The 144,179-nt window shown below is 39.3% G+C and overlaps 1 protein-coding gene across 1 annotated transcript; it reads left to right on the forward strand.

Annotated features, from left to right (window-relative positions):
* The first annotated feature begins 4,846 nt into the window (after window positions 1-4,846).
* On the forward strand, window positions 4,847-110,206 carry LOC149221188 (Glutaredoxin family protein). The gene is made up of 4 exons (XM_089385023.1): window positions 4,847-5,095; window positions 52,976-53,049; window positions 109,479-109,577; window positions 109,768-110,206. The coding sequence occupies exons 1-4, from the start codon at window positions 4,950-4,952 to the stop codon at window positions 109,839-109,841; spliced, it is 393 nt and encodes a 130-aa protein (XP_089241149.1). The 5' UTR covers window positions 4,847-4,949; the 3' UTR covers window positions 109,842-110,206.
* The last annotated feature ends 33,973 nt before the right edge of the window (window positions 110,207-144,179 follow it).

Below are 144,179 nucleotides of genomic sequence, written 5' to 3' on the forward strand. Positions count from 1 at the left end.
GTGGAGACTTAGTCACCCCTTACTCAAAAGATTTGTTAAAATATGCAATATGCGAGTATCCCAGGACTATGGTTGGCCACGAGACCATATTCCACTAGACAATTTGTTAAACACTTTGCACACAATCTCTATGCCTCCTTTCATGTTGCAACAATTGTATTCCAAGAGAGTACATTTTGTTCAAGCATTGTGTCAACTAGTTGGTGCACATCATCGATTTCCCAATTTGTATATATTCCACTACTACTACATTCTAAGAATTTATATCCCATTCAGGCATTTTATTAAACACTTTTGGAGGTTGACACAATGTATCCAAATTTGATATAGATGTCCATAAGAGCGTTATCCACAATAACATATGAGAAATCCCAATTTTTACAATAATTCCTGAATTTGTAAGCCAAGTCGAATAACCCCTTGGTTGCTACATGCCATTAGAAAAGTTAATGAACTATGCGCAATACCCAACTCAAAAATTATCAGGCTACCCATTTTGAATATACACTGCAACAACTATGGTCCAATTGACCACATTCCTTTTACACATTTTGTTAAGCAGTTTGCGAGCTTACTTAAAATTTTGACTCTATGCTTTATCTTTGGCTTATGTAGGTATAACTTTTGAATCTAAGTTTTGATACCACTTTGTAACACTCCTAAGTTACTTAATTGAGGGACATTAACACCAAATTTTGCTTGAGATGCCATAACTTTAACATTTTGTTAACTTGGTAAACTAAAAAACTCTTTGACACCATATGCAAATTTCATACCTAGAATCCAAACCACATTGTCTATAAAACATATGTAATTCATAACAAAAACATGTATAAATATAATTAACACAACAAAAGAATATAAGACACAAATTAGAACACTTATCTTTACTGAAATCACCTTATGGCTGCATACCTCAAAATGTTCCTCCTAACCCTAGAATCCACTACTCCAACTCTCTTAGCAGTGGGTCACCCTTGAGCTAGGGCTATGAATTTACTAGGGTAGTTCGCCTAAAGTTGATTATGGCCCATAGTCAATACCAAACATGATCAAGGCCAAGGTACCAAATCCCAACAACGCTTCAACTTACAGTCCTTCCTCCCCCATTAGCCTGCACAACCCAACGCAATACAACTTGTCCTTTGCCTCTACAATCCCTCACATTGTGTCACTACTCTTTAAGGACTCCAACAAAAGTTGCCCAATAAGTCTTAGTGCCTTGTGGCTCTATGAACTCTAGCTACCCCCAGGGATCTCCAAGTACCATCCAGGCCCCATATAAGGACACCTATCCTTACACTTCTCTCTCTAGGACTCTAACCTTCCCCAAGGCAACCCAAGGAGAAGTTAATTCATACCTAGACCCACCTAAGACCCTTAGGGTGGCATAACAAGGTTGTTATTTTATTCTCCCCAGGGAAAGCATTATAGTCACACTAGTATAATAACGATACATTGATTGGTAGAATGGTGGCTTTATATGCATGATGCCATTTGATACGTGACACCCATGCAACCCCACTTTCCCCTTATTTAAACTTAGATAAAACATCCATGTGTTTTAGTAGAATATATTATAATTTATTTTAATGTTACCCCCTTTACCTTTTTGGGCTCACAATATATATTTTCCATCAAAAATGTATTCTTAGGTTTATAACTCACGCTAAGAATAAAATAATATTTTTTGGCTCAGTCCCCTTGCTAAGCTCTCTAGCCCCCTCACATTTCCCTCTCATGGAGACTTAGTCCCTCCTTACTCTTTTCATCCCCTGGTTTGCAATGGTGGCGTTATTTTTATTAATATGAGTGATTACACATTACGTCTTTTAGGGTCACTAGCCTTTTAGCACATAGGCTCTTCGACCTAAAACCACACAAGCACTCTAGTCTTGAAACATATTTACACATAAGCATGCAAGGCATGACACAACCAACTCACCAACCTAATTGTGTATGCATATACAATTTAGGGATCAAGTCGAGGGTATTATAGCTTATCATTGTAATAACTAATCTTATAGCTTATCATTGTAATAACTAATCTTATAGGAAATATATGTTTTTTTTAACGACAAATTTGATAACAATTTGAAAGAAATTTTAAGCATGAGTGTAATTCTACCATGATCCAAGTCTTGCATGGCGGAACAATGCCCTTCAGGGATTTGCTTAGCTTTGAATCAACCTATTAAAAGTTTGATTAAAGTTCTAGATATATGAGAGCTCTAACTTTCTATATTTTTAGATTCCAACAATTATAGGGAAGTTTGCTACAAGATTAGACAACTTTATTACTCACTATTTATTCTCTCTCTCTCACACCCATAAAACATGTCCCACAGAGAAGGTGGGGGAGGTCAAGCAAGCATGCATATTCACTTCACATACTAGTGCGATATTCTTTTCCTTAGAAATAAATCTATAGGAACTCATACTTATCCCGTGTCCATGATGGTATCCAATATAAAGCAGGTGTCATATACTTAGTGCACCTAACCATGTGAATCAAACTAGGGCTCTACATAGTGCGTTGGATTATTGACAATGTCTTAACAATAATAACACCAATTGACTAAGCGAACCCTTGAGGCTAAACCAATCCATTACTACATTAAGAAAAGGATCACATCTCCATGAAAACCTCACTAAAATAAAGATCATGGTATTGTAAAACTTGTATGCCCTCCAATAGTCATTGAAATGGTTTATCACCTCGGAGGAATAATGGACACAACTTTCTCTTGGAGACTTGGACACACTTCCAACAACCAAGCAAAGGCCTATGCCTTGCTCCAAGGAATCTCTATAGTAGTTGTGCTTCATATGGACAGTATAATTATAAGAAGGTGCTCAAAAAATGCCATAAGGCACCTGCATTATGGCACTTCCCCCCTTGAACCTCAATTCTAGTCAATATTCTGGTGCATACAATTAGGATTGGAATCCCTCCTATATGTAAGTTATTTTCATGTTCTCCACTCCAACAAATCTATAACAAATGAGTTAACTCCCAAGAAGTGGGGCACCCCACCCAAACCTTGCGAATCAACTTGAGTGCCATTTTGGCTGGTTCCTTGATGACCAATTGGCTTTTTAGTTAGCATCCACATTGGAAATTATGATTGATTACATACTTCAACAGCAACACATTCAGGATGAATTGAGTTTCTTTTGTTTAGTTAAATCTACAAGCAGGTCAAATTATGTTTCATTTTATGGCTCTTTTTAACGATAACTGATGAATCGGTAACTTTGGAGGACTATTCTAGGCAAGACCCATAATTGAACCCCAATGACTGCCACTATTCACCTCAATTCAACATATTCAATTTTTTCTACCTCTTCGACCTCATAGGAATTACTCGTCATGATTTTCAACATGTTCAAAATTTTGTCACACAAACTAACATGTCTCTGAAGAATAGAACTCGGCTGGAGGGGGTTGACTATTTTAAGGGTGCTTTACAAAGTATATATACTATTATTTCATTGGTATGATATAGTTAAGTATATATATAGAACTTATGGTCTTGATCATGACTAAAGTGATGTTTTGGCTAAATTTGTTTTAACAATACTAAGTTGATCTCTATTTAACTTTGTCGTGCCTCTATGCACACATTTTGCTTAATGTAATTTCTTAGTTACTGTTAAAAAAAATATTCACTAAAGTGGTTATTTAAGAACTTCATGTTTCTTATGCTTATATGCATGTAAAATAACTAAACACTTTTTTGTTTTATAAACAAAAGTTATATGCATGTAAAATAACTAAACACTTTTTTGACAAAAATTTAATTGCACTCATGGTAGCATTTGGTTTTATGTAATGGACCAAGGTTAATAATACGTGAAAACACATGACTCTTTTTTTATATATAAGAAATAAAATAAATCCATGTTATAATTTTGGAGTATGATTTTAAATTACTTTTGGCTTTCTCAAAACTCATCTTCCTCAAACATAACATAAGTTAAGTATGGGGGATTTACGCAGTGCATTATATATCATTTTTTTTGGGATTCAACTGCGTTAAGTAAGTCATTCAAACGTATGACCATTTCCATGAGAGGTAGTCGTAACTAACTAATTTTGCATGATTTTTGAATAGTTCACTTAGCACTCATTGCATCGGGTGATGCTCACAGGGGTGAAGAAGTGGGATTGAAACTAGTGAAATGTGGAGAACGAATCACATAGCATCAATCATCACTTCCGGGGCTTGCACCCGGTAACCAGGACTTCCCAGGAGGTCACCCATCCCAGAACTCAAAAACCCAAAAAACATTTGAAAAGAGAAGTCTACCACAACTACATGTGGGGTTTTAGTATTTTTGAAAGTTTATATTTTTGAAATTTTATAAAAATAAAAACAAAAATAAATATAAAATTAAATTAAAATGAATTTTCCTATTGTATTTTTAACCTATGTTTTTTTTTTTGATATTCTTTTCTATTGTAGTATAATTTCTCATGATATTCTTAAACTATAATTTTTTCCCATGATATTATGATAATGTAGCCTATTTAAAAGTTAATAATAAATTTAAGTTAAATCCATCTTAACTCTATATCTACTCTTGTAATCAAATCTCTTTCCAATTTACATCTCACAAAATTTCATCACTTTTCACACTTAATAGAATTAAATTCACTCTAAAAAATTAAATAAATGAGTATAGTAAATCAAGAATTAAAGTCCGACAAATAACTTTGAAATGATATTTTAACGTACACCAATTAAAAATAGTCTTCCCTGCTTTTGGCGTTTTGCAATATTTAAAAATAAAATAACCGCAGTGATTTTAATGCATTAAAAATGAAAAAAAAAAACCTTTAAAAGAGCAGTGCATTCTTCCGAGGTTTACTGTTAAGATCGTTCGGTGATATTCTGTTGCTGCCGGGATTGCATTCTTTCACCGTTTCCCCATTAGAGATAGCAATGGCGAAGATAACTCGTTTAAGCGTGTTGTTTGTGGTGATGTCTGCACTGTACATGAGCACCTCCTCAGCAACAAGGCATGAAAAATTCGTGAAGACCACCATCTCCAACAACAGGATCACTGTTTTCTCCAAATCATATTGTCCGTAAGTTTCTTGACTCTTTAAAGCAAGCGTGCCTGCTATCATCTACCAGAATTTTAACTAAACCACCCATACTGTTTTTAATTAAATTTGAAGGTCCTTGTAGCAGTTAGTCATAGTTATTAAAAAATCAGTGTCTCTGAAAACATTTCGGGGTTTCATGGTATACATTTGATAAGAGATACGACCGATCTAGAAGAGAAGCTACTCAACGAAGTGCCTTTTTGAGGGTTAAGATTGATAGTGAAATGAGTTCTCACTGTTGTAGTCATTTGCTGTTATGAACCATCAATGCTTACCCTGTGGTTTGTTGATTCCTGTTGGAGGGTTTCTCTAGCTGTGCTGCAAGAATGGGTTTTCTCTTGTGGAGGGTTTGTGAGAGATTATCTCTGGTGGGTCACGAGTAATTATTGATTGAATTGGGCTATCTCATTGTTAGAATTAATGAAGTAGGTACTTTATTAATGGCATTCATTGGTGAAATTGAAATTCTGTTGTTAGGATAAAAAGTTTTAACATTCGGGCTTTGGGATCTTTACCAATGTAACTCAGAAACTCCAAGTTGGTTTTCATTTGATGAAATATTCTGAATGAAAGTGCCACATCTTGAATATCTATTAAAAAATGAGTAGGGCTGTATACCCGTGCCTTTTCGGTGAAGGCGTACAAATTGCTGCAGCCAATGCTGCTTACCGTGTTTGACAGCTGTCCATGTTGAGACAATCAATTTTCTGTAGTTCTTGTATGTGTCGTGCTATCACTCGAAATTGCCCTTTGAAAAATCAGTTTCAAGTGGTTCAGAATGGACAATTTATCAACACTGCTCCTGTAATCAACAATGCACCTCTCAACAGTGCTTGCTGATTCTATGGGGTAATCCTTATCAGATCTGCCTCAGATTGTCAAGATTCATAAGAATAAGACCACATATTTGCATAGCTTGCTGATCTGGAATGAATACTTCTAAATCTTTGTGTACTTCAAATCATCAAGAAAGAAATTCAGATCTAAAATTAAGATTTGCGGTTCTGAAATCATATCTTAAAATCTGTGAATAAATTGTTTGAAATAAGCTCCAAAATTAAAAATTCAACGATGATTCAGTTTGATATTTCAAGTGACAGGTGCCTTTAGTCTGCTGGGCATGAAGAAGAAGAAAGAAAGAAATAGAAATACCGCTTCTTGATGATACAAGACTCTCAAATCTAAATCTATAAACACATGAGAGTGATCAAACGAAAGAACTCTCGGATAATCAAGTATTCATCATCGACCAAGGACTTATTTTCTCTGTTAATCAGAGATGTATTTTCTTGGAAATAAATCCCCGGGAACCTTCTGGGCACTTTACCCCAATCTGAGGGTGGTACGCAGTATAAAATGGTGGTGTAGACTTAGTGTGCCCAACGCTGTGGGAATTAAATTCAGGACCTGCACCATACACTGGATTGGGTAACATCCTGGCAAAAGTGGCACTAATCGATTGAGCTAACCTTTGTGGCTATTAATTAAAGTTGTTAAATACAGGGTCTAACTAATTTCAGATCACAATCATGCCTAGCCAAACCTAAGGGTATTCAATCATGACTTGAGTCTTTATATATAGAGTTCATGGAGATGCAATCTACATAAGAATTATGCGAGAGATTTGATCTATGAAAACACTTGAATGCTACCTAGGACTTCAAACACAAAAGGAGGAAGAGAAGAGTGAATGGCAGAAAGAAGTACCGATGGATTAAACTGCATGCCTTTTCCTCTTGTTATAGTTGAAGGATGTTTCTCTATCTGAAGTCATGATCTCAATTTGGTGTGCTTTTCCCAAGAAAAGAAAAAGCTCTAAATCAACATATTTTCGTAGGATAGAATCAGTGCGGATTTTGGCACACCCTCCAAGAGAAGATCACTTCCATAGGCTGTGCCTCCTTTAGTACCCCACTCCCAAGAATAGGACAAGCTCTTCCTCCTTAAGAATAACACTCATGTGCAAAAGTAACACAAACTAAGTAAAAAGTTAAAACCAATGCCTTCATGCATGCACACTCTCCAAGATGAGAACAGTGCTTTCTCTTCCATAAATAACAGATTCATGCGGGGGGTTAGCATTTTCCAAAAATATCAACATTGACAAGCACATGCTTTCCCAAGATTAGCCACCTCCATAATTAGTAACCTGTCTTTTTAAAATAGTTGTCTGCATGAGTCACCTTGTTTTAAACTTCTATCAAAAATAGGAATATCCTAGATGAAGGATAGCAATGTACACATCTAAAATAGGCATGTTAAAAATTATAAATTGTCCTTCAAAAATCCACTCTTGTTCCATACTTATAACGGTCTTTAGTTTTTTTAACTCCTAATTCATGATCTCAATTTGGTGTGCTTTTCCCAAGAAAAGAAAAAGCTCTAAATCAGCATCTTTTCCTAGGATAGAGTGAGTGCTGATTTTGGCACACTCTCCAAGAGAAGATCACTTCCATAGGCTGTGCCTCCTTCATTACCCCACTCCCAAGAATAGGACAAGCTCTTCCTCCTTAAGAATAATACTCATGTGCAAAAGTAACACAAACTAAGTAAAAAGTTAAAACCAATGCCTTCATGCATGCACACTCTCCAAGATGAGAACACTGCTTTCTCTTCCATAAATAACACATTCATGCTGGGGGTTAGCATTTTCCAAAAATATCAACATTGACAAGCACATGCTTTCCCAAGATTAGCCATCTCCATAATTGGTAACCTGTCTTTTTAAAAATAGTTGTCTGCATGAGTCACCTTTTTTTAATAAAAAATAGGAATATCCTAGATGAAGGATAGCAATGTACACATCTAAAATAGGCATGTTAAAAATTATAAATTGTGCTTCAAAAATCCACTCTTTTTCCATACTTAGAACAGTCTCTAGTTTTTTTAACTCCCAAGTCTTATGTTCATGCAATCGAACTGTAAGACTGCGGTTTGTTTGAAGTGCCAATCTTCCTCTTCATGCAAGTGCAACAATAAGGACCAAATTTAGGATAATGATATGTCGAGTCTGCACACACTGGCCTAGTCTTCCTCATGAAATAACTGATTCTGATCTCCATGTATGTGCTGATCTCTTCATTCACTGGAAAGGCTGTTCCCATTGCTGCAATCTTCATCTTTTCTGAGTGCTAGCTGATACACTGCACTGCTAAGCCGTTTTGAGCGTTAACATGCCTAAGTTGGTTATTCCACTTAAAGCATGCACATAGTGCTGTACATTGATGAAATAATGTATCATGTATGCAAAGTAATCATATTCGACAAAAATGGATGTATGTGTACACCGAATACTTGGCACGATTCAATAAGATATAGTTTTGAATCACCGTAAGATTTGGCCCTATTCTCAAAGCACACTTATATAAAAGACATCTTTTTCCAATCCACTGACAGTCAAACATGCTTGTGTACGCCTCTCTCTATGGGCTATCTTATCTAGTTTTTCTACAATCAGGATTTCGTGGAACACTTATAACAGATAATTTGACTTCCCCAAAGAAGTAATTAAGATGTCTTTTTCATATACACATTGAGTTATGTTGACAGGGTAAGTTTTGAATGTTTATTGAATACATCCTAAATAATAAAATGCTTGTTTTAAAAAGATTTCATTAAAGTGAATATTAAAAAAGCATCCAACAGGAAAATGTTCTTTTTTCAACTATAACTTTGTTCTGATGAGGGTAATCTGTTTCTTCAAGAATTGCTTGAATATATCATATTAATTTAAATGTAGAAAAACCGAGAAACAATTTAAAGAGCTTGAAATGAACCAAATGCTGGTTTTTAATAGCTATCATATACATCTAATTGGATCATTTCCCCGAATTGTCTCTGTATTCTACTATACTATATGGGTGAATGTATAGATCCTCTCTTTGTAGCACTTTATTCAGGAGGCATTTTAACCTAGTACTTTTATAGTCAGGGATGCTTGCCTAATATTTGAAACATGGGCTTTTAAGTTAGGTGTACAACCAATCTGTATGAAGATGTTGTGTCAAAAGGCCTGAGCTATATGTTTCTGTATTAATTGAAGCTCAGAAAGAACACTCATTATCTTTTTTCCATGTTGCCATGCTCTCACTGTCCAGCCCGTAGGTGAGAAAGAGAGTGTTGATACCTTGCCAGCCCCAATCAACAATAAACGCACGAAGAGCCCCAATCAACAATTGGCTCATGAATAATGAACATGTCAGAAATGGGATTTGAACCCAGGTGGGGAGGATAACAACTTCTCCTCACTACCACTTGAGTTAGAACCAATTGACAAAAGATTCCTTCCTATATTAGGTAGGTCAGTCTATAAGTAAATTTATAGAGTATATTAGATTAGATCTTTTTTAAGTTGTAAAAGTTCTCAAATATCATTCAGATATCAAAATAAGGTAGTATAGACTCTAGAGCTAAGTTGGTGTAAAAGATGTATCAATCCTCCCAACTAGGCTCTAGTTGGTCCTAGTTATAGAGCTCTTCACTAGATAAGGCTTACTCACACTTAATAAACCTTCAAACAACTTTATTTAAATTATACCTAACCAGTAAGCAGGCAATGCACATGATTAATGGCAAGTTAAGTCCTAGGATTAATGGCAACTTAACATAGGAAATTTGTGTCTTTACCATGTATCATGATTGTGGAACTTGGGCTGCCTTTTTTTAGTATGTAAATAGCCTCTTTTTTTCATTTCCAAGGTGCCTTTCTTGTGTTTTTTCCTCAATATTTTACTCTTGGAGAGTTCTCTCTCCTCTTTGGTTGCAAGGGGTGCCCAAATTCTTCCAGGGTGTGTAGTGTGCCTCAAGATCACAGTTCAATCTAATAACTGCCCAAACTGTAGCTTGGAAGGTGATTCTGCATTGGTCAAGTGCTATGACATGCAGTAAATCACCAAAAGGTTCTCTGACTGAAATTATTTAATTATTTCCTAAGTCTGGATCTTAGGCATAAAGGCATTAATTTAATTTTTTGACCTTATTGGTCAATTTTTTTTATAAAGTAAAAAATGTCAAGGGAAGACTATATTGTGACTGTAGATCTCAAGTATGGAGATGCAATCTCAACCATCCATCACTTTGGAGATTAGGTCAAAAAATTGTAAGGAGGGAAATAGGCCATTGGAGAGAAAGATCAATTGACACATGTGATTGGGCATTCAGCTGAAGTACGAGATCAAACTGACAGCAAGAGAGGGCAGCAAATAGGTCAAGTCTTAGGGGGCAGCGAGTAAGCAAGCAAGGGGGGTGAATTTACTTGATCGTACAGGTTGAAATTCCCCAGAGCCGTACAAGCCAAATTTGCCATGCTGAACATTGTGAATTAGCAGAGTTGAACTGGGCGGATTTGACAGGGCATAACTGGGCTGAATCGACAGGGCTGCTCAAATTGATTTTGGTTGGCTCATATAGGTCGATTCTGGGACTGTACATGCTGAAAATCATCTGGCCATACAAGCTAAATTTCTCTACGGCTGTACAATGATTTAGCTGGATCAAACAGGTTACGCAGGGCTAATTGCTGCTGAAGTTTTTTGAAGTGTACTTTTGCTGTAGTCAAATTTTTTTAGCTGTATAAGAAGTCCAAAATTTGCTAGTTTCCCCCCCATTGGGGTTTCTTGGGTAAAAATGTGTCGAATAATTTTATGTGCTTGGTTTTGTGATTATTTTATTCCTACTGTGCATTCTAATTTAGGAACCGAATGCATTTCATGTCATAAATTTCAGATTTGAAGGAATTATTTATTTCTGTTCTGGGTATATTTTATTGGACATTAAAATCTGACCTAGGTTCAAAGGAAAACTAACATTGTACCAGAGCAATAGTTTCTGAGTACAAAACCAAGGGCGTTTGACACAGGTACCAGCTCAAAGGAATTCAAGCCTTAAAGGAAAACAAATGATTCTAGGGTTTAATCTACCATGGCTACTAGTGCTCGATATGAAGACAGACAGGAAGGGTCCTCAGACTATCTTTAGTGGAGGGTTTGAATTACAACCGTTCTCAAGGAAAATAAACTGTAGAGCTTTGTCAACACCATAGTTGTTCCACTAGTTTCAGACCCAATTACCCTAGACCTGCATGAGCCATGAGGTGAAAGAAGCGAGGGCGGAGAGGATTATTCTAGACAGGGTTAAAGATCACTTGATTCCACCACATCTGTCCGAGGAGAGGACATCTAAAGAAATGTAGGATGCACTGACCAAGTTGTACTGGAGCGATTACCAAAGTTGAAAAATGGTAGCATAAGAATGTCCAAGGGTGAGGTCGTAGCTTCCTACTTCACTTGGATCACTCCACTACGGGATGAGATGGTGGTTGTAGGGGAGATAATCCCTGAACCAGAATTGGTGCGTATAGCCTTGAATGGCTTTACAAAACAATGGGATGTGTTTGTGAAATGCATTGTGGGTCAAGAGCACCTTCCCACCTGGGAAAAAAAGTGGGAAGATTTCATACAAAAAGAGATTAGAGAAGGAAATCAACTTGGTGACTAGAAGTAGTAGTTTGAGGAGGAAGAAAATCTTGCTTTAGCTGGTAAGGGCAAACTTAGGCCAAAGAAGGGGCTAAGAGATGGGTTGACTTCTAAAGGAGAAAATAAGAAAGACCCTGACAAAATAAATTGTTTTGCTTGTCATCAATTGTGACACTTTACTAGCCAATGGCCTAACAAGAAAAGGGGTAAACAGAAGAAAAAGGTTGCTGCTACAGCTAAAGTGGATGAATTTGCGGCCATATTTGAAAATAAGTTTTCAATCATTGCATGTCTCTTGAGTTTAGTAACCACCAGCGTGTGATGCATTGATATTGGGGCTTCTTGCCTCATGATGGGAGTGAAGGAGTATTTCACTAGCTAAAAGGAGAAATAAATGGACTTCTACGTAGAACTCAAGGACAATGCCAAGTGCAAGGCAGTTGGAATTGGCATTGTCAAGTTTTAGAGGGAGTCTGGTAAACTCTTGCTAGTAGAAGATGTGTTGTATGTAGCGGGTATGTAGCGAGAATGGCCAAAAATCTAATTTCTGTTGCAACCTTGGAAGAGAAGGGTTACATTGTGATCTTTGAGGATGGAAAAGTGTGCATTTGCCTAAAGATTCTAGGACAACCAAGATGATAGGGTTCAAAAAGTGTAATTTATTCGGACTTCAGTTTGAGTCAACGTAGGCACTAGTGAGTTGTAGCTGAGAGTTGGGGGAGTTATAACATAGGAGGATGACACCATGGAGCACTTAATGTGCTTAAGGAGATTGTGATAGGACTGCCAGAGTTCAGGGTCGAGCAACATGACGTGTGCAAGGGTTGCGCAGTGCGCAAGTATGTCAAGATCACCTTTCCAAGCGACAATACTAGGGCCAAGGGAATTTGGGACCTAATTCATTCAAATGTGTGTGGGCCCATGTCAATAATGTCCTTAAGTGGATACCATTATTATGTGACCTTCATAGATGACTTTCCTAGGAAGACTTGGATATACTTCTTGAAGAATTAGGACTAGTTTTCTATCAGTTTAAGGAGTTCAAAGCCCTCGTAAAAAACTAGATTGGGAGAAAGATCAAGAGACTCAGGGCTAACAATGGAGGCAAGTACACCTCAAATGCCTTAAAGGACTTTTGTGCAAGTGAGGGTATCAGAAAAGAGTTGATAGTTCCTTATAACTCTTAATAAAATGCGGTTGCAGAATGAAAGAACAAGGCCATTATTCAAGTGCCAAGGCTATGTTGCACGACTAGGAGTTGCTTATGTTTTTTACGGGCAAAGGCTTGTAAAACTGTTGTTTATTTACAAAATAGAAGTCACACAAGGTGTTGGGCAAATTAACACTTGAGGAAGCTTTCAAGGGAACCAGATTTGGCACACATCCTCATCTTTGGTTGTTTGGTATACTACCATGTACCATTAGAAGAGAAGACGAAGCTAGAACCTACTACAGATAAGGGGATTCTTATGGGGTACAGTGAAATCTCAAAAGCCTACAAGATTTACATTCTGACACTCAAGAAAACAACGCAAGGATGTGAGGTTTGAGGAGCAAAGGGCTCTCAGGAGGTCTTATAGCACAAATCCCTCTATAGTGGAGGTTAAAGAGCAAGAAACACCAGAGATAGAAGTAGTGTAGACACCTCAAGATACTATGACACAGAGTGGTAAGCAGAATGAGTAAGCCAAGCAAGAGGAATAGGACGAGGGGTAGAGGCCTCTTCTCACTCAGGCTTAGACTCCTAGCACAAGTAGGAAGAGGGCCAAGCGGGCAGAGCAGACACTGATAGATGCCTAGGAGTATGTGGGTACTCCCAGATATTCAATTAGACAGAGCAGGGCACCATATCGATATTCTGGTTATATGGCATTAATGAGTGAGTTGATTGAGATTGAGCCTTCCAACTTTCACAAAGCATTTGTGCATCAGGTGTGGATAGATGCTATGGTAAAAGAGTATCCTTCCATCATGAAGAACGATGTTTAGGGGGTTGTATCACGACCAAAGGACAAATCTGTGGTTGGCTCTAGAGGGGTTTACAAGATTAAGCACATTGATGATGGTAGTGTGGATACGTTCAAAGCCCAAGTTGTGGCTAATGGGTTTTCTTAGAAGGAGGGGATTGACTATAATGAGACCTTTGCCCCAGTAGGCAAATACTCATCCATTAGGGCAATGATTTCTATTGCAATGCAGATGGGTTGGAGGATTCACTAGATGGGTGTGAAGACAACCTTCCTCAACGGTGCGGTTGAGGAAGAGATTTACATTGAGCAACAAGAGGGATTTGAGTTGCATGGAAGGGATTCCCATATGTATAGATTGAAGAGAGTGTTGTATGGACCCAAACAGGCTCCTAGGGTGTGGTATGCCAAGATTGATAGTTAATTGTAGGGCATGGGCTTCACCAAGAGTGAAGCAGACCCAAACCTGTACTACATTTGGGTCAGGGGAGAGCCTCTCATTTTGGTACTTTATGTGGATGATTTGTTTCTCACAGGTTGTGACAAGCTCATAGCAGAGTGCAAGAGGGACCTAGCAGTAGAGTTCGAGATGAAAGATTTGGGGTTAACACACTATTTTATGGGTTTGAACTTTGGAGGTGTGGTAGAGAGATGGGGAGATCTTCTTAGGACAGGGGAAGTACATAGTTGAGATCATGAAGCGATTTAGGATGCAAGACTGCAGACCCATGTCTACACCACTAGTGACCAACTAGAAGAAGATTGATGCTTCCAAATCAGTAGTAGACCCTACATTATATAGACAACTGATTAGCTCTCTCATGTATTCAATCAACAGAATACCAGATATTTTCTTTGTAGTTAATACACTCAGTCAATTTGTGGTAGAGCCAAAGTGAGTTCATTGAGTGGCTACAAGCATGTACTGAGATACCTTCAAGGAATAGTTGAGTATGGGTTGAGATATACTCAGATGAATGGAGTGAAGTTGGAGGGGTACACTATGCTGATTGGGCAGGCAGTACAACTGACAGAAAAACACGTACAAGTGTTGTTTCAGCTTGGGATTAGGAGCAGTTTCTTGGTTCAATAGGAAGTAGAAGTTAGTTGCTCTGAGTTCTTTTGAGACTAAGTACATGGTTGCTGGCTTGGCAACTTGTGAGGCACTTTGGCCTTGGAAGCTTCTTGTGGGATTATTTGATCAGGAGATGGAGTCAACTTTGATTCACTGTGACAATTAGAGTTGTATCAAGCTCTAAGAGAATCCAGTGTTTCATGATAACTCGAAGCACATTCAGATCATATACCATTTCATTCGAGATTATGTGCAAAAAGGGACAATAAAGCCATAACATGTATCTATGGATGAGCAGGTAGCAGACATCTTGACCAAGGCTTTGATGAAGGGCACGTTTGTATTCTTCAGAGACAAGATGGGGTTGGTGTAGAACACCTTCCTCGCTAAGGGGGAGTGTTGAAATTGTAGCTTGGAAGGTGTTTTTGCAGTGTTCAAGTGCCATGACATGCAGTAAATCACCAAGGGTTCTCAGACATAAATTATTTAATTATTTCCTAAATTTGGACCTTAGCCTTAAAGTCATTAATTTAAGTTTTTGACTTTATTGGGCAGTTTTTTATATAGTTAAAAGGGTTAACGTAAGATTATCTTGTGACTGTAAATCTAAAGTTTTGAGATGCAATCTTAGTCGTCCATCACTTTGGAGATTAGGTCAGAAAATTATAAAGAGGGAAATAAGTTGTTGGAGAGAAAGATCAATTGGCACAAGTGGTTGGGCATTTAGTTGAAGCAGGAGACCAAACCGCAGCAAGAGAGGCCATAGAGCAGGTCAAGTCTCAGGAGCAGCGAGTAAGCAAGCAAGGAGGCTGACTTTACCTGAGCGTATAGGTCATAATTTCTCAGTGTCGTATAGGCCAAATTTGCTAGGTTGAATAGTGTGAATTAGCAGGGTTGAACTAGGCCAATTTGACAGGCCTGCACAGGCCAAATTTGGTTTGGTTGTACAGGCCGAAAAACATTTGGCTGTATAGGTCAAATTTCTCTATGTCAGTACAACAATTTAGCTAGATCAAACAGGCTGCTCAGGGATAAGTTGTTGTTGAAATTTTCTGAAGTGCACTCTTGCTGTAGGCAATTTTTTTGAGTTGAATAAGAACCCCAAATTTGTTGGTTTTCCCCACATTGGGGTTTCCAAGGTAAAACCGTGTAATATAATTTTATGTGCTTGGTTTGGTGATTGTTTTATTTCTGCTGTGGATACTAAGTTAGGAGCCCAATGTATTTTGTGTCATAAATAAAATTCAATCTGAAGGAATTATTTGTTTCTGTTTTGTGTATATTTTATTGGACATTAAAATCTAACTTGGGTTCAAAGAAAAACTAACAATAACATCATTACACTATTAATTAAAGTCATTTGGATATTTCAATTTTGGGCACATCAAGTGGTATTAGAGTTGCTCCAACCTAGGACTAGACAAGGGATGATGGCTAGTGGGACTCAATTGTTGATTTTTGTGTAGCATTGGTAGCTATTCCTGCGTGACTAAAGGGTCTTCAAGTCATCCGTAGATGCATTATGTAACTTTTTATAATACTAAGACAAGTTGGCTCGTGAAAAAGTCAAGTCGACCAGCTAGTGAAGGGATGTGTCCCTTGGGTTGTCACACCCCTTTGACATGTATAAATAACAAGTCGTGACATCTCATTTGGAGACCAACGAAAAGAAAGTCTGAGCAAGGAGAAATGTCTATCTTTTCTCTCATCTTCATCATTAGACAACTGCACATGAGAGAAAGAAGGATGAGTTGACCAAGTCACATTGACTTACATTGACTGAGCTTTGACTAGATTTGTTTGATTGAGCTTTTGGAGGCCGCATGTGCAGGTTTGAGCGTAGGCTGATTGTAGGTTGCACTTGCAGATTTAATTGCAGACAACAGGGTGTGATCGTAGTTAATCGCAGGGCCCAAGTTTGATCAGGTCAAGTTGACCAACATTGACTTTTGATTTTTTCCGATTGGTTTGACTAGTGTTGACGTGTTGTTGTTTGACCAGGTTTGATTGGTATTTGACTTGGATTATTGGCACAGGTTTCTAAACAAATTGTTGATTTGTAAACCTTGCTGAAGAATAATTTCTCCTAAGAAAAGTTATTGGGTTTTCTCCCAGGGTTGGGCTTCCTAGGGTAAAATTATTGTCTCTATTGTGCATGGCTCTCTTTTTATGATCTTTACTATTTCCGCTACATTTATTGTTGATATTTTCTGAGTATAATTATATTCAATGATAGCAGTGGCAAAAATACTGTTTGAAAATCATTAGGAAGTAATTATCTGGCAAAAAATTGTCTTCTATTGCACTTGTTATAGAATTTCAACATGGTATTAGAGCTTTGTTGAAAGATCATACACTGAAGTCAGCTTAAGAGACAATATTCAATGACTTGAATGGATTTTTGATCTCTTGCCAAAATGGTGTCAAGTGTCAGAGTAGAAGACAGGTTGGATGGTGCCACCAATTTCAAATCTTGGAAGACTAGGATACTCCTTGTCTTGGAAGAAACTGATCTTCAAGATCATGTGAATGAAGTCATTCAAGAGCTAGAGGGAGCCGAGGAGAAAGCCAAGTATAAGAAGAATGAAGGCAAGGCTAGGAGAATCTTCATAGATTCTATAAAGGACCACTCAATTTCACATGTTGTTGAGTTGAAGACTGCCAAAGAAGTATATGATGCTTTGGTGGGATTATACGAGAGTAGCAATACTAGCAGGAAATTAACCTTGAGGCATCAACTCCATAGTGTCATGATGACTAGATCAGATTCTGTTGTCTCTTATCTTATGAGAGTCTCTCAGTTGAGAGATGAACTTAGAGCCATTGGAGATACCATTGATGATGCAAATCTTGTTATAGTGACTCTCAATGGATTTCCTTCCTCATGGGATCCATTTGTTCAGGAAATTTGTGCACAAGATAAGCTACCCAAGTTGGATAAGCTATGGATTGATTGTGTCAAAGAGGAGGCCAACTTGTTGTCCAAGAACAACTTGTAGAGACCTCAAGATGAAGATTTTCAAGCACTTGCAGCTCATGCAAAGAATGGAAAAAGAAGAAGAAATTTTGGAAAGTTTGATAAGAAGAATACAGGTAGAAGACTAGCTCCAGTTCTAGATAAGAAGAAGAAGGATATGTCAAAGATCAAGTACTTCAATTGTCATGATTTTGGTCACTATGCCTCCCAGTGTCGTCCGAAGAAAAGGAAGGGAAAGCAATGTGCATTTGCAGCCGATGTTGATGACGGAAGAAGTCAAAGAAATATTTCTTTGTCTCTGCTCTTACAGGCACTATTACAGATGGCAATGATGTTTGGTTGGTGGACAATGGTGCTTCTAGGCAAATGACATGTTTTTGAGATTCTCTCACTGATTTGATAGAGAGGGATTCACCTTTGCAGGTGGAACTTGGAAATAATGCCACGTATGCAGTGAAAGGAGTTGGGACAATATCGTTTCAACTAGAGTATGAAGATTCTCTTCACATGAGAGATGTTTTGTTTGTACCCATATTAAAGAACTTGCTCTCTATCTCAACGTTGGAGGATAAAGGTTACAAATTTGCATTTGTTAATGGTCAGGTTCTTGTATTGTCTAAGGGCTCGAGCATAGACTCAACACGAGTGATTGGTCTTTGAGAGAAAGGATTGTACAGATTGTTAGGACGTCCAACCCATGCATTGATACATAACAACATCAAAGTAGAACCAACAGAGCCAGTGGACCCACCCAGAGATGTTGCAATGACCAGGAAGAGGTCGGCATGGCTTCATGACGCGTTGTAGGATGTAAAAGGGCATGCAATTCCCTGTGGTACTTTTACGTAGAGCAGACGACCACAAAGGTACTCGAGTTATATGGCATTGATGAGCCACGTCATTGATTCTGAGCCTTCCAGTTATGAGGAGGCAATATGCCAACAGGTTTGGAAGGATGCCATGATGGAGTAGTATTAATCCATTGTGAAGAATGATGTGTGGGAGATAGTGCCAAGACCTGAGGGGAAGTCAGTAGAGACTTCCAAGTGGATCTATAAGATCAAGCATGCCGCAGACGATGACATCGAAAAGTACAAAGCGAGGTTCGTGGTGAGAGGGTTCTCCCAGAGAGAGGGAGTGGACTATGAGGACACATTTGCTCCAGTCGCCAGGTACACTTCTATTAGGACTATTGCTTCTATTGCCTCAGTTATGGGTTGGAAGATACATCAGATGGATGCAAAGACTGCATTTCTCAACGATGTGATTGAGGAGGAAGTATACATAGAGCAACCTCAGGGCTTTGAGGTACATGGGAAGGAGTCCCATGTCTCCAGATTGAAGAAGGATTTATATGGACTCAAGTAGGCACCAAAGACATGGTATTCCAGGATTAATAAATACTTGATGAGTTTGGGCTTCACCAAGAGTGATGCAGATCCTAACCTTTACTACATGGTTGTTAATGGCGATCCTTTGATTTTGGTGCTATATGTTGATGATTTGTTCCTTATTGGGGCAGAGAGGCTCATCGTCGGGTGCAAGAGAGAGTTGGCCTTGGAGTTCGAGATGAAGGATCCTGGCTTGATGCATTATTTCTTGGGATTGGACGTGTGGCAATCTTCTTTGGACAGGGAAAGTACACTGTTCAGATTTTGCGGAGATTCGGCATGATGGAGATTTGGTGGATCCCACAATGTACAGGCAGTTGATTGGATCCTTGATGTACCTGGTTAACACCAGGTCAGAAATTTGCTTTGTAGTGAATACCCTAAGCCAGTATATGGTTAAGCTGAGGCAAGTACATTGGGTGGTAGCGAAGCATGTGTTGAGGTACCTATGTGGTACAATTGGATATGGTTTGAGATATGTCCCAAGTAGTGAAGTGAAGCTGCAGGGATACACTCATTCAGGTTGGGTCGAGAGTGCAGAGGACAGAAAGAGCACCTCGGGGTGTTTCTTTGCCTTGGGATCAACTATGATATCTTGGTTTAGTAGGAAGCAAATTTATGTCACACTCAGTACAATAGAGACAGAGTATATCGTAGCCAATGCCGAAGTTAGGAAGCAATGTGGCTTTGGAAGCTACTTGCAGGGCTTTTTGATCAGGAGCTTGAGATGACCTTGCTACATTGTGATAATCAAAGCTTTTATATAATCCAATGTTTCATGACATGTTGAAGCACATTGAGATCAAATATCACTTCATTCGAGACATGGTGCAGAAGGGAGTAGTGAAGCTTCAATACATATCCACAAACAAGTAGATTGCAGACATTCTCACCAAGATTCTATCTAGAGTGAAGTTTGTATACTTTAGAGAGAAGCTTGGCATGATGCAGAATGTCTCCCTCGTTGAGAGGGGGTGTTGATGTTTTTGCAGGATTGGGAAGACATTCACCCATGGGGTCTTGCTGATTTGACTAGTGGGGGAATGATGCATTCACCAATGGAACCATGCTGATATGGCTAGGGTAGATATTCTTGCATTGGAGCCATGCTGATTTCACATCCATAAAGTCATGCTAATTTGACTAGGGAAGAGTGATACGTTCACCCAAAGAAACCATGCTGATTTGGCCAGGGGTGAGTGGCTTAGGGGCAAACATCTCCTATGGGGTCACGCTCATTTGATTAGGGGAGATTGATATATTTACCCATGGGGCCATGTTGATTTGGCTAGGGGTAAATGGTCCAGGATACTTACATTGCCTGCTCCGGGATTGAGTGATTTATAGACGTACATGTGAGGAGACACTACATCAACATATCAAGCTCATGAACTTTGCTAGTGGAGGAGAAATTTCAGCTAAGGAGAAATATGTTTTCTACTAAGGAGAATACCTCCCTTGCTAAGAGGGAGTGTTGATTTTTGTGTAGCATCTGGAGGTATTCTTGCATGACTAAAGGGTCTTCAAGTCAGCCCTAGATGCACTATATAAATTTTTATTTTATCGAGACAAGTCAACCTAGGAAAAAGGCAAGTCGACCAGCTAGTGAAGGGACATGTCCCTTAGGTTTTCACACCCCTTTGACATGTAAAAATAAGATGTTGTGATGTCTAATTTGGATACCAAAGAAGAGAAAGTCTGAGCAAGGAGAAATTTGATTTTTTGAGGCCTATCTTTTCTCTCATCTTCATCATTGGACAATTGCACATGTGAGAAAAAAGGATGAGTTGACCAAGCCACATAGGTTGACATTGATTGAGCTTTGACCAATGTTGATTAGATTTGCTTGACAACTATTTGATTGAGTGTTTAGAGGCTGCATGTGTGGGTTTCACTGTAGGTTGCATGTGTGGATTTGACCACAGACCACAATTGAATGTAGTTTGATGGTAGGGTTGAAGTTTGACCACAATCTAGTTTGACCAGGTTGAGTTGACCAATATTGACTTTTGATTTTTCTGATTGACTTGACTAGCATTGACTTGTAATTGTTTGACTAGGTTTGATTGGTATTTGACTTGGATTTTGGCACATATTTCTAGACAAATTGCTAATTTGTAAACCTTGTTGAAGAATAATTTCTCATTAGAAAAGTTGTTGGGTTTTCTACCAAGGTTGGGTTTCCCAATGTAAAATTATTGTCTCTATTGTGCAAGGCAATCTTTATATGATATTCACTGTTTCTGTTGCGTTTACTGTTGATATTTTTTTAGTATAATTATTCAATGATAGCAGTGACATAAAATACTATTTGAAAATCATTAGGAAGTAATTATCTGGTAGAAAATTGTATTCTATTGCACTTGTTATAGAATTTAAACACCAATTCCATAAAGTTATACGTGACAAAGGTGCCAAGTGTTAAGTGTTACACAACAACTTGCACTAGGAATTGTATGTTGAAAATGATGGCATCAAATATCACATGGGCACAATAAAACAAGGAAAATGGATATTGAATCAACAAATTGCTAGACAATGTGAAAATGATGCTTGCTTGTCTTTTATTTTTACAAAAGCCAAAAGCAAATAAAATTGAAAATTAAGAGGATTAATGCCTCAACTCTCACAAAAAGGAAGGACCACCCAACACTAACAATGGAAGGAAGGTATTTCACAATTTACAAGTCATGATTTTGTGGGGAATAGAGATTTGCTGCATTTTCAATTATCATCTCTATTTGATTAGGGACTTTTGACTTGGATTCTTTGTCGTAGAGGTTTTTGGTTCAACATTTATTTAGTTTTGCATATTTGCGTTGATTAGATAGAGGGCTTTCAATTCTATGATTTGGACTAGAGGTTTTCTCCATGTTGGTTTTTTAGATTTTTGCTTAGCATTTTAACATTTCATTACATTTTCTCTGGCCGAATTTTGTTAAATCTCTAAGGCCAAATCAGATTTATTTATACCTCAACACTTATTTTATACCTATAAATTATTTACTCGATTCAATTTAAAAAGTATTGGAAAATAAATTCACTGGTGTTTTAACTTCCATAAATTAATTTTGTAGTAGGATAAATGGGGAAAATCAGTAATGCTACAACAAAAAATGCTGCCCAAAACAATCTTCCTTAACTCTATATTACTAAGGAAAGTTAAGGCACAGACCCACAAAATACACAGAAAAATTACAATTGCTGGAACTTGGAAATCGACCCCTATGGAAAATTAGCCCTAGGGAATTCGACCCTCTTTGAACTCGTCCCTCCTGAAGATTTTGAACTTGGAAAATCTGTCTTCTTTGCCAGCTAACTTGACCCCTCTTCTCCCTTTGTACAACCTTTACGCACTAGAGAAAAACGAGCCCTTGGATATTTCAACCTCCCTCCAAAACTCAACCTTCCTCTTTAGTAATTTGACCTCTCTCTCCTAGACTTGGCCTCCTTGAAATTTGCTCCCGAAATTCCATTGCTGCAATCCCTTTTCTTTCTCTGTAGTCTCGAAGCTTCTCACTCCTTGAGAAAATCGCTCTCTCAACAATAACATGTTAATTTTCCCTTAGGGCTATAGTGTTCTTTGCTTTGATAATTGCATTATATCATTTACACATAGAATTCACCCCACAACATTATAGCATTATTATTTCATATGCTATTATGTAGAAAGAACAATATCAACAACAATGCAATGAAAATAAAAGAACATAAGAAGAAAAACATTCACACATAGAGACACGAGGATTGGTTAGATTCCAGGGCAAAACCCCACAAGGGGGAAAACCCATAATTCAATTCTTCTTCTTCTATTAGATTTCATCAATTGTTCAACTGAGATACAAACTACATTTATGGACAAACACATCTTTACAACAAGCCACCTAGGGCTTATTCAGGTCATTTAACAACTTTGTTTGTGAACTGACATTTGATAAACCAAGAACGCTGCAATCATAGAGGCACTGTCATCACATCAGGGCAGTACTATTATCACAAACATAGAAACACTTTCATCATGGAGATAGGTTAAGATTACTGTCAAGTTATATTGTCATTAGGGTTTCATTTGAGGTTTCTACATGTATCGCAGAAACACTGTAGGACTACAATGTATACATGATGTCATGCGATGCCATAATACAACTTTGCAAGCATATGCAACACCCTGGCAATACTATAATGCAATACATATACCACGCCATACTAATATATACAATACCATTTCAATATAACTGACTACATAGATGAATGATGCTATGCCAATATCATGCTGCCATATCAATCTACCAACCTGTGTAAATACAAAACATACTGTGCAAATAAATGATACCTATCATACATATTGTTCATTGAGGTCTTATTGGAACATATCAGAGTGGTGCCATATGTGAAACTGTGGTAGCTATCATATATATATAAATATCTGAGATAACACAGAGGAATAGAAACGGTGCATATACCACGATACACTAGTGCCTGGATCAATACATATAATGGCACTAAGGGTTAACTATACAATTGTGTTGAGATTCATTGAAACAATGCCGATACATTATAGCAACCATAGAGTCTAGACTCATCTTTAACTATGCGGAGACTCTTTATTGTAACAGTGCTGAGGCTAATCATCGTAACAGTGACAGAGCTGAGACTCATTTTCATGACAACGACGTGAATATCTATTGACATGAGAACATATACGTGAGACCAGTTAGAGTAAAATAGTTGTAGCGAGAGTGAGTCGAGTGTAAGTCTTGAGGCCATATGCCAAGAGCAAAGATCCTTGTAAGAGGAGATGCCATACTGTAGCCATGCAAGAGGAGTCCTATAGGTGTGGGAGGAGATCTGGACCATAATGTATGTAGTCATTCGAAAACTTAGCTCCATATGAAGTGACAGAACTTACGTGCCATCCAAAAGCATTTCAAGATATGTCTGGGCATTTGAAGGTGACAGAACTAATGTGTCATTCGAGGTCCAAACTATGCCATCCGAGGGGGACAAACCTTATATCTCATGTGAGAACTTTAGAACAAAGAACCATCCGAAATGCAAAAGTATAAGAGCCATGCAAAACCTTGGATCATATGAGCTAATGTGAAGCCTTTATAGAATCATGATTGTAGAAGAGATCAACTCAATGGTTTATATAGAAATGTGTTGGGATTTGTAGCTTGGGAGGTACTCCAAACCCAAGCTTGGGGTTTCAATGACTAGTGGATTCAGCTTGATATTTTTCTGGGTTTTATGAGGAGTCCATGGTCAAAATTTTATATTTTTCTAGGTGATATTTGCGCCTAAAATCCTCATTCTTATAGCAGGGTGAATTGTTGGTTTAACTAGGATTTTCGCACTATTTTGGGCATTCTGGGTCAACTGGAATTAGCTCAAAAGTATTTCTGGGTTTTATTGGTTGAGGTGTGAGGAGTCTCTCTAATTTTTTAGAAACTTTAGAGCAGTTTTCAGGGTTCATTTCATAGTTTTCCTCCAATAACAGCAACAACATCGATTTCTAGGCAGTGCGTTTGGATAGATTGAGCCATTTCAGTTGGAGATTTCACTTAGTTTCTCACCTGGGTATTGCATGCTTGCAGTAGCAAGCCTAGGTTCTATCTATTCACTCCATTGTATTCAATTCCAACTTTAAAATCAATAAAATGGCTTAGTTTTATGGTTGTCTGACCTATTTCTATTTGTGTAAATTTGTGCCTACATGTGTGAAAATTCTTGGCTGCAATTTAGTGCATGTTTTGATATTCATTGTATTTTCTAGTTTGGAACATTACAGTGGTATCATAGCATGTTCTTGGACATCTGTTGGGTTTGAAGGACAAATTATAACAAGGGAAAAATGCTTCCAAATCAAGAAAAACTCCTTGCCCAAAAATTTGAAAATTATGGCAAAACGTTTGCAAAGATGATAGAGCACATGGAAGCATGGGTGTCATCAATGGCAACAAATAAAAAAATGAATAGCAGATCCAAAGATGAAAAGGTAGCTAAGGACCAAACCTTCCAAGATGAATTGGAAAAAGTCACACCCTTTGAAAATGAAGCTATCATAGACTCACCTCAACAGGTTGGAACAAGAGTTTGGAATGAAGGAGAGTCAGAAATTGCTACAGAATGCTTGTCATCATTTGGTGAGATTGTTGAGTTAGATGACGAGTACAAAGAAAATCATGAGGCCATGATAGTGTTGAGAAATCAATGCTAGTAGAGTTAGGGTTAGATTTCTCTTTCTTGATAATTACTTGTGAATTAAGTTGGCTTCTTTTACTTCTTTGTTATATTATCTTTCATCAAGCAACTACTAAATTATGTGTGTATGAAGATCACAAACACACGAGACACAAGATGTAGGCACTCTGCTAGGGAAAAACCCCTATCTAGGGAAAAACCCAGTCAAAATCTCTTCCTTCAATAGTTTTCTTGAGATAATCCAAGACTCTTCAACCTAGACACATACCTTCTCCATCCACCAAGTCAACATCTCCTTCCAGCGACTTCGACCTTGCAACAACAATACTTTGACCCAGCGAATCCAAAATTTTGACCTTCCAGTAGTAGAATCTTTGATCCAACACTATCAGAATTTCGACTCTTCCAGCCATAAAACTTTGATCCAACAATTGGCCCAGTAACTTCACATAAGAGAGAGAAAGAGATAGCCCAAAACCTTCGACCTTGATCCTTCCAACACTTCTTCTTCTCTTCTTGGAATTTCACACTTTTTCTGCCTCCTTCACTTGGATATCGAACTTGTGAGAGAGATGCCTCCAAATGAATTTGAACTGCTTGTATATATAGGCTTTAGGTGAGGTCGAATTGCCCAGTTTGAGGCCGACTTGATCTCTTTGAGACTGACTTGGTGTGGAGGTGTCAAATACCTTATTTGACTCAATAATAAACCTTTTTACATGATTCAAAAGCCCAAGAAGGGTCTCATAAAATGTACAATGACTCTAATGACTCAATATAAATCCTAGGAGTCCACAATGGGGACTTTGACTAATAAAATATGACCCAAGCATGAAACCCATGCTTTAATAAGTCATTGTAGCAATAATAAAAATTTTCTTTTTTCATTCTTTTGATAAGTACATTACATAATGACTCAAATACATTTATGAAGACTGAACCTAGTTACATTCTTCAACACTCCCTCTTAACTAGGGAGGTATTCATAATAACATATACAAGTACAAGGAAGATCTCAAAACATATGAACTATGAAGAGTTTAGGCACCACAATGCCATGGACTAGATTCCTGACCAGGGCAATCTATCCAGGTGGGACTAAGATGGACTAAAGCTTTCAGCCTCTCTAGGTACCATCAGGCTTACTTGCTAACCATCAACCTAGGGATCCAGGTGCGTATCTGAGGTCAGAGCTCTATGACCAACGCCACCCTCCCTACTTCGGGATCTAGACATCAACACATAGTGTCGCCCTGATGTCTTCCCAGGCAATGTGTGTCATACACAAAGCCTCAACAAATCTCTTCGAAACTTTTATCATCATTAACAAGATCAACAATATCTTCTAAACCAAGCATGTTTATAAGATATTTAAATTTCTTATTAGGAAGAGACTTTGTTGCTATATTAGCTACCTGATCGTCGGTCGAGACATACTGTAGCTTCATGATCCCATCGCGCACCAAGTTCCTAATGTAGTGGAACTTATTGTTGATATGCTTTGTTCTAGCATGAAACACGAGATCTTCAGACATCTGGATGAAGGTTTGATTATCACAGTTTATCACAGTAGGACCTAGAGGCTTCTTGAACAAATCTGTCAGAAGCTTCCTCAACCATACAGCCTCCTTTCCTACTTCACATGCAACCACATACTCTGCTTCAGCACTACTCAAAGCAACAAGATCTTGCTTTCTACTAATCCATGAGATCATGGCAGATCCCAAACTAAAGCATCCACCTGTAGTGCTTCTTCCATCGGTCTCACTGCCACCCCAATCAGAATCTGTGAAGCCAATCAACTTGACTTCCTTGCTATCGTACTTTAGGCAGTGATGTATAGTGCCACGAAGATATCTCAATATATGCTTGGCAACTATCCAGTGATCATGACAAGGCTCCAACTGAAACTGACTAAGAATGTTCACAACAAAACATATATCTGGCCTAGTATTTACCAGATACATCAGAGAACCCACCAACTTACGATAGGAGGTAGGATCTACGAGACTTGAGTCAGAGCTCCTCAACTTCTTGAGATTGGTGATCATAGGAGTAGTCATGGGCTTGGAATCCATCATTCCAAATTTCTGCAACAACTTGATGATATACTTTCCTTGCCCCAGATATATCTCCCCAGGCTTCTACCATACTTCCAGACCTAGGTAATAGTGCATCAGTCCCAGATCCTTCATCTCAAATTCGGTTGCTAGCATCTTCTTGCATTCTTGTATCCTTCGCTCCACACCTGTAATGAATAGATCATCCACATATAGTAGAATAATGACTGGCTCATTATCCACAACCTTGATGTAGAGATTTGGATCAACAATACTTTTCATGAACCCAATTCTTAGAAGGTATGCATCCATTCTTGCATACCATGCCCTAGGAGCTTGCTTCAAACCATATAGGGCCTTCTTGAGTCTACAAACATGAGTGTCTTTGCTATTTACTTCAAAGCCTTCAGGTTGTTCAATGTATACTTCCTCATCGATGGTCCCATTCATAAATGTTGTCTTCACATCCATTTGATGGATATTCCATCCCATTGTAGCAACTAATGAAACCAAAGATTTAATGGCAGTATACTTGGCGGTGGGTGCAAAGGTTTCTTCATAATCTATGCCTTCCTTTTAAGAGAAACCCCTTGCAACAAATCTAGTTTTGTATTTGTCTATACTTCCATCAACAACATGCTTGATCTTGTAGATCCATTTGGAAGTGACAACCGATTTGTCACTAGGTCTAGGAACGATTTTCCAAACCCCATTCTTCATGATGGATTGATATTCTTCCTGCATTTCCTTATTCCATACTTCTTGATGAGCAACTTCTTGAAATGTAGATGGTTAAGCTTCAATCAGTTTTGTCATATATGCAACATATCCAGAATATCATTTCAGCCTTTTGCTTTCTCTAAAGGTTCCTTTTGCAGCTCCATGTCCTTCAGCATCTTCAAGAGTAGCTTTTAACCAATTTGGCCTCTTCCTAGTGTTCGGTATGATCATAGGTTGAATAGGCTCACTTGGTCCTTCTTCTTCTTGAATTGTAGAGGGATTGTCGTGGTGTACTTCTTCTTCTTCGAATATTGGTATATCTTCTTCATCAAAATCAATATGGATATCTTTGGATCTTTTGTAGGCATGATTTTCATCAAATATAACGTCCCTGCTTACTTCAATATGTCTTCCTTCCTTGATGTAGATTCTATATGCTTTTGAGGAGAGACTATAGCCAATGAAGATCCCTTTGATGCTTGTAGAATCTAACTTCTTTTGTTTGTCCTTTGGAACGTGGATATAGGTAGGACTCCCAAAGATTTGGAGATGGTCCACACTTGGCTTCTTCCCTGTGAATGCTTCCTCAGGTGTCATATTCTTAAGAATTCTATGAGGACTTCTATTTTGAATATATATTGTTGTCATTGTTGCTTCTTCCCATAGAAATTTTGGTAAGTCTTGATCAAGGAGCATTGTTTGTATACCTTCTTCAATTGTCCTATTCTTTCTTTCGGCCACTCCATTTTGTTCAGGATAGTAGGGAACAATGAGCTCCCTCTTAATTCTTGCTTCTTTACAATATGCAATCAATTCTTTAGAAGTGTATTCCCCACCATTGTCGGATCTCAAAGTCTTTATTTTTCTTTCGGTTAGGGTTTCCACTTTAGATCTAAACTCCTTGAATTTCTCAAATACTTCATCCTTTTTCTTGAGAAGGTAGAGCCATGTCTTTCTAGAGTGATCATCAATGAATGTTACATAGTAAAGATGACCTCCAAGTGATTTGTCAGACATAGGCCCACACACATCAGAATGAATGAGGTCTAATATTTCTTTAGACCTTGTTTCACTATTTGTAAATGGTTTTCTTGTATGTTTACCCAAAGAACATCCCTTGCAAACTCCTTCACAATCTTCTTTGATATTGGGGATGCCATGAACCAGTTGATTAAGAGTGGGAATGACCTTGTAGTGTAGATGACCATATCTTCTATGCCATAGCTCAATGTGATTGATTTCCATATGAACTAGAGCTTGAGGAGATGGTGTTATGACTCTATATAAGCTTCCTTCACGAACTCCAATAACCCTAGCTTTATCAATACTTGAATCTTTTCCCCAAACCAAAACCTTTCCATCAACAAAATAAACTCTATCCCCTTTATCTTCTAAGCAAGAAATTGAAAGCAAATTCTTTTTTAAACCTGGAACATAAAGTATATTGTTGAGATGTAGCTTAGCTCCATTCTCTAGCTTCAAAGATGTTGATCCTAGGCCTCTAATAGCATAGCTTTTGTTGTCTCCCAATTCCACTGCATGAGAAGATGGTTCTTTTGATAGAGTGTGAAGTTGTTTACTCTCCCCTGTCATATGCCTTGATGTTCCATTGTCAATAATCCATGCATTATCATCATTAAGTGAATCTGTAAGTGCAGCTAAGCACCCTTGACTTTTGACCTTGTTGAATAAATAGTAGAAGTTCTTCTTGATCCAACTTCCTGCAGTATTGAATCCCATTCTTATATAACTTATCATAGAGGGAGTAACCATTTCCGTCGAGCCAACAGAGTGATCTTCAATCTTGCTTGACCTTAGCTCTGATACCATGTTGAAAAATCAATGCTAGTAGAGTTAGGGTTAGATTTCTCTTTCTTGATAATTACTTGTGAATTAAGTTGGCTTCTTTTCCTTCTTTGTTATATTATATTTCATCAAGCAATTACCAAATTAAGTGTGTATGAAGATAAAAAAAACATAAGACACAAGATGTAGGCACCCTGCTAGGGCAAAACCCCTATCTAGGGGAAAATCCAATCAAAATCTCTTCCTTCAATAATTTTCATGAGATAATCCAAGACTCTTCAACCTAGACACAAACCTCCTCCAACCACCAAATCAACCTTTCCTTCCAGCAACTTTGATCTAGATCTTTGACCTTGTAGCGACAACACTTTGACTAAACAAATCTAGAATTTTGACCTTCTAGTAGAAGAATATTTGACCCAACACTTTCAAAATTTTGACCATTCAAACATTAAAACTTCAATCCAGAGTTGGCCCAGTAACTTAGCATAAGAGAGAGAAAGAGATAGCCCAAAACCGTCGACCTTGATCCTTCTAACACTTCTTCTTCTCTTCTTCGAATTTCACAATTTTTCTGCCGCCTTCACTTAGATGTCGAACTTGTTAGAGAGATACCTTCAAATGAATTTGGACAACTTGTATATATAGGCTTTAGGTGAGGTCGAATTGCCCAGTTTGAGGCCGACTTGATCTTTTAGAGGTCGACTTGGTGTGGAGGTGTCAAATTGTTACTAAACCAGCTCACAAAAAGATAGAAAAGATAGATCAATGCCTTAGAATTCAGCGTCTTCGAGGGGGCAACCTCGTTTACATTACACAAATGAATGATTCTTTGATGATTGAAATGACAAAACCTCCTTTCTATATATAGGAGTCTAAGGAGTCACAATATAACCCAACCGACCTAACAATAATAATATAAAGGCACAAAAATAACAATAGAGGGATTCTATGGGGCACAGTAATAACAATATGGGGACAATAGGGGCACAACAATATTAATAAGGGATACAACTACAATAGTAATGGGGTAATCACTAGTATTGTAGGGACCTAACATGCCCCTCTCCTTCAAAAAAGTGTTGTCCTCAACGCTTGAGTAGTTCTGGATGCTTATGTATAAAATTCTCATCCTCCCATGTGGAATCTTCAGCGGATAAGTTCTTCCACTTGATGAGATACTCCGAAATTGATCGATTTCGTAGCTGTCGAGTTCTTGTTTCTGTGATTGCTTCCGGTTCCAATATAATTTTTCCTTCCTCGTCAAGTTCTGGAAATATTGTTTGAACTGGGAGCTTGTTGCCATAACCTTCTTTAAACATGAAACATGGAAAACTGGGTGTACTCGAGAAGCTGCAGGAAGCTCCAATTTGTATGCCATAGTACCAATCTTTTGCAACACCTTGTACGGACCATAATACTTTGGTGATAATTTATTATCCTTCTTAGCTTGCTTGAGGGACATTTGTTTATATGGTTGTAGCCGGAGGAATACCCAATCACCTATATCAAAACTTCTTTCGCTGCGATGTTGATCTGCCTGTTGTTTCATTCTATTCTGCGCCAACACGAGGTTATCCTTTAAGAGTTGGAGGACTTGTTGTTGATGCTCGATGTGATGTTCCACTGCTTGAACCTTAGAATTTTCTCTTAAATATGATGTGATGGATGGTGGCTGATATTCATAAAGGGCCATAAATGGGGTCATTTTTGTTGTTGTATGGAAGGAAGTGTTATACCACCATTCAGCCAGAGGCAACCATTTGACCCATTGTGTCTATTTATCAGATACAAAGCAACGAAGATATCCTTCCAAACATTTGTTTACTATCTCAGTTTGCCCATCAGATTGAGGATGATAAGATGAGCTATGAGCTAACTGTGTACCAAGACAAGAAAATAATTCTGTCCAAAAATTTCCAGTGAAAATGGGATCTTTGTCACTTACAATAATCTTTGGGTTTCCGTGTAGCTTTTGAATTGTTTCCATAAATGCAGTAGAAACTGTACTGGCTTTAAATGGATGTAATAATGCACAAAAGTGTGCATACTTGGTAAGTCTGTCAACTACCACCATGATGACACTCTTTCCCTCAGACTTGGGTAAACCTGTGATAAAATCCATTGAAACCTCCTCCCAACGTTGGCTTGGAATGGATAAAGGTTGTAATAGACCTGGGGTCTTAATTGTTTCAACTTTATTTTGTTGGCAAACCAAACATTCCGCCACAAAATTTTGAATATCCGATCTAAGGCCATCCCAAAAAATTCCTTCTTAACCCTGTGGTAAGTTTTTAAAAATCCCGAGTGCCCTCCTAAGGGAGAAGTGTGCAATTCCATAAGAATATTTTGCTTGAGTTGGGAATTCTTATAGAAGTATAAGCGATCTTTGTACCATAACGAATAATTTTGCCAGCTAAATGTATTAGATGTATTGGAATCTTGTTGTAACTTTCGAATAAGTGCCCACACTTCTTCATCATTCTTCCATTCCTCCTTTGCTTCGTTTATCCAATCTGGTTGGATAATAGAAATGGCACACAACAATGCCTCCACATCCTCATTCTTTCTTGAGAGTGCATCAGCCACCACATTTTGCTTCCCTTTTTTGTAGATGATTTCAAAGTCATAACCCAACATCTTTGTGACCCACTTTTGTTGCTCTTCAGAGGATAATCTTTGTTCTAAAAAGTATTTAAGGCTTTCATGATCCGTTTTTACCTTGAAGTGTCTTCCCATTAGGTAGGGCCGCCATTTCTTAAGTGCATTTAGTATTGCCAACACTTCCTTATCTTAAATAGCTTTGTGTAAAAACTTTCCCTTGATTGGACGACTTTCAAAAGCAACAGGTCTTTCATCTTGCATTAAAACAACACCAATTCCATTTCCTGAAGCATCACATTTCACAATAAAGGTTTTTGTGAAGTCCGGTGTAGCTAAGATCGGTGCTTGGCACATTGTCTCTTTAAGATGTTCGAAGGCCTTTGTCGCTTCTGGAGTCCATGAAAATGCATCTTTCTTCAATAACGTTGTTAGAGGTGCTGCTATTCTCTCATAATTCTTAACAAACTTGCGATAATACCCTGTCAACCCGAGAAATCCTCGCAGATGCTTTATGGATGTGGGGCTTTTCCATTCCTTAATGGCTTTAATTTTGCTAGGGTCTACCTTAACTCCATGAGATACAATATGACCCAGATATTCCACCTCTTGTATTCCAAAGAAACATTTGGATGTTTTTACATATAATTGTTTCTCATCCTATAGTTGTAGCACCCTGTCAACATGTTCAACATGATCCTTCCAAGACTTGCTGTAGATTAATATATCATCAAAAAATACTAACACAAATTCTCTAAGTAAGGGGTTGAAAATGGAATTCATCAAACCTTGAAATGTAGAAGGTGCATTGGTAAGGCCAAAAGGCATGACCAAAAATTCATAATGACCCTTATGAGTTCTAAATGCTGTTTTTGAAATGTCTTCAGTCTTCATTCTGATTTGATGATATCCTAAACGAAGATCCAACTTGGTGAAGTAAATTGATCCATGCAATTCATCCAATAATTCATTAATGATAGGAATGGGAAACTTATCTTTAATAGTGAACTTGTTGAGCTCCCTATAATCCGGACACATGCGCCATGATCCATCCTTCTTGTACACCAATACTACTGGAGCAGCGAAAAAACTTTGACTAGGTTGAATTATACCAGCCTCTAGCATTTCTGCAACCATACGTTCAATTTCACTCTTTTGGGCATAGGGATATCTGTACGGCTTGATGTTTGGAGGAACACTTCCTGGAATTAGATGAATAGCATGTTCATAATCACGAATAGGTGGGAGACCTTTGGGAGTCTCAAATACCTTGGAATGATTGTCTAAGACTTTTTGGAGATCTGGAGAAATAGATGATTTCGATGTGGAAACATCTAGCGAACATAATTGTTCAATTACACCTCTTTGTTCCTTTTTTAGAAGCTTGGTCATACCGTTAGAGTTGATTATCTTTCCCGGTTTCCCTGCAATACCCCTTAATTCAACTTCCTTTCCTTCCGCAGAAAATTTCATGAAAAGTTCTTGAAAATTAAAAGCTATTGTACCAAAGGGTTGTAGCCATTGGACTCCTAGTGCAACATCAGCACCTCCCATTGGAATGGAAAGCATTGGGCTAGTCAATACATATTCTCCCATGGATAGTTTGATATTATGGAACTTTCCAGAGCAATTTATTGTTCCTCCATTTGCAACCATCACTTGACACTTTGGTGCTAGATATAGGAAGCAATTCAATTGTTTTGCTACCTTACAATGAATAAAATTGTGGGTACTTCCTGAATCAATCAACACTATTACCTTTTTCTTCTTGATTTGTCCTTCTATCTTGATGGTTTGAGGAGTGGTAATTCCAGCCAATGCATTACAAGATATGGTCGGATTCATTTCTTCTTTATCTAGGCTTTGTACCTGGAGTATATCCTCTTCTTTTGACCTTTCTTGCTCCTTTTCTTCTTCTTCTTCACAATCTATGTAGAATAATTTCTTCTCAGCACACTTATGACCTTTAGTGTATTTGCTATCACAATTGTAACAAAGCTCTTTTGCTCTTTTTTCTTCCAATTGTTGTGGTGTCAACCTTATAAGTTGTGGAAGATTAGGGGCAACAACACTTCCATCTTTATAGTTGTGAGTGGTATGCTTCCTGGTTGCCATAATTTTGCTTTCCATTTTTCTTGCTAACCTGAATGCCTTCTTTAATGAATCAGGTTCGCAAAGGAGAACATCATGTTGGATATTATCCTTTAAAGTCCCTATGAGCACATCAATCCTATGCTCCTCTGGAATATTTTTTACCCTTATGTTCAGTTTTTGGAACTCCTCAATGTGCTCCATTATTGAACCCTTTTGTTTGAAACTTATCAATTGGCTAAAAAAAGTGTTGCTTTTTGTATCCTCATAATATGCTGTCAATTCTTCCGTAAAAATTGCCCAAGTGATAATTTGTTTACGAGAGCAAAGCCATTGTTACCATACAAACTGATTTGGTTCCAAATATAAAGTTGCAATACGTATCTTTTGTGTGTTTTGCACATTATTGAGATCGAAAAATTGCCCCATCTGTAATATCCATGTTGCGGGATCCTTGCCATCAAACTTCCTCCTATCGATTTTTGGAATATGGTGGGTTTTCAATCCAACATTAGAGTCTATGAAATCATGATTAACATTTCTTTTGTTCGCATCATGAGTTTCTTTTACTACCCTTTCACCATTAGCAAATATTATTTGTAGAAAATTTGTCAAATCTGTCTTTAAATCTGCCATGCCTATCTTCAAATTTGTGTTCAAATCTATCTTCAAATTGTCCATCTTAGCTTCCATGCCATTCATCTTAGCTTCCACACCATTTATCTTAGCTTCTGTTAGCTTTTGTGAGAGTGACATTTGTTGCACTTGGTTTTGTAATTTTGATATATCGTGTAGCATTTCTTCCTCTTCTTCATGAGTCATGCTAGAGCTTTCAGGTTGTTTACTAGGTGTTTGCATTTTCTTTCCTCGGGGCATCAGTTACCGATAATAATGCTCTACTATGCCCTTTGAATTCCTTCAAAATAATTTTTCAAACCAAGCTTAAGCAAAAATTACAAAAAACCTTCACACTTTTTTCACTTTGTAGGAGCTCGATATTGCCTCTGATGTATCTTTGTAATTTCGGATCATCCAATTCTGAAATTGCGACTTGCAGTAGCCCTTTGTGTCCTCTTTCCAACGCCGCCAGTCTGATCCAAATTGGATTCTCTAAGGAAGAGTTATGCCAAATCTCCCACAGTGACCTGATTATAGACTAGTTCAGTAGCGCGAACTTGTACGACGTGCCACGTGTCCCTATTTCGACTTTTGGCTCTGAAAAATATATACATTTCTGTACCTTCTTACGAAATTTCAATCTGATGCTCAGAGAGAGTTATGACGATTTTCCCCAGGTCACCTGTTTGGAATGTAATTCAGGAGTCTGCAAAAAGACCAACTTCTTCAGATCATATCTCCGCAAATATAGCGCGAAAAGCTCTGAAATTCGGACCTGAGGTTTAGTGCGATTTCATCTCAAAGGGGTTTTTTTTTCGCTTCTGAAACGTCACAAAAAAGAAGTTATAGCGAAAATGCCACGATGACCTATTTGGAGCAGCGAAACCCTAGAATCCAAAAGCTCTGATACCAAATGTTATGAAACCAACTCACAAAAAGATAGAAAAGATAGATCAACGCCTTAAAATTCAGCCTCTTCGAGGGGGCAACCTCCTTTACATTACACAAATGAATGATTCTTTGATGATTCAAATAACAAAACTTCCTTTCTATATATAGGAGTCTAAGGAGTCACAATATAATCCAACTGACCTAACAATAATAACATAAAGGCACAAAAATAACAATAGAGGGATTCTATGGGCACAATGATAACAATATGGGGACAATAGGGGCACAACAATATTAATAAGGGATACAACTACAATAGTAATGGGGTAATCACTAGTATTATTGTGCCCTAACACAAATACCTTATTTGACTCAATAATAAACCTTTTTACATGATTCAAAAGCCCAAGAAGGGTCTCATAAAATGCACAATGACTCTAATGACTCAATATAAATCCTAGGAGTCCACAATGGGGACTTTGACTAATAAAGGATGACCCAAGCATGAAACCCATGCTCTAATAAGTCATTGTAGCAATAATAAAAAATTTCTTTTTCATTCTTTTGATATGTACATTACATAATGACTCAAATACATTTATGAAGACCGAACCTAGTTACATTCTTCAACAGATAGTTGATGATGATTCCCAAGATGTGTGCAAATATGATAACACATAGGTAGTCAACGGTGCAAACTCAGTCCCATCAGTTGATGAGGTAAATGTTGCTCACAAACCTACTCATGCCTATAACTTGGAAGACCAATTGAAGATGAACATAGACAAGATTAAGGCAACCACAAGGCATTATGATGATACACTAGTATTGGTGAAATATTATTGTTGGAGAAGTGTAGTGGCACATGATAGTCTAGGAGGAGAGCCTTCACTTGCAGATTTTCTGACCCTTAGAAAGGCATTGGTAGAGATGAAATCTAACTATCTACACCTCCTTTCAGACAGAGATCACCTACTCATGCTTGTTGAGATATATCATGATGCGCTAGTAGGGAAAGAGAAGGAAGTTGACAAGCTTACTTATGAGCTTGAGATTTCCCAGGAGTCCTTGAAGAGCACTCAGATGGCCCTTCAAGAATCAGAGTTGTGGGTCGAACAACTTTGTATGGAGTTGAATTGTGTACATTCTTCTATGGCAACCATCACACAAGAGGATGTTAGGGACACTCATGATTTGATAGAGGAGCCTCCTATGATAGTGGAGCACGAGGAGCACCTAGATGAACTAGCACTTGTAGAGAGGTATGTTTTAGAGGTTTCTGATTATACACCCACGAGATGTGGATACAAATATATTTCAGATGAGGATACGTCCATCTAGGATCTAGGTTTGGTTGACACGAGTGGAGTGGATATTGGAGACCTTGGTTGGCATTAGGATCCAGGTGGGGTTTTCAATTAGTTACCAAGTGTGAAGGATGACTATGGCGTTGACAAGGTGATTGACCCAGTGACCAAGCACTCACGTTCCTTCACACTTCCATCGGAGTTCTGATCAGCGCTAGTGGCGATTTGGTTTGATGGAGGAATATGTAGACTTCGAGAGATGTCTTGGCACATCGTTCATGCATGGGGTTGCAGGGTCGCCAACATGCACCGACAGGGGTTTTTAAGATGGGATGGCATTTGTATGCCACTAGACAAGGCAGTATATGGGGATGATGTTCTTTCACTGATGTATTGGACGTAGTGTTATCGAAATCGAACCGGTTCTGACAAAACTGGTCGGTCCGACCGGTTTGGAGGCAAACCAGTCCGAACCGGAAATGACCGATTCGGTACGGAACTGGCTAGTTTGGTACTGAACCAGTTGTTTCAGGACCGATTTTGTGCAAAAAAAATTGCCTTTTATCTTTTTATTTTTTAGTTAGTTGGCATACTTCTTACTCTCCCCTAGGCTAGCCTAATATTCAAGCCTATGGTCCTCAGCGTAATAATCAAGGCTATGGCTCTAGTATTGCTATGCAATTCATGGTAATGTTAATTTCTTAAAGTAAAAGTGACATTTTCCTTAAATTTTCATTTTCATCCTTTTACTTCAATTTTTAACATTACCATGAAATAACTCAAGATGTTTGAGAGTGGTTCCAACCTCATTGGATTTCATATGGAGAAACTAGAATTTTAGATTTTTACTCAAAATCCAGTAGACTTAACAGTTTTCAAGATCTTAGGATTGGGGGGATTGCAACGTTTCCATTGGATTTTGTCATGTTCGAGGTATGGAGCTAGTATTTAATAAAGAGCACCAAGCCCTCTATGTACTTTGATGATAGTGGCATTGGTTGTCAAACTCCTCTACCATGACTCTACTAAAAATGTACCCATTACTCTAACAAAATGTTGACATGACATGCTACGTTTTTTCTATCTTATTTTAATGCCTAAATGGTTATATTGATGGCGAAGACCTTAATATAGGCAATGATTTTGATGATATGTAGGCATTTGTTGTAGCACGATTTTTTTGGATGCTAGAGGCCATCTAGAGCCTATTTGTTGATGTATTTTCAGTTCAGAGATGGATTGCACTCGATGCTATTTTGGTTAAGTGCACCCTTACATGTTATGTAAATGAAAATTTTGCATATTTGTATATAAATGGTTTGGATTCATATGGATGCACATGAATATATATGTTTTTCTTTAAAATATGAATATTTTATGTGTTTTTGGTAAATGCTTTTTTCCTTGGTTTTTTACAAGTTCCGGTTCGGTTTCAACCAGTTCCCGGTCCACAAGGTTTTTCGGTTCGATCACCGGTTCGGTTCTGATAACATTGATTGGACGTAGAGGTACTGAGGCTATTCACAGTGGTGTCATTCGCGTTAGAATGTGAGAGGCTAGGTCACTCAGGTCTATTAGGTTAGAGGAGGAGGTGTAACCCACATCATGGTGGATTCTCTAGCAGAGTAGTCGATGCATTGATGCATGTGGGATGGTCGATGATGCAGGGTGGTGCGACAGTTGGCGTAGGTGTTTGGGCGTGCACTAAGTCGGGCCACAAAGTTCAGTGTTCTACAGAGGAGCACAAAGGTGTATGGAGGAGTGTCGTGTTGTGTGGGGTTGCACTGTGGAGTAGGAGGAGCGATTCACACCACCTTGAGGTTTCACATGGAGTGACAACTACTTCGTCACAAGAGGGATACTGGCTGATTCAAGATGATATGGCAGTTGGTAGTGGTGTCAAGCAGTGCACAAAGGTGTGCAACTGGGTGTAGTTGTGTGCCAAGGGGTGCAAAGGTGCATGTTTGTATGCAGAGGAGTGCAAGGATACTTGGGCTTATGTACTATGTAGTGGTGTGTGATGCTAGCTCGTGGGATTTTGGAGTGTTACCTTTAGGGAGATTGCCTAATAGGGACAACAGGCATACCCTTGGGTGTAGCTCACTTAGGATCGATGGGGACATTGATGAGCATCATTGGATGATATCCAAGGGGACTTGCGTGCCTGTCTCACTGCCACATTGTTTGCAGGTGCAACGAAGTTGGGTGTTGTCCCTCGATGCCTTCATCGCGAGCAGCAGGACACGAGAGGTTCACTTGAGATAGTTAGTTGGGACACAAAGTATCCAGAGAGAGACTTTTCAACGGTGGCATTTGATCATGGCATGAGCTAACAAGTACAGGCTTGGGGAGTATATGGTTTGCTACAGAGGTAGCGTGTGCTCCACCCCTGAGTTCACACTTAGGGAGGTGACCGTGAGTGAGCTGTAGGGTGCACTTTTGGCAGGAAAACCCGAGGTGTTATGTGAGCATGAGGTACAGGGGATGATAGTCCTCATTAGCAGGAGGATGCTTAGGCTCCAGGCAGTATCCAGGTACATCATCAGGAGTTGGGATAACAAATTTCGTTGTGTGGTCTGGTAGGAGTAGAGCAGGGTGTCATATGTGGGACAAATTCGCATTGGATACATACAGGGGTCAGAGACAAGGCACAAAGGGGTCCCAACAGCTAGCAACATGTCACAACAATAGGTAGTGAGGATTGGGAGTTGTGGACTTCCAGTATGGTTATGGGATCCAGGGATCCAGTTGATTGGTGGGACACTCCATTACTTAGTGAGTATAGTCAGGATAGCAGGTGATCCGGTTCATTATCAGGTTGACACATGGGGGATCACCGAGGTCTTCATCATATGGCGAGGCAGGTGGTTGTTTAGGATTGGGGCCAACCATGGAGTGATAGGTGGCGTTGCTGAGTCACCTTGGCAGGTTGAGCTTAGCCTCAATCATCACATATATTATGGCCGAGAGTTACAAGAGAAGAGGTTTTGGTATAAGCGTAGTAGGAATTTAGTCATAACTAGAGTGTTGCAGGGTTAGCAAGACAATTTCTTTCTGCGATGGGCATGGGACCCTGGCATCATAATACTTGACAACTCAACGACCTTTAGGGATGAGCTGGCTACTATAGGGGGAGACCACTCAGATCTTCCCTGGGCCTTTTGTGACTTGCTGATAGCATCAGAGACTTCCTTAGCATGGTAGGTTGGTCAACAGGAGGATACTAGGGGAAGTTCATGCAGGAGAGACTTCATCCCCACAGGGATTGTGTTGTGTCTTCAGGAGTTTACTCTTGGAGTGCATGAGGTGGACTACTCGGTAGGGCAACTTCATGGGGAGTTGGACAGAGTCCTACATTATCATGATGCTCTACTTATTGATAGTATGCAGAAGGCTTCTAGTACTTGTATTTGGTTAGACAACGAATGGAGTAAGGTGTGCTTCACAGTGCTAAGATCGGGGATGACTCAGTGGGACCCTGCCATTATTCCTGGTTACAATGGTGATCATTAGTCAAAGAGGGCACTTGTTAAGGCATTTCTTGAGGACAAACAATTTTTGGCAAGGAGGACTGTCATGTCCCCAATTAATAATTTTGTTAAGGGAAATTTTCAATTTTGCAATTTTGGTGAATAATAAATATTTTTAGCAAATAAACTTATGAAAATGGGTTATGAGGGCTCAATGTAATTTCTGGAGAGAAAAGAAGACCAAACTTAGGAGAAAAGAAAAAATTAAAGTGAAGTTTACAAAGTGGAATCAAACCATGGGAAGATTCGAACCATGGTATCAAAGCATAGTGTGAGAGAAATCGACCCATGGTATGAGGAAGGGAAAGCAACAATAAAAGGAAGGCTAGAGCCTCATTTTGATTATTCTATTTGGCATTTCATTTCAAAATTGGAGAGTTTGCTTGAGCTGCTTAGCCAAGTCAACCAATGTTGTTTAGCACAAGGAATTTCCAAGCAGAAATTCCACCCTCATTTCGAAGAACTTCGAGTGTCTCCCTAGTGAGGTAATTTGGGGAGTCCAATTCAGGATTTCCACAGAGCTTTATTGCAGGTATTCACTCAGTTTGCCACTCCTTGGGCGCAGAGGCAGTTTGAGTTGCTCATTAGGGAATCAACTATTGTGGGTTGGAGTTCCGACTATTTTGCAGGTGATTTTCCCTATTGATGCTGGTGATTTTGTAGAGGATTTGCAAGGCAGAGATCAACATTATTTGTGGGCTGTAATTTCTCTTTTTGGAGTTGCGCTAGGGTTTACTGGTTATTCTCTGTACAGGGGTTGAGCAATAGTGTTTTGCCGGGTATTGGAGCTGATTTTGGCTGGTAGTTTGAGGAAGGAATTTTGCTGGGATTTGGAGGAGTTTCCCTTTGGGGAAATTGTGCATTCTTGCAGCAGTTCAATTTCTGTAGCTCACTAGCAGATTGTGAAGGGCCACATGTTGATTTTGGGGTTTCAGTGACTGGTGGATTCAGCTTGAGATTTTTCTGGGCTTTATGAGAGGAGTCCGTGGTTAAAATTTCAGAATTATCTGGGGGATATTCGGGCCTGAAATCGTCATTCTTATAGTAGGGTGAATTGTTGGTTTAGCTGGGATTTTCACACTATTTTGGGCATTTTGGGTCAGTTGGAATTAGCTCAAAATATTTCTAGGTTTATTGGTTGAGGTGTGAGGAGTCTCTCTCTAATTTTTTAGAAACTTTAAAGCAGTTTTGAGGGTTCATTTCACATTTTTCCTCCTCCAACAACAACAACAACACCAATTTTTGGACAGTGCGTTTGGATAGATTGAGGCATTTTAGTTGGAGATTTTACTTAGTTTCTCACCTGGGTATTGCATTCTTGCAATAGTAAGCCCAGGTTCTATCTATTCACTCCATTGTATTCAATTCCAGCTTTAAAATCAATAAAATGTTTCAGTTTTATGGCTGCTATTCTATGGCTCTTTGATCTATTTCTATTTGTGTAAATTTTTGCCTACATGTGTGAAAATTCTTCACTGCAATTTAGTGCATGTTTTGATATTCATTGTATTTTCTAGTTTGGAACATTATAGTGTGATAGTGCCCAAGTTGGAGCCCAGTGTGCACCATCTTCATGGACTTAGGTGGTTGCTAGAGTGGCAGAAGAAGAGCTCAAAGGTATGATTAGCTCGGAGCAGTTTGAGTAGCCTTAGACTTGCTGTGTGGAGAAGGACATCTACAATAGAAGATGGGCAGACATCCTAGCCCTTGTTCATTGTGAGAGATGGGCATCTTACAATGATAGGTGGAAACCCTTTGTGCCCTATGTTTGTCTTCATTGGAGCAACGTAGGAAGGCTATAGTGGGCTAAAGTCCCTAAGTAGTTGAGGAGCAGCAGTGGGTAGATGAGAGTTGTTCACAAATGGAGTTGTGAACAACTCGATAGGAGTCTCGATGTGTTGTGGCCTTGATGGACTAAGGCACAACTAGTGAGAAGATTGGATGGTTGAGGTTCAGTGGCCAGATGGACTTGGAATAGAGGCAGTGCTGCAAATCGGGAATCGAAGGATCAGGCAGATGTGTTCAGGGTATGACTGAGAGGAGTTGAGAGAATACGCTACAGCGAGATTATCAGAATACCTTTTTCAGTGTAGATTGGTTGTTGATGGACTGACACCAAGCCCTAGTTATTGTATCTTGTACTGGTGGATGTATGAGGGCCAATATCCCTGGTATGAGAGCCCTAGACTGTTGTATTATTCAGTTTGATTAATATAATGAAATTGGGTTGAAAATTGTAAAAAGTTGTCAATATTTTGTGCACTAGTAGATTTACTTTTGTTTATATTCCGCTGTGCAACATAGCTTCATTATGATTCTTGGTTTGGTAGCATTAGCGATTTAAGATTCTTTCCTAGACAACAGAATCATGGAAAAACAACAGGGTATCATAGCATGTTTGAGCTACTTTGAGGGACAATGAATCATAGTGTGCACAATGAAGCAACCCAGAGGGAGTTGTGCGTGTCTAGAATATGGAGCAGAGGGTTTGGCTAAAGACATGGAGATGTGGTCTTGACTGGCTTGGTAGTGAGATTGACTGGGAGTTCTGGTGGATTGGTGGAGAGCTTGGTGAACAACGGTTTGTTGTAGTACAGTTTGTTGATCGTGGACTTCCTATGACTTGTCATGGATGGTTGGGACATCTCAATAATTGCTTTATCATGGTTGATATTAGGATGATCGAGATTGCTTCATGTGATGGACTGTAGATTGGTAGGCTAGAGCCTTCATCAAATCGTGGTGTTGCATATCAAAGATTGGAGGGATTTGCACGAGTTATATTTGATCCAGGAGGATGAGTGCTTGCAGGATTGAGCCAATGGAGATCGTGTAGGCTCAGAGGGATTCTAACTTTAGAGGGAGCAACCCTATGGAGGATTGGGATCTTTAGGTTAAGATGGATGAGGTAGAGGTACTACCTAGATTGCAGGGTTTATTCTATAGAGTATGTTGTGGTGATGGACTCCAGATGGGCTAGTGTTGCTAGTGATGATGATGATGGAGACTTCCTAGTGTTGGAAGTACCTCTCTAAGAAGGAGTGTTGAGATTTGTAGCTTTGGAGGTACTCCAAACCCTAGGCTTGAGGGTTGTGGAGGAGTTGGCACACAAAAGTCTTTTGTGGGCTTGAAACCCAAGCTTGGGGTTTTGTACCCATCGATGTTGGGGCCAAAACCATGGAGAGAATTGGACATGTGATGGATGGAGATGATAGAGGATGTTGAGACGAATCCAACGCAACGAAAATCATCGAATTTCGAGTTGTCCTTGTGGATATATTAATTTTTGAAGTTGAGTGTGGGTGAAGAGGGCTATTAGGTCAAGTCGACCAACATGTTAAGGTGCCCTTTAGGGTTGTTCGTTGATGCCCACATGGAGGCTATAAACAGAGGTCGAGTGGGAAGCTATTGCACACATCCTAAGAGCATTCACATCATGGAATAACTCTGCAATTTAGAGTGCGGATCTAAGGCAGCGGATTTCTGACAAGTCAATGAGAGTAGCACGAGTTTGAAGGTTTGTTTTGGGTGTGGATTTCAGAGAAGAAGAGCTGCAACTCTCAGCCACATTGCAGGAGGCAAGAAGGATGGTTTAGGGCAGATTTGAAGTGCGAATTTACTTGAAGGTCCAACTACAGATAAATGTTAAGTTTGAAGGGTTTTCTGTGCTTGTTTAAGTGTGTTTGTATCTTTGTTTGGGGCCGTAGGGCTTGCTATAGCTACAACAAGTGTGGAAGGACTATGTGAGAGGGTTGAGAGGGCTAGGAAGGCTCCTCAAGCCTAGCCGCAGTCACTCCAAGGGCAGTGTAGATGTAACAAGGGGTATCTCCATATTTGTGGGCAACGTTGTTATTGCTGGTTGGTACAAGAATGCTGTAGGGTAAGTTGAGGAGAAACCTCATACCCTAGAGCAGGGCTTGATGCCTTATTGGACAACAAAAAGGGGTAGCCTTTGGGAGAAGATCACACAGTGTTGGAGTAGCGAGTTAGGACTAGTGGTGTGCCTTAACTATTCTTCTAGAAGCACAAAAATCAAGGCAAGAGGGTAGCAACAGTATGCCTGCAGAAGGTCTCTTGATGATGAGTGGATGCTAGTGGATGGTGTCCTAGGAGAGGACAGTTGGCAGCGAAGAGGAAGAGGAAGGGTGATCCTAGGTTTGGATGCCCTAACCAGAGTGTAGATGTGACAACAAAGATTGGTCACTCGTGGCCTGGTGGAGGGCAGCGTGAGAGTGGACCAAGTGTGGACAGTGGATTGGGAAATTATGGTTTGTTGGAACCCGATGTGCGCCATCTTCATGGACTTAGGTGGTTGCTAGAATGGCAGAAGAAGAGCTCAAGGGTTTGATAAGCCAGGAGCAGTTTGAGTAGCCCTAGGCTTGCCGTGTGGAGGACATCTGTAGCAGAAGATGGACAGACCTCCTAGCCCGTGTTCATGGGCATCTTACAGTGATAGGTGGTAGTCCCCCATGCCCTATGTTAGTCTTGATTGGAGTAGTGCAGGAAGACTATAGTGGGCTAAAGTCCCTGAGTAGTTGAAGAGCAATAGTGGGCAGATGAGAGTTGTTCACAAACGGAGTTGTGAACATCTCGAAAAGAGTCTCGATGTGTTGTGCCCTTGATGGACCAAGGCACAACTAGTGAGCAGATTGGATAGCCGAGGTTTAGTGGCTAGATGGACTTGGATCATTGATAGAGGTAGTGTTGCAGATCGGGAACCGAAGGATTGGGTAGATGTGTTCAGGGTACGACCGAGAGGAGCTGAGAGAGTGCGCTACAACTAGATGGTCAAAGTATCTTGTTCAACATAGATTGGTTGTTGATGGAGTGACACTAAGCCCTAGTTTTTGTATCTTGTACTAGTGGATGTATGATGGCCATTATCCCTGGTACGGGAGCCCTAAACGGTTGTATTATTCAGTTTGATTAATATAATGAAGTTGGGTTGAAAATTGTAAAAAATTTGTCTATATTTTGTGCACTAGTAGAATTACTATTGTTTATATTCTGCTGTGCAAAGTAACTTCATTGTGATTCTTGGTTTGGTAGCGTTAGTGATCTAAGATTCTAGCCTAGACACTAGGATCGTGGAAAAACAATAAGAAGTTTAAAGTTAGAATCGATGATGGAGCTAGGGCTTGAGATTTCTCTCAAACTAGCCATGAGAATTGCCTCAAATTTGGAGGGTTAGTAGAGGACACTATAGCGCAGTAGCCTACCAATTTTCACTGAAAAAGACTCCTAAAGCAATTTGCACTAGGCCCTAGTTGACCTTCTATGGTTAAGGAATAAAATCAAAAAAAGAGAGAAAGGAAGAGGTTTTAGGTTGATCAACTAGGATTAGGACCAATGCCTTATCAATTGGGAGAAATGGAGTCAAGATTTGCTCTGATGAAGGAATTTCGCTCTATCAAGGAGACCTATGCAGCGTTTGCTAACACTAAGAGGAAGCAACTTAGCTACAAGAGGTATTTATACTTCATCTACCGAAGGTTGATGGAGATTGGAGGATGCAACAGGCAATATGAGCCTCTAGGAACATTCATTCACATTATCTAATGTGTAATGCATGCAATACTTCTATAATCCAATGAAATCATGAATTCACATTAAATTAGGGCACATTTAAGATTATTACAAGATATTCCATACATTAGACATGCAACAAAGCAAAGATATAGCATCAAAACAACACTTACAAGATAATGCGAGTATATCCATCCATCACAATTGCAATAAGAATCTCCAAGACAAGATAACGAAAATCCCAAACATCAAAATGCATCAAAAACATCCAATTTCGTCCATAAATTGCAGGTCCGAATTCTTTTACAAGAGAAAATCCCAATCCAAATGGTGATGAGTTGTAAATCAGGCTCTCATTTAATTTATATGAGCCTCTCACAAGTTCGAATGGACTAATTAGCCTAACGAAGCCCCTAAAAATGTTTTAATGTGCAAAATAACAACCCTATTGGTGACAAGCCCACCAAATAGCTCAAAAGTATAGAATAAGCCTTCCTAATGAGACCTAAATGATAGAATAATGGTGCAAAGGGATATTGGAAGGCCAAGATAAGTCCTCCATGTGCCATGATGAACAGGAGGGCTCCCAAAATGATGACCAAGGGAGTGGCCCTTGGTTTCCAAGCAAAACATCGGTGGTGCTCCCAAGTGGTTGTGGTGCACAATCGATGGTCTCATGGGTCTTCCACGGATCAAACATTTCGATGCTCCATCAATAAGGGCTGGAATGATGACATATGCCCTCCCGTGTCTCTTTGGATGAGACAGAACCTTATCTGGGCCATGGATTAGCTGCCAAGTGTTAGGTGCAAGGGTGTGGCCCATGGGAAACAAGGTCCAAGTACATCATCATATTTGTATAACTGGGGCACGAACAAGCAATATGTGGTGTCGAAGAAGTCCATGGCATGGCAATCAATGCTTGGAGGCCCATGGTTCTCAACACTCACCCGACAAGTGCCATTATGACCCTCTAGAGGGCTCAAACCTCGTATAGGGAGACCAATTTGAAATGGAAACCCACTCGCAATCCTGTATAAGATCCAATGCGTCTCCTCATCTTCCAGTACAATAATTCATTAGTGCAAATGAGTAAATAAGCTTGTAAACCAGGGGCAAAAGTGGAAACTTCATAGTGGTATACCCTTCCAAATGGGCTAGTGTACAGGTGCCACTGAGCTCAACAAGAGAGGTTAATAAAGGACCCTATCAGGTGGTCTCAACCACTAAGGGAATAACAGATCCATGGTACATCCGTTAAATGGCAGGTGTCATGTGAAATGATGGTGGAACAAAGTGGGGCAATAGGGAAGGCTCCAAACCACATGCCATGGTACAAGGGTAGCCATAATAAGGGAAGCCCACACATGGGTATATGGATGTAGGCGGGAGCAATCGTGGTACATGAGTTACCTTGACCTTTGTTTTTCCACCCTCCTTCATATGCCTTATGCCTTTTATTGATTTATCTTTTTTTTTTAATTGCTCTGGGCTCCAGGGGATGAGAGTATGATGTCTATGATAAAGCAGTGATTACCCCACCTTAAGGTTGGGCAATTCATCGCCCACCAGGGGCTGGGACAATCATGGGTTCCTTAATGATGCAGGGGGCACTCAGGAACCAGGATGATGGCCATAATGAGAGGGGGTAGAACTCTTGCTTGGATTTTGCTCACGTGCTAAATTCTTATGTCTCAGCTATATTTTTGCATTTTGTGGTACATTTCCTATTGTAAGTGGCCAAATTATGCTTTAAACTTTCTTTTTAGCTGCATCAACCTCCGGTTAATCATTCTAGGCCCGACCCAAAGTGTGGACAAGGGGAGGGGGAGGCTAACTCCTTGTGACCCAATGGAAAAATGTGGACCAAGATGGGAAAAGTGTGAAAATGGGTTATAATGATTGGAGGGGAGTGATATATATGGTGTTGAGAAGCGGGACCACGCAACCAAAATCAGGGTTTCCCATGTAGTGCCACTCCTAAAGCTAGCAGCTAGTAGAGGAGATCCCATGGGACTAGGATACAAGATTAACCACCATGTCGGGACAAGGGGACAAGAGTACAAACCAAGCCCATTATTTCCATCGAATCCCCCCACTAATCCATGTCCAAGTGTGTCCAAGAAAAGCAAGCATAAACACCCAATTACATAATGAAAAGCCATACCCCTGGGGTTGGAAGGGCCACCTTCAAACATACGATCATAATAGATGGGCGAGGGCACATAATGGCTGACTCAAGTGGCAGAGGATGGTGGCACATTGAGCTATCTAGTGGTTGCAAGGGGTGCTGCCGGTTGAAGACAAATCTAAAATAAAAATTCTCCTATAGAGGTCACCCATTGGTGGTGGGTAACATGATCTACATTAGTAGGTTGAGATACATTAGTGCACTATCATACTAAGAAAAGCTATGTGGTAAGACATTTACATTGAGAAAAAACATATTTTCTTCCAAAGCCAAATGAGGTTCTCAACTTTGATAAGTGTCCATGCAAATTGGAAATGATGACCGAAGACATGCAATCACCTAACAAGTTAACCCACCATGAAATATAAGTGGGGAGATGTTGTTGGCATAAGAACTTTAACCAAGGTTTAGGGAGGCTTGCCGAGAGGGAAAAAAAAATGGTTTAAGGGTTTAAATGCATCCACATTGGCAACAACGTGGATTGGACACACCCAATTAAGTTATTCTCTTACTTAATGGTAGAACCCCCCTAGCTAAATGCTAGAAAAACAATGCTTTTTTGGGTTCCAACATTGGCTTCCAAATATATGAAGTCGAATTAACCAAATTTTCTATTTTGATTTTAGTTTCCAAAGCATGTTTTTCCAAACTTCAAGGAAGGGTTTGGAGTGGAGAAAGTTATGGCCATTTCCTAATGCCAATCTTGCCACCAAGCTCGAGGCATTAGGAAGTCCAGTTTTAACATGAAATTATCTACAATGATCCCTTGAATGGAGTCCAAGATGAATTTATTAGAATTGGACAATGCAATTTCCTCTTAAACTTTGCTTAGGGGAGCCAAGATTTGGATGGGAAATACAAAAGGTCATTCATAGACCAAATGCCATGCTTCAAAGCCCTAAGGCCAAGACCAAGAGGGCTTCGCCAATGGCTTACCCTCAAATAGAGTTAGAGGTGGCCGCTGAAGGTAGTGATCATTGAATGACACGCCGGATAGATCGAAGAACTCCTTCCAAGAGAGGAAGGTTTTAATGGCTTTCCACGCATTCCAAATGCTCTAAACAACAAAAGTATTAGAGATCTTAACATGAGAAGGGATGAGTAGAAGGTTTTGTAGAGAGATCCCTTACCACAATGCTTTCCAAGTAGCAAACCTTGTCGATTTCAATGCCTGAGAAGGACCTTCCACGCTTCCTTATCCTCCATCTTGAACCACCCACTTGGTACAAAATGTTTGTGCTTGAATTTTGGTTTGAATAACAAGCAGATCACCAAAATCTTGTTTAGTGCAGTGGAGTTTCTAAATAATATGTAGATAACCAAAATTCTGTGGAGTTAAGTGAATAACTTTGTGAAATCCTTCCCCTTTGTCAACTTTGGCCCAAAGAAAATTCTCGAGGGCCTTTTCTAAATTTGAATATTCTGCTCTAGAGGGAACCCAACAAGAGGAATAATATACATGAGCCATTGTTAGAATTTTGGCGCATATCCTAGAATTTGTTTGCTTGAGCTAAGGGCTTAGTGAAATATTTCTCTATCTTCCTCTCTACCTGCTACACAACCACCTCGTGGAGGTCCTTAGGAGATACCTAGAAGGTAAAGGCGATGCCTAGAGATTTGAAGACTTGGCCCATCTAAATCAATGACCAATTTTGGGAGTCCAATTAGCATTGCATTTTAGTCTATTGAATGCTTGATCTTGAGGATATACGTAAGGTGTCCAAAAACAATATGGCCGAAGCCTAGGAAGTTTAGTACTCTGGGATTGTTAGTCATCAACAAAGTGACCATTAACCAATTTCCCAACCTCTAGTTTTGGGAGAGAAATTCCTCGAATTATTCCCAAACTCACCTTAGAGCCAAGTAAATATCCAAGGGTTTCAACTTTCAACTGCCAATGCATAAAGGGTTGGGGCTAGGGGTCACTCTCATTTGATAGAACTAAAAAGTCCAACCTTCTTGGAAGAGCATCTAATGATAGAAAGATAGGTTGTGGCATCCACAAATGGGGCTTCAATGTTGTTGATAAAGGATGGGCCAAACTCTAGAGTTTGAAGCATTGCTAGAATTAAGGGCAACTCCACTTGGTTGGAGGCCTTTTCATAATTTTTTATGAATAGGGATTGATGCTAATCAATTTCCCCATGCCATGCCTTGGCATACTGAGATAACATTTTCCAGGATATATTTCCTTTTAATGAATTTAGTTTGTTTAGGGTGAACAATCTTGGAATGAATATGCTTCATATGCAAAACTAGGGCTTTGGTTAGAATTTTATAGTACATGTCAAGCAAAGTGATGGGCCTCCAACTAGTAATAATCTCTGGTTCCCCTCCTTAGCATTGAATTTGATAAGCCTCTGCAAAGGGCTTCATGATAAACATGCAACCAAGATCTGGATCGATAAGCTCCTAGGAAGGCCTTGTAAAATTCGTAGGGGAATCTGTTAAGACTAGGGGGCTTGTTGTCGACCATCTCATGCAACATTGTAGAAAGCTTGTTAGGAATAAGACCAGTACATGTGCCCACCTCAAGGCATGCAAACTGGAACATGATGTTCCATCTGGTGGATTGATCCATCACTCTTTCTCAGTGGTTACCTATTCAGATGAAGCTGATATTTATATCTAGTCTACTTTTCAAGTTGTAAACTTACCTCAATTGAGGAGGATTATAATGTAATGAACATCTGCAATTCTACCATCACCACATTATCTATTTAATTTCTGCCACCACATAATGAACAAACTCTTGTGGCAAGGATGTCCTAGTAGGCAGATGCTGCTGTTCTAGGTTTTCATATTGATTGTTATGGATCTAGGGAAGGCACATGCCTATTCTAGCTAGCCAACAAGTTATTTTCATTTCTTAATAGGAAAAAGATAATTTCTAGTCTTTTCAAGAGAATTCATTGCTTTCAACCCTTTTCCTTCTAATTTTGAACATTGAAGGACTTTTTGGACTTTTCCATCTGCCATGAACCCTCAATGACCCTTAATCTTCAACACGTCACCTTATCTACGATCTAAATTGATGAGTTGGAGGCACTCTACATTGTTCTCAATATTGATGGATCGAATCTGATCACCATTTTACAGAGATAGTGTTATTGAGGAGCACTTTATATCTACCATATCCCATGGATAGAGTGATTGAAAAGCACTTTGTACCACCACATGCCAAGGATGGAGTGATCGAGGAGCACTTCATGTTTAGATGTCCCATATATTATGAGATCTAAGGGATATATCACTATTTATATTGTGATTTTAGAGGTCCCTTTTTCCTTTCACTTTTCAGATCAAAGGTGTTTGGCTCTCTTAGTATCTATTTATGCAAGACGATCACTCACATATGACCGACCTTGTAGGATTTATCTAGACCTTGCCTCACCATGCGGATCTCCTTGCAGTGTATTTTGACCCTAGAGGTGCTAAGCATCGTGGTAATCTACAAGTTATTCATGCAAATGATACCGAGTCGGCTAGACAACACACTTTCTAGTGTTTGAGTAGTGACTCTCTTTGTAGGGTTTACCCTCTTGGTTTATCCTTTCTCACTCTCGTCTTTTAGCTTTTAGGAGTAGCCTTGAGTCGACACTTCCACATTATATTTACGACTTGTATCTTCTAGTCCCACTGATCTAATCTTCTGTTCATTATTGATATTAATAAAATTATCTTATCTTCTCTTATTAGGGCTGGAAGTCTTCACTAGTGGTATTGTGGCAGTGCCATGCTTAGGCATACTAAGTAAATAATTAGCTTCCATATGATTATAGAAGTGTGGATTCTTGCTTATAAGAACCTAATAATATTCTCTTATGTGAATCCCCCTTTGAAAATTTTCAGAATAAATATGTAGAATTTCTCAAGTTTGTATGGCACCGGGGATTAGTTTTATAAAATTCTCTTTCTATCTGGGCATTGCTTAAGGTTGTTGTCCAACTAAACTTATGGTAGAAATTGTTTGGTAACATAAGCTAACCACTTTCTTTGTCCCATTAGGTTATTTTCCAAAGTTAACTAACTATAAGTGGACCTACCAAGCTGCAGTGTGAACGTGGATGGTTAATAAACACAGAGTTATGGTTGACCCCAAATCTTTGCCAACTAAAAATAAAAATGACCAAATTTAGCTCCTAAATGGATTTTGTGCGTTGAGGAACAGGGATCATTTAGTTTTAATTAGATCTAAAATTTTGTACAGATATTATGATTCTCAAGCCAGCAGGTTGTTATCTCAAGAAAAGTTAATTTGAAACTTAGTTTTTATCGGCTCCGGTTTGGCATAAGGAAGCTCGATTTATGTAACAATCAGAAATAGAGTTTCCATGAGGTCTAGTTTCACATATGATGATTATATTTAACCCATTTAATAATTTTTTTAAATAAAATATGGTCCTAATTCATTGCTATTATTTGCTGCAGGTATTGTGCCCGTGCAAAGAATGTTTTCAAGGAGTTGAATGTGACACCGTATGTTGTGGAGCTTGATTTGAGAGGTTTTTCTTCTTATTTGACGCTTTGACTTGAGCATTGATAGGACGTTGTGTATGTTTCTTGTGTTAAATGGTTTGAGAATATTGTTTTGGTTATAGTCTAGATTTTGTTAGCATTGATTTGGTTTGTATCTTCTAATTTTACTCTTCCAATCAGTTTCAATTTAATTCAGTGTTGAATTTAGTATTTCTTGCTTCATGGTTTAGTCTGGCGTCATATTTTTTGATATTAATATTCAGAAAGAAGAAATTACGATGCAAACATCAATATTAATTTAAATTTCAAAGTTTGGTGCATTGCAGAATTGGTGTGGCAGTAGAATATTGCATTGCCAGATGTCGAAATATGAGAAAGCAATACTCAATTTTCAATTGTTCTTAATTCCTTCAATTAGAACCATTATCTGCCTAACTAATGCCAATCCCAATAACAGTTGGAAGCTTGGGTAGAAGCTGTAGGGCATGACAGAAAATGAGAAGAAATGGGTGAAGAAATGAGAAAAGAAAGTTCAGCGAGGAAAGAAAAAAGAAGAGGAAATTACAAAATAACTAAATATGCAAGACAATGGTACTGCATTCTCATAGTTCATTGAGCTTAAGGTCACTGAGGTCTAGTGTTAAGTTGGAGCCAGAAAAATAAGGGAGTGATGGGATTGTGAAGCAGAGCTATTGGATTATTCAGAGGATGCATATGAGGACTGGCAAATGTTTACGAGCCCTTAGTCTAAGTGATCTATGGTTGGGGACCTTAAGTTTGGGTGGTTTACTGGTGGAATTATTAGATAGTGCATCCAAAGTGGGTATATATCTGGGCTTGTCAAATGTGGTAGAGCTATACAAAACCACTCAAAGTGCTTGTACCTCATTAGTTCTCATAGAAAAAATTGATTGGTCATTGATAGGGTGGTAAGTGTAGGGATCTTGGAGATTAATGCAGAGTTAATGTGGATAAACATTATGCTTGAAATCCACAACAGGTGGCTAATGTGGTGTTTAATGTAAATCCTTGTGAAGAAGGGCTCATTCATTATTATTCAAACACTCCAGATCTAGTGCTTTTGAATGGGTACTTATTGTTTAGGGTTTGTAGGTCAGAGCTTGTATCTCAAGGCTCTGAGTGGGGTGATGGAACAAGGGCTTTCTAAGCTTTTAGTAGTGGAGGTTAAAAGGAAGAAGGCTTATAAACTTGTTAAGGACAGAAGGTCACAAGTCAAGATGGTCCTTGGTGAGGATCTTAGGGTTGGAAAATTCCATGGTTGGCATTTTTCAGATCTTAACTTCAGTGGTTGGATGCAAAGGTTTGGATTCTTGTGTTAGGGCAGTGTTGAAAAAGTTGACATCGGCAAAAAGTCGTTGAGGGTCTTGAAAAACATCATTTCCGAAAAATCAGCGAAAAAAATCGGAAAATCGCAACAAACATTAAAAAATGCAAAATATATTCTTTTTTCCCCATATTTTAAACATGTAAAGCAACAACATCATCAAATAAACACATTGGCACATAAACATGAAGAAAACACTGATATATATGATGTAGTGGATGTCAAATAAAAATGATACATCAAAGGCGATACTAAATCCTACTGATCCCTAATAATTGTCCAATCCAAAACTCAAATGTGGAGAACCAATACAAAATAGCATCACATATATGAATGTATCTTATCATCATGAGTTATGTACAATTGCATAACAAACAAAATTAGCAGCTAGCTATGTAATGTCCTCAAATTAATTGATTTTGTTAAGAAGAATTTCCGTTTTTGTAATTTGCCTATTGGGGAAATATTTTGGCCCACAACTTAGGAGGATGGAGAAATCAAGGGAAGATTTGATTTTTGGGTAAAGAGAAGGCCCCACTTTAGAAAAAAAGGGGAAAATTATTTTGCTAGTAGAATGTGGGGGCCACACCTACAAGAAATACGCACCACTTGGAGAGAAAATCGAATTTGCTAAGGGAAGGAGGTCTAAATATTGGATGGAGGGACCCACATGAGGAGGCAAGGAAAAATTATAAATAGGAGCATAGAAGCTATTGGGGGTCTTTGGTTCACTCATCTATTTCCTTTGTTGCTCAAGTTGTTTCGCTGGGTCACAAGTGCTGCTTAGCACAGAGTTCTCCAAGGGGAGAACTCATCCTTTTTTCGGTGGACTTTGAGTGCCACCTTAGGGAGGCAAGCTATTGCTACTTTGGTGAGAGGGTTGTGGAGTATCGTAGCATATTTCAGCAGATTCCTTCAACCAATTCGTACTCCAGGAAGGATGCAGTAAAGAAACCGTACCACTCATTTTAGCTAGTTTCCGAGGGTGTTTTGTTGGGAGAAAATTAGTGGAGTTGCTTGAGAGGGGAAGTCTAGCTTTTATGGGAAGTTTTGGAGCTGGAGGTGATTGCCATTGAGGGGAACAAATTTATCTTACTAGGGCCTGCACAAGAGTCACTGGATAACTTTTTTGTGGAGTTGGGTTCAACTATCTTGTATCGAAATTTGATGTGAAACCTCTCCCCTACATTCGGGAAAATTTCCTATATCATTCCTATTGTAGATTGAGGAGAAATAAGGAGAGTTTGCAGCAGATAGAGCCACTGGGGATGCAGTTTCTGCCAAGGAGGGCGTAGCACCAATTTTGGGTAATTTTAGGAGGTCAGAATTAGCCCAAAACATTTCTGGGTTTGTCGGTCAGGGGTCAAGGAGTTGGCTCCTAATTTTGCAGAATTTTTGGGGGAGTTTTGGCGCCCCAAACAACAAAATTATTTGGCAGCTAGTGGGGAGGAGTGAGCTAAAATTTTGGGTTTCGGGTGGTCAGTAGAATTTGCCAAAACCCTTTTTGGGTTTGTGGTGGAGAGACCAAGATTAATTTGGTAGAATTTTTTGAGCACTTTTGGAGGCTCAAACAGGGGTTTCTTCCAGCCAACAATTGTAGAAATTCTAGGGCTAGTGTAGTACATTGAGGAGAAGTCTTCCTTTGCATCCATACATCATTTTTCTCACTTGGGATTGTCTAGCTTGCTTTGGCAAGCCCAGGTGCACACATTTCATGCATTGTACTCTCCTTTTGATAATAAAATGGCTCACTTTGGCGCAGTTCTGGTGCAATTTTATTGGCGTTTAATTGTTGTTTGAATTTTTTATAGGTTGCATGCTTATTTTGCTTAATATTGCTGCTAATTTTCCATTTGGAACATTACAATGGTATCAGAGCATGATGTTGGCCGAGCTGTGGGTAACTAGTAAGATCATGGAAGATTCAGGTATGTAGGCACAGTGATTGGTGAAACCGTAGACAAACCCATGGCTCAAGGGAAATTCAGTATGCAGGAATTCTGGGGTGGAATTCATTGGAACGATGAGAGGTTGACCCAGTTGAGGAGGGTGACAGACCAGACCCATCCTCATCCTTTCAGTAGAGACACTAGAGGTACACAGACCGTGGGGGTGCAACCATCTACACCATGTGGGTTAAGTCGACAAACTCAAGACAACAGATCTCCTCGAAAGGAGCAAGCAAGAAAGGGATAGTTAGAGGGTGGGTCCAGAGGGCGCTTTTGCTAGTGGAGACTTGGCTTTAGATATTAGGAGCCTGAGGAGGAGGTTGAGCATGATGCTGAGGGCCCACAGGATGGTGAGGAGCACATCGATATACCCGGTGAGGTGTAAGAGTCACCATTGTTAGAGACGTCTTTGATAGCCCCAGTTGACACCTTGGTGGAGAGGATAGAGTCAACACCCATAGAGCCATTTGTTGAGGAGGTGCCACCCATGGATGAGATGCCGACAATTGCTGAGGTATTCAGAGTTGTGACCGAGTTTACAGGTGATAGATGCCCACGATAGTTTCATCATTCCAGGCCGACCTTTTAGCATCGAGAGAGAAGGCCATGATAGTACGAGAGGCCATTTTGTAGCAAAACGAGGAGTTGGAGGGCATGAGAGCGGTTTGTGTCGATTTAGCAGCCAAACTGACTTGTGTCGGGGATGGTTGGAGTCCCTAATGGTACAACTAGAGTGCACATTAGAGCATCAGAGTAGCCCTTTTCAGGCATACATAGACAAGGCTGGAAACACTATTAGGTTACCTTTGTCCATTGGAGAGAGGGAGACAAAGCTACCTAGTCAGATTTCATGTGTTGACCATGTGAAAATTCCTTAAACTCGGGAATCCCTACTGCAGCAACTGATAATATTTCTACTACTTGTTAGATTTACATGAACAAGTTATTTGCAATTTCCTACGACAAACATTGAAATACATACAATGCAACCTACACCATTTAAATAATATGCCAAAACAAGAAACTGAACAAGAGAAGAATACAACACAAATGATAATTATTTTTGGACAAACGTCCTCGGAAAAACCCAATGTGGGAAAACCATTATAGCAGATCTGATGGTTTTTATTATTAAGCAAAAATTATTTCTGAATACAATCTCTGGATGCTTTGCTGGCAATCTAGTATAAAGAATATCACTCGGTAGAAGAAATTAGTGAGATTACCTCACTCTACACTGCAAGTCCCAACTGATCCAAGAACTGAGCCAACGAGTTCCCCGGCTACTTCTGCGCTGCCCTTGTGTGGGCATGCGTCAGCCTCTAAGGCCCTGCGTCACCTTTGCTGGGAATCGATATGCTTCTCAGGAGCTGATTCTAGCCCTCCTGGCTCAGAATGACAGCCTCCTAGCAAATCTCAGACCAATGTTACCAGACTCGGAATCGACAATAAATCGGTGAGGCAAAAGAGCGAAGAGTTTTAATCGGATCGGGAAAAAATCGGCAAAAAATCGTTGAATTCATTAAATAAAAATATACACATATATTGAATTAAAAAAACCATTTTTCATTAATATTGGGTAAAGGCATGTCCAAACAATGCATAATATCAATAGATGTCCAAAATATCATGAATAAATAAGTATCTCATATATGTTATGAGTCCACACATGATCCAAAGCACTGAGTCTTGAGTCCTTAGAAGCATATGCTTCTAAAAGTTTACAAAAAAAGTTAAAAACTGCATACTAATCAGAAAAAAATCAGCAACTAAGAGTCTAAGACTCTTAAGAGTGAGAACTAGAAGCGATTCCTTCCACTCCTTCGCTTGCTTGACTCTCAAAGTTCTCCAAGTCATGAAGGCTTAAAAGAGGAGGCTCATCTAATTGAACCTAGTCTGCTGCATTTGTAGCTTGCAAATCTATCTCTTCAAGGTCGATTGGTGAATGATCCATACCTGTCATTATCATGAGACATTGAAATGTGAATTAAAATTTCACTTTGAAGTTTGAAGTTTAAACTTTAAAGTACGAACTAGATTATGAAACCTTCAAATTCAAGCTCTCGAATCTCACCTTGTATTTGTTTGTTGCGAAGTCGTAGATTGTAATGGACAAATACAAGGTCATTCAAGCGTTTTTGTGTCAATCGGTTGCGCTTCTTAGAATGTATTTTCTCAAACATGCTCTAGTTGCGTTCACAACCTGAAGCACTGCATGCTTGGTTTAAGATTCGAATGGAAAATCTCTTCAAATTTGGCGTATCACTACCAAAGTTTTGCCACCAAAGACCTAGCAAGTGGTAAGGGTTTGTGAGTAGAAGACTAGAAGTACTAAATTAGTAAATAGTAAATACTAAAAACTTAAAAAGGAAAGAAAATTTAATAAAACATTTAACATACAAAATAAAGTTTAAACAAATATAATGAATTGATGAAGCATTCAAGCTGGGTACCTGGCAACATCTTAGACCTTTGTCTTATAGCACTGGTATAGGCAAACAATTTAGATGGTGCCCTATAATCTTGTAGTTGGGAAAAGACACGAATTTGTTGTCCTGGATCAGGGAAGCACCTTTCCACGCATGTCATAAGTCCTCTGCCAACCTCCCCATCCTCATTAAATTTGCTCTTATCATAAAAATATTGTGGGTTTAAGAAGTACCCAGCAACATGTAAGGGGGAATGCAATTGCCTATCCCAATGTGCATCTATAATGTCCCAAAGAGGCATATACTTTGTCTCATCATCCCCATATCTTCTTTTGATGGCCTCCTTTGCGAGATCCATCGCCTCATAAATGTAACCCATAGCGGGTTTGTCACCATCAACCATCCTGAAAATTCAAGCATCCAAATTTAAAAAAATATGAAACATTGTAAATAAAAAGAAGCTTGAAATGAAATTTAAAAAATGAAAAAGTTAAAAGACTTGAAGTACCTGAGAACTCTAACAAGGGACTTCGTCACAACAATAATCTCTTCGGCATCTTTCCAGAAGCCATCATTAAACACAAGTGCAGCAATTTCGATGCCTTCAGGGGTCTTGGAATGTTTAGATCCCATCCACTCAGGTCCCAAGAACATCCTCTTCAGATTTATCTTTTGCTCAACCACGGATTGCAAAGATATGAAATTTGTTGCAAATCTAGTCACTGCAGGTCGAACAATTTCTTTACCTTCAGTGTATATTCTCATAGTGTTTAGGACAATAGTGTGGTTGTATAGGTATTTGGTTATGGATTTTGCCTTCTCCACAACCTCATGTATCCAATGAAGCTTACCAATGTCCTCAAGCATTAAATCTATGCAATGGGCAGCACAAGAGGTCCAAAAAATAGTGGGGTTCCTCATCTCAAAAAGTCTACCAGCAGCCGTATAATTCGCTGCATTATCGGTGACAATTTGTACAACATGTTCTTCTCCCACTTCTTGAACGACTTCCTCCATCATTTCACAGATAAGTTGGGCAGTCTTAACCTTGTATGAAGCATCCACTGATTTGAGAAACATTGTGCATGCGGGACAAGATACAAGGAAATTTATTAAAGTTCTATTTGTCTGATATGTCCATCCATCACTCACGATGGTGCACCCTGTTTCTACCCATGATGAACGAAACTCAGCTAGCACAAGCATGACATCTTCAACACTCTCTAACAACATATCTGTCCTAAGGCTCTCTGATGTAGGGGCTTTGAACCCTGGACCTGCAACATCAATTGCATCAACCATAGCTTGCCAATAAGTACTTCTGGCACAGTGGAAAGGTATGTCAGAATAGTACCAAAAGTTAGCAATGGCCTTCCTTCCCTGACTATAGATATTTTTTTTCCAACCAGTGCCATCCAAGGTAGGTTGGGAACCGGGTTTTGTGCGGGGAGAAAAAAAGGTGTTTATGTTTCCACCTCCAGTGTTGAAGGAAGGAGTTGAAGGACTCGCATGGCTTTGAGTTTGACTTGGCCTTGGAGGCATGTGTGGAAAACTTGGGAACGACATTGAGGATTCAACAGATTGAGGTGACATGGGGCTAGTGGCAGAAAAAGTATCAACTCCAACAATTCCTATTTCAACATTTTGCTTTGCTTTCTTGGCATTATGCTGCTCTAACATATCAAGGGCCAAGGCTGCTTGGTATTTGACATTGTCGTCAACCTTGCCGCAAAGACCTATATCATGGCCAGGTATTTGTGCAAGGTGGAACTTGAATCTATAAATGCCTCCACTACATTCCTTTTTGCAAAATTTACAAAGGAGCATGGATTTTCCGGGAATCTTGTCACAATAAGCCCAAGCAAAGTCCCGCTCTCTCGGCATTGTTGTTGCTTTGGACTTGTGTTTAATTTGTGGCTTTTGTTAAGATTTGGAGTCTGGCTTCTATTTAATTTGTGGCTCTTGTGAAAGACAACAAAAAATCAAATTTAAAAATGATCGAAAAATTTAAAATATGCTAGAAATTTAAAAAATTAAATGAAGACAGATGTCAGTAAAGTTGTAAACATATAGAAATGTTGCCTTTCAATAAAAGTAGAACCCTGTGCTTGGAATCTGGATTATTTCTCTCTCTCTAGTGTACTTGTGTTGGGGTTTATTTTTCTCTGTAGGGCTGCACCTCTTTTGGCTGCCCTACTGTTGTTTAACAGTTAACTCTTTCTTCAGTCATGGATGAGAGCATTAGAATTTAGTAGTTCAAATATAAGGCAGATTCAAGAAGACATGGTCAACATAAGGGCCAAACCATGATTTATGTGAAGATGAAGGGACTTCTGTTGAACATACTGAGTTCCAACTTCCAACTATCAACCTGAACAGAGAGTGTTTACCTAGGAAAGTAGGGCACCTCCAATCCAGAGAAGGAATTTTGATAATATTAAGTTCTCAGCTCTGAGATCCAATTTCTGTTGTTTTGAACTTTTGATAGTTTTTTATTAAGGAGGATGGGAAGGTTGTTGAGGAGTGCAAGCTCAGGGTGGTTTATGCTCCTCCACCCTAACCTCCTTCTCCAGTTCCTGAAGGATCAGAAGAGGGTCTATCTCCAAGGGCATCTGGCAGTGGAAAACAGAATACTGGCTTGTTTGAAGCGGTGAGTGTTATGTTTAAACTTTATACAATCTTGTTTCTAGTTAGTCACGCTTCTATCAGTATGTACAGATGTGGGTGTTTGCTTAGTTGTCTAAACATTGTGGTTTCTCCTTATAAGAAATAACATGCTGTTCAATATGGTCAAGATTGACTTTATCGTAAAGGTGGCCTTCTTATGTAACATACGCTCATTTTTTTACATCCACATATCAACAGGCGCCCAAAGAACTTGGTGAATTGAAGGCAAAACTTACTGAGGTCAGCAAAACCCTGCTTTTTATTATCAGTAGTGCAATTAATATATGGTGAATGTTTGGTTATTTTGTTATAACTGGTTCAATGATGAAAAGACATCATGGCAAAAAAGGTCAGTGATTTGGTGCATGATTGGAATGTGATTTTTTTCACAAATTGGATAGCTTTGCTTATTCATACAATGTCAAGAGTATTGCTTGGACCAAACTTTTTCGACATAGGCACGTCTTCCACATAAGCAGACCATATGGTCATGTATCCAGGTGTAAGGTGCATTCACTTGTTGGACAAGAACGGTTAGATATGATGCCAATTTATTGAGTTGTGGCTTGATAATCCAGTGCCTTACTTTAGGATATGCGCAAGTCATTTCGAATTCGATGGCAGTGGGACGATGGTGCTAATGCAATTGCGGTGTGATGATAAATTCAATGCACCTGTCTAATGGTAGCTGGCCAGCAATCGTCTTGGAACCAAGGTAAATTTTCTTTCAGATGCAGCTTTATAATATATATGTTAAAAGTTAAAAGTTAAAACTTAATATGTCAAGTCACTGTCAATAAACTTCACGCAGGTTACCTCGGTCCTCAAGGCTGAAGGCGGCTCACGCAGGTACTCAGCAATCCGGCTCTGCGGAATACGTAACCGTTCAAACTTCACGCAGGTTACCTCGGTCCTCAAGGCTGAAGGCGGCTCACGCAGGTACTCAGCAATCCGGCGCTGCGGCGTCGAATGCAGCTCTGCGAACTCGGCGCCAATCGATAGTGAGAAAGTCAGAAACAATGAAACAACGCTATCACGTAACTGAGATAGTTATAAACGCCTTACCGCCATAATCCGAAACCCAAAACCTGAAAAAAAACTGGCGGGACTCGCCAAAAAAACGCAGAATCGGCTAAATCGCCAGACTCGCGAGTCAAATTCGCTTTGACAACGAGTCAAACTCGGTCAACGTGAGTTGACTCACAGAGTTTCCAATCTGATCATTTAGCCGCCGAGCCGAGTATGACTCGTAATTAATCGCCAAAGTCGGCGATACCTGTTTCACGGTCTCAGACTCATGTGTGAAGGCTCTGCGCTACTTTGCATGGGCCCTTCCTGGCTCTGCGTCATCCTCTCTGGCCTCTACGCTGCTTCCTTTGTGTGTCTCTCTGCTGAGTATTCTTGGCTCTGGAGAAGATCCTCCAACCAAAACTCTCTCTGCCCCTCTTTGCGTGATCACTACAAATCACTGCGCTGCCTCTAGCTTAGGCAATTCGATCTGACTGATCAACTCTCTGTTTGTTTTCCAAATGACTCTCAAGCCTCGTTAATAATCTTCTCGTTGACATTCAACGACCCAAATTAGAAGCTAATCAATGGCTAAGATCATTTATGCTTGATCCTCGTCTTCTTCTTGAAGTTACACCCACAATTAGATTAATACCCATTAATCATTTTAATTTCCTAAGTTTAGACTTAGGGTCCCATTAAAAATAATTAATTATTTTAATAAAATTTTCTCCGGGTGGAATTCCCCAAAACGCTTTCTAGGTTCTTTGGAATACATGTGCCCAAGTCTCCCTGCAAAATTTGAGACTTAGATCACATCCGATGCTACCTGAAATCAACACTCTCTCTTAGCAAGGAATGTGCTCTAGTAATGCCTCCCATTGAAGCTTCACCCTGACTTCATAACATCGTCCTTTGCGCTGTTGATGTCTGACATGCTGTCCACCAACTACTGCACTGCTACTGCAACAGTACTACTGCCACTGTCAATACTACATCCGTACTATAACTCCCTTTGAATTTCTACATCTGTGCTACTGCTGGCACTGGCACTGCAAACTGTTGCTGCTACTGCATCAACAACGGAAAAACATCCCAAATTTCTTAACTGGTGTTCAGTGTGATGCATCTCGATGTTGGAGATCTGACTGCTGCTAGTCCCATGCTCTCTTTGACTGCGCTGTTGCTGGTACTGCACTGTGCCTCCCTGCACTGCTGCAAATCTGCACTACGCTGCTCAGACTTGGCGTTCTAGCCAATGCATTTGTCGCTCCAACACTCCTCTGCACCAACTGACACTGATTCATCTTACTACTTCTGATTTGGGCTCTTGTAGCAAGGAATTGATCCAAGAGTTGGGCTCCTCAGGGATCCTGCCCATCTGCAGCTCTTTTGAACTACAACTCCAAATCAGCCCACCTCCGTCTTGGAGGTATCTCGGTTGTCATGGCGAACTCCTCCTCGATGTTCGCGGGTGCGACCTTCGGATCGTGCTTCTCATCTTTGTCCTTCTTCCTGAGAGGATATTGTGTTGCGTAGTGCCCCATTTCACCACAACTGAAGCATTTGATCTTCAAGACATCCTTTTTCCGCTTTCGCTGCTCTTGCTGCCCCTTGGATGCAAGCGCTACATTCTCTTCTTCCTCCTTGGGCTTCGACCCACTGTTGCTGCTTCCGTCAAGATTACACTTGACTAGATCACTCCTCAGCTCCTCTTGCTTAAGAGCTGTCCACATCTCATCCCAATTTGGCAAAGTTGCCCTGCCCTGGATACTCTGGACAAAGACTTTCCAATCTTCAAAGACAGAATTTAGGGCCAGTCTTATCAACTCGGACCCTTGAGGTGTAGAGCCAACAACTGCTAACTCGTCCTTGGTCTCCTGAAGCTTCGTGAGGAACGGATCTATGCACTCTCCCTTCCGCATCAACACAGATTTCAGTTTCTGCTCTAAGTACATCTTCCGCTGCTCAGAAGATCCTTGATACAACATTGCCAAGGCATCCCACATCTCCTTAGCAGTCCCTTTGCTAGTAATGTGACAAACCACGTGATCCTTTACTCCATCAAGGATCATCTTCTTGGCCTTCGCTATTTTTGCTCGTTTCTTCTTCAGTGGATGTGGATCTGCAGGCACAACCACCACACTGTCGACATAGGTCTTGAGAGAATGCTCACTAGAAGGAATGACATCCTTGCCTTCCAGATGACATAGTTGGATGCCCCACCCAACTTGTCTTAATCTCTTAGCCCACTGGTTGCCTTCTCTGCCACAAAAATGTCGAACTGCTCCTCTCTGCTTCTTACTGCTGCTGTTCAGGCAATAAGAAAACAAACTTCTTGGTAGGAAGTCTACTTAGGAAAAATTCTCTCGCTGTGCTTCTCTCTCTTTTGACGTCTTTTAGCCCAACAATCTGCCTGTCGAAAAACTGCGTTACACCGGCTCTTCCTCACGCTGAGGATCAACGTTGCTCCCTCTACCACGACAAGATTTTGATCTAGAAGCCCTTCCTCTCTGTCAACTCACTCTGAAAGAGACTTTCCTCGAAACTTCAGCCTTCCTGGCTTGGACAGCGCAATCCCTCTGGAGATTCGAACTGCTGCCTCCTATTGCTATTTCAATCTCCTTTTCTGCTCAACGCTGGGTTCTCTAGCACTGTTCTTCTTGTCTCACCTGCACTCCTTTGATACCATGTGAAAATTCCTTAAACCCGAGAATCCCTACTACAGCAACTGATGATATTTCTCCTACTTGTTAGATTTACATGAACAAGTTATTTGCAGTTTCCTATGACAAACATCGAAATACATACACTGTAGCCTACACCATTTAAATAATATGCCGAAACAAGAAACTGAACAAGAGAAAGATACAACACAAATGACAGTTATTTTTGGACAAACGTCCATAGAAAAACCCAATGTGGGAAAACCGGTGCAGTAGATTTGAGGGTTTTTATTATTAAGCAGAAGTTATTTCTGAATACAATCTCTGGATGCCTTGCTGGAAATCCAGTACAGAGAATATCACTCGGTAGAAGAAATTAGTGAGATTACCTCACTCTACACTGCAAGTCCCGACTGATCTGGCAGTTGAACCAACGAGTTCCACGACTACTTCTACACTGCCCCTGCATGGGCTTGCGTCTGCCTCTAAGGCCCTGTCCCACCTTTGTTGGGATTTGCTTCTCAGGATATGATTCCAACTCTCCCGGCTCAGAATGACAGACTCCAAACAAATCTCGGACTTCTGCATGAAGGCTCTGCTCTGCTCTGCGTGGGCCCTTCCTAGCTCTGCGTCACCCTCTCTGGCCTCTGTGCTGCATCCTCTGTGTGTCTCTCTGCCTCTTTGCTGAGTATTCTTGACTTCGGAGAAGATCCTCCAACCAAAACTCTCTCTGCCCCTCTCTGCGTGATCACTACAAATCACTGCGCTACCTCTAGCTTCAGCGATTCGATCTGACCGATCAACTCTCTGTGTGTTTTCCAAATGACCCTCAAGCCTCCTTAAATAATCTTCTCGTTGACATTCAACGGCCCAAATTAGAAGCTAATCAATGGCTAAGATCATTTCTGCTTGATCATCGTCTTCTTCTAGAAGTTACACTTGTAGGAATTTACAGGGTAAGTTCCTTAGATAAGTGTTGTGAAAATCGTGATATTATCGCGATAACATAAAAAAATCACAACTTTTTCAAATTGCCGATAAACTCGCCCGATTACTATGCAAATTTTTTAATATTTATTTTTTAATTTTTAATTTTTAATTTTTTAATTTTAATTTTTTTAATTTTTTTATATTCCCCAAAAAAATCGTCAAAAAAATCGTGATAATTTCAAAAAAGTGTGATTTTTTTCGAAATTATCGCGATTTGATGGGAAGTTATCTCTGGGGTGACGGACAACGCGTTTTATAAGGGAAAACATGATTTTTTTGTGTCATTTTGAATAGATAGTGGCGTGGTTTGAGAGCTGAGGAGGAGAAGAACCTTGGAAGGCATCTATTAGGGTAGAGGAGGAGGAAGCCTGGAGATTTTAGCATCCCAAGCAAGAAAACTTTGTCTTTGGATCAAATTTCTTCGGCAAACCGTGGTTTTCCAGGTATGGGCACCAAATTTGGCCATTTTGTTTTGATTTTTTTCTTGTTTTTGCTTGGATTTCTATAACCCATTGATTATCAATGATTTTTGAGTGGATCTGATAGTGTTGTTTTTTAAATTTTTGTTACATAGAGTGGAGAGAGTTCATTTTGGATTGAGTTGAGGTTTTTTTGTTTGTTTGTAAAAAAATTCAATGTGTTGTGTCATGTATGTAATTTTTTTTTTTAATTTTTGCAACTTGCAATCCTTATTGTGCCATAGGTTTAACTTCAAAGTTCAAACTTCATCTTACATTAAAACTCAAGAGTTTCAACCAAGTTACAAACATGCCAGGGAAATTGGACCCTCTGTGGGAATTTGGTGAACCTGATGGAGAGTTTGATAGATTGAACTTGTCTTGCAAGTTGTGTGGGCGGCATATGTCAGGGGGGGTTTATAGATTGAAATATCACCTTGCACAAATAACTGGACATGATGTAGGGCCTTGCAACAATACAAATGCGGAAATCATCCGAAGAGCCATGAGATCATTGGAAGAATTAGAGCAAGAGAGAGTGGCCAAAGCAGATCTGAAGATGCAACTAGTAGGGAAGGTGTTAGGAGGTGAATATGGAAGTGGCACTGGTTCTATTTCAGTATCAATGTCTACAACCAACCCTGTAGCTACCTCATCATTTTTTGTTCCTAGAACCATGCCTGGTTCACAACCATCTATCACTTCAATGCTTAAAAAAAATGAGAAAGAACAAGCTGACAAGTTGTTGGGCAAGTTTCTCCTTTGGAGTGATATTCCTTTCAGCGTTGCAAGGAATAATGCATTTTTCAACCCTATTGTTGATGTTATTGCAACTGTTGGTTTAGGGTACAAAATCCCTTCTTATGATGACTTTAGAGGCTGCATTCTTCAAGAGGAAAAGGTTGACTGCACCAAAAGATTGGAGTTTAGGGCATCATGGGCACGAACAGGATGCACTATGATGTCAGATGGTTGGACCGACCAAAAGGGAAGAACCCTTATAAACTTCTTGGTTAGTTGTCCCAAGGGGACAATGTTTATGAACTCTGTTGATGCATCTTCACATATCAAATATGCAAAATTATTATGTGATTTGCTGGATGTGTTTATTTTGGAGGTGGGTGCAGAATATGTTGTCCAAGTCATAATGGACAATGTTGCAAATTATGTTGCTATTGGCAGGATGCTTATGGAGAGGCATCCTACTTTATTTTGGATACCTTGTGCTGCACATTGTATTGATTTGATGTTGGAGGACAGGAAAAATTTCCTTTGTCAAAGATATTGTTGTCTCATAAAAAGACATTACAAAATTTATGTATAATCATGCATCTGTGCTTAGCTTGATGAGAAAATTCATCAACAACAAGGAGTTGGTGTGCCCCGCCATTACACGGTTTGCCACCAGTTTCATATCTCTTCAATCTTTGTTGAATTCTATGTGGATGTGAAGAGAATGTTTCTTTCAGAGGAGTGGCGTGTTTTGACAATGAGCCGCAAACCAGAGGGAGAGGCCATATGTAGATTAGTTTCGTACCAGGAAGACTTCTGGGCGAGAGTGCAAGAGGTGTGCATCGTTACTGAACCTTTGGTAAAGGTTCTTCAATTAGTTGATGGTGAGAAGCCCGCAATGGGTTATTTGTATGAGGCCATGGATAGGGCCAAAGAATCCATTCGGGCCTAGTATGATGATAAGGGAGATGATGGGTTTCAGAAACAACTCCTCCTATGGAAAGTGATTGATGAATGATGGAACAACACACTTCATCGTCCCATTCATGCTGCAAGGATCTACCTGAACCCTGCATTTTCTTACCCATGTGGGTTCTTATTTGATGCTGAGATCATGGATGGATTCTTAACCTGTGTTCAGAGGATGGTGCGATCTCCAATAAAACATGTAGAAATCTCCAAAGAAATGGAGATATACTGGATGGCAGGTGGCACATTTGGCTTTGAGATGGCTGTAACTGATAGGAAGACTACAATGCCAGGTATTTTCAAATTTCATTTTTTTCTTATGTTTATCTTATTTGTATTTTTGTTGTAGATGCATGGTGGACTCGCTATGGTGCTAGAGCATCCCATCTGCGAAAGCTTGCCATTCAAATCCTTAGCCAAACATGTAGCTCCTCAGGATGTGAGCGCCACTGGAGTGTATTTGAAAAAACACATAAGAAGCACAACAGATTAAACTTAAAACTTAGATCTTTGTACAGGTTGGAGACCCAGCGACTTAATGACATGGTCTACGTCTACTACATTCTTCGATTGTGGGTGAAGCAACTTGAGAGGATACCTGTTATGGAGGCCATCTCATTGGATGGGATTGACAGCACTACTGCATGGAGGGTTGAGGCCGAGGGGCCTCTCATGGAGTTTGCCGATGATTGGTTAGAGCAGGAGGTAGTGGAAGACGTACAGGGGGAGGAGGAGGAGCAACAGGAGGAGGAGGTGAGTCCACCTATCCAGGCTACCCCTGCCATCAGTATTGGACGTGGTCTACCTCCTATAGCCTCTCATGGAGTTTGCCGATGATTGGTTAGAGCAGGAGGTAGTGGAAGGTGTAGAGGGGGAGGAGGAGGAGCAACAGGAGGAGGAGGTGAGTCCACCTACCCAGGCTACCCCTGCCATCAGTATTGGACGTGGTCTACCTCCTATAGCTCCTAGTTCTACAAATTCTAGAGCACAGCAGAGTCCACTGCCAACTCCATCGACATCTACATCTAGAGGGAAAGGGAAAGCTATTGCATTTTCTCGCAAGAGGGGTAGAGGAAATCAATAGTATTAGTTATTTGGTTCATTTCATTGTATATGACATTATGACTCATGATATGAGATACATTATTGTATTTTTTGTTGATATTTCGAGGCTGAGTTGGGACTCAGGAGTTAGGACGTACTATTCAGGACATGATTCACTGTTATGTGTGATGTAGCACTAGAAATAATATGACACATCTTATATATTAGTTCTTTTATCATATTTATGTGTCAATGTATTTATTTTATGTTGTAGATGCTTTAGATATTAAACAAATTGAAAAAAAACGAATATTTTTGTATTCTACGATTATTTCCCGATTTTTATGATTTTTTTCATTTTTTTTTGATTTTTTCCCTTCACCGATTGACTTCCGATAATGATTTTCACAACATTGCCTTAGATAGAACACCAAAGGACATCGCTCACAAACAAATCACAGATCAATACACTAGTATTCTTGACGTGGTTAAAACCCTTAAAGAGAGAAACAGTTCATGGCCTGAGCCAACACACCCACCTCAGACAATTTATTAATGTAAAAGAAAGAAAATTTATATAAGCTTCTCATGAACGATCACCTAACAAATGACCCTCCATGCTCTTTAAATAGAGATCATGGACCAATCGGGTGTTAAGCCACAGATCAAGTGTTGATAATACCAAGGAGAGAATGAACTGTCGTATCACTTCATGTCTAGAACATATCGTGACTGTCAGATTCTAAGTTACAAAAAGTACATACTAAAGAAACACACTTTACCTAACTATACACTAGACCAAGTTATTAGAAAGAAAATTTATATAAGCTTCTCATGAACGATCACCTAACAAATGACCCTCCATGCTCTTTAAATAGAGATCATGGACCAATCGGGTGTTAAGCCACAGATCAAGTGTTGATAATACCGAGGAGAGAATGAACTGTCGTATCACTTCATGTCTAGAACATATCGTGACTGTCAGATTCTAAGTTACAAAAAGTACATACTAAAGAAACACACTTTACCTAACTATACACTAGACCAAGTTATACTTAATTATTTCCTATGTGTCGGAATATCCTAACATCCCCCATTAATAACAACTTGGGATAGGATTGAAGAATGTACAAATATGACGCAATAGGAGAAGGAAGGAGGCATTAGAGCCTATCCCCCCTTAGTGACAACTTCCTGAACTCCAACCATAAATCGAAGTTTAGTAAACTTCGCCTCTGTGAGAGCCTTTGTAAAGATGTTTGCAACTTGATAATCGATTGAACAATATTGCACTTCAAAAACATGGTCATGACTGAGCTTTCTGATGAAGTGCATGTGTAGTTCAATGTGTTTTTTGCGCTGATGTTGGAATGGATCTTTGCATAGTTGAATGACACTTCGATTATCACACCAAAGTGTAGTCAGATGCTGCTGCTGAAATCCAAACTCTGACAGGATCTGACGAAGCCACAGGGCTTCCTTACTAGCTTCAACGACGCCACGATACTCTGCTTTTGCTTAAGAAAGAGAAACAACACTTTGTTTTTTGCAAGCCCATGTAATAGGTCTAGAACCAAGAGTGAAGACATAACCTACTGTAAACTTCTGATCATCAGGGTCACCAGCCCACTCAGAATCAGTGAAACCAACCAATAGAGGAGATGCTTTTGCATTGTAATGAATCCCAAACTGAACTATACCTCGAACATAACGAAGTATTCTTCTAGCTGAATTCTAATGACTTTCATGTGGGTTTTGCATAAACCGAGCAACAAGGCCAACAACAAAGGAAAGGTCAGGACGGGTATGGGTCAGATACAAAAGTTTTCCAACAAGCTGGTGGTATAAGGTAGCATTAACTTCAGGGGAAGTACAAGTGACTGAATGTTTGGCTCCAGACTGAAAGGGGGAAGGGGTTAGCTTACAATCTTCCACGTGAAAGTGGCGTAGAAGATCACAATCATACTTGGATTGGGAAAGGGAAATACCTTCTTTGGATTGCAGGACTTAAAGACCAAGAAAATAATGCAAGTGTCCTATGTTTGTCATTTCAAACTGATTTTTAAGGCTGGACTTCACATGGTTTATAAGGTTGGGATCATTACTAGTAAGGATAAGATCATCAACATAAAGAAGAAGAATGATAAGAGATTGACCCACTTTCTTGGTGTAACAATATTGTCAGAATGACACTTAGAAAAGCCAATATCTAAAAGAAAGCTATCCATTTTGGCATACCGAGCTCGAGGGGCTTGCTTGAGACCAAAGGGATATTTTAAGCCAACATACAAGGCAGGAGTCTGTTTGTATAAAGCCAGGAGGTTGTTCCATATAGATTGCTTCATGCAAGTCCCCATGTAAGAAGGTGGATTTAACATCCATCTGATGGACTTCCCATTTGAAAGAGGCAGCATGGGAAAGAACAAGGCAGATAGAGTTCATTTTGGCAACAGGTGAGAAGGTTTCAGTATAGTCAATGCCTTCAACTTGTGAAAACCCCTTAGCAACAAGATGAGCTTTATGTTTATTAACTTTTCCATCTTGTCGAAATTTGGTTCTGTAAACCCCTTTGCATCTAACAAGTTTTCGTCCCTTTGGAAGAGGAACAAGGTCCCGTGTATCATTTGCCAATAGTGAACGATATTCTTCATTCATAGCCGCGTTCTAATATGGATGGCCTGAAGCTTCTGTAAAGGTGTTAGCATCATAATTCGTTGAAGCTTGAGCCAGTAAAGAAGAGGCTCTATCAAACTGAGAATGTGTATGATGTTGATTTGTAGGATCACCTGAGAAGGTGGGGGAGGATTGTCATCCTTGTTGTCATCATTTGAAGAAGAAATATTTTCAGAAGTAGAAGGGATAGAGAGAGGTGGCACATCCGCCGCACTAGGCTCGTAGGCCGATATATTTTCAGCAAACTTTACTTCTCTTCTAATGATAACATTTTTGGATTTAAGTGGAATAAGTCTATATCCTTTGACATCTTTAGAATATCCAACAAAAATACATTTTTCACTCTTAGGTTCTAAAGCTTTATGTTTCTCATCTGGAATATGGGCCCATGCTTCACTTCCAAAAACATAAAAGTGACTTACATCTGGTTTAATTGAGTTCCATGCTTCTTCTGGAGTGATGTTCCTTAAAACCTTAGAAGGAGTGCAATTTACTGTGTAATTTGCACAGTTAATTGCTTCTACCCAAAAACTAAGACTAAGTCCTTTATATTGAATCATACAATTAGCCATTTTCTTTAAGGTGCGATTTTTCCTTTCAGCTACACCATTTTGTTGTGGAGTATATGGAACAGTGTGTTGCATTTGAATTCCATTCTCAGTGCAAAAGTTGATGAATTTGTTGTTAACATATTCTCCGCCATTATCAGATCTTAGCTTAAGAATTTGATGTCTAGATTGTTTACAACAAAGGCCTTAAAAGCCAAGAACATGTTAAATACTTCACTGTTGAGTTTTAAGAAGTATACCCAAGTGCGTCTGGAGAAATCATCAATGAAAGTTAAGAAATACTTGTAGCCAGAGAATGAAACAACTAAAAGTGGACCACATAAATCACTATGCACAAGCTGTAAAGGGGCTGAGGCGTGCCAAGAGGCATGTTTTTCAAAACTATCCCAATGATGTTTTCGAGTACACATCCGGAACAAACACCGTCTCTGCAAGATACCATTGGAAGACTTGTCACCATTGTTTCTTTACATAGATTTTGAAGGGACCAATAGTTTAAGTGGCCAAATCGCTCATGCCAAAGTTTGCTCACTTCATCGTTATGAGCAACAAATACTAAGGGAAGATTTGATGACCCAAAGTTGTTAAACTTATACAACCTTGTAGAATCATCAGCAATGCCAGTAGCTAAAATCTGTCTAGGATCTCTTAGGTCCTTAATTACAACATCGTGAGGTGAAAATTCAATGATTTTAGTTTCACGTGAATGAGTTATCTGATATACAGATAAAAGGTTGCAGGATACGGTAGGAACATTAATTTGACCATCATCTAGATGAATAGTTCTAGTCCCTAATTATTGATAATGTGGCTTTGTTAAGTTGCGAGGTGAACAGGACGGCAGAGCGACGACAGGAGAAATGCAGTGGCTAGGGTTTCCACAGCGAGCAGAGTTCGATCCTAATGGAGAGAGATAGGGGAGGGAGCTTGGCTCCCTCCTACAAAGATGCAGTGTCCAGCAGAAATAAATCACCAATTGGAAATGGTAAAGATGGTATGAACAGGGACAATGAAAAGGAAACAGATGGGACCAGAACAAATGAGAATAGCAGCATAAAGGACAAAGAGGAAGAAGACAAAAGTCTGGGGTCAAGAGACAAAAAACAAAAAGGACCTTGCAAACCAAAAGCAGATATCACTCCTCGAGTAATATTAAATGATCCTGCTCTGCAGGAACACAGGGAACATATGGGAACCTACGCCATTATCTGTAAATTCATGGGACTATGGCCCACCGAAAAGGCTTTACAGACGTGGATCAAGTATCACTGGAAGCCTAAAAGAAGCATTGACCTACATCTTGGGTCAAAAGGATTCTTCACAGTAGTGTTCTCTAACATCGAAGATAAAGACAGAATATTCGAAGGAGGACCCTATTTTTTTGCTGCTGCTGGTCTCTATATGAGACCTTGGAGAATGAACTTTGTCCCCGAGAGGGAGACCTTCTCTTCGGTTCCTGTGTGGGTAAGGCTCTATTCTCTACCTCTTGATTATTGGCAAACTGAATCGTTGGCCGCTATTGGCAATAAACTAGGACGCTATGTCAAAGCTTCAGAAGCCACAAGAAGGGGAAAATATACCTCCTTTGCTAGGATCTGTGTGGAAATGGATCTATTAGGAGCACTTCCAGATGAAATCATCCTGGAAGTGTTTGATGAGGAGTGGGTGCAGACGGTAGACTATGAACATATCCCCTTCAGATGCCGAAAGTGCCACGAACATGGGCATCTGTTAAGAGACTGCCCTCTCAGCAAAGAAAATAACAAAGAAAAACTTAATACTACGAAGGATACAGAAAGCTTTTAGAAAGTAGCTACCAGAGGAAGGGGAGGAAAAAAGAAATCAAAGCCACAACATACTAAGGGGCAAAAGGGTAGTCAGAACAAGTTTCAAGTTCTAGAAGAGCCAGAAGAAGTCACAAGAGAGTCAAGATTAGGAGGTGGATGCTAAAGAAAAGGAAAAAAAGAGGACACAGAGTTTTCCTTGGACATTGACTCCCAAAAAGAAACCATGAGAAGTGAAACAGAAATGGAAATGGACCAGGAAATGATCCAAAGCAAAATGGATCTGGAAGACCACGAACTACAAGAAATACTTGACAAGGAAAACTTGGATCTGGAAGGATTTCTGATGCAAGGAACCAAAGGAGGAATAGATTCTCTACCTCAAGAAGAGTGCAACAGAATACAACAATTGTTTTTATGGAAAACATAGGAATGAGGAATGGAGAAAGGTAAAAGCATCCACAAATAGGAGCACAGAGAAGTGAAAACAATGAAACTAACTCCAAGATTAGCCACCAGAAATCCAGGAAAGAAGAGAGGGAAAAAAAGCAAAATGAGCTCTTGATGGAGTGTGGAAAGCTAATGATAGATTCGGGTAAGATGAAAGATTTAGCCAGTTACTCATTTACAAATCTTTAATTATGAAGTTTATATCTTGGAATATCAGAGGTTTGGGTAGTAAAAGAAAACAAATATTTCTAAGTAACAGAATGAAACTAGCAATGCCGGACATAATCTTCATTCAAGAAACAAACTGCTCCATTCAGAAAATAAAACAAATCCATAACAAATGGCTTAGTAAATTTGAGTTTCTAGAAGTCAAAGCAGAGAATATAGCAAGTGGCATTCTTACCCTTTGGAACCCCCAAAAAGTCAGCATTGTAGATGCGGAGGCAACGAGAAATTACTTATCAGCTATCATTCAACCAATGGGGATGTCTGAGTCCTTCCTGGTTACGAATGTCTATGGTCCTCAGAGAATAGATGAGAAGATTAGATTTCTGAACTCTCTGGAAGATCTTAGAAGCAGACACAAAGAAATCCCATGGGTTATTGGAGGAGACTTTAACATGATTAAATCTCTTTCGGAGAAAAAAGGAGGCACCAGAATCCTTAGTAGAGATTCAGTTGAATTCCATTCTTTCATTGAAGACATGAAAATGGTGGACTCTGAAATGCATAACGGTCTTTTCACTTGGAACAACAAAAGAGGAGGTAATGCTCAGGTTGCCTCCAAGTTAGACCAATTTTTGATCTCTGAGAAGTTGATGCTCACAAACACAGAAATATCTGCTAGTGTTCTCCCTTTTGGAGGCTTTGACCACTGGCCGATTCAATTAGAAATCAAGGGAATTGATGCTCCCAGAAATAGACCCTTCAGATTTGAGAATATCTGTCTCTCCCGCCTAGATTTCATCAGCAACATTGAAAAATGGTGGTCCGAAGATCTACAGGTTTAGGGCTTCAAAACGTTCCTCCTCCACAAGAGACTAAAGCACGTAAAAATCAAGCTCAAAGAATGGAACAAGAAGGATTTTGGTAACATTTTTGTAAACAAAAAATCAGTAGAGATCAAAATGCAGGAACTCAATCAAGCAATGATCACATATGGTTTTGATAAAACAAAAAGTGAGCAAGCGGAAAGATACAACCTTGATTGGGAGAATTTATGCAAACAGGAGGAAATCTTCTGGAGACAAAAGTCTAGGGTTCAATGGCTCAAAGAAGGTGAACGAAACACTCATTTTTTCCACCATTCCACCATAGAGAATAGGACGCATAATAGAATCTCCTCAATATTGAATGAAGATGGGGAGCTTCAGACCACTCACAAGAATTTTGAAGCTATGATGGTTCAACATTTTAGAGACATCACAAATAAAAATAATCTAGATAGAGATCAACACATCAAGGAGATTATAAAGAATATTCCTAGGATGGTGTCAAGAGAAGACAACTTTAATCTGAACAAACCAATAACTGAAGCAGAGGTCAGCACGGTGATCAAAGACATGCAGAATGGCAAAGCCCTTGGTCCAGATGGTTTTAATGTGGACTTTTTCAAAGCCTGCTAGAATGTTGTCAAATAGGACATTTTGGAGGTGGTAGAGGACTCCAGAAGAAGCAGATCCATTCTGAAAGCCCTCAACACCTCCTTCATCTCCCTAATCCCCAAACAGGACTCAACCCTGACTCCTGATAAGTTCAGACCCATTGCTTTATGCAATGTTGTTTACAAAATTATTTCTAAGATCTTGGCCAACAGACTCAAACCTCTTCTTCCTTCTTTGATTTCTGGGGAACAGTGTGGTTATGTGGAAGGGAGGCAAATCCTGGATAATATTATTCAGGCCCACGAGGTTGTTCACTCTCTCACTAGCAAAAAGCAGGCCGACATGATCATGCAATTAGACATTGCAAAAGCGTATGACAAGGTGAACTGGATCTATATCAAAAAGGTCCTTTCTGCTTTTGGGTTTGACCATGACTGGATCAGATGGGTTATGGCTTTGGTTACTTCAACCAGCTTTTCAATTCTGGTGAATGGCTCACCCTCGGAGATCTTCACTCCTTCTAGAGGCCTCAGGCAGGGAGACCCACTCTCTCCCTTTCTGTTTATACTCATGATGGAAGGATTGGGCCGAACCATTAAAAATGCTAAAGTCTCAGGAAAGATCAAGGGCCTTCAACTAACGGAGAACGGTCAAACCTTGACACATCAACAATTTGTGGATGACACCATGCTGCAGGGTATCCCCACAGTCAAGGAAGCTACAACATACAAAAAAATCTTAAATGACTTTGATTCGGCTTCAGGTATGGAAGTCAGTCTCTCCAAATCAATTTTTTTTTTCTTTAACACTTACATTGCTATTCAAAGGAACATCTCCAGAATTCTGGGATTCCAAAGGGAGGTCCTCCCTTCTAAGTATTTGGGAATCCCCCTTACGGATAAACCAATGCACAAAAGTATCTGGGAACCGGTGCTCAACAAGATGCAAGACAAGATCAAAAGATGGACCTTTAAAGCGTTGAACCTTGTTGGTAGATTGATTTTGACGAAGGCAGTTCTTCAATCTATCCCCATTTTTCTTTTTTTTCAGCCCTGCCAGCTCCCAAAGGGGTCTTACAGCAATTCAGGAACATTCAGAGAGACTTTCTCTGGGGCAAGGAGGAAACCAGAAAGAAATGGGCCTTGGTTTCTTGGGATAAAATCTGTAAACCCAAAAGTCATGGAGGCCTAGGCTTAGACGATCAGGAGATTCTAAGTAATGTTTTAGGAGCCAAACTCTGGTGGAGATGGGTTAAAGAACCAGGGGCGCATTGGGCTAAAACTTGGAAAGAAAAATATGCAAGCTCCTGGCAAACGAGTGATCTTATCAGAATGTTAGGAAACATAAGAGGCTCTCACATCTGGAATAAAGCCTGGGATAACAAGAGCCTAGTACAAAACAATAGCTTCTGGGAAATCAGAGCAGGAGAACAAGCTCTCTTCTGGGAAGATAAATGGCAACAAGAACCAATATATATGCAAGCTCCTGGCATACGAGTGATCTTATCAAAATGTCAGGAAACATAAGAGGCTTTCACATCTGGAATAAAGCCTGGGATAACAGGAGCCTAGTACAAAACAATAGCTTCTGGGAAATCAGAGCAGGAGAACAAGCTCTCTTCTGGGAAGATAAATGGCAACAAGAACCAATATTGTTAAGGGAGGACTTTATGAGTATCAAGCAGGAAACTGATTTCCATGGTTTAATAAAAGTTAGGGATTTCTGGAATCTCCCCCATGACACTGAGAAATGGAGAAGCTGGAGGAAAATAGAATGCAGAGGGGACGACCCCATAAAAACAAAAACAGAAGAACTCATGAAAATATTAGAACAGAGGAAGATCTTGGCTACAGAGGGGCAGGATCAGTTAAGATGGGGCCAAAACAATGAAGGCATCTTTAATATCAAAGAAGCAAAAAGAATTACCCTTAACCTAGAACCCTGCGTTTTGGCTAAGTACTGGCATAAACTTTGGAGCCACCAAGGATGGATGAAGATCAAACTGTTTATGTGGTTAGTTCTTCATAAGAAAATATTAACTTGGGAGAACATTCAGAAGAGGGGGGTGATCGGGCCTTCTAGATGTCAATTATGTGAGGCTCAAGAGGAGACAATGGAGCATATTCTCAATAGCTGCACCTATACCACCTGGTTATGGGATTCTTTCAACATCATTTTTCAATAGACAGACAGAGACAAAGGAAGCATCATTAACACCCTGAACAAGTGGAGAAAAAACTTTTCAGAGCATGAGATCCTTAATTTAGCCTGGACCTTGACACTGAGCTTCATTATCTGGAATGTTTGGAAGGAAAGGAATAAGAGAATTTTCAAGGATGGAAAAACTACTCCTCTTGGCCTGATGGAATTGATCTTAAGGCAGATTAAGGAAACCGTCTCCACCACGGTGCACAACTATCCCTCAAATCCTCCTACTACGCTCGAATTGAGAACTCTCAAGCAGCTGGGTATGCATGAGATCATCCTCAAGGGTCTTAGTAAAAAAGAAAGAGTGTTGGAAAGGGAAAAGGAGTTTTGGCATCCTCCACCAAAAGGTTTTCTGAAATGCAACATTGATGGGGCTTCAAAAAGCAACCCGGGGACTGCAGGTTATGGAGGGGTGTTAAGAAATGAAGAAGGAAAAATAATTTTCATTTTCCACTGTCACTTAGGCAAAGCTACCAACAACATGGCTGAATTAATGGCTCTGGAACAATGCCTGGAGCTTCTTAAACTCAATCACAGCTCAAATGTTCTCATTGAAGCAGACTCTGAGATTTCTATAAATGCAGTTAAGAAAATCAGCTTTGGAACAACGCCTGAAAGGGTCTCAAAACATTGGAGACTTATACAAGTGTACCAGAGAATCCAAAAACATCTCCAGAGTCTTCGAACAGTCAGCTTCAATCATGTTCGGCGGAAGGCCAACAAACTTGCAGATCTACTGGCCAACCTGGGAGTGATTAATCCAGACTGCAGGATCGAAATGAATTGGCAGGATATGCCTCCAAGCAGGCTAAAAGCTCTCTGCGATGCTCAAGGTGCAGAGGACAAGGAAATTTTTGACTTTTGGGCACGAGAGGCAGGCCATGTTTAAAGCTCTCTTATGACTGTTCTTTCTCTTTTCGATGGTAGGTTCTTTGATACAGGGCTTTCTCTGCTTGGCGATAACTTCCTTTGGGGTAAGGGAACTTATCTCCTTCGTGATGGGTATGGCGACTCAAGGTTACATGTACAGTTTCAGAATGCCTCGGTGGCGAGCTCCGTTATCAGGGTCAGCAGTTTGAAAGGCTGGAGTGATCCCCCAAAGGAAATTCCACGGCACATTACTTGCGGTTCGGAAAACCAGGTGTTAAGCGGTTTTCTTTTGATCGCTAGGCTCACAAATGGTAAGTGGTTTTGGCCCGTTGAGAGCGATTCCACTCAGCTCTCAACACGTGGCAGGGGGGGTTGCCTTACCACCCTTCATCGCGACTTAAATACCTTGCATCTTGGCGCTCTGATATTTCTCCACTTTGTCCTTTTTTGGGGGGGCAACCAACGGTCAGATCTGGTCGGGCTTGTTCATTCTTTGAGCGGGAAGCGAGCTTGTTCAATCTTTGAGAGTTTTGGATGGGGGGTTTGTCGGACTTTGACTTTGGGTTAAACTGTAATCGCAGGGACATTTTGATCGGTTAGTTCGTTCCTTTTTTGGTTTAGAGGGTCACTTCCTCGATTGTTCGGTCTCCTCGGTTTCGTAGGCCTTGAGTTTTTCAGGCCTTTTGTACTTATTGTAACTTTACTTTTGGGTTTTTGAAATAGAAGGAAAGTCTCTTGCTTTAGCAAAAAAAGAATAGTTCCAGTCCCTACAACACTAAGAGATCTATCATCACCAACGTATATATTTTTGGTGTTACAATCATTTAAAGAGGAAAACATGGCTTTGTTTCTGGCGATGTGACAAGAAGATCCAGAATCAATGAGCCACTCATGAGAATGAGAAGAAGAAGATGCATTTAGTGCATAACCAGATCGAGATGCTTGACAACCACATGCAAAAAGTGCTATTCCTGAAGATGAAGTTGAAGTTGAAGAGTGATCCAAATGGATGTTATGCTTTTTCATTATTGCTTCCAATGCTTCCATCTTCTTAAAGCATTTGGATTCTAAGTGGCCATCACAATTACAAAAGTTGCAATGTCTATTAGTCTTCTTCCCTTTGTTTTTAGTTGCCTTATCATTTTGTTGAGTTGATTTTTCATTGTGAGACTGAAATTGCTTAGGACCCTTGTTTGGTTTAGGACCATCCTTTTTAGGATGCTGCTTCTTAGGCTTCTTTGAACTTGGTTGTGCTGGGTTGCTAAGGCTTTTTTAGAAGAGTTTCCAGTATTAAGAAGGCCAAGATGTAAGAGTTTTTCTTGTTCTCTTGTTAAAGAATCACAAAAGACATCAAAAGAAGGGGACTTGTGGTCTTGTCCTTGAGAAATAAAGGCTTCTATAGTAGAATGGAAGGTGGAAACAAACACAGAGTCGGCTAGTTCTAACTTAGTAAGAATGGAATAAATAAGACTACCATCTTCTTTTTTAACTTTAACACCTTCCAAGAGAAGTCTAAGGGTCTTAAACTTGGACAAAAAATCTTCAATGGAAGAAAAATTATTGGGGTCCAACATAAGCAACTCATTGTCGAGTTGATCGGCTCTAATTTCATTTTTAATTCCAAAAACTTTATTGAGCTTTTCATTGCTTCATCGAGGGTATCAATTTCTGCGATATGGAATATAAGGTCTGGAGAAATAGACATCCCTATCAACCCACGTGCTTGATCTTGCTTATTTTCCCATTTGGCTTGCTTATCTTCATCTTGAGGTTTATACTCTTGGCCCGAAGCTATTTTATAAAGACCTTTACTTCTAAGTAAATCGACAATGTAGGATAGCCATTGGAAGTAGTTGGTGTTGTCAAGAATAACTAGGCATGGACTTTCCATTTTAAAAGAAAATGAATTGTATATGCTAAAACTAAGCGTTCAAATGGAAAGATCTCGAAAAATTAGGCTGATTAAAAAAACGGCGATGAAAACGGCTTTCGGATGAAGAAGTTATGGCTTTTTGAAGAAAAGTTGTTGAAAATGCCAACGAACCACGTGAATGTTTGGAAGTTGATGATAATGTTATATAAAAAAAAATTCCCCCCGTTTTCAAACTTAATCTAATTAGCTCACTTTAGAAAAAAGATTATTTTATGTGACCCACTTTTATAAATAAGTGAAAGTTACTTTTACAATGGTGCTTTATGAACTATCCACTAAATTGTAACTTAAATAAAAGATAAAGCAACTTCAGAAGTATAAGTGACTCACTTTTTATAATGAGTGAGAACACTTTTACATAAAATAACTTTAAAACATAAAAACGGCTCTGAAAACAGCGTCCGGATGAAGAAGTTATGGCTTTTTGAATAAAAGTTGTTGAAGATGCCAACGAACCATGTGAATGTGTGGAAGTTGATGATAATGTTATATAAAAAAATAATTCTCCCCGTTTTCAAACTTAATCTAATTAGCTCATTTAAAAAAAAAGATTATTTTATGTGACCCACTTTTATAAATAAGTGAAAGTTACTTTTACAATGGTACTTTATGAATTATCCACTAAATTGTAACAAATAAAAGATAAAGCAACTTTAGAATTATAAGTGACTCACTTTTTATAATGGGTGAGAACACTTTTACATGAAGTAAATTTAAAACATAAGTTACATGTGCTTTTTGAAAAAGTAACTCAACAAAAAGAAAGACTTGAACCCAAGACCTCTATTCTCATAAAGTAACTTAAGACCAAGTGACTAGTTTAAAAGGTTAGTAAATTTTGGAAAGGAGGAAGGTTTTTTTTTTTTTTTTGGCTCACTGAAGCTTTGGAGTGCGTTCTTACTTGAAAAATCCATTTTTGCCTACAAAACAAAAAAAAACAACCACACAAACCAAATGAACAAGCAAGCCTTACGACTTAAAGTTAGATTTGGCCGGAAACTAAATATTTTCCTCAATGTTTCTGAATTTTTGAGATCACACTAAGGCGCAACGGAAAAGAGCATACACATGAGAAAAATCTTTTCTTTCTGTTTCTTGTTTGCCCAGATCGAACAGATTCACGGGGCAAAGAGCATATGCAAAAATGAAAGGTATAGATTCGGTAATAAATTTTTTTATAGATGACTATAAACCGAAATAAACAGAGAGAAATAATTGTAACTGCAAATAAAGATTGTATACCTCCAGATCTTAAAAATGACATAGCTTGGGCTACCGGAAACCTTTTCGCATGAAACGAAAGGGGTTCCTCACTGGACAGATGCTCCTAACACAATAGAGCAATCCTCTCGGCCCGAAAGCGGTTAGAAATAATAGATCTAGGAAACGACAGTCAGATGCAGTTGTACCGACTTCGGATTTGAATCACCAACGGATGCTGCCCTCGAATAGCTCCGATACCATGAAGGAATTTATAGGGTAAATTCCTTAGATAGAACACCAAAGGTCACTGCTCACAAACATATCACAGATCAGTACAACAATATTCTTGACGTAGTTAAAACCCTCAAAGAGGGAAATAGTGCATGGCCTGAGCCAACATGACCACTTCAGGCAATTTATTAATGTAAAAGAAAGAAAATTCATGTAAGCTTCTCTTATGAGTGGTCACCTAACAAATGATCTTCCATGCTCTTTAAATAGAGATCATGGACCAATCAGGTGTTAAGCCACGAATCAAGTGTCAGTAATACCGAGGAGAGAATGAACCGTCAGATCGCTTCATGTCTAGAACATATCGTGACCGTCAAATTGTAAGTTACAAAACGTACATACTAAAGAAACACACTTTACCTAACTATACACTAGACCAAGTTATACTTAATTATTTCCTATGTGTCAGAATACGCTAACAACACCCACAGTTAGATTAATATCCATTAATTATATTAATTTCCTAAGTTTAGACTCAGGGTCCCATTAAAAATAATTAATTATTGTAATAAAATTGTCTTTGGGTGGAATTTCCCAAAACACTTTCTTGGTTCTTTGGAATACATGTGCCCAAGCCTCCGTAGAAAATTTGAGACTTAGAGCACATCCGATGCTACCAGAAATCAACAGACCAGGATAGCGAGAGAAGACAATCTGAGTTGCACAGAGTGCAACATCTGCATGTTGGGGTTGGATGGCGAGAGATTCTAAGTTGATACTCGATGGCGTGGGCTATGGAGATGGTAGTGGACCCGGGTGTAGCTTAGCAGGAGCTTCCAGGCACTGGGGATGCCAAAAGCGTAGATTGGAGTTGGGATCCGAGTGGGACTACCTATCATTTCCCAGGTATGACGGTTGACTACAACTTGGATGGTATAGTTGACCTAACAGTTGAGTGCGCACATTTGCTAGGGGAGTTTGGGTCAGCTCCATTGGCCAACCAGTTTATGGGAAGACTCCTTGGGTTGTCTTGGTATGACAGTTGTACATGGAATCATAGGATGATCCACATGCTCTGGCAAGAGTTTTTTGGAGGAGCTGGCATTGGTAGGCTACCAGACAGTGCCTTGTATAGAGCTGGGGATTCTTTACATTTGTGTGGGGCACAAAGGTTATAGAGGAGCAGAGTAGTGGTGGCATCGCTACTGATAGCGAGGGAGATTCACTTCTTGGGTACCTTAGGGAGGATTTGGAGGGGAGATCCATTCATCAAAGGGTATGGTGATGCGACGGTTGTTAAAATTGGCAACTAGGGACAAAGTCCATATGGGTCATCTTATTTATGGCAGCTGATATTATTCTTGGACTCCTCTCATCGAGAGGTGTAGGATTGATCTAAAGATCATCCGATTCCGATAAGTATTCATGAAGTTATGAATTTATTTGTGTTATAAGACAATACGTCAAGGTCGGCCAGCAACCAAATAACCCCCCCATGTGCTCAACGTTTTAGTATAAAAGGAGGTGACTTGATAGTCATTTCTACACACACTTCTCTCTTGTTTTCTCTCCACTTGTTCTAGGTTTTAGTGGCAAGAGAAATCTAGATGATGAAGCCCTAAACGCGGGAGGAAAGAAGCCTAAGCATGGAGGCCATAACGCAGTCCTAGCATAGCCCTAGCCTATGACAGCTCTATGCACAACCTAGAGGACGCAGTCATGAAGAGATGCCTTGAGCCTCCACACTGTCCTAGCCACAGTCAAGAAGAAGATATACGTTGTCCTAAATATACCAAGGGTGATCTAGCCGCAGGCCTATAGTGCCCTACCCACAAAACAACGCTGGAAGGAGGATTGTTAGGAGAAGGGTAAGCAAAGATTTTGATGAGTTTGAGGCTGATTTTAGGGTATAGTTGTAGTAGCTTCAGGTGTCCTAATCAAAGAGCCGAGATCTCATTAGCAGAGATCTAGGAGGGCAACAGTCTGCTGCAGGAAAGGAGGCTGAAAGTGTTTATAGATCAGTGTTGAGGAGGTGGTCTCAATATGGGCATAACGCAGGATATGAGGACTAGTTTGAAGGTCTAAATTAGGGTATTCTTGTAGCTGTTCTGGAACTCGAGTAGGAGGGACAAATCCTCTAAAAGAAGATGCTCAGAACAACCATAGAATCCCCCTCAAGTGTGATCACTGCAAGGATGAAGATTTGATCCTAAAGTATTTAGGACAGAGATTGGGCCCCTGTTGAGGGCAGCGTAAAAGTATCAAGTTCTAGGCATAAGTATGGTTGCTAACCCTCTCAAGAACAAGCCGAGAGTCTCTTGCTCTAAGTGGCATGGTGCAATGGGACAACAACAAAGGAATGCTAACAATGGAACAACAACATGGTAAGTGGTACAACAGGACATGGTGCTTGTTGGAGCTTGGTACTTGGGACAACAAGCTATGACATGGCACAACATGCTAAACAGTGGGACAAAAAGCAATCATAGGAGAAATAGTGACTAACAATGGGACAACAGTATGGCAAACATGGAATCGCAATGTCACTAACAATGGGACAACAATATGCCACATGGGACATCAGTGGCTAGCATGGTGCAGCAATGGCACATGGGACAACTGTGGCAGCATGGTGCAACAATGGCACATAGGACAACAGTGGCAGCATAAGGTGCAACAATATGATTTGTGCAGCATGGTTATGAGGTCCAGCATTGTGATGATGGGTGCAGCATGGTGCAACACACTGAGGTGCAGCATGATGACGAGGTGCAACACAATGATAGGTGAAGGATTCACCTTGGAGAATCCGTTGAAGCAACATGTTTTCAATTGAGTTCAGCTATCTCATGTATCATCTTCTTAGAGATGATCTATGCTCTTATTTGGATAAGTCAAAGTGTTGATTTTTGTTGTAAATGTACTCTCTTTCTCTCTCTGCTGAACTTTTGAAGAACATATACAAAGAATTGATCAAGGGTTTCCCCACATTGGGGTTTGTCCCTGGCTAGCGCCACATCTTGTGTCCTTTTGTCTTGGCTTGTCTTTTGCGATCTATGTTTATGTTCTATCTGCAATTTACTTTAATGCTGATATGATTGCTAATCTGGAAATGATATTGAGGTAACTATGAAAATTGAAATAAATTGCTCTAAGCATAGAACATACCTCAAATTAACATGGTATCAAAGCTGAGGTGAAGACAAAGCCTAAGCAAGAGTGAAAGAGCAATCACCGAAGACAGTTGGGAAATTACAATAGGATCAGTGGATTCCTCATCCCTCTTCAAATTCACCAAGGGTGAAGTCGAAGTAGAGAATATTATCAGATTGGCGCAGCGGAAGCTTCTGATGGTCTACCTAAGGATCACTTCAATGGGAAGTCTGGATCTAAGGATGGAAGGAAAGGCAGATGCCTTGTTCGACCATTATACAAAGGAGTGTTCGAATCGCAGGGACACATCACTTGATGAAGATAACAATCATTCCAGGGACATCTTCAATGATCGTAGGAATGATAGCCAATGCAGGTCATCAAGGAAATAACCGATTCTTTGAAGAAAGCAAAGAACCCCAGGTATGAAGAATCAAATGTTGTTTCTGATAAGATAAAGAAGCGTTATCCTGTATGGGTTCTCTCCTTTAGATTCTTTGGGGATTTGGTTTATTGATTGTAGTGCTTCAAGGCACTTCATCAGATAGAAAGGTGCTCTCTCTAATTTGGTAGAGACAGAAACAATCATGGGATTATACTTTGAGTCGATGCCACCTATCTCGAAAAGGGTGTAGGGAATGTTACCCCTCAATTGAATGAGGGTAACTCGATTCATTTTCAAGAATCTCTTTTATGTCCTTGATCGCAAGAAGAACCTAGTGTCCACTTCGGTAATGGAAGTCAAAGGTTTTAGGGTGGCATTCATCGATGTAAAGGTATGTGTTTGAAAATAGAATTTTCAAAGATGCTTTTTGAGTTCAAGGTTGACAGTTCGTATCAAGTTGCAGGATGGTCCATTAGGGACCATGTCAGTTGTCACATCTCATCTATAGCACCAGAGGTCTACTTATTATGGGGCCCAACCTGATGTGAGTCAGATTGTGACAGGGATACCTGAATTCAAAAGGATAGCACCAGAGGTCTACTTATTAAGGGGCCCTACCTGATGTGAGTCAGATGGTGACAGGGATGCCTGAATTCAAAAGGAGCATGAAGGTATATGTCTGAGATGTACCGGAGGAAAATCTTATAAGGGGACTATTCCCCTCATGTACAGGTCCACAAGTTTGGAACAACTCGAGGGGTTTGAGATTCATGATCGGGAATCTCATGTATGCAGGTGGAAGAAAGCCCTCTATGGCTTGAGGCAAAACACCTCGGGTTTAGTATGAGAGGATTGATTGATGTTTGATGAATTTGAGATTCACTAGGAGTGAAGCCAATCCAAACCATTGCTTGAAGGTTGTGGATGATAGACCTCACACTGGCACCTTATGAGGACGACCTCTTACTGATAGGTGCAGACCCTCTCATTTGCAAAAGTAAGAAGGAGTTGGATTCGGGATTTGGAATGGTAAACTGCAAGCCCATGACTAGCTTGATGGAGCTTAACTTTCAGAAGTTATGTGGTAATGATGCCAGACCAGATTTGGGAAATGCCTATGAGTTTCATAAACTCATTCTCATTGATGTTCTTGTTGAACTTCCATCCAGATATATGTTTTGTAGCTAGCATGTTGGGCTCATATTTGATTGAGCCTCACTGGATTGGTGCCAAGAATCTTTTGAGATATCTTCGGGACACAATCTCTCATGGATTGAGATACACTGCCAGAAATGTGAAGTTGCGTGATTATTCGAATGCTGACTGGGCAGGCAGTGTGGAGGATCGCAAGAGCACTTCTGAGTGTTGGTTCTCTTTGGGTTCTGCTTCGATATCCTGGATGAGCAGGAAGCAGAAGTTGGTTGCTATAAGCACCGCTGAGACCGAATACATAGCTACGAGTATGACCTCGTGTGAAGCTGCCTGGTTGTGGAAGCTCTTCAGTGAGCTGTTTGTACACATGATGGATACCACCGTGATCTTCTGTGTCAACCAGGGGGGAATTCAATTGTTGAGGAATCCCATATTCTAGGATTGCTCCAACATATAGACATCATATACTATCTTATTTGGGATATGGTACATCGATGAGCAAGAAGGCTCCATCGCATTAGGACTGATGTGCAAGTCGCAGACATTCTATCGAAGCCCCGAAGAAAGGTCAAATTTGTGACTTTCCAGGAAGACTTGGAGTCGTTGAGAGACCCTCTTATGAGGGTCCTACATGATGCATGCATTGAGCTCTGGGAGCTCCGAGGGGCTTGGGGTACTTCTTGGAGCAACAAGCGACCATAGGGCGACTCACCCTCCCCTAATGGTGCGCTGTGTACAAGGTGAATGGTTTAGCCTTTCCCTGTGATACCCCGTGGCGACTTATGGACATGATGAGTTGTTCTCCTGTCGAGGCATCCTACCCATGCAGTCTGGGACTCATGGGAAGTACCTCTCATCTGGCCAATGAGTAGGGAAATGGGGTTAGGGACCATAGTAGTACTATCGATGGACGCATTGTTGTATCTATCATACTCCCTATGCTAGGATGACCTCCATTGATCTGGGATCAATATGAGTGGTTTGAGACACTCTCTTTTGATATTGATTTGGGATCAATTGGAACTGACTTCAGGTCAGTAAGAGTGATATGACTCACTCTCTTGGAACTGATCTGGGATCAGTAAGAGTGGTATGACACACTCTCTTCATATGGAACTGACTTCGGGTCAGTAGAGAATGATATGAGACATTCTCGATCAAATCTTCTTCTTCATGGTTCGGCAGAGCAGTGCAACACACTGATGGCAGAGATAGTACAATCTGGCAGAGATAGTACAATCTGGCAGATGGATCAGTGGATGGTTCTCCCTAGTTGAGAGGGAGTGTTAAAATTGGCAACTAGGGCTAAACTCCATGTGGGTCATCTTATTTATGGCAACTGCTATTTTTCTTGGACTCTCATTGAGAGGTGTAGGATTGATCTAAAGATCATTCGATTCCAATATGTATTCATGAAGGTATGAATTTATTTGTGTTATAAGACAATTCGTCAAGGTCGGCCAACAACCAAATAACCCCCACATGTGCTCAATGTTTTAGTATAAAAGGAGGTGACTTGATAGTCATTTCTACACACACTTCTCTCTTGATTTCTCTCCACTTGTTCTGGGTTTTAGTGGCAAGAGAAATCTAGATGATGAAGCCCTAAACACAGGAGGAAAGAAGCCTAAGCATGGAGGCCATAACGCAATACTAGCACAGCCCTAGCCTATGACAACTCTACGCACAACCTAGAAAACGCAGCCATGAAGAGATGCCCTAATCCTCCACATTGTCCTAGCCATAGTTAAGAAGAAGATATGCGTTGTCCTAAATATACCAAGGGTGACCTAGTCGCAGGCCTATAGTGCCCAAGCCGCAGGCCTATGGTGCCCTAACTTTAGGATGGCCGCAAGGTCTAAAAGGAAGGGAGAACATGGTTTGAACAACATTCAAAAGCAGCGCTGGAAGGAGGACTATTAGGAGAAGGGTAAACAAATATTTTGATGAGTTTGAGGCTGATTTTAGGGTATAGTTGCAACAGCTTCAGGTGCCCTAATCAGAGAGCTGCGATCTCATTAGGAAAGATCTAGGAGGGCCGCAGTTTGTTGTAGGAAAGGAGGCTTAAAGTGTTTATAGATCAGTGTTGAGGAGAAGGTCTCAAGACAGGCATAACACAAGATATGAGGACTGGTTTGTAGGTCTGAATTAGGGTATTCCTGTAGCTATTCTAGAACCCGAGTAGGAGGGACAAATCCTCTAAAAGAAGATGCTCAGAACAACCATCAAAACCCCCTCAAGTGTGATCTCTGCAAGGATGAAGATCTAATCCTAAAGTATTTAGGATAGAGATTGAGCCCCAGTTGAGGGCAGCGTAAAAGTATCAAGTTTTGGGCATAAGTATGATTGCTAACCCTCTCAAGAACAAGCCGAGAGTCTCTTGCTCTAAGTGGCATGGTGTAATGGGACAAAAACAAAGGAATGCTAACAATGGAACAACAACATGGTAAGTGGTACAACAGAACATGGTGCTAGCTGGAGCTTGGTACTTGGGACAACAAGCTATGACATGGCACAACATGCTAAACAGTGGGACAACAAGCAATCATAGGAGCAACAATGACTAACAACGGGACAATAGTATAGCAAACATGGAATGGCAATGTCACTAACAGTGGGACAACAGTATGCCACATGGGACATCAGTGGCTAGCATGGTGCAGCCATGGCACATGAGACAACTGTGGTAGCATGGTGCAACAATGGCACATGGGACAACTATGGCAACATGGTGCAACAATGGCACATGGGACAACAGTGGCAGCATAAGGTGTAGCAGTATGATGTGTGCAACATGGTTATGAGGTCTAGCATAGTGATGATGGGTGCAGCATGGTGCAACACGGTGAGGTGCAGCATGATGATGAGGTGCAGCACAATGATAGGTGAAGGAGTCACCTTGGAGAATCAGTTGAAGCAGCATGTCTTCATCTAAGTTCAACTATCTCATGTATCATCTTCTTAGAGATGATCTATGCTCTTATTTAGATAAGTCAAAGTGTCGACTTCTGTTGTAAATGTACTATCTCTCTCTCTCTCTCTGCTGAACTATTGAAGAACATATAAGAAGAATTGATCAAGTGTTTCCCCACATTGGGGTTTGTCCCTGGCTAGCACCACAACTTGTGTCCTCTTGTCTGGGCTTGTCTTCTGCGATCTATGTTTATGTTCTATCTGCAATTTATTTTAATGCTGATATGATTTCTAATCTGGAAATGATATTGAGCTAACTGTGAAAATTGAAATAAATTGCTCTAAGCATAGAACATACCTAAAATTAACACGGTGGAGGTGATGATGTTAGTCAGGTGTGGGCCGACACATATGGACACAACTTTAGGCCATCACATCCAGGGATGTGAAGGAGCATCTAACGTTGAGCAGTGGTCTGGAGATGCATGGTGGTGCGCCGTAGTGTGTTGGATTGCGTTGTGGAGTAGGAGTGTCTTGCATTGCATTGAGTACACGTGGGGAGTGACAGTTGTAGTGACACAAGCAGGACACATGACGGTACAAGATGGTATAACAGTAGCCATGGGTATCCTGTGGTGTACAGGGACAGGTTGCAACATACATTGGCATGTCGAGGAGAGTGGTGATACTTGGTGGTATGTAGTGGCACATGATGCAACACAACAGGTTCTTGGAGCGTTGCCTCTAAAGAGACTTAAGGATAGGGGCATTAGGCATTCCTTTGTATGCAACTCACCAAGGATCGATGAGGACATTATTGAGCATCTGGGGACAACATGTTTAGCGGAGACAGGGCTTCGAGTTGGTTATCAGCAGATCCGAGGCAGAGAGAGGGTCATCCATAGGATTACTCTTCAGTATCCCTGCAGACTCTCGATCATACCCTTGGGGACCTACCCAACCATCATCCTCCAGTGTTGCTTACATTCGCAGAGCGTTTGGTTGTCGCCCCTCGATGCTCTCCGTTCAGGCAGCAGGACATGGGAGGCCCACCCTAGGCAGTTGGATGAGACACCGCGTGACATGGGCGGGGAGGAGACTCTCCAGTTGAGACATTTGGTGGATGCACGAGCTGATGGATACAGGTTTGGGGATCACATGGTTTATTTTTGAGTTGGCATATGCTCCACCCCTGGGCTTACACTTGGAGAGGTGGTTGCGAGGGAGCTGCATGGTGCTCTTTCCGCTGGATAGCTCGAGGCAATAGGTGATTGTGAGGGACGGAGAATGGTAGTCCTTGTTGGCAGGATGATGCCTAGGCTTCTGACAGTATTCAGGCACATCATCACAAGCTGGGGTAGCAGATCTTGCTGTGTGATTTAGCAGGTGTAGAGCAGTTGGTCATTCGTGGCATAGGTTCTTGACGCTTGGTGCCTACCTTTTGGTTACATGCAGAAGTTAGAGACGAGGCACAGAGGGGTCCCAACAACTAGAAACATATCACCACAACAGGCAATGAGGATTGGGAGCTTTGGACCAATGTGGTTATGGGATCTAGCGATCTAGTGGGTTGGTCGGATACCCCACTTCTCAGCGAGCAAGGTGAGGATAACATGCAATCTGATTCATTCCCAGGTTGACACATGGGGATCACCGAAGCCCTCAACATATGGCGATCCAGATCGTTGCTCAGGATTGGGACCAACCATGGAGTGTTAGGTGCTGGTATTGTTGAGTTGCTTTGGCGGGTTGGGCCTAGCCTTGATCATCACATATCTTATGGTCGAGAGTTATTGGGAAGGAGGCTTTGGCATGAGCATGCTACGCCGTGAATGATGACTAGAGTGTCATGGGGTCAGCGAGATAGTTTCTTGCTGCGATGGACATGGGACCCTAGCGTCACAATACTTAGCAGTTCAGCTACCCGTAGGGGTGAGCTGGTTTCTATAGGGGAGGGTCATCCAGATCTTCCATCAGGTTTCAGTGATTCATTGATGGCTGGGGGACTTCATAGTGTGGTAGGTCGATCAACCTAACCACATCAGGGGAGGCTCATGCGGACGAGGAATCAACCCCACAGAGGTTGGATTGCAACTTCAGGAGTATACTCTTGGAGTGCATGAGAAGGACTATCCAGTAGAGCGGGTTTGCGAGGAGACGACTAGGATTTTATACCACTGTGATACTCTACTTAGTGGTGGTCTACAGAGGGCGTTTGGTGCTTATGCTGAGTTGGGTAGCAAGGGGAGCACATTGACCAGGATGGCTTGGGACCCTAGTAGGACAGGGTAGAGATCAGAGATGGTTGGGAGGTACATTTGGGACCCCAGTATTGGGTACTTTGATTGTTGGGTTAGCTGATCGAGAGGGTGCTTGTTTCAGCCATTGCTTGAGGACAAGCAATTTTTGGCTGGGAGGACTGTAATGTCCCCAAATTAATTGATTTTGTTAAGAATAATTTCCGTTTTTGTAATTTTGGCAATTGGGGAAATATTTTGGCCCACAACTTAGGAGGATGGAGAAATCAAAGGATGATTTGATTTTTGGGTAAAGAGAAGGCCCTACTTTAGAAAAAAAGGGAAAAATTATCTTGCTAGTGGAATGTGGGGGCCATACCTACATGAAATACGCACCACTTGGAGAGAATTGAATTGCTAAGGGAAGGATGTCGAAATATTGGATGGAGGGACCCGTATGAGGAGGCAAGAAAAAATTATAAATAGGGGGTCTTTGGGTCACTCATCTATTTCCTTTGTTGCTCAAGCTGTTTAGCTAGGTCACAAGTGCTGCTTAGCACAGAGTTCTCCAAGGGGAGAACTCATCCTTCTTTCAGTGGACTTCGAGTGCCATCCTAGGGAGGCAAGCTATTGCTACTTTGGTGAAAGGGTTTGTGGAGTATCGTAGCACATTTCAACAGATTCCTTCAGCCAATTCGTACTCCAAGGAGGACGCAGTACATAAATCGTACCACCCATTTCAGCTAGTTTCCGAGGGTTTTTTGTCGGGAGAAAATTAGTGGAGTTGCTTGAGGGGGAGTTTATCCTTAATGGGATTTTTCGGAGTTGGAAGTGACTGCTTTTGAGGGGAACATATTTATCTTCCTAGCGCCTACGCAGAGGGTCACTGGATAGCGTTTTTGTTGAGATTGGTTCAGCTATCTTGTGCCAGAATTTGATGTGAAACCTCTCCCCTACACCTGGGAAAAGTTCCTATATCATTCCTATTGTAGATTGAGGAGAAATAAGGAGAGTTTGCAACATATAGAGCCACTGGGGACGCAGTTTCTGCCAAGGAGAGCATAACACCAATTTTGGGTAATTCCGGGAGGTCAGAATTAGCCCAAAACATTTTTGGGTTTTGTCGGTCAAGGGTAAAGGAGTTGGCTCTTAATTTTGCAAAATTTTTGGGGGACTTTTGGCACCCCAAACAATAGGATTATTTGGCAGGCATTAGCCTTTAGGGAGGAGTGAGTTGAAATTTTGGTTTAAGGGTGGTCGGTAGAATTTGCCAAAACCCTTTCTAGGTTTTTCTGGGTTTGTGGTGGAGAGCCTATGATTAATTTGGAAGAATTTTCTGAGCAATTTTGGAGGCTCAAACAGGGGTTTCTTCCAGCTAGCGGTTGTAGAAATTCTAGGGCCAGCGCAGTACATTGAGGAGAAGTCTTCCCTTGCATCTGAGCATCATTTTTCTCACTTGGGATTGTCTAGCCTGCTTTGGCAAGTCCAGGGGCACACATTCCATGTATTGTACTCTCCTTTTGATAATAAAATGGCTTAGTTTGGCGTAGTTCAGGTGCAATTTTACGGGCATTTAATTGTTGTTTGAATTTTTCTAGGTTGCATGCAGTATTTTGCTTAATATCACTGTTAATTTTCCATTTGGAACATTACAAGCTCTCTGAGATCAATGCGATCTTCCCCTTTCACGAGAAAAGATGATGGGTTTTTTGCCATCCCTGCCGCTCGTAGTAGAAGGCCCTGCACCAAATGTGAGACGATGACTGATGGGTATGGAACTGTGCTCTCCTCCTATATTTATAGAAGAGGGTGCTGATGCTGCCATATTCTTCTCTTCCTCCTCTTCCTGCTCCTCTTGCTGCCCCTATTGTTGTACTACTACTAGTTCCTTCTCTAAGCATCCATGTGACTCCTCCATGATGGGAATCTTAGAGTCCACCCTCCACTTAGACAATACATCAATATTGTCTAAGGAAATGGCATCCACATCCGATGTTTTCTCCATTTGCTTCACCCGTTATTGGAGATTGTAATGGACATACACCAAGTCATTAAGGCGTGAGAACTCCAACCTGTAAGAGTGTCATAAAAAAATTAATGAGTCTTGACTCTTGAGGGTCATAAATTACAATAAATGTAATTACTCAGTAGAAGATCACAGTTATAACTTGTTGTGCTTCTTTTAGGGTATTTTATCAAATACACTCCAATTGTGCTCACACCTCGAAGCACTATAGGTTTGAATGAAGATTTTGATGGCCAATTTCTGTAAATTTGGTGCCCTTGCACCATAGCTTCGACACGAAACATCTACCCCAAAATAAAGAAAAGTTAAAACATAATTAAACTTTCAAATAAAAAAAATTGAATTTAAAAAATCTAGAATTCTAAATTAGTAAATTCTAATGAATCATAACTTATCAGTTACGTGGCATGAATATTGTCCTTTCACAAATAGCATCATGAAAGCCAAATAGTCAAACACCATCACCTACATCTCTACCTCGTGATTGATTTTATTGCGAAGCTTGGGATCGAGTACCATCATATGAATAAAAGTATAGAGCCCTTCCAACACTTCGCCATCAAAATCAAAGTTGCATTTGTAGGAAAATGTGGGGTTGAGGAAAAGTGTTGCTACATGAATGGGTCGATGAAGCATCCTTGTCCACTGACTATCAATGACTTTCCATAACATCCTCTATTTATTAAACCCAAAGGAACCCTTGTCTGCATAATAAGCTCGAATAGTCTCTTTGGCCCTACCCATGGCCTCATACAAATAAGCCATTGTTAAAGTTAGCTAAGATACGTGTCTTCTACAATGGCTTGGGGCTAACATGTGGTAGAATATCGAAAGTGACTTGGGAATTAAATTAACTTTATGAGATATAATGTTATGAGATAAAGTGCACTTTAAGTGAAGTCAATGGAAGATGAAAACATAGCCTTTGGATCATGAGAGGCTAAGATCAAATCTCAACCACTGGTCTTCTACAATGGCTTGGGGCTAACATGTGGGAGAATATCTAAAGTGACTTGGGAAATAAATTAACTTTATGAGATATAATGTTATGAGATAAAGTGCACTTGAAGTGAAGTAAATGAAAGATGAAAACATAGCCTTTGGATCATGAGAGGCTAAGATCAAATCTCAACCACTGATCTTGGAGGCTAGCTGGAAGGTCAAGAGACACACCCATTTGGCTTCTTAAGTGGTACGAATCGCAAGCAGATCTGATTCGTCAATTGTGTGAGAGACACAAGAGACCAAGAGGAGAGGTTGAGCTGAGGAGAAGGTGAAGACAACAAGAGGCATGCATTCCAAGGCAGCTGAGCACTAATTTCCAAATAGAAGAAGTGGCACACAAATCGAGGAAGAGGTACCGGCCAAGAGAAAAATACAACAACATTAAATTGGATCATACAATGTGTTTATTGCGGGCCGTACAATCTTGTTTGTTGTTCATGCACATAAATCGAGGCAGATTTCTAAGCTGGCTTGGCACACATTTTGACACATATTTGCGCTGTTTCTATAGAAAATCCTTAAAATTCTGCAACTTCTCTAATGAACAATCTGAAAACTAGTTACTTTTCATTAAGACACAAAATTACTTATTTGCAGCGGAATAGGAACAAAAATAAACAGTCACATGATAGCAAAAACACAATATTTTTCTAGGGAACCCAACTGGGAAAACCCTCTGCTTGTTTGAGAATTTTATTGATAGAAATTTGAGCAATAGATCTCTTACAATACAATCTCATTTTAATATAAAACAATCTTGTTCTTCCTGCTTGTCCTCAGCTGAAACACTTTGCAAGAACCCTGATCTTGCTTCCCTATTTCCTTGCACACTCCTGGAGCCCCTATTTCCTAGCGCATTCCTCCTAAATCCTTGTGCATAGGGAGGTCCTACTATTTAGGAATTAATTCCTAAATCCTAGCGCAAATCCTAAGGAAATTCCTTCTACCAATCTACGCACAAGCTTTTCCTTAGCACGCTCTTCCTCTCACAAGCTCCTTCACACAAAATCGTGCTCAAGAATTATGTTCCAATGATGTGCCTTCATCCTCCTTATAAGCAATTCAAATTGGCTAAATCTAGCAAGTTTTATTTTTGGAAGTCGAACTTGTGATTGATGAGTTAACTAAGTCTAATTGACTCATGTAACTCGTCTAGTCTCAATTTAGAACTTAAGACTCTTCACTTGTCTTTTCCCAATTCTAACTCGCACTAGGAGACAACAAACTGAGCCTCCCACTCCTGCGCATAAGTCAAACTGCTTCATGAACTCCTCCTAATTTATAGGGACTCGTGCATGCTAAAGAAGAACAACTCGTGGTCCTTCTTGACTAAGGCACAAGTCAAGAAGACCTCCACTCGCTATTTTTCAACAGTTTTTATGGGCATAAAATTTGAGGAGATGATGCATTTAATGCAGTAGCAGACCATACAACTATAATAAATTTTGGGCAGAGTTTGGCACATAATTCAAGGAGCATTGGTTGAGATCTAAGTTACCGGAAACTCCTGAAGAATTTTCCGGAAATGCAGATCCCCATTTCCGATACATAAATGGATATGATTCTTGTCTGAAACGTTGTAAAAACGTTTTTGTGCTGTTTCAAAAAATCAGAAACTTTAGATTTGGAATTGGATACGTTTCCAAGGGATTTAATTTTTTTTTGGATCCAATCAGAATCCACCCTTAAAATGTTGAAAAGCTTGAAAATTTGTATAGCCATAAATAAATAATAAAAATGAAGGAATCGGATTTGCAAATAAACTCACTATAAACAGAGTCTCATAAAGTATTTTCTAAATCTTTAGAAACAATGACACTCCATATATTTATCAAGGATTCTTATTAAGAAAAAGATAGATGTTCAAAAATGCAAATAAAAGGGTTTGATGAATGTCTTCGTAAAGATATTTATTTGAGCGATTAATTTTCATTTTGGTTAAGGTTTTGTTAATTGTCATTGATTTTGCTCTTGATTTCATAAATCCCTCCAATATAACAAATCTTCTCTAGCCAATCTTGTGCCTGCATATGGTCATGAGACCAAGCTGACATTGAGAAGATTGAAATGTTCAAATAGGTCTTGATGGAATATTCCAATGATCCCATGGGCCTGTTAATTGTCATGCAAGGAAGATAGATATCATCTGCCGTGCATGACACGTTCTTTGAAGGAGTTGGACCCGAAAGCACAAAGGCTGTAGCATTTCTGATTACATTATTAATGATGATGATAATATGTTGAATGTTATAATAATCACTAATGATGATGACACTGTTTATGCTGAATTGATGATGATGATTTGTTTATGTTGAATTCATGATGATGACTATGCATTTTTAGATATAGATCTAGATTCTAAAAGATGAATGGTAATATGAAATATATATATATATATATATATATATATATATATGTCATCCCCAAGGGTTAGCTCAGTTGGTTAAAATCAGTGCCTCGCCATCAGGAGGTCACAGGGTCCATTCTCCCCGAAGTCCTTGGGGTTAGGCCTAGCTAGTGGGCCGTGGGGCTAGATTCCCTTCGGGGTCGATCAACCCAGATTTTTCCATGGACGTAGCGCCACCCGTTGACCAGGGTGCCTGTGAACCACAGCCAAGGAATAATTAAATAAATAAATAAAAGTATGCATGTCTTTTCCTTGCCGTATCGTATCCTGATATTTTGAAAATTTGTCGTATCCATTTCAAACCCCTGTATCCGTATCCGTTCCCGTATTCGTTTCAGTGCAACTTAGGTTGAGATAAGTTGCTACGAAATCCTGTTGAATTTCTATGCTGTAAATAATTTTCTGAGAGCTCAGAATAATAAAATCTCCCTCTTGCACTGCACTGGTTTTCCCTCCGAGGTTTTTCTAGGGATAATTTGTCCAAAAATTTCTAAGTTTTGTTGATGAGTTTGTTGTTTGTAAGTTGTTGATTTCAAATTCAGATTTGTCTTCTATGTTGCTGTTGATAAAATCAGACCTCCGTTTGCTAAGTTAAATGCAATTTTTTGAGTAATTTTTATTGGAACAGTTACCTGAGTGTTGACAAAGTGTTTGACGAAATTCCTACAGGAGATTTATGAATTGTAGCTTAATTTCTGAGTGTCTTTCCTCACATGGTATCAGAGCTTGGTTGCTCAGATTGAATCAGTAGTGGGACAACAATTAGAACTCAGTAATGTTCATCAAAGGAGGAGGATTTCTTGTTTTTGTCATGGCTGCTGGTTTGGGTGTGAGGAAAAATTCGAGGGGGCAAGTAATTTTGGTCCATGGAAAGCAAGGCTCAGTCTTGTTGTGGAGGAAAATGAAGTGTGGGACATCCTTGATCAGGGCTACGTTATTCCTGCAAATGTGGAACTGCTGACTGCATATAACAAGAAGAATGTGAATGCCAAGAGAATTATCCTTGATGCCATCAAATACCACGTGATTCTTCATGTCACTGGTAAGACACATGCAAAGGAGATGTGGGATTCTCTTTGCAAGATGTACCAAAGTTCAAATCAGAACCAGATATTGGTTTTGAGAGAGAATTGAGGAACAACAGGATGTTCAAGACAAATAATCACCTCATACCTCACTGAAGTATCTTAGGTTCGTGATGAATTGGGGGCTGTTGGAGAGTAGATAGATGACATTGCGCTGGTTAAAGTAGCCTTAAATGGCTTCTCTAAACCCTGGGACGTGCCCAAATAAGAAGAAGAAACAAGTTGCAACTTCAATAGAGGTTGATGAGTTTTCCACACTATTTGAGGAGTTCTTGTTGCTTGCTTGTCTTGCTTCTAGTGTAGATTCCTCAGATGCTTGGTACAATGATAATGGAGCCACATGCCATATGTCAGGTGTCAGAGAGTACTTTACTGATCTCAGAGAGGATGGATTTGTTTGTAAGGTGGCACTTAGAGATGACACCACGGTCAGGGTAGTTGGGCGTTGGACTATTTCTTTTGAGAGGGAGTTTTAGTCGCTTATGACAGTGATGGATGTTTTTTATGTCCCTGGGTTGAAGAAGAACCTGATATCAGTTTTTGCCATAGAGGATGGGGGCTTTAAGGTGTTGTTCAAAGGTGGACAAGTACTCATATACCCTAAGGGGTCCAACATCACTTCGATCAAAGTGACTGGGATAAGGCATGGGAAGTTGTACAATTTTATGTTTCAGCATAGCCATGCCTCGATTCATAGGAGCAACAGTAGCAAAGATCTATGTGAGCTATGGCATAGGAGGATAGATCATTTACATCATGGAACTCTCAATATTCTGTGGGAGATTGTCATAGGATTGCTTGAGTTTAGTGTGGAGCATGAGGATGTGTGCAGAGGGTGTGCTCTCGAGAAGTACACCAAGACTGTTTTTCGAATCAGTGACAATAGGACAACAGGTATACTTGATGTTCATTTTGATGTATGTGGTCCGATGTCTTCAATCTCTCTTAGTGGTTATAAATTTTGTGTTATATTCATTGATGACCTCTCCAAGAAGACCTATGCTTTTTTCATGAAGATCAAGGATGAGGTCTTCAAGAGGCTCCAAGATTTCAAGGCTCTTGAGGAGAACCGATCAGGGAGGAAGATCCATGTGTTGAGGTCAGATTATGGGGGTAAGTATACCTCCAATGCCTTCAAGAACTTCTGTGCATAGGAAGGCATTAAGAGAGAGTTGACAGTTCCTTACAACTTGCAGCAGAATGGGGTTGCTGAAAGGAAGAACAGGGCCATTACAAGAACAGCTAAAGCCATGTTGCATGATCAAAGTTTACCATTCTTTCTTTCTGCTAAAGCTTGTAGCACCGTAGTATACATTCAAAGCAGGAGTCCTCATTGTGCATTGGGGAGGACAAATCTTGAGGAGGATTTCTCTCAGAAGAAGCTTGAGGTTGTGCACTTTCGGATCTTTGGGTGCCTGACTTGGTCACATGTCCCTTCAAAGAGGAGGACAAAGCTAGAACCCATTGCAGAAAAGGGTATCTTTGTTGGGTATAGTGAGACTTTGAAGGCTTACCGCATATACATTCTTTCTTTGAGGAAAGTTGTGAGGAGGGATGTGAGATTTGAGGAGGATAGAGCCTTTTGGGGGATTTTCGAGGGAGAGAGAGCAATAGGGACCTCAGACACATGTTCCTCAGACCACATGACCACAAAGTTCAGGAGGTACAAGTTCATCTGGCACTGGTTCTTCACCAGTTTCAGTTGTCACTGGATCCTAGATTGTCAGTTCACAGGGTACTGGCACACCTAGTTTAGCATATTAGAGCACTGGTGGACAGTCTTCATCTACGCCTTTGGTAGATGAGGAGGATGAGCAAGATTATGCCACTCCATTGAAGAGGAAAGTCAAGAGGCAACAAGAGCTCTTGAAAGAAGCTAAGGAGTTAGTGTGGAGTTCCAAGAGTGCTGACAGGGAAAGTAAACCTCCAGAGAGGTTATGCGGTTATTTGGCTATGGTGAGCAACATCTGAGAGGCAGAAATTTCTTCATATGAGGATTTAGCGGATCAACAGGGTGGAGAGATGCCATGGTAGAAGAGGATGCTTCCATCATGAAGAATGATGTTTGGGAGGTGGTAACGAGACCGGAGGGGTAGTCAATTGTGACTTCCAGGTGGCCATATAAGATTAAGTATGCTGTAGATGGCAGCATAGAGAAGTAAAAAGCACGATTTGTGACAAGAGGCTTTTCACAGGTGGAGGGAGTTGATTATGATGAGACCTTCACACCTGTTGCTCGATACACTTCGATCAAAGCAGTGATCTCCATTGCAACAGAGATGGGGTGGAAGATCCACCAGATGGATGTGAAGATTGCATTTCTAAATGGACTTCTATTTGAGGTGTACATTAAGCAGCCATAGGGATTTGAGATTCATGGGAGAGTCTCATGTGTGCGGGTTGAATAAGGCACTATATGGACTGAAGCAAGCTCCACAAGCCTGGTATTCACTGATAGATACTTGCAACCGAAGAAGAGTGAGGCGGATCCAAACATGTATTACATTTGTATTGGAGGAGAGCCCCTCATTCTTGTTGTGTATGTAGAAAACTTGTTCCTGATAGGAGAGGAGAGACCAGGGCTGCAAGGGAACAGAGAAATCAAGGCAGATTTCTAAGTTGGCTTGGCACACATTTTGACGTAGATTTGAGCTGTTTTTCTGGGCATAAAATTCGAGCAGATGATGCATTTAATGCAGTAGCAGGCCATACAGCTGTAATAAAATTTGGGCAGAGTTGGCACATAATTCAAGGAGCATCTGTGCCACAAATCTTGAGAAAAGGGGTTGCTAATTTGTTGAGATATGTTGCTGTTAAATTCTGTTGAATTTCTCTGCTGTAAATAATTTTCTGAGAGCTCAAAGAATAATAAAATCTCCCTCTTGCACTGGTTTCCCCTACGGGGTTTTTCTAGGGACAATTGTCCAAAAAATTCTAAGTTCTATGGATGAGTTTGTTGTTTGTAAGTTGCTGATTTCAAGTTCAGATTTGTCTTCTATGTCACTGTTGATAAAATCAGACCTTTGTTGCTCAGTTAAATGCATTTTTCTGAAATTTTTATTGGAACAGTTACCTGAGTGTTGAAAAAGTGTTTGACGAAATGCCTACAAGAGATTTCTGAATTATAGGTTAATTTCTGATTGTATTTCCTCACATGGTATGAGAGCTTGGTTGCGCAGATTGAATCAGCAGTGGGACAACAATTAGAACTCAGTAATGTTCATCAAAGGAGGATTTCTTGTATTTGTCATGGCTACTGGTTTAAGGTGTGAGGACGGATTGGAGGGGGCAAGTAATTTCTGCCCATGGAAAGCAAGGATAAGTTTTATTGTGGAGGAAAATGAAGTGTGGGACATCCTTGATCAAGGCTACACTATTCCTACAAAAGTTGAACTGTTGGCTGCTTATAACAAGAAGAATGTGAAAGACGAGAATTATCCTTGATGCCATCAAAGACCATCTGTTTCTTCATGTCACCGGTTAGACACATGCAAAAGAGATGTGGGATTCTCTTTGCAAGATGTACTGGAGTTCAAATCTTAACCAAAAATTGGCATTGAGAGAGAAATTGAGGATCACCAAGATGTTGAAGACAAATAGTCACTTCATACCTCACCAAAGTATCTCAGGTTCATGATGAATTGTGGGATGTGGGAGAGTAGATAGATGACGATGAGCTGATTAGAGTAGCCTTAAACGAATTCTCTCAACCTTGGGACTTTCCCAAATAAGAAGAAACAGGTTGCAGCTTCAACATGTTGAAAATTGGTAGCTCAGGGATGAATTTCCTTAAATAAAATCTCATTTTTGATAATTCTGCAGTGACTTTCTAAAATAAGAATGTCATGTCTAGCATCTCAAGTACGACTTTCCAAAAATAGTAAATCACCTTGCATCTATTGGTAATCAAGTATAGTTGACTGAAAATCACTTAACTTATCATTAATCAATCCTAATAGTTCAATCTCGACTTAATCATCAATATTATTAAAATTATTATTATTATTTTCCTTTATGATACTATGATATTATTATTAAAAGGAATTACAAGTCACCTTACCTTGATAACCTCAATCACTTCGCACCGCTCTCCTTGATGACTCTCATGGCACTATGTAACTCTCTCTCTCTCTCTCAATGATACACTACACTTTCTCTTATGCCCTCATTAAAGACATGGCATATTCCTCTTACACTCATTAAAGACATGTCATAAAAGATTCCTCTTACGCTCTCTTTAATGCAAATGTTACACTCTCCTTAACTAAGGCAGGTGTAAGTCTCTTAATGGCATACATTACTAAGGCATGCGTACCTCTCCTTAATGTCATACGTTACTAAGTGATGTGTTTCTTTCCTTAATGGCATACGTTACTAAGTGATGTGTTTCTTTTTAATGGCATGAGTTACACTCCCTTAAATGGCATATGTTACTCTTGCTCAAGGCATGCGTATTGCTCCTCCTTTATGACAAGAATTCGTTGCTCCAATATGTGTTTCATGTCTTCTCACCTGACGACTACTACTTATGCATTTTGAAAGAAGAATTTGAACTTGAGAGAGAGAGTGTTGGAGAGACTTGAAGAAGATTGTGAGAGAGAGAGACTTGGAGAGTAAGAGCAAAACTTGGTGAGCCAAGGTTGATTCAATGCTTCAGTGTTTCAATGTTGATTCAGTTTAAGAGACGGTTGATTCATTATTTGCATCTGTTGTTGCTACTAGCGATCTTCATGCTACAACTTGTTCAGATTTGTGTGAACTTACTTATTCTCTTGATCTCTCATTGTACTTTGTATCTTCGCTGAACAATTGATATCTAATAGAAGAAGAATATGGTTTGGTTTTTCCTTTGTGGGTTTTGCCTTGGTCATTGGACCTGAATTCTCTGTGTCTCATTCTGTTCTTGGCTGTCTTCTATTGTGCATTTGGTTTATGTTCTATCTACAATTGCTTAACTAATATTGCAGCAGAAATAAGTTTTTGGAATAAGTAATTGTTTTAGCATAGAACATCATAATTTCAACATGGTATCAGAGCTTTGGTGAAGACAAGCCCAAGAAGATAAGAGCTATCACTCCTTTGCAGAAATTTTACTTCAAAGAGATCTTGCTGTTGAAATTTGTTGCCCAAGAAGATAAGAGCTATCACTCATTTTGCAGAAATTTTACTTCAAAGAGATCTTATTTGCTGCTGAAATTTGTTTGACTTGATCAAGATGTCTTCTTTTGTTAAAATTGGCGACTAGGGCCAAACTCCATGTGGGTTATCTTATTTATGGTAACTGATATTTTTCTTGGATCCCTCTCTTCGAGAGGTGTAGGATTAATCTAAAGATCATCCGATTCCAATAAGTATTCATGGAGTGATGAATTTATTTGTGTTATAAGACATTTCGTCAAGGTCGGCCAACAACCAAATAACCCCCACATGTGCTGAACCTTTTAGTATAAAAGGAGATGACTTGAGAGTCATTTCATACACACTTCACTCTTGATTTCTCTCCACTTGTTCTGGGTTTTAGTGGAAGAGAAATATAAGAGAGGAAGCTCTAAACGCAGAAGGTAAGGAGCCCTAGTGTGAGCCCTAAACGTAGTCAAGAAGGAGGGCTACACGCTGCCTTGGTCTAGACGCAATAGGGAAGGAGTCCTAGCTTGATCTACGCATGACCTAGCTGCAGTCCCAGATGATCTACGCATGACCTAGCCGCAATCCTAGATGATCTACACATGACCTAGAAGAGATGCCCTAACTCCTAACACAGTTATGGAGGAGAGACCTAAGTGTTGTGCTAAAGGGGTCATGGAACAGCGTGATGTGGAGGAGATTAACAGAGGCAACTGCAACGAGGAAAAGAAGGTAGCATGGAGCCTTCTAGTATCTGGTTTGAGGGCTGGTTGCTATTGCAAGAAGGTCGAGTATGTTCAGGGCTAAACACAGGTCAAAGACAAGTCTGTTGGACAACAAATGAGGTAAGGAACTTTGTTTTGGAGAGGCCTATAAGTGAGAGCAAGGACTGTGGTAGGTCGCAGGCCTAACCACTTCAAAACAAGGACAACGTGGAAGTGTTTGGGGTTGTACAGTGCCCAGAACAACAACACGAGTGGAGAGAAGCCTTACTTGCCTAGGCCGCATAAATTAAGGGCTGGTTTGAGTGTGATGTGTGGGCCATAAAGCTACAACAAGGCTGTGTGGTAGGCTGCAGGCCATACCATCACAACAAGGATAGTGTGGATTGTTTTGGGGTCATGCCATGCCCCTATCTTTAGCGTGGAGGCAGAGGGTTCACCCTAGGATAGGCCGCAGAGACTAAGGGCTTCCTAGGTGACTGTTTGAGGGTTGTGGCAGCAACCTGAAAGTGCCCTAACCAGTCTATATCACAACAAGAGCAATGGCATGACAACAACGATGACATGGAGCAACACTAACAAACATGGTTGGAACAACATGCCAAAGTGTCAAGACTGTTGATGAGAAAGGTTGCCCAGAATACATGGAGTAGTATGACAACATGGTAAATGGGACAACGAGGCTGTGATGCTTGTTGGATTGCTGTAGGTTACAATGGGACAACAACAATGGTGCTGCAAGTACATTGGGACAACAGCGATAGTAAGGTGCAACAAGCACATGATGGCACAACGGGACAGCAACAACAACAAGGTGCAGCAAATGCAATCATGGTGGAGCATGGTAGATGGGACAACAAGGTACATGATGCAACACAGTGATGGGTACAGTCATGATTGGTAAAGCATGATGGGATACAACATAGTAATGATGGGTGGAGCATGGTGCAACACAGTGAGGTGCAGCATGATGATGAGGAGCAACACAATGATAGGTGCCGCATGGTGATGGAGTCACCTGGGAGAATCAGTTGAAGCAGCATGTCTTCAACTGAGTTCAGCTACCTCATGTATCATCTACTTAGAGATGATCTATGCTCTTATTTAGATAAGTCAAAATGTTGACTTTTGTTGTATATGTACTCTCTCTCTCTCTCTCTCTCTGTTGAACTATTGAAGAACATATAAGAAGAATTGATCAAGGGTTTCCCCACATTGGGGTTTGTCCCTGGCTAGCGCCACATCTTGTGTCCTCTTGTCTTGGCTTGTCTTCTACAATCTATGTTTATGTTCTATTTGCGATTTATTTTAATGCTGATGTGATTGCTAATCTGGAAAAGATATTGAGCTAACTATGAAAATTGAAATAAATTGCTCTAAGCATAGAACATACCTAAAATTAACATCTTCTTACTTCAAGACTGAAGAGAAACTGAATGATGCTTCGAATTTTGGTCCATGGAAGGAAAGATTTTATATTATCTTGAAGAACATGATGTGCTGGAATATGTGGAAGGCGAGGTAGCAGAACCACTGGAAAGTTCAAGTGCTGCTGTCAAGGCCAGATTCAAGAAGGGAGAAGCCAAGGCTAAGAAGATTATCCTTTATTCTCTTGGAGATCATCTCATCACCCGTGTCTCTAAGTTGAAGAAATATAAGGAAATGTATGGTGGAATGTATCAAGTAAACAACTTGAGTCAATTCCTTGCTTTGAAGAATCAACTCAAGGACATTAAGATGAACAGAGGGGAGACCATTCAAGTGTACTTCATGAAGATATCAGAAATCAAGGATCAATTGTCAACTGTTGGTGAAATTGTATCTGATAAAGAGTTGGTGCTGATTACGCTTGGAGGTCTTTCTCCAACTTGGTAAACTTTTATTACTACCATCAACAACAATGATAAGCTTCCCACATTTGATGAGCTCCTAGGAAAGTGCAGTCAAGAAGAGGCCAAAATGATTTCCAGAGGAAAAATTCCCAAGCATGAAGAGGGAGAGCAAAAGGGAAAAAAAGGTCATCACTTTTCAAGAAAGCCTGCTCCTAGATCCAACAGTTCCTATAAATGGAATAGGGACTTATCAAAAGTTCCATGCTACAATTGCGACAAGCATGGCCACTATGCTCGTGACTGTCCAGAAAATAGAAGAGCATCGAGATTCAACTACAATCGTAGCAACAATTTCAAATCTGATTATAGAAGAAGAAGAGAAGCTCCTATTATTCGTAAAGAACACTACTCTTCTTCCAAGAGTTCAAGGAACCCAAGGTATGATAATAATGCAGCTAAAACACAATCACAATACTTTCTCGTTTTTTCTCTTTCTAGTTCCTCTCCTACAGATTCTTGTGACAATTGGTTGGTTGATAGTGGTGCTTCAAGACACTTTACTGGTTATAAAGAAGTTCTCTCAAATTTGGTTGAGAGGGAGACAAATCTAAAAATCACTCTTGGAGATAATTCTACATATCCTATAAAAGGGTTTTGGTTCTTTTTTTTTTCATCTGGATCAAGGTAAAACTATATCTCTTCAAGAAGTTTTGTATGTACCTGGTTTGAAAAATAATTTTGTATCTATATATGCCTTAAGAAGACAAAGGAATGAAAGTTACTTTCATAAATGGAAAAGTTGTCACTTGGCCAATGAGATCCAACATGAGTGACACCTTCACTTTGGGATCAAGATTTGAAGGTCTTTATAAAGTCAATGGAAGACCAATCCATGCTCTGATTCATGATAACAATCATCAATGTGAACCTTGGCACCGAAGGCTCGCTCATCTGCACTATAAAGCATTTGCACTGAGGTAGAGATCCATTAACACGTGGCCCTCCCTCAATTATAATGTCATGGTTGATTGTGGATTCCCATAAATAGGAGTCAAAAGCGAAAATTACATCCCTTCGTAGATTGTGCAAGTTGAGTATCTGAACAAGGGATCTCAGAATGCCACCATCCAAGAACAAGTTCCTCATGAAGGGTTTGGAAGAAGGCATGATCATGAGCTGAGGGAGGACCCTGAAGGAGCTAATTAATTTAGTACTGTATTCCTCATTCTTTGATGTGATTGTGCTTTTATAATACGAAGCACCGAGAGTTTCACCCCATGATCAGATGACAATAATGCCACTGAATTTAATAACATGGTTCTGATCTAGTTGGGTATTTTTCCCTTATTTTGTTAGCAACTCTAGTGTTCTGACCATTTGATGAATCTTGGCTTCAGATGAGCAAATTCATTGTTTTCCACTGCATTTGTTACTCCTCTAACATTCCTGAAATTGAGTTGCAATTCCAATAACGTTCTACTTGTTTCATTGCACCTTTCTACCATTGAGATTTTTTATATTTTCTACAACTGTAGACTAATCTCTCCTTTTGGTTTAAACTTTGAGTCAATTATTTTAGACTGGATTTGATGATTCTTTTTAAACTCTGTCTCTGCCAATTTCAACTCAGCCAACTCCATAGATGAGAATATAACAAGATAAAAGTCTTCTTGTTGGTGGGAGCTTGAATCATTTGGAGTAAACACGAGTTTTCTTTGTCATACTGACAACATTCCACGTGTGTTCATTTTCTTCCATGAGAGGTTTCATAATTTTTTCAAGGGCCTCATCCACTATCTCTTATACTAGGGGTCTAATGTCGATTTTGCTCATTTTTATGAGCAGTTTCTGGCTTTTCTTTAAGTTCCTTCAGATCAACGTGTTGTTCATCAATTTCACAATCCTTCTAATTTTCGATAATCTCTATCGTGAAACCCTGGATTGCTTGTATTTCCTAAGAGAGGGGTTTAATGTTGATTCATCATTTTTATGAGCAGTTTCTGGGTCTGAATCTAAGTGATTTGACATATAAACCTGATGCAAGATGAAGGGTATCAACCTTTCTATGTTGTCTAGTCTTTCAATTATTTTATTGAACCTATCTGCGTTCTCACTATTTCCTTCCTCTCTTCCAATTTTCTCTTGCCTTCTAAATGTGATTGTATTACGCAATGTATTTTCTACTCTTTGCAATGTGTCTTTATGCTTTATACCTTCCTCTTTTAGCATTTCCATTAATTTTTCCTGTTGTTTGTTCATGCCGACCTCAAAGAGACCAAAAAATATATTAATGTATTTTAGAAAAATGAATAATTTCTTATGATGAAGAATGATCTTGCATTTATAGGTTTTGTGGCTACCATTCAGGTTATGTTGTCTTTACGAATGCACCTTTTAATAATACATTAAAGTCCCATATACAATGTTATTTTATATGACACATTACTCTTCTATATTCACTGGAGAACATGCTTCTATCACATTGTGATTGTAAATTAATTTGTTGAAGAGTCAATTGAATGAATGCCATTAGTCTCTTTCATTCTTGCCTCCTGGTGTAAGTGACATTCTCTGCAAAATCATAGTAGAAAATATTATAATTAATAGCTTTTCACATGCATGGATTTTGCAGATGATGGAGGAGAAATTCAACAGGCTTTAAGCTCCTTGGTGGGACGACGCACTGTGCCACAAGTCTTCATAGATGGCAAACATATTGGTGGCTCTGATGGTGATTGTTTTCTTTGTACTTTTCCTTTAATTAACATTTTGCAAAAGAAACATGTGCGAGTTGTAATTACCTGAAGAAACGTATTAATTCACTACCAAGCCCTCTATTCTGAGCTGTTAATAGATCATTCTGATTTGATGGATTTTTTTATTGAGCCGGACATTATATCAGTTTCCTTTTCATTTTGCAGATACTTTGGAGGCATATCAAAGTGGTCAGCTCGCTAAGCTTGTAGGCCAGACAGATGAAGAAGATCTGCGTTAAATGGTCAAGTCTTTGGTTTTAATATAATAACTTGTTAAGCCGATCTAAGTGTGCTTGCTATCAGAAAGGCAAAACATATCTACCTGATATCACTCTGTTTCCTTAAATGAATTGGAATTTCGTTTAGTACCAAAGATGGCCCTATTAGTGTTCCTTTGTTTTTATTATATATTTCCAAATAAAAGCAACACAACCTTTGGGGAGCTATGTTTTTTACAGTATTGGATTATTTATAAACCATTGAAATATGGGGTTTGAGAAGCTGTGATGAAGCGGCAAGAATTCAATCTTTGTTTCTGCAAAAGGGCAACAGGAAAATGTAGGACCAAAGTTAGCACTATTAATGATCATTTGTTTTTACCATATATTGGATAAACAAGAGCAACACAGCCTTTGAGAAGCTGCATTCTTTACGGTATTTGATTATTTATAAGCAATTGAGATGTGCGGTCTAAGAAGCTGTGATGAATTGACAATCATTCAGTCTTTGCTTCTGCAATAGGGCAGGAAAATGTAGGGGTGAATTATATCCGAATGGATAGAGATGAATAAGCCTTGGATTAATGTTTTTGTTTGTTTGTTTGTATGGTAGCAACTGTTGTCATGATTGTATTGCTTGTTTGTTGTAACATCATATATTATATATGAATGGGATTTCAGGAAAAGTTGGTGATATTCCAACGTACTTATCTACTTCCATATTTGATTGGTTTAGTTAGTTTGGTGGAGAGTGTTAGTATCTGTCCAAATTAGTCACTTACATAATATGTTTGAATCTATAATACGACCTCTCATGTTTAGAGAGCTTGGAGCCTTTTCCAAACCTAAGATTTTCCTTCTTTAAGAGTTCATGGCACTGAATAATGATAAAGAAATATAAATATGCACACTGTAGATCCTTTTTGACTCATGCGAATGAGTACATTGGGAATTTGTTATTCATGAACAATTTCATGAAAGAACTAATTTTTTAATATTTTTTTGTGCACACGAAATCATATTATTTGTGAGATTTATTTTGTACTGTTTCTTTTCTATAAACAACAACCCATCAATAACTAATGTGAATTTAAGAATAAGGAGCGAAAGTTCTAATCATTTCTAAGCTATGCAGCTGTTAGATTATTTTGAAATTTCCTTGTGTTTTTATTACTTTGCATCCGCCATCTCTTTGCACACTGAATCTTTTTGTACACTGAATCTTTTTGTGATGCTATTGTGTTGTAGAACAGAGATGTTTTTGTTCCTTAACAAATTATTTTCATTTATATAGAAGCCTCAAGTATTATTCCCCCAATTCACTACCCTTCCCCTCGATGCACTTACAATTGCACGAAAGTGGTCGTTATGGTTAATGCCAAATCCCCCACATCACTATCTTTTGATCGAAGAGATTATTGCAAGGTAACTCCGTAGCTATGTGGTTAGGTTGAGTTGGTGCTAGTTTTGAAATTTGTTGTGGCCTGGTTGGGGAAGGGTTCATCGCTTACGCTCACACATATGACATGTTAGTAACATAATATTCATAATCTAATTTTAATGTTACGGGCTAGCTAGAGGGCCAAATTGACATATGCAACTCTTGGTTTGGGGCAAGGGATCCACTTCGCACAACAATTTCACTATGTAGTCTACATAGCAATACATGCTTTGGTCTCTTTAGATTCAAATTTATGACCAACGAGGAAACACATGTTCTATCATGTGGTTAATGCCCCAAATAATAGATCTTGTTTGTGAAAATGTTCATGATTAGTGGGGATGGGTAGTTCCCAACTCTAGATCTTGTTATGGAGTTGATGTTCCCCATAACACGATCTTATTATGGGGAATGTTGACACTAGTGAAAGGGTTGATAGTGTCACCATAATTAGGAATGTCTCATGGGGAATGTTGACACTAGTGAAAGGGTTGACAGTGTCACCATAATTAGGAATATGTCTCATAAGGGGTAGATAGTTTGTGTCACTCATTAAGTTGGGGTGTGTTGTCTTGCCTCTAGGTGCTTGGAAAACACAACTAGGTTTGCATTGAGAAATAAGGTGTGTACTAGCATTAGTGGTGTGCAATCTAGGATCATGCACATGCACCTTGGTTGCGTCACATTTTAGAAGACTAAGGCATGCACTGGTTGCTATTTTTTTTGTCACCTTAACCATTTCACTATATGGTTTACAAAGGTGTATATATGTTGCTCCCTCTAGGTTCGAATTTGTAACCTCCAAGCAGGAAACACATTCTATTATGCGGTTAATTCCCCCAATAATATATCATTTTATGAAATTTTTCACTAATAGTGGGGAGAGGTGCTTCTAAAGTCTAGACCTTGTCATGGAGTTGATGACATAACAAGATCATTATGGGGATTGTTAACCCTCGTGAAAGGGGTTGCAATGCCACTCTAATAAGGGACACCACCTGTGTCCTATTAGCTGGATGTAGTTTGCATCCCTCGATAAGTTGGGGTCTGTTGTTTGGCATCTAGGTGCATGGAAAACATAACTAGGTTTGCATTGAATGCAAGGTGTGTACCCTCATTAGTTATGTTCAATCTAGGAGCATGAACATGCACCTTAATCACATTGTGCTTTAGAAGACTATCTTATGTGGTGATTGATTACTCTTCTTGTCACATTGACCATCAAATGAGTTGGTCACAAATTGCCATTGGTAATATCAAAGACGTTAGTTCTCTTCCATAATTATTATGAGAATTTTACCCTTTTTAATGTTCTGCTTAGTATATAGAGAATGGATAATCTTTGCATTAGTTTAAGGCAAATCCCAAAGTAGTCATGTTCATGGTTGCTAATATATCTCTGTTTCCTTAGTGGATTGAGTTGGAGGTGCAAATGAGCATTACCGATATATGAATTGCAAAGATAGGAGATATGCTACAAGAGATAAGTGCTTTTGTGTTGTATCTAACACAAGACATTCCCCATCATGGGATATTGCAATAAAGTAGATACATTTCATTGTCTATGAAAGCCATTAGTTGACTATGTAAGCAATTATGACGTTGGGGTAATTTATTCTACCAAAATTGATTGGGGCTTCCACTTGTTATGCATTGTGATAAATTGTGTTCACACATAAGGGGTGAACATGTCTTTAGGTAAATTTCAACCTTGGTGGGGAACAACACCTTCATTTTACCAAGGAACTATGCCTCAATGATGGGTCCATTGTTTGGCATTTGTTAGAGTCCATTGATTTTATTGTTGGCGACCTGGTCCTAGTTGATTGATTGTTATTTTGATAACAAAATTCAATGAAATCTAGAAGGCATTTGACATTGCTCTTCATCAACAACTATGCCATTTATGTAAGATGAGGAGGTAAATGCACAAATGGAGGTCGAGACAACATGCCCCTCTAGTAATATTGCTTTACCAAATTTACACTATTTTTTGGTGAAACCCCTAATAACATGGAGCTTTTCAACATGTCCAATTTTAATGGAAAGATCCTGGTTTGTTTTGTTGGATATATGTTGTCTTTCGTAAATTTTTGAAGACCTTTTGGCCAACACAAGTTGACATGGGCATTCACTTATATTAGTTTCATATTGGTTTTGCTTTGTAACGAACCCTTAATAATGGATTACACTTTAACATACTAGAATCCCAAATATTAGAAAGACTAGGTTGCTTCTACACAATTGAGGATTTGCATTTCAAAACTCCATATTTTTCTTCGTAAAGGCCTAATTAAATTCCCAAAATCAAAATAGTCAAGTCCTAGAAAATTGAATGCTATAGTAAATGAATGGCAAGAAACCAAAAGGTATCAACTATTCTACGTTGTCTATGACAATGGCGAAGTGTACTATGGTGACTCATTACTTAGTTTCGAGAAAATACTTAGGAAAATTGAAGGTGAGGGAAGAATGATGATCAATCTAAGATTTAATTATTATGTTTTTACTTATATTATTTAAGGGAAATATTTAGTTGCGTTTATTGGTTATTAAGGTAGTAAAGATTTGATCTAAGCATTTTAAACTAGCTTAGAAAAGTACGAAAAATGATTGGTAATATTGAAATTGATTTATTTATCTTCTCTTCCTTTAGTGCCTAAGCTTGTTTAATAAAACTAGAACAACAAGAGGGAGGGAAATCAAGTACACTTGCATGGTATTTATTCTCTTAGATTGTAAGGAGAAATTGTGTGAAGAGAAATGAAATATTATCGCTGTAATTTAATATTTCTTATCACCTTTAAGGTTGAAAGTTCACAAGGATTAGATTTGAGAAACTCCAATTGATCCAGGGGATCAATTTAGTGCTCAAAATTCAAAGTGTGCAACAGAGCTCGAAATCTGAACGACTGGATAGATCTCGACGATTTGAATCCAACGCAACTCGTTTCACTCAAAACTGATATCATATGCTCTCGATATCTAAGGGAAAGATTTAGTTGTGTTTATTGGTTATTATGGTAATATAGATTTGATCTAAACATTTTAAACTAGCTTCGAAAAGTACAAAAAATGATCGGTAATATTGAAATTGATTTATTTATCTTCTTTTCCTTTAGTGCCTAAGCTTGTTTAATAAAACTAGAACAAGAAGAGGGAGGGAATCAAGTACACTTGCATAGTATTTATTCTCTTAGATTGTAAGGAGAAATTGCGTTGAAGAGAAATGAAATATTATCGATGTAATTTAATATTTCTTACCATCCTTAAGGTCGAAAGTTCACAAGGATTAGATTTGAGAAACTCCAATTGATCCAGGGGACCAATTTAGTGCTCAAAATTTAAAGTGTGTGATAGAGCTCGAAACCTAAACGACTAAATAGATCTCAACGATCTGAATCCAATGCAACCTTAACTCAAAACCGATATCGTATGCTCCTGATATCGTGTTCTGATCGATTTGTCAAACATGCAAAAAATTATAGAATTGACAAGTGACTCGACATTTTGGGCCAGTGGTAGGTTGCCACTTCTGATTGGTCCAAAAATTCAAATTTTATTGGCCAATGGATTTTCACCATTTGTCTGAAATTGATTGGCTCATAATTTCGGTTAATGGTGTGGGTTCAATTTGTTTTTAAATATTGGGTTTCTGACTGTGTTTGGGTGGACCAATGTGGGAGAGCCATGTGGGCCAATTGGACGTTGCCATATGGCCTCCAAGCATAGGTCAAAATTTTGTGTTGAGGGCCGAAGCATTCCACAAGGTTCAAACTCGAGACCTCTACCAAGGAAGAAAGGGCCTCTACCAACGCGCCATGCATATGTTTCTTGATATTATATGGTTTCAACTTTGATTTAATGTGAGCGCAATTTCACAACAGAGGTTGGGGTCGGGGTTAAGCCCCAGTCTCGGTGCCCGCGCCCTTGGAACTAGGGGGCAGGACCAAGGGCCAGGGCTTAGCCCCAACCTCGTGGTCATAGTCCCGCACCATACTAAACCATCTTAGAACTGCGATAGAGTTGGAATGGGGGCGAAAGTGTAACACGAAGCCATAGTTATATGCAACCTTCAAGCGACCACTGACGAAATTGAATAGGGGCCAGCCTTGGGTCACAGGACCCATCACAAAGAATTGCAGGCAGAGGTTGAGAAGGGGCCAACCCTTAGGTGCGCGGAGATGGGGGCCAGCAGGGTTGGAATTTGAAGGGCAAATTGCCCGTCATGGGGTGATTTGCCTTTCAAATACAAGGTAAAAAATTATAAAACCGTCACAAATCTGCGTTGAAACTATAAAAACAAATTGGAAACTCTGAAAAAAGTCAAATTTGACGGGCTGGTCTTTTTTGAAATTCCAACCCTGGGGGCCAGCCCTAGGTCACATGGCCCGCGATATGGCCAGGGGCACGAAAGGTTAAGGGGGCTAGCCCCGGGCCATATGGCCATCACATGACCATACAACCAGCGGAAAGGAGCGTGCCCGACGGTTATGCACTCAGTGCGGATTTTAAGTGCCAAACCCTGATTTTATGGGCAACAAATGACCACATGTTTTTTGTTGGGGTCTTGGCCGGCAGGGATGGGCGTTAGCCCCGACCCTTGGGCACATGGTCCTAATATTTTGAAAAAGGGCTTTAGATTGTCCTACGATTTTGCCCGTCGGGCGGGATTGTAGGCCAAATTTGCGCATCACTTCCATGTTTGGGGCACTTAAGCCATATTTGGGTCAAATTGTAGGATGACTAGCCAGGGAAATTGGGAAAAACTTGTAACAAGCATAACTTTATCAAATTTTGGAAAAATGAGGTGCAGAAAGAACCCAGATGGGGGTTTTTGACAATTTTGGAACCATTGGAGACATTTGTTTTGCATTATGAGCACTGCAAATTCATGTAAACACGTATTTTTGATCATAATGAAAGAGACCCTGCATTGGAAGCTGGACCAGCAGATGTAGCCTAGGAGGGGTGAACTCCTTTATCATGTTTTGTTGTTATGTGTTTTTGAAATGGTTTATTGTCTCTATTTCGCTGTTAATTGTGTTTAAAAATCACTTGTTTATGTGTTGAGTAACTTGTTCCATTACCCAAAACACATAAAATTTCACTTGCAATTTGTATATCACCTTCAGTTTCAATTACATATCACCAATTGAAGTGAAATTTTTGAATTTGAATAATTTCCCTACATGAGAAATGTATACATGGTATCAACGCCATCAACGTTTATTGGATTGAAATTTACTTTCTTGGTAAGAGTGAATGAAATATTTTAGTTGTATTGTACCTAAGAGTGGTTCTTGACCCACTTCCATGTTTTTGGGTGTGATCCACTAGGATCTTTGGGAGAAGTGTTTGAGCCATTTTAAGGTTGATCTAGTTTGTTTGTTGCTAAATTTATTTTGAGGTGTACTTTAGATTTGTAGGATCATTGCTCTTAGTCATAGAGAGAGTGGCAAATTGGATGACGCTTTCAATTTTATGCCTTCTAAACAAGTCATGAAATGGTGTCTAAAGATTTTGGTCTAATATGTTGACTCAAAGGAAGATGGAATTTGGTAGGTTGTTGATGGTCAATGGTTATGTTACTTCGGATTCATATGTGATCAATGTTATTTTGAGGTTCAACATGTGTACCATCTTGCATGGTTGGATACAATGAGACTTCCATAGCTTATAAGATCTACATTCCAACATAGTGGAAGATTGTGATAAGCTAAATTGTGAAGTTTTGTGAGGGTGGAAGGTCTTGTAGATCACATATTGTCTCATTTAGAACTTGAAAGGAATGGGGAAGTTACTATTCTAGAGTCTAATTTAAACCTTATAGAGAGAGTCAGATTGAAGTGTGTATTAGGTGAGTTTGAGGGTGGATATACCCTTATATTCTACTCTAATACACAAAAAGTTGATATGGCTTCCAAACATTGTGAAATACATGAGCATGTAGTAGCACCTACATATTTAGCAAGGGTAAGTATACCACCTAAAAGATATGCTAACCATGTCGCATTGGATTCTTCCATTTGTTTTGAGATGAAAAAATGTGATGCTTTGATGGAGAAAAATGATGTTTGGTGGATGGTCCCTTTATAGAAATTAGTTGTTGATTATGGAAATGTAGTAGGTTCAAATTTGGAGATGATAAGTTTGGTTGAGTTGTAAAGGAAGGAGACAAATGTTTTTGAAAACATTTTCTTTATAATGAGGGAATGTTAACATTTGGTGTTACCATGGAAGTGCTTACAACATGTTTGAGGGTGCTTCATGTGATTTGGGTTCATGGTGTATTGATGACCCTTGGTTGTGCTGTGGATGAACACACAGGAGATGGCTTGCTTATTTATTGCTATACCTTTTATGGATGCTTGTGTGCGTTCTTCCTTACAAAAACAGATACCTTGAGAGATTTATGGCATTCTTCATGATGCACACATGGAGGGTGGGTGACATTCTTGGAGGATGACTTGTTTTAGAGGAGTGTTGGTCATCTTGGATGATGACATTAAACCCTATATGGCATGGACACACTTGGTTGCTTGCATAGAGGTTTGTATTTAATTTGAGGACACTTGTATTGATCTGAAAATGATCTAAGAAAATTAATAAGGTATTACAGACTCATGCGCATGGATATGCCTATGTTATTATATGCAACGGATCGATAAGATTGCGAAATACACATACACTGAAGCAATTACAGAAAACATAACAGGCAAACATATAAACACAACAAGTTTAATAAGGTGTTCACCCAATACTCCTGGGCTACGTCTCCCGGTCTAGCCTTCAGTGGTGGCCTCTCTATTATGTTTTCCAAGCAAAGTTTTTATAACAGTGAGCTCAATTTGAGTATCACATAGCAGATATAAATTAGCAAGACTGTACTTGGATCCCCCAAGTCTCTGGAGTACACAGACTCTCCTTACTGAAACTCGACCTCTATTGGTCACAGTAGTATGAGCCCAATCTGAGACTCATACATGACAGGAATATAAAAGGAGTTTTCTTGAACCTCTCAAGCCTTCTCTGGAGTACACAGACTCTCTGACTCTCTCTGGCTCTGTCTGGCTCGATGCTGCCTTTGCTCTGCAGGTTAGCTCGGCTTCTTTCCTCTGTTCTTTGCTTTTCGCTTTCCGCGTCTGACTAACTCTTTTTTCTTCTCTGTCAGTTCATGGATTTAAAGCCAATCTGCTTTTTGACTGTTCGTTTTTGCGTCCCGACTTTCTGGTTCTCCTGCCTCTGTCCGTTTGAATTCCTCTGTTATGCGTCATCATCACTGTATAACGCCTCACAGGGAGGTGGCCACCTGTTTCATAACGAACTGAGTGTCAGTTCTCTTGGAAATGTTTGAACAGTTGTTATTTCTGTTTACTCCCAGAACGCCCGCAAACATGATTCTTCTGCCAACTCATCGTTCATGCCGGACTTCAAACCTTATACAACTCGGCCTGTTTATCTCATCGAATCTAGTCATCCATCGGATCGCATTTCCGCCGTCGATTTGGAGATCCTACGGTCTTCGTCCATATCGGGCGGGTAAGTAGCATGACGTTTACCTGTCCGATGTGAACAGTTTTCTTTCTCTTTTGCCGGACGCGTGGCACCCAGTGCGTGGCATTGGGTGGGACTCGGTTGAAACCGCTTACCGCTCGAAGCCCTTCCGATATACTGCCGGTTTTGGTGTGGGACCCGCCTCTGACGGAATCGACGCAATATCCGTACGGTTTTATGGCTTTTCGAGTCCGGGTTGCTCGGGGCTTTTCCTTCTTCGAGGGGTTTGCTTAGCGATATGCGATTAGCGACTTGTCGCTAATCGCATATCAGAAACCACCCTCGTTTCTCAAAAAGACCTCCATTTTGCCAATTCGTGACAGCGCGCGTTACCATGGGCCGACGGTCTGTGCACTTGATCGAGGGTCCTCGTTGCTCTGCGCTGTTCACGAATTACAACTGTTTCGAGGATATTTCTGATAAGCTCGATCTTTATAAGACTTTGAAACTTTGGCATGAATTTTATAGAGTTCATGAAAACTTAGAGAGTGTTTTAGGATCCAATTCGGATCACGGCCTTCCCACTGAAAACAATTTTGGACCACCAAAAGTTGGTTTTCAAGCATCCATCAAGTGAGGGTATAAATTCCTCGCTTGCTCAATATCTATCCATTTTGCACTGCTTGGTTTTGAACCCTTGAGTCCAATCCTGAGGTACTCAACATCACCCTTGCACGTAGTTCTCACCTTCCTGTCCAGAACTGTATCTTCCTGTAATTCATTGAGATATTCAGGTATCAGATCATCAATAGAAGGCAATTGACTCTGCTCTTTGAGATTTTCAATTAATGAAGGTTCAAATAGTCTCAAGCTGTCGGTATTAACAACTGAGTAGATGTGCATGTAAGTTGGTAAATTAAGGCGAAAAGAATTCTCACCAATTTTCTCAAGTATCTTGAAAGGTCCATACCTTATTGGCTTCAACTTCTTTCCTTCACCTTGCATTCTGTCTTTGCTGATATACAGCCAGACTTGATCACCAACTTGGAAACTATGCTCAATCTGATGCTTATCATGCCTTGCCTTGTACTTGGCTTGGCTCTTTTCCAGCTATTCCCGTACTGCCTGGTGAATCTCTTGGATTTGTTCAATGAACTTGGTTGCCTTGTCCACATCATTGTGTCCAACCGCTATGTCTTTACCAAAGACAAAATCCAAGGGCGACCTTAGTGTGAACCAAAATAGGTATCAAAAGGAGATCTTTGTGCAGAAGAATGTTTAGCATGGTTGTAAGCATGTTGCACATAACATAAATTATCATCCCAAAGCTTGGGATGCTTGTTGCAATAGCCTCTGAGCAACTGGATCAATGTCTTGTTGACCACTTCTGTTTCGCCATCTGTTTGTGGATGAAAGGCTGTGCTCTTCTTCAGTTTGGTGTCCATCAATTCCCACAGACTCGACCAAAATTTCCCAACAAATCGGGAATCTCGATAAGATACTATGGAAGTGGGTAATCCAAAATGAACCCATACATGCTAAAAAAACAACTTTGTTGTTTGTTCAACTGTAATCTGCTTGTTACAGGGTATTAAAATACACATTTTGCTGAACCTATCAACAATAACATATAAATAGTCATGACCTTTTCTAGATCTAGGCAGTCCCCCAACAAAGTCCATGGAACACTTTCCCAAGGATGAGAAGGAACTGGTAGTGGAGTGTACAAGCCTAGTTTTCTATTGCTGGGCTTGCTTTTAGCACACATAGTACACCCTCTTACATATATAGAAACTGTCTAATTCATTTTTGGCCAATAACAAAATCTTTGCAGCTGTGCAATTGTTTTACTTACACCAAAGTGACTTGATATTAAAGAAGTGTGTGCTTCTCGAATTATCTTTACTCTTTCAGTTTGTGGAATGCATAACTTTCCAAAATGATACAAGAGTTGGTCCTTAACATGATAATCCAATTCTTCTACTTGTTTGCCATGACTTAAAGTTGCATATACATCTTTAAAATCTATATCTTGAGCATATTGTTCAATGTAGCTTTCATGCAATACTGAATTATGCTTAAGTATAGTAGATGCATTTATGATTGGTCTGGACAACATATCTGCAACTTTATTGTGTATGCCCTTTTTATATCTGATGATAAGATGAAACTGTTGTAGAAAACTCATCCACCTATAGTGTCTTGATTGCTGCAACTTAGTTTGGGAGTGTAAATATTGAAGTGGTTGATGATCAGTGTGTATAACTGTCTCTTTTCGCATTAAATAATGTTTCCATTTTTTCATACTCTGTACTAATGCATACAATTCATTATCATATGTGGGATAATTAACTACTGCAGAATTAAATGTCTCAAAATGATAACATATGGGTTTACCGTGCTGCATCAACACTGCTCCCATGGCATAGTCACTAGCATCTGTTTCAATCTCAAATGGTCCTTGAAGATCGGGTAGTGCTAGTACTGGTGCTGTACTAATATTTTCTTTCAAGGTGTCGAAGGCTTTCTGCTGTTATTATTCAGTCTTTTTTCCATTTTTTTTCTTGTAAACATTTCATATATATATATATATATATATATTCATGTTATGTACATTCATGATCAAGATGAATACATTTTATTTTGATCTAATTTAATTAGAAAAATATTAATAAATATTGAAAATATTTTAATAATAATTTAATTATTATTAAAAATATGAAGTTGACTCGGTAATTCATTTCCTTTTTTTTTTTTAATTTCTATGTTGAAGCTTTTATATTCAACTTTTCAATTCACTCTTAACTGTAATAACATTGCATATCATCTAACTTATACATTAATGTTCCATTTATATCATAGGACAACTTTATTAGTATTATAATTGAAACCTTAGCTAACAACTACATATGTTCTATGGATAATGGTAGACTAATTATGATTTAAATTCAATTTATTATATTTATTGAGATTCATTATGTATTTCTCATCTTGATTTCTTTTAACATGATGCTTATTGGTATAATGATTAATCATAGTTGCGATTTTATCATTTGCTATGCATATGTGATTCATAAATTGTTGTGGATATTCCATTGGAAAATTTGTCACAACAATCTACCTACAAATATTTGAAAATCTGAAACCTATGCTATGAGGGTTAATTTCTCTTTAGATTTTTGGATTCATTAATTATAGTTTTATGCTTATGCATGCAATAGATAAAATATGGAAAATAGAGAGCATCCAAATACAATATAGAAACCACAATGAACAAAATATATGATATGGGAAACCCTTACAAGAGTAAACCCAATTGGAAGGTGAGGCTTTTCTTCTCTCTCTTTCTCTGAATGGAAATGGATGTAAGTACAAAGGAGCGAGCCCTATGGCCTATGGGTTACTATATTGAACAAATCCCCTCAGTTTTCTCTCTCTATATCTAATCTTCTCATATATGGAACAAAATGCACTTGAATAGAATGAAACTCCCTATTCCTCCTAGTTTCCTGGTTATAATATAACATAGCTTATTAGTGGTTAAGTTTGAATCCTTCAATTTTTAACTAGGGTTACAATATTGACTTTTTTAGAGCCCTCTTCATCATGATCACGTGGCTATACCATTTTCCAAGAATAATGGGGGCTAACATGACATCCTCCTAAATCATGTTGGTTAAAACAAGAAGGTGAACTTCCAGGTGACATAACTTTTGCATACTTATCCTATTTGAGGTCTTTCATGCGCCATTGGAAAGGTATTTGAGTGTAGAATAGTGTAGGGGGTGTTATGCATGAGGGACAATGTTTTGCCGCTAAAAATTCCATTTGATTTCTCAACATGATTTTGGAAGGTTTCAAAACCCAATTTGCCAAACTAGGACCCGTTGATAAAAATGATTTTGGGAGCCGATTCCTCAATTTTTTCCACTTTGAAAACTTCAATATGGATGAAAAATAATATAAAAATCCAATTTGGATCAATATGTGATGCTTCATGGCAACAAAAATATTTGTTAGGAAAACTTGTTAATCCTATTCTATGGACAATCTCCATTATGTTCATAGATTCATTTTTTTACACATCTATCATTTTCTCCAATATATTAGCATCCATGGGTACAATTGATGTGACATATGTAAAAAATTTCAATCTATGGAAATTATTGTAAATTCATAAATTTTACCTCCCCCTTGAGGTTTCCTAGATCTAACCCTTATTAACTTTCACCTTTATGGATGATATAAAATATTACATTATAACATTAATGTTTCACTTGTATTCAACCCAATTTCTTTTGACAATCCAAGAGCATAGATACCATACAATAGTACTTCAATACCACATCCTTAGGCACAATTTTCAAGACAAAATATATTTGAAATGTCTGATTATAGTAGATTATAATAGCAAAAAATCAGCTTTTACATCCTTAATAAATGTGTTAGATCACTTAACAAATATAGCTATATTTTATGTCAAACTAGCAAGAACAATTATTGTTGGAATCTATTCAATTAAGAAGACAACATAATATAAAAATAAAATATGCAAGTACATAATATTTGAATCACTGGGAACTTATTGTGTGTGTGTGTGTGCACGTGTGTAAGAAACGAAGTAAAAACACATACCATATCTTTTATCAGAAATTTGGTTCAAGTCAAGCTTTCCAAACCCCTAAGAAAAGTATTGAATACCCTAGCCACTAACTCCTCCTAGCTAGGAATCAGTCCTAACCAAATCTAGTCACTCCAGTAAAGATCCTCAACAAGCTAGCATCACCACAAAAAGTTCCTCCTTGCCACATGTAAGATGCCTCCTCTTATTCTGCTCCATAATGAGCATAACGAGTAACACTAAAGTTTCGAAATACCACAAAAACATAATCATCTTCTTTCATATGAGCTAGGAGATTCAATGCTACTTCTATCCTTCGATGGCTTATCACAAACCCTAATTTCTCCACCTCATTAGTATAAAACCATAACCCTATATTTTCTCATAAACTTCTTCCAAGAACATTGTAACTCGAGACTGAAAATTAATACAATTAAGAGTCCAAAAGGGAGAGACCAATGTGCTCCACTCCTCACATCTCTAACACAAGTGTGTGATGAGTGAATTAACAAAAAGACTCACCTTCCTCTAATTATATGATAATTAAGGTAGACCAACAAGTGAATCCGTAAAATGTGGATCACAATTTTTCGCAAGTGAAGCAGAGGAATAAATGGTATCCACGAAACCTTGATTAAGAAATAATATTGATTGAGGTTTTTAGCACTTGATCGAGGGATTAAAACCTTGATCAAGAGTCTAAAAACATAATTGATGGTTTAATTCAAAAAGGAACTCAATTGAGGAGGTAAATGTTTGGAAACCTTCCATATTTCTGTAGGTTTTCATGGAGTTGAAACCTCAAGGGGTGAAAACCTTAATCTCTTCCATGGAAGCTAGCATTGTTCGTGTCTACATTTTAATCATTCAGTCCTGTATCTAATGGTATATGATTATCTCATTCTTGATTTCATACTATATTTTTTTCCCTAAAACTTACACAAAAATAAATTCTCCTAAGAAAAAATCCCCTAGATAAAAATGAGTATCTTAAACATTTCACGACCAAAAGTTAAAAAAAATATTTAAAATACCCGTAGATGGTTACTCTTCAAAATATATTTTTATTTTTTGGTTTTATAAACAGGAGAAATAATTTTTCTCGAGATACAAAGGCACATAAACTACAATTAAAATATTAATTAGTCATCTAGAAAATTAATTTAAAATATAATATTCCAAAAAAATTGGGATATACCGTGTTTCAATGTAAATATAGTTCGTATATTTTTTTTTCAAAATTATGAACATTGAATTAGTTCTTGGGAACAAAAGCCATCTACTAACTTTTCTAGAAATTTGCAATGATAAATCTATAATTAAATGAAAATTTGACGCATTAAATGAGATTAATATTTGTTGGAAAAAATATTGTTGAGAAAGATAACAATTCCTACAAATTATATTTGATTTCACACCAAAATTCACAAGCTTGGTTATTTTAGTTTCAAGGGATTCAATTTTAAAATTATGTAAAAGATCAAATTTTCATTACCACATTTAACTATGAAGTGGGAAAAATATTCATGGATTCACCCCACTTGACCTAGACCACTATAAGCAACCTAATTACAAGAAGAAATGCCCACATGTGCAATACCCCAACTCTAAGTGACACATGTCAAGTTCTAAGGCACGCATGTCCAACAAGCCAAAGCATGAACATCTAACAAGCAAAGCTCCAATACATCAACACTCCACCTCCATAAGCCTCCAAAGCTACTACGCTTCTCCTACGAGATGCTATCCTCTAAGTCCACCCCACCTACATGATCCTTATTCAATACAAGCATCCTCAATTTAAGTACAAGCCTCTATGCTAGCAATGAAGTGTGTTCATGTGGTATAGGACTTAATGCTATCTCCAAGCGTTGATTTATTGTAGCATAGGATGTGCTCTAAGCCCCAAAATTTGCAGGTAGACTTGGACATATGTATTCTAGAATACCTAGAAATCATTTTGGGAAATTCCACCCGGAGACAATTTTATTAAAATAATTAATTATTTTTAATGGGTGCCTAAGTCTAAACTTAGGAAATTAAAATAATTAAAGGGTATTAATCAAAACGTGGGTGAAACTTCTAGAATAAGACGAGGATCAAGCCAAAATGATCTGAGCCATTGATTAGAATGTAATCTGGGTCGTTGATTGATCAACAAGAAGATTATAAGAGGAGGTTGGACGGGCATTTGGAAATCACATCAAAGAGATATCAAGAGATCGAATTTATCAGAGAGGGCAGCGTAGCAGTTGCTAGAGAAGAGATCGAAGTGATTTCTTGCAGTGAGGGGTAGGGATACCTTTCGGAGGAAGATTTCCTGATCCAGGAATACATCGCGGAGGAGGAAGAGAGAGATCCAGAAGAGGCAGCGTAGAGGCCATGCTGGGCAGCATAGGGCCACACTGAGACAACATAGAGCTTGTGAGGAGATTCAAATTTGCTAGAGAAGTCAAGTTTCAGAGCCAAAAGTTGGGGTGTGAGACCGAGAGGGCAGAAGGTTGAAGTTCCAAAGGAAAATCGATTAGCTGAGCGAAATACGCAATTCCCAGAAGCTATGATGCAGAGCAGCACAGTGATTGCGTAGAGGCAGCTAGGGGCTAGTCATTCAATGTCTAAATTAGTAATGGATCACCAATGATAGTGTGAGGTATATCTCACTCATATCTTTGTCAGTCAAATTCTTTGTATTGGATAGCCAACAACGCATCCAAATATTGTATTTAGAAAATTACTACTTAATAATACAAACCCTAAACTGCTGCACCAGTTTTCCCGCATTGGGTTTTTCCGAGGACATTTGTCCAAAAATAATGGTGTAATGTGATTTGTATTTCTTTCTTGCTCAGTTTCTTGTTTCCGCATATAATTTTAATTGGTGTAGGTTGTAGTGTATTAGTTTCAATGTTTGCTATAGGAAGCAATAAATGATTTGTTTAGTAATTAGCAAATAGAAGGAACTTAATCAGTTGCTGCAGTAGAAATTCGGGGTTTCTCGAATTTTCACACCAAGATGATCAACACTTCTCTAAGACAAGTCATCCTCCAAGAACATCGACCACCCTCCATGTGTGCATCATGAAGAATGCCATAAAGTTCTCTAGGTGTCCAATCTTGCAAGGAAGAATGCCACAAAAGCATCCATACAAGGTATAACATTAAATGAGCAAGCCACCTCCCATGTGTATGCTCACGTCACAACCAAGGTCCATACACCATGAACCCACATCACATGAAGCACCCCAAAACATGTTGCGAGCACTTCCATTGTTACAATAAATGATAATACTACCTCATTATGAGGACAATGTTTTAAAAAACACTTTTCTTCTTTACAACTCAACCAAACCTGCCATTTGCAAATATGAACATACTAAATTTTCATAATCAACCAATAACCTCTAGAAAGGGTCCATCCAACAACATCATTGTCCTCCATCAAAGCATCACACTTTGTCTCCTCAAAACAAATGGAAGGTTCACAAATGGAAGAAGCCTATGCAGCATGGTTAACACATCTCCTAGGTGGTATAATCATCTTCACTAAATATGTAGGTGCTCTCAGATTCTCGTGTAACTTGCAAAGTTTGGATAGTCCATCTCCACTTTTTGTGTAGTAGAGTAGAATGTCAGGGTATATCCACTTCGAATCTCATGTTATACACACTTAAAAATATCTCATATACAAGATTTAAATTAAACTCTAGAATAATTGTTAGAAAATGTAACTATGTTCGGTCTTCAATAATGTACTTGAGTCACTATGTAATGTACTTGGAAAAAGAATAAAGAAAATAATTATTATTATTATTGTGACTTATTAAAGCATGGGTTTCATGCTTAGGTCACCTTGTTTTAGGTCAAAGTCCCCATTGTGGACTTCTAGGATTTATTCTGAGTCTATAGAGTCACTGTACAGTTAAAGAGACCCTTCTTGTGCTTTTGAATCATGTAAAAAGGTTAAGTATTGAGTCATATATGAATTATATAACCTCCACACCATGTCGTCCTAGAAGAAGATCAAGTCGGCCTAAGGACCCTATTTGATGCACAAGAATCCTATAAAAAGAAGCTCATTGAATCCATTTGGAGCATCATTCTCTCACAAGTTCGAATTCTCTTGTAGCTGGTAAAAAGTGTGAAAATCTCGTGTAGTTGGGTAGAGGTGCGAAGTTCTCTTCTAGTTGGGAAAAGGTGAGAAGTTTGTTTCTGAGAAGCCAAAGTGAATGCGGGTTTGGGGAAGTCTAAGGAGACAAGGAAAATCGAAATTTTTGTGCCTCTCTCTCTCTCTCTTTGTTTCATGTCCTGGATTAGGAGATCAAAGTCTTCCAAGTTTCATTATTGCCGAAAGCTTCCAGTTGCTGCCTAGTCGAAGTTGTTGGAAAGAGGTCGAAATTCTGTGAGGTTGACTTGGTGTAGAGGGAAGGTCTGGTCTTGGTCTAGGGTGAAGAATTTCAAAGAATACTATTGAAAGGAAGAATTAACTTGGTTGGGTTTTCCCCTCGAAGGGGGTTTTGCCTTGACATGTGCCTACATATGGTGTCTATTGTTTTATGTGTTGTTGTTTTTGGTAATTGCTTGATGAACTAAAGAAAGAAGATATAAAGAATCGTAATAATAAGAAACATCCCAAGTAATTATCAAGAACAAGAAAATCTTTCTGCCTTTTTTATTTTCTAACAATAATGTCCTCCCCATTCCCTTCAATATTTGAAGGAGACAACCTTTTATCTACAAGGCCTCACATCATCATCAAACTTCACATCTTAGCTCAACATAATCTTCCGCTATGTTGGAATGTAAATCTTGTAAGCTATGGAAGTCTCAATGCATGCAACCACACAAGATATTATCACAACATATTGAGCCACAAAATAACATTGATCACATATGAATATGAAGGAACATAACCATTGACCATCAGTAACCTACCAACCTCCATCTTCCCTTGAGTCAACTTATTGGGACAAAATATTTAGACACCATATTGTGGCTTGTTTAGCTTCCAAGGCATAAAGTTTGGAAGCACCATCCAACTTGTCACGCTCTCTAAGACTTAAAAAAATCATCCTACAAATCTAAAGCATACATAAAAAAAAATTAGTAACACACAAAGTAGATTAACCTTCAAAGAGTTCAAAAACTTCTCCCAAACATCCTAGGGCATCACACCGAAAAATTTGGAAGTAGGTCAAGCACCACTCCAAAGTACACTACAAACAAAATATTTAACTTTCTCTTGACAGGAAAACAAAATCCAATCCAATCAACACTAATACCACGAGGAATCTCTAATGTAGGGAAATTAATGCAAATTCAGAAATTACACCTTTCACTTGAGGTTTCTTAGATCCTTTTTTTTTGTAAGCTTGGTGGGACTACATCTTCCTCGTGTCCAATATATCACCCTGATCGAGGCATGGAATTGAACTAGTGAGGTTTCTTAGATTTAATTAATGTGAACTTTCAACTTTAGAGATGATCTGAAATATTAAATTACAACAGTAATATTCCATTTCTCTTCAACATAATTACACCTTACAATCCAAGAAAATAAATACCATGTATATGTACTGGATTTATCTCCCTCTTGTTGTTCTAGTTTCATTAGACAAGCTTAGGCACTAAAGCAAAAAGAGGATCAATGAATCCCACCTTTTTTCTTACTTTTCTAAGATAGTTAAAATGGTTATATCAATTCTCTCCTACGTTAATAGCCAATAAACACACCTAAATCTTTCCATTATATCACATAAGTAGAAATATTTAGTTAAATTTTAGATTGATGTTCATTCTTCCCTCACTTCCACTTTCTTAAGTTTTTCATTGAAACTAAGTGATGACTCCATCCTTATCACGAGTCTCATTTTTGAAGCATAATACACTTCACCGTTGTCATAAACAATACATAAAAGTTGATACCCTTAGGTTTCGTATATTAGATTTATATGTCAAATCACTTAGCTTCAGAGTTGCAATTCATTTACCATCCCACTCAATTTTCTACGACTTAACTATTTTAATTTTAGAAATTTAAGTAGAAGGTAACTGAAGAAAAATATGGAGTCTTAAAATGAAAACTCCCAATTTTTTAGAAGCAACATCATTATTGTAATTCATGGGATTGTAGTATGTTAAAATATAATTCATTATTAGAACGAGTTCCTTGCAAAGCAAAACCAATGTGAGACTAATATGAGCCACTACACATGTAAATTTATATAGGCCAAAAGGCCTTCACCAAAATACTAAAGACAACATAATTACGTCATAACAAATTAGGATCTTTCCATACAAAAATGAACACGTTGAAATGCTCATGTTATTAGGTCACCAAGAATAATTTCCAAATCGTTATAAATGTGGCAACCAATATTACTAGAGGGGCATGTTGTCTCAACCTACATTTTTGCATTTAACTTCTTAAACTTACAAATGTGGCATAGTTGTGGATGAAGAGCAATGTCAAATGGCCATTTAGAGTTTACTAAATTATGTTATTAGAATAACAATCAATTAACTAGGACTATGTCACTGACAATAGAATCAATGGACCCTAACAAATGAAAACAATGAATCCATTATCGAGGCATAATTCCTTGGTAAAATGAAGTTGATTATTCTCCACCAAGGTTCAAATTCCCCCAAAGACATGCTCACTCTTTACATGTCAACACACCCACATAAGTAAGTCATTTATTGCAGTAAGGGCCAAGTGGATGTTTGAAGCAAATATGGTAGAATAGATGACCCACACAGTCATCATTGCTTACATAGTTGAATAATGGCCTTTATAGCTAGTGAAATGTATCTACTTTATTGCAATATCTCATGATGGGGAATATCATTTGTTTTAGCTACTTCAACCACCCAAAGTCACTCATATCTAAATTTCAGGCCAGGGTAACTCCACATTGAACAAAAGAAAACTGAGATGTTATTTCATAAGAGAACAATTATTTATATACACAAAGTGGACGGAACAGTTCATCTTCTTGATGACTGTTCATGTTCCAGTTTACCCAACCGCCTTCGGATTAGGTGTGAACATTCCCCCCTTTAATCTGAAGGGATGTTGGTGAGTCCAAGCATCGTTTTGAATCTTTCAAGCTTTTCTCTTCCAAGCGCTTTGGTGAAGATGTCTGCAATTTGCTCATTTGTGGAACAATGACGGAGATGGATTGTTTTGGCCTCAACATGATGTCGGATCAGATGATATTTAGTATTGATGTGCTTAGTACGATCATGAAACTTTGGGTTCTTGGCCAACTTTATTGCAGAGGTGTTATCAATCATGAGTGGAGTTGATTGTACTTGTTTTACCTGCAAATCTTCAAGAATTTTCCTGAGCCACACAATTTCTTTCGTTGCTTCAGCTGCTGCCACGTATTCTGCTTTTGTTGTGGAATCTGCTGGTACTGATTGTTTGCGTGATCTCCAGGTGACAACTCCTGATCCAAGACTCATAGCATATCCTGAAGTAGATACCCCAGTTTCTTTGTCTCCATCGAAGTCTGAATCAGAGTATCCAATCAAGTTGAAGTCGTCCACCTGTGTATACTTGATTCCAAGGTCTTGAGTTCCCTTCAAGTACCTTAGAACTCTTTTTGCAGCAGACCAATGCCCCTCACAAGGCTTTTGCATAAACCTGGAGAGGATTCCAACAGCAAATGAAATGTCTGGTCTGGTAGTAGTGAGGTAGATGAGACTTCCTATAAGCTGTCTATACTTTGTTGCATCCTCAAATTCCTTTACTTCAATAGATGTGAGCTTCAAGTTTTGTTCCATTGGAGTAGAAAGAGGATTTCACTCTGTCATGCCAAATCTGTTTAACAAATCTCCAATGTATTTCTTTTGAGAAAGAAATATGGATTTTGGATGTTGGGTTACTTCAATGCCAAGATAGTAATGAACATAGCCCAAATCAGTCATTTCAAAACTTTTTCCTAATTCTTTCTTTATGGATGCAATATAGCTTTCATTGTTCCCTGTCATTAAAAGATCATCTACATATACCACAAGATATACAACTGTTTTGCCAACTTTCTTGACAAATAAAGTTGCATCATCAAGATCAAAATTTTTGAAGTTGAGTTTCAGAAGATGCTCAGTTAGTTTTTCATACCAGGCTCGTGGTGCTTGTTTGAGGCCATACAAGGACTTCACAAGTTTGCATACTTTGTGTTCATGTCCTTTCACAGCAAATCCTTCAGGCTGAGACATAAAAACATTCTCTTTTAGATCTCCATTCAAGAATGCAGTTTTTACATCCATTTGATGGACTTTCCAACCGTTCTGAGCAGCTAGTGCAAAGAGTGTCCAGATGGTTGCGCATTTTGCTGTGGGGGCAAAAGTTTCCTCATAATCGACCCCTTCCTTCTGTGCAAAACCTTTTGCCACAAGCCTAGCTTTGTGCTTGTCAAGTGAGCCATCAGCTTTGTACTTGTTCTTGTAGACCCACTTGCAGCCAATTGGTTTGGTTCCAAATGGAGGATCAACCATCTTCCAAGTGCCATTCTTTATGAGGGCATCATACTCCTTCTGCATCACTTCTTTCCATTCATCATGAGAAGCAGTTTCTTTGAAGGAAGTTGGTTCAAAATCTGTAGACAAGTTCAATTCAAAATCATAAGTAACATCCATATCAACAGGTGAATTAGAGTTATCTACATCACCTCCATCTTGTCGGTTTGTATTTCTGGTTCATGTTTTTCCAATTTCATCAGGATGAACACTTTCAAGTGTCTTTGTCAGCCACTTTGGGGGACCTTTCTGAGATGGTCCAGGCTGCTCTGTTGATTGAGTTGGGTCTGAATCAAGATTGAGTCTCCCAATTCTATCAATTACATCACTTAAAGCATCATCCGTTGTTGGAGTGTCATGCAGGGGAGATTGTTCTTCAGAAGAAGATTCCACATGTTGATCTAGTATAGGAATACCCCCTTCAAGATGTGGAATCTGATTATCAAACTCTTGAAATGATTTCGGTTGTGTGAATCTATCCAAGCGATCAAGTTGCCGCTCAACAACACTGTCAGATTTGGATGATTCAAGAAAAATGACATCTCTAGATAAAACAAACTTTTTATTTACTTCATCATAGAGGCGGTATGCTTTAGATGTGTTTGAATACCCCAGGAAGATACACTTACGACTTCTAGCACCAAGTTTGTTTCTATGTACCTTTGGTATTAAAGCATAACAGGTGGAACCAAAGATCCTGAGATGTTTTACCGAAGGAACATGTCCATACCACAATTCATAAGGAGTCTTGTTTTTTATAGCACTAGATGGACATCTATTCTTTATATATGCAGCACATAGAACAGCATCAACCCAAAACATTGTCTTTACATTTTTGAAGAAAAGCATGGATCGTACCATATTCAAAATTGTTCTATTCATTCTTTCAGCTACACCATTATGTTGAGGATTATAAGGCACAGTTGTTTGATGTTTAATCCCATGTTGGCGAAGATAGTGTTCAAATTCATTTGATGTATATTCTTTTCCATTATCAGTGCGAATAGACCCAATATGAGATTGTGCATCATTTTCAATCCACTTATGAAAATTCTTGAATGTTTGAAAAGCATCAGATTTGTTCTTCAATAAATAAACCCAACACATTCTGGTGTAATCATCAATAAATGTCATGATATATTTATTTCCATTTGCAGAAGGAACAGACATTGGACCACATAAATATGAATGAATGAGTTCAAGCTTCCTATGTGTTCTTGAATGTGAATTATGAAAACACTGTTTGCTATGCTTTCCTAGAATGCATGCATCACATTGCTTATGTTTTCTAGGAATGGTAGGCAAACCAGCAACACCATTTTTCTTCAACAAGCGGAGACTATCATAGTTTAAATGTCCAAATCTAGCATGCCATAATAAACTTGACGGAAGTGTACCTTCTTCATGATGAGAAATATATGAGAAATGTTGTGCATGAGCAGAGGTTCCTTGCAGTTTAAGAAGTCTTTCTTCTTCTATACCCCTCATGGCAAGTGAGTGGTCAGATGCCTTTCTTACCTCAAGCTTTCCATCAAACATGTGAATGGAGTGACCTTGCTGTCGGATGTGGACCAGGGACAGCAAGTTTCTCTTGAGCTGTGGGAGATATAGAACATGATCCAGAAGAAAGTTTGGAAGACCAGGCAGTTTAAGCCTGATTGTGCCAAGCCCTGATGGCTTGATTTTTGACTGATCTGCAAAGTATACTGCTCCATCAACATTGTCAGTGAAATCTTCAAAAAAATCTTTCCTATGAGTCATATGACAGGTTGCTCCTGAATCAAGCAACCAGTCATTTTTCGAAGAAGCAAGTGAAGCATTAAACAAATCTTCATTTACTCCAATGTTACATTGTGCCTCAATATAGTGAGCGGATTCAGGTGCTTTACCTTTGTCTGTGTCATCAGTTTTACCTTTCTGCGATTTCTTCTCTGCTCAATTTTGTCCCATGGTAGCTTGCATGTAGAAGCATCATGTGATCCATTTCGTTTGCAGCGAATGCAATGCAGATCTGCCTTTTCTGCTTGAAAATGTCTGCCCCCCCTGCCTCTGGAGTATCTTCCTCTTCCTCTTCGTCCACCTCTTCCTCTTGTAGAATCTTGAGCAGGATACTTTTCTTTATGAGCAAGGCAAACAGTCTCTTCAGAAGATTCAGGGACTGTTTTCTTTCCAAAGGCTTTCTCTCTTTCAACAAACTTTTTCACAAGAGAGTCAAAGGTTATATCTTTAAGATTTCCATTTGCTTGTAATGACTCAAGATAATTGGAGTAGGTAGGATAGAGTGCTTTGAGAAAGGAAATAAGAGAGATATCCAGCTCAACCTTAGTGGATTTAATATCATGCATTATGGACTTTATTTCAGATGCAAGGGCAAGAGGATCATTATTTTTCAGTTCAAGAGTGAAGAGTTTAATCATGCGCTGAACAACTTCAAGTGCAGAATGTGTATCATAGAGTTCTTTCAGCTTTTGTAAAGCTTCAAAGGCAGTGGAATAGGATGAAATATGACGACTTACTTCTTCATTTACAGATGTTGCGATCAATGCATAGGCTTTGCTCTTCTTGTTTTCCCAAATGAAAAGTTCTTTATCTGATGTAGGCTGCACAGGGTCTTTGTCTTCTTCTCCGACACCCACTCCTTTCCACAACTCGTTGTAGATGAGGGTGTGTTTTACCATTCGAGACCATTCTGAATAGTTCTCCTTGCCAGTGAGGACTATTCCTACCATAGAAATGATTGAATGCATTCTGTAAAAAAATGTCTCTGTTGAAAAAAAAAACTGCTATTGATAAAAAAAATTCTGTTGAAAAAATCCTTATGCCACAGCCTTATGCACTTTATTTTCTCCTAACGTTTGCATCAGCATTTCTTATATCAGCATTTCTTATATCACTGTAATATTACTATGTTTTGAGAAAAAAAAACTCTCAAGGGATCACTTCAAAATATATATCAATATATCAAATATATATATGTAATGCTGGAAACACCGCAATGCTTTGAATCATATAAACTGCGTATATAACAAACTGCTCAACGATACATAGAAACCGCCATAAAAAATTAACTGCATAATACTAAAGCCCTTGCAGTCTTTATAATACCCAGCATTATGGCAAATGTTGCGTTCTGCGAAAAGGTCTTTGATTGTCGGCGTCGAACCACTCAGGTGGTATCCAATGCTTTTGATGACTTGGAACGCTAACTCCACACTTTGCCGGCGGAAATTTTCATCACACTGATCGCTGATTAATCTTAGAAGATGGATTATGTTGATGAGCTTGCGCCCAAGGCTTGGGGTTCCAGTTTCAACTCGAGGGAGCAGAGGTCAAGATCGAAGTTTCTGTCAAATGAACGGCAGCCAATTCCAGCGACTCAACTTGGACTGGACTGTGATAGCCAAGCGTAGAGATTGTGAAAGGGTTGCTATCTGGACATCAGCAACAAGGTCAAATTCGCTTGGAAAATCCAGCGTGATATGGCACGTTCATGAATGCTCAGAATACAAAGTATTTCAAGAAGAGGGTATATGCAAACTTTTGGCATACATGATAATTCCTTCTTACCCTGGGATGGATGTGATGAACTTCAAAAACTATGGTTTGTTCTTTTGAAAGATAAAATATGTTGTTGTTTCAGTGGCAAATGATGAATGCTCAGAATCCATAGTTCCCAAATCCTAGGGATTTCAAAGGTCAGAAAGAAAAGCTGTGCAAAACTCCAATTTCATCAACAATGCTGGGTCTCTATCTGGATCTAGATATCGAAATTGAAGGGATCGAGCGCTGGATGCAATTTGTGTGGGGTTTATGTGTTCTTAAACTAATGATGATTCTCTATGAGTGGGTTTGATGCTTGTGGAGAGAGCAGAAATTACAAGAGATGTTTGTATGGATGGATCTTTGTCGGCATACCGTATGAACAGAGGGTTTGGTTTAGAAACAAACAATTGGCTTGTTCACTTCCAAGTTGGGGGATGGTGCAATGACACAGTCTCGCACTCTGAAAATGATAACACATCATGGTTTATCTACCCACATAGAAAAGTTGCTTGTATTTCATGGAATTTTGAGCGACAAATGTTCAGAAAATCCCTAATTTAATTGGAATCGGGTGAAACTCATGTATTGTGATGGAGCTTCATTTGCTGGGGATGTGGAACAAAGATATCAGGAGTTTATTTTAGAGGTAAAAGAATTTGGTATCCTATGGTTGACATCTTTTGGCAAAGGGAACGTACAAAGCAGCAAAGGCTCTTCTCTTTGGTTTCTTAGCTGGAGGCTTAGCAAAGGCTCTTCTCTTTGGTTCCTCAGCTGGAGGCTCAGCAAAGGCTCTTCTCTTTGGTTCCTCAGCTGGAGGCTCAGCAAAGGCTCTTCTCTTTGGTTCCTCAGCTGGAGGCTCAGCAACATCTTTGCATTGCGACAATTTTTGTGAGCTATTACGAAGCACTGCCACAGTGAAACTTGACGAACTTGCCAAAGGCTTGTTCATCCTCGTAGTCAGATCCAACATAATGTTTCTTTGCACAGTACACATTACCATAGATTACCATATATCTATACACTAGTATTTGTTTTAAATGAGACATAGAGTCGTCTATGGAGGCAGAGGAATTGTGTGGAGGGTTAAAAGTGGTTGGAATCTGGGCAAAAGAAATTCAAGAAATCTTGCAGTAACAGTGTTTGAATCATGTTTTCTATGATGGAAATAGATTCAGCAACATCACAAATCTTTAAGGCACCCATAATCTTGAAGTTTGACAACTATAACTTAGATTTACAAAAATCTCTGCCAAATTTTATCAAAATCTGACCGGAATTTCCATGATTTTCAAAGCAAAAAAACAGTCTGGTTAGACTATGGCTATGATATTGGGTAGATTAATCGTATTTTGGCACAGAATAATAAGATGGAGATGCTTAATGTATGGGGAACTTTTAAGCACTCTAACATAAGTGGCAGAGTAGATAGCAGGGGAGGAATTATAAAAGATAAATGTGTAACAAATAAAAATAATGAATTTTTCATATTTAGTGAGATAGCTAGCTGAAGGTGTCAATTTTTTTGCAAGCTTATTTAATGCCTATTTTCAGAAGCAGTTCCTCAATTAATGGCAACAACTTAGCATTTGAATGATGATAAAGTCAATAGTAAAGCCAAATGGGGAGTTTTTTTGGAGGAGGAATAATTTTTACAACATAGAACTAAGATTCTATGCAGATGAGCTCGAGGGCCATCTGTTGTAAATCTCCAAGTCAGAGAACTCCATGGATTCACTTCTCATTTGTGTAGAGCCTCTCCAAGTCAGAGAACTCCATAGATTCACTTCTCATTTGTGTAGAGCCTTGTTCTTTTGTTTGTCTGTTTGTTGTAATTTGCAATCAGAAATTTACATTTTGAAGACCACAATTAGGTCTTACTTCCCATGCTATATATGTTTTGTTGATTTGATTGATATATCATATTCATATATACATACATTTGTGAGTTACTTTAGAAATGCTAGTGTTAAATTCACATATTGTGCTTATCTCTTGCATTTCATTTTATGTTGTATTCATTTATTCCTGCAAAATCATTTTTCCTCATCTTTGATAATAGAGACATACTTACTAGTAGACCACATATTTATCATTTTTATTTAGTTCTTCTGCACTTACCACCTATAATTTGACAATAGAGACATACTTACTAGTAGACCACTTCTTTATCATTTTTATTTAGTTCTTCTGCACTTACCACTTATAATTTTTTGTGCTATGCCAAATGAGTATCCTTTCCAAATGGAAAAGCTTTTGGTTTGAGAGGTTTATAATATTTATTTCTACTTTTTCTATTATTCAATCTTCAACCCTTTTTTATATTTCTTACCACTCTAAATCTAGCATTTTGTGCTTAATATTAGCAAGTTGCTGCTTAGTGATATTGGGCAGCCAACTTTATTGAATTTGATGAGGGAGTCCCCTTTGACCCAACGGCCAGTTGTAGTCTAAAGAGGTTCGCAGATGGCTTGACAAAGTTCCTGAGCATCTAGAAACATCTCAGGGAACAACAATAATCTTTTGTACACATTAGGAGTGTATTGTACAATGAATCATTTCATTTTCATTTGTAAGGGTTTAACTTGCTTTCCTATGTTTCAAATTAGCTTATGCAATAGAATAGATTATAAGTAGGTTTTCTTTGTTGTCGTTCAACTCATGTAAACAATGGCATCTTGGGTTTTTAACATAATTATCTTTTTATTTTGACTCATTAACTCATATCATCTCACTTGAATTTGCTACTTTACATTATGCTCCTTCTAGACTTGTACCACAACATTCCAATAACACGATAAGCAGGTATTGGTCGTTGAGTTGCTTGGTCCTCCGAATTATGCTTTGTACTCCATTCCTTTAATCAAGTTGCAATTTTCCTTGCACTTGAATCTCATGTTTTGTCTTTATGATTGTTGAATAGTTGTTAGATTTCACTCTCCATTAGTATATAATTTAAAGTGGTTTTTGGATAAAATAATCTCTCTTTATAAATAGGTGCATATGTGAGGTAGGCAAACATAATGCAGATTACATCTTAAGTTTGTATCAACCTTGGATTGAAATTTAAACTATTGAACTGAGGAGTGCAACATTGTTGCCACTATTATATATCCTGTTACACTCGTTAGAAGAAGTAGATGTCACATTGAAGGAGAAACCAAAAGTTAAAAGTGAATGTCCATGAGATAAAGAGTTAGAAGGAGAAGAATCAAGATTGATGTTTGTGCTTATTCATTGCTACTTCTATAGTATTTGTATTTTTAAAACATTTAAACTCTAGATGACCATCTTGCCCACAAAAATTTCAATTCATGTTAGTCTTATTTCTTTTTTTATTTTGGTCCTTTGTCACCAACGGGAGTTCAGAAGCTAACTGAGAGGGTTATCCACCCTTCTTTTTCTTATTATTGTGAAGATGTTTTTTCGCTGAAGCAAGAGTCGTTCCTTCTATTTCATTAAGCCATAAAATATTTTACATAATGTACAAACATCCACCCATCATCGTGGACCTAGGAAAATTAAAATGCTAACCGCCTAAAGCATACCCCCCATCCCTACAAAGTTTACCTCTGAACTCTTGTAATACAAATAATGATTGTGATAAGTGGTTAGAAGAACTTGTGAAAAAACCGCGGAAACTCCCGCGCCCTAGCTCCCCGTACTTGTATCTTCAATCAAAACCATCCCTTCTCCTCGTGCAATCCAATGGCAGAGGAAGAAATCACCCAACGAAGATGTTCGGTGTTTAATGGCCTAGCCCCACCAAACAACACGATCATTCCTGTTTGTAGATCCACTAAGTGAAATCGAACGGTTGAGAGTAATATCGCACGGTTCAAGGTCTCCGAACATTAGTGCGCGGTGGGGGCGGTATTCTTTTCCACTCCCCTGCCACGTGTAGGAATTTGAATGGAATTGCTTCCATTTCGCTAAAACCATTCCTTGCTTTAGAGTCATGTGATCACTCGAAAACCTCCATGGAAGTGGTTTTACCTCCCGAAAATGGAATTTAGGGTTATTATGGCTGCCGGAAAAGACGGGGTTCCCGTGCCGCACATTATTTCTTCTATGCTTGAACCTGAAACCGTGGAATGTTGTGAACCTTCCCACTATGCGACCACCCGAAAAACTGAGGACTCTGGTCAACATACACTAGGGTTTTCTGGGGCCGAAAGTGGCCCGCCCCCCACCAAAAAAAAAGTCTGATAAACAATGGTGAATCATACTGAGATATAGTTATTTCGAACTTGCCTCCTCGGCTCTGTTTTGAAATATTTCTCTGTCCTCTTCTGCTTGCTCGAAACAAAGAGCTTTTAGTCTGCTCTGAGGCAACTCCTGCCACTTCATCAAAACCCTGCATTCTGTATAGCTCACACCTTGGTTGGCCAGAATGTCCACCAGTTTATTGGCCTTTCGGCGAACATGGTTGAAACTTACTGTGCGAAGACCTAGGAGGTGACCTTGAATTCTTTGGAAAACCTGGATTAGCCTCCAGTGTTTTGAGACTTTCTCCGGCACTGTTCCACAACTAATTCTTTTCACCGAGTTAATGATTAACTCAGAGTCCGCTTCTATAATTACATTCAAGCAGTTGTCCTGCTTCAGAAACTCTAAGCATTGCTCCAAAGCCATTAATTTAGCCATGTTGTTGGTGGCTCTTCCTAAATGGCAATGGAAGATGTAGATAATGTGTTCTTCTTCATCCCTTAACACCCCTCCAAAACCAGCAGTTCCTCGGTTGCCTTTTGAAGCCCCATCAATGTTATATTTCAAATAACCTTTCGGGGGAGGATGCCAGAAATCCTTCTCCATTTCCATTGTGCTGGCTTTCCTATTCAGGTCTTAAGGAATGAGCCCCTGCATACCCAACTGCCTGAGAATTCTTAAATTAGCCTCTGAGGGAGGATCCTTAGGGTGATTACGTACTGTGGTACCAACCGTCTCCTTAAGCTGTTTCAAGATAAGCTCAAACAGGTGATGAGGGGGATTCTTTTCATCCTTGAATATTCTCTTGTTCCTTTCTTTCCAAACATTCCATATAATGAAGCTTGGCGTTAGGGCCCAAGCCGAGCTAAGGAATTCATAATCCGAAAAGTTTCTTCTCCAATTATTTAGGGTATTAATGATACTCCTTTTGTCCCTATCGGTTTGTTGAAAAATGGTAGCGAATGTATCCCATAACCAGGAGGTGAAAATGCAGCTATTGAGTATATGCTCCATTGTCTCCTCTTGAGCTTCACAGAGCTGGCATCTAGAAGGCCCCAGAACACCCCTCTTCCTAATATTGTCCCAAGTCAAGATTTTCTTGTGATGTACCAACCACATGAAGAGTTTGATCTTCATCCACCCTTGGTGCCTCCATAGGTTCTGCCAGATCTTATCTGGAACAAGGGAATCCAACTCAAGGAGAATACCTTTTGCTTCCTTAAGATTAAAGGTGCCCTCTTTATTGTTGCCCCATCTTAGTTGGTCTTGCCCCCCTGTTACTAAGATCATCCTTTGTTTCAACATTCTCATAAGTGCCTCTGCTTTTGTTTTCAAGGGGCTATCATCTCTGCAATCAATATTTTTCTAGATTCTCCACTTTCCTGAATTATGAGTATGATCCTAGAAATCCTTTACCTTATTTAATCCTTGGGTATCTGTCTCGTGCTTAAGGCCCAAAAAGTCCTCTTTTAACAATGTTGGTTCTTGTTGCCATTTATCCTCCCAGAATAGTGCTAGATCTCCCTCTCTGATTTCCTAGAAACTATTTTTTTGTACTAGGCTTCTGTTTTCCCAGGCTTTATTCCAGATGAATGAGCCCTTTTTATTTCCGGAAACTCTTATGAGATCACTAGTTTGTCAGGAGTTGGCATATTTTTCTTTCTAGATACTTTCCCATTGAGCCATTGGATCTTGTACCCAATGCCACCATAGTTTGGCCCCTAAAACATTGCTAAGAATCTCTTGGTCATCCAAGCCTAGGCCCCCGTGGCTCTTGGGTCTACAGATTTTTTCCCATGAAACTAAAGCCCATTTCTTTCTTGTTTCCTCCTTACCCCAAAGAAAGTCTCTTTGGATGTTTCTGAATTGTTGTAAGACTCCTTTTGGAGCTGGGAGAGTTGATAACATGAAAACAGGGATTGATTGTAGTACAACCTTTGTAAGTACCAACCTACCAGCCAGATTTAAAGATCTGATGGTCCACTTTCTGACTTTATCCTACATCTTATTGATCAACAGTTCCCAAATTCTCTTGTGCATCAATTTAGAAGTTAGAGGAATTCCCAAATATTTTGAGGGGAGGGAATCCCTTTGAAAGCATAGAATTCTAGAGATATTTCTCTGAATAGCAATATTGGTGTTAAGAAAAAGATTTTTGATTTGGAGAGATTAAATTCCATACCTAAAGCCATTGAAAAGTCATTCAGGATTTGTTTGTAGGCTATAGCTTCTTTGACTGTGGGGATTCCTTGTAGCATGGTGTCATCTATATATTGTTCATGAGTCAATGCCTAACCATTCTTAGTTAATTGAAGACCCTTAATCTTACCCGTTACTTTAGCATGCTTGATAGATCGACCAAGTCCTTCCATCATAAGGATGAAAAGAAAGGGAGAGAGTAGGTCTCCCTACCTGAGTCCTCTAGAAGGAATAAAAATCTCAGAGGGAGAGCCATTCACTAATATTGAAAACCTGGAGGAAGTCACTAGGGCCATAACCCATCTGACCCAGTTATGATCAAATCCAAAAGCCATAAGGACTTTCTTGATGTAGGTCCAGTTCACCTTATCATAAGCTTTGGCAATATCCAGTTGCATGATCATTCCAGCTTGCCTCTTGCTAGTTAACGAGTGAACCACCTCGTGAGCTTGAATGATGTTATTTAGAATTTGTCTGCCTTCCACATAACCGGATTGTTCCCCTGAAACTAGAGTAGGAAGTAGAGGTTTGAGTCTGTTGGCCACAACCTTGGATATTATCTTGTATACCACATTACATAAAGCTATGGGTCTATACTTATCAGGAGTTTGAGCGATGTCCTGTTTAGGGATTAGGGAGATGAAGGAGGTATTGAGCACTTTCAGAATAGTTTTGTTCAACCTGGAATCCTCCACTACATTCAATATATCTTGTTTAACAATATTCCAGCAAGCTTTGAAAAAACACACATTGAAACCATCCGGGCCTGGTTCTTTGCCATTTTGAATATCTTTGAGGACCTCACTGACCTCCTCTTCAGTTACTGGCCTGTTAAGGTTGAAATTGTCCTCTCTAGACACCAGCTTAGGTATGTGTCTAGTAATGTCCCTGATGAACTGCTCTTTGTCTGAATTGTTTTCCTGAGTTATGCCTCGGAAGTGCTGAAACACAAATTTTATATCCTCATGGGAGATATGAATCTCCCCACCCTCGTCCTTAATCGAAGAGATTCTGTTGTGAGCTCTATTTGCCATGGTGGTTCTGTGAAAAAATATAGTATTACGCTCTCCTTATTTGAGCCATTGAACTCTACACTTTTGTCTCCAAAATATTTCCTCTTGTTTACACAAATTCTCCCATTCTTGATGATGATTATCAACTTGATCACTTTTGACTTTATCAAAGCCTTCCATGATCAGAGCTTGGTTGAGTTCCTGTATTTTGTTTTCAACAGATTTTTTTATCCACAAAAATGTTGCCAAAATCATTCTTGTTTCAATCTTTAAGCCTGCACTTGATGTACTTTAGTCTTTTATGAAGAAGGAACATTCTTGCTCCCTAAATTTGCAAATCTTACGACCACCATTTTTCAATATTGTTGATGAATTTTGGGTGGGAAAGCAAGATATTCTCAAATCTGAAGGGTCTGTTTTTGGGAGAACCTATGCCCTTGATCTCTAGTTGAACCGGCCAGTGATCTGAGCCTCCAAAGGGGATAACTCTCGCTATTATTTCCTTATCTATAAGCATGAGATCCTCTAAGATAATGAATCTGTCTAACTTGGAGGCTACCTGAGCCTCTCCTCCTCTTTTATTATTCCAAGTAAAGAGGCCATTGTTTGTATCAGTATCAACTAGTTTCATGTTATCTGTAAAGGTTTGAAATGCTAAAGAGTCTTTACTTAGAGCTCTGGTTCCACCTTTTTTCTCCGAAAGAGATTTGATCATGTTGAAGTCCCCTCCCATGATCCAAGGTATTCCTGCATGTCTATCCCTAAGATCCACAAGGGAATCTAGAAACCTGAGTTTATCATCTATTCTTTGAGGGCCATAAACATTCGTGACCAGATAGGTATCCCTATCTCCTACAGGCTGAATAACTACTGATAAATAATTCCTAGATGCCTCAACATCTATTATGTCAATTTTTTGGGGGTTCCAAAGAGTGAGAATGCCCCCTGCTGTATTCTCTGCTTTGACTTCTAGAAACTCAAATCTACTGAGCCATTTGCTATGAATTTGTCTTAATTTTTGAATGGAACATTTCGTTTCCTGGATGAAGATTATATCTGACATTTCTTGTTTCATTCTATTACTAAGCATTCTCTGTTTTCTTTTACTACCTAGACCCCTTATATTCCAAGATGTGAACTTCATAATTAAATATTTGTAAAGGAGTAGCTGGCTAGATCTTTCATCTTACCTGAATCTATCATTAGCTTTCCACACTCCATCAAGAGCTCATTCTGCTTTTTTCTACCTCTTTTCTTTCCTGGATTTCTAGTTGCTAATCCAGGAGTTGTTTTCATCGTTTTCACACCTCTGTTAT

This window comes from Pinus tabuliformis, chromosome Q (genome assembly GCF_031772625.1).
Source record: "Pinus tabuliformis cultivar Carrire ecotype Pingquan chromosome Q, CPIR1, whole genome shotgun sequence".
In the NCBI taxonomy this organism is placed as follows: domain Eukaryota; kingdom Viridiplantae; phylum Streptophyta; class Pinopsida; order Pinales; family Pinaceae; genus Pinus; species Pinus tabuliformis.

What these genes read in the sequence shown, in the direction of transcription:
- LOC149221188 (XM_089385023.1), top strand. Translation starts at nt 4,950, where the DNA reads ATGGCGAAGATAACTCGTTTAAGCGTGTTGTTTGTGGTGATGTCTGCA. An exon ending in TTCTCCAAATCATATTGTCC is followed by an intron (nt 5,096 to 52,975) that starts GTAAGTTTCTTG and finishes TATTTGCTGCAG; the next exon opens with GTATTGTGCCCGTGCAAAGA. An exon ending in TGTGGAGCTTGATTTGAGAG is followed by an intron (nt 53,050 to 109,478) that starts GTTTTTCTTCTT and finishes TGGATTTTGCAG; the next exon opens with ATGATGGAGGAGAAATTCAA.